The sequence below is a fragment of the Papaver somniferum genome, chromosome 10, assembly GCF_003573695.1.
Source record: "Papaver somniferum cultivar HN1 chromosome 10, ASM357369v1, whole genome shotgun sequence".
Taxonomy (NCBI): Eukaryota; Viridiplantae; Streptophyta; class Magnoliopsida; order Ranunculales; family Papaveraceae; genus Papaver; species Papaver somniferum.
This window is the reverse complement of record NC_039367.1, coordinates 158,829,396-158,973,574: the sequence shown is the minus strand read 5'-3', so window position 1 is coordinate 158,973,574 and position 144,179 is coordinate 158,829,396. Positions and strand designations below refer to the sequence as shown.

The window sequence follows — 144,179 nt, the reverse complement described above, 5'->3', positions numbered from 1 at the left end:
GGCGGTTCAATAGCACCAGCACCAACAAGAAGCTGTTAGCATAATGTTTTGTCCTCTAAAAATGTAAATTTATGATGTTTTTTCCTTGCGAGATTCTCATTTACGATGTAATCTGGATGTACCGGAAAATGTTAATATTTATACCTAGAGAAACCGATGAGGCTGATGCGGAAAATTAATGCACTTTTATGTCTAAAAGAAATATTGAGAGGCATTGATTTTCAAATTTATCAACACAAGTTGCTTAGAAATCTTCCCACGAAACTTGTGTTGATAAATTTGAAAATCAATGCCTCTCAATATTTCTTTTAGACATAAAACAAGTTGCTTAGAACTGGTCCACATAGATTCACAAATGTTTTCACACAACAAAACAAACAGAAACTTTTGCATATGAATCATTAATCTACCTTACATGAACGATATCCCTGGGGGGAAGAGTCAGAGCTTCAATTCAAAGAATTAATTGTTGGAAAATTGACTGTAAAACAGAGTGAAGAAAAGAATGTTGTCTCTAGGTTCAAGGCTTTAATAATAGGTTTTTTCGAAAATTATTCGACCCTTCCCAATTGAATTTGCGAGTACAAATAGGTCAGTGAATATAGTCGTCGGGATACTTGAAGCCTGATAGACGCATTTATGTGTCTAATATAGCTCATTTGTATATATTGTGGGTGCTCGATATCGTACTTATTTGGTTATTTTATTTATTTGTAGGTGTTTTTGGAAGAATAAGGCTTTGTGGCGAAATTGGCTAAAAATGCGGCATTTGGACCTCCGTTGATAACTACCAAAAGCACCCCAGAAGTATGTTGGAGACACCCATAAGTACCCCGGAGGAACCCCGGAAAAGTCCGGAAAACATCCAAGAAAAATTACTAAAGGCACCCAAGATTTGGTTATTTCCACCCCAAGAATTTTATTTCAACCCCACTTGCTATTCGCACCCCATCAGAGGATAGGGGGCATTCCTTCTCAAAATTCAAAAATGGGTTTTTGGCGGGAAGACTTGTTACAGCACTGGCATATTTGGTGATCGAATTTTGGACGTGATTTTTGGAGATTCAATTGCTGTATTTGCTACTAATGGGCTGTAATTGAGTAAACAAGTCTGTTACGATCGATTGGACCCAACCAATTGGGATGGAATGACCGGGAGAATAGATCAAAGTCCAACCAGGACACATACTCTCTGTTTAACTTTCAAAGCTATTTTCAAGAGATTCTGGGAGAGTTTTGCGCTGAAGTAAACTATACTTGGTCCTGTTCAAGTCTTGATAAGAGTTTGGTAGCAAATTTATAGCTAACAAACACGTACAGGGAGATCACAAGAGAGATATTTTCTCAACAGCACAGAGAAGAGAGAACAAAGAAGAAGTCGGATTCACTCGAGATTTTTGGGGGTTTGATAGCTATATAAGTGTTGGTTCGAGTCATAAGAAGGGTTAGAAACCCTTAGGAGAGAATTGGGAGTAGAGGAGAGCCGAGGAGAAGCGATTACAGAGAGTTACAGTGTTGTTGCTGCTGTTGTTCGAGGAGGAAGAAGAAGAGGAAGAACAGACCTGCTAAGGCAGACGTTCTTCAACAGTCTTAAAACCAGAAACGAGTGTCGTAGTTCAACAGCACTAGATATGTATCGTTTATAAACGGCATTACTCATCTTTGTAACAGTGACGCTGTAACGTTTATACAGCGTTTCAAACTTCTCTTTATCACCATATTCATCAATAAAAACACCTATTAAGCAATTTTGAGCAAGTTTTTGATATGAGGAGCTAAACCCCTTAGCCAAGGCGACGGAGGAAGCCATTGGTATTTATTTATGGTATAATTCTAACTTTATTATTTATTTGCAATATTATTATTTGATTATTTGCATGGAATTGAATTTGAAATATTAGTTTTTATTGAATAGTTGTGAATTATTTTGATGAAGCATGCTGGGTTTTAAAAACTTTTGATGTTTTATACTTTGTGATTTCAATTATTACTTCAAAAATCTACAAAAGGCATAATATTAGAATCACTCTAAAAGAAAAATTGCATGAATATTAATTATTAGAATTTATCAAATAATGGGTCAATGGTGGAATCCAAGTCTTGGTGTTTTTCCCTGAAGTTTTTAAACAAATTTATTTGCCTGTTTAAATTTAAATCTAAAAACTGTTTTCTTCACAAGTCTGAAAAGACCCTGTTTACCACTATCTCTACAACTACAATCAATTTTGATAAACCATCAAATTTTTGGCGCCACGACGCGGACCTGTGTTTAGTTAGCATTTTTTTTAGATTTTTTTTTTATTATTATTTGTTCTTCTTTACGTTTCTGGTTTTTTGTCCTTTTCTTTGAGATTCTTGAAGTTGGAGCGAAAGAAATTTTTGCCAAAGTTTTTGGTGGACATTTAAAGACTTGGAGTAAAAGGAAAAGCAAAAGGAGCAAAAGAAGAAGAATTTTATTTTTTTGATAAAAAGAGAGAAAAAAAAGAGAGAGACATTTTTATTTTTGTAATTTTTTTAGACTTTCTTTTCTTTTGTATTTTTTTTATGGACTTTGGACATTAATTTTGGGACATTAACTTTTTTTTTTGTTACCATACGGAAGGGTACCCTTAAATATAAAATGTGTGCAGGGAAGGACGGTGATTACAATATCACCTCGGCCCCTCGGGTTCGCACACGACATAGGAGTCGTGGCCCGAGTCGACGACAACGGTTCATCGCCCGTCTGGTACGGGAGGTAAGTCTAATCGAAACACTCGCGAATCCCATGCAAGCGAGTTACTGTATTCCTTAAGGTGATAATTGTTTGAGGACGAACCGGAATGTTTTTATATTCCTAGTAAAGGGCAAGGCCTGGCCTAAACAAGATAAGGGTTCGGATTTTATCACCGCTCCCTTCTTGCCCGCCTTAGGAGAACAAAACCTAACGCGAACCCAAGCTCTAAAATCTTATTAGAAAGAGACCTATAGGGTATCGAGCTTAACAGGACAATCATTCGAAAAATATTGGTTACTCTTTTAAGCACACCTCAAAGTTCTTGACGGTTTCTGCGAGTTGAATGCGTGACTGCGCCGCATTGGATCGGTGAGGTTTTGGGTATCAAAGCTCCACTGAGCTTCCCTCACCTCTATTCAACTTACTTTAACTCGGATTGATTCCAGAGGGGTTTTCTTAAATTGTAACGAATTCCCTTTCGAAGGATTAAAATCTGGTCTAGAAACAATCTAAGTGGAGCCATCATGCTTGTTGTTTGCTAGAAATCTTTAGGTTTGTTGTGGTAAAATCGAGTCAGCCTGCTGTGTGATTGCTAAAACCTTCCTGTTAGGATTTTTATTTCTTTTTGAATTCTTTTTAGTGTATGCCCGATTTTTTTAATAGGGCTTGGAAAAGAGATACTCTAGGTCGATTGATTAGCGAAAAACCTAGTAGTTCTTCTGATTTAAGCAGGGAGCTCGAAGACTCTTCTTTTGAGAGCCTTGTTTTTGGAAACTTCAGTTTTGAGAACCTATCTCTTCATGAGGAAAGTACCCCTAGTACTTCTGTTGTGTCAGCGATGGCAACTTTGAAAGATTACATGTTCCCAACTAGGTCCAACCGAGCCTCATGCATTAAATTTCCAGCCACTACAGCTAATTTTGAGATAAAACCTAGTATTCTTCAGATGATCCCTATATTCTTAGGAAAGGATGATGAGAACACTTATTTCATATTAGGGACTTTGAGGAAATTTGTGGAACAATTAGGATAAAGGACCTTACCGATGAAGTCTTGAAACTTAAGATGTTTCCATTTTCTTTGAGAGACAAAGCCAAGACCTGGCTGAACAACCTACCGTCTGAATCCATAGAAACTTGGAAGGAAATTATCGCTGCCTTCTATATGAATTTCTACCCAAAGCATAAAACTGCAGTTGTTAGGCAGAACATTAGTACTAGTGTGCAACAAGAGGGAGAGTCTCTTTATAGATTTTTAGAGAGATTCAATGATCTTCTATCCCAGTGTCCTCACCATGGATTTGATAAGATGAAACTTGTAGAGATTATTTATAATGGTTTGGACTATTCGACCAAAGCTATGGTCGAATCTATGTGCGCTGGTGAGTTCACTAGTAAAAATGCTGAAGATGTTTTTACCTTCTTAGGAGCTATCGCTGAAAAATCCCAACAGTAGGAGTCTTGTGTTGAACCCCCTAAAAGACTCTTGGTCAATAAAAGTAGCACCAATGTGGTAGATACAAGTTTTGGTTCAGATGCTAAGTTTGCTGCTTTATCTAGAAGGTTAGAATCTTTGGAATTGAATCAGCCTAAAAATAGGTCCCTTGTTGAACCTAATAGAGCCTCTCAAGTCTCTAGTTGTGGAATAGAGCCAGATAATTCATTTTGGGAAGGTCAAGTTAGTGAAGAACAAGCCCATGTTGTTTATAACAACTCTAGGTTTGAGAACCGTCAGAAGTTTGACCCCTACTCAGAAACCTACAACCCTGGTTGGAGAAACCATCCTAATTTCTCTTGGTCTAAGGGCCAGAGTCAAGGCCAGTCTAGAAATTCTCAGCCTCCCCCAGGTTTTGGTTTTAAGAATTCTTCAGGTCAAACCCAGTTTTAGAACACTTCTGAGAAAAACGTCTCTACCTTATAAGAAACTCTCACTATGTTAGCAAATAACCATGACATGTTATCAAAGAACCACCTTAGCTTTCAACAAGAAACTAGGAAAGAATTGAAGAATAATTCCCAGAGTCTTGCCAAATTAGAACTTCAAGTAGGACAAATAGCGAAGTTTTTAAGTGAGAGAGAAAATGGAAGGTTCCCCAGTCATACTGATCCTAACCCCAAATGAGAGAAATCGTACAATCATGTGAATGCTGTCACAACCCTGAGGATTGGAAAGAAGGTTGACAACAAGGTTTCCATGCCTGATAGTGAACATGTTGTAGTTCACCCTGCTGAGCCATAAAATGAGGAGACTTCTAGAGTCTCCAAAGAGACCAATAAGGGTCCTGATGAGCCCGGCTTTGTTCCCAGAGCCCCGTTTCCCCAGCTGCTAGTTCCGACTAAGAGGGAGTCCAACTTTAATGATATATTGGAGGTTTTTAAGCAGGTTAATATCAACCTTCCATTATTAGATGCAATTAGGCAGATTCCCTCTTATGCCAAGTTCCTTAAGGACTTGTGTACGCGAAAGCGTAAGCTCAGCGTCCAGAAGAAAGCCTTCATAGCTAGTCATGTGAGTTCTATTATTCAGAATACCACTACTCCTAAGTATAAAGACCCAGGGTCCCCTACCATTGCCTGTACAATAGGTAAGTACCGTGTTGAGAAAGCTTTGCTTGACTTAGGAGCCAGTGTGAATTTACTTCCATATCATGTGTACCTACCCAGATGACACTTCAGTTAGCTGATAGGTTCGTTAAAATTACTCGTGGTGTGATCGAGGATGTTGTCATAGAGGTTGACAAGTTTATTTATCCAGTGGATTTTGTTATCCTAGATACCCAACCTGTCCCTGACCCAGAGAACCAAATACCAGTGATTTTAGGTCGCCCGTTTTTAGCTACATCCAATGCGATCATTAACTTTCGAAATGGTATTATGAATTTGTCTTTTGGTAATATGACTATTGAGCTGAACATTTTTAATATTTGTAAGCTACCCTCTGAACTAGATGACTCGAATATAGAAGAGGTGAACATGATAGGAACATTAGTCGAGGAGTCATTACCAAACACTTTGTTAGAATATCCATTAGAAAAATGCCTAGCTCACTTTGGGATTGATTTTGATGATGATAATGTAATTAATGAGGTGAATGCTTTGTTAGATTCAACCCCTTTGTTAGATACTAGTAATGGATGGAAACCTAAGTTCGAACCACTACCAGTTTCTAAGTCTACCCTAGTTCCTTCTTTAGAAGAGCCTCCTAAGTTGGACCTAAAACCATTGCCAGATATCCTGAAGTATGTGTTTTTAGGCCCGTCTGAGACTTTACCTGTGATTGTTTCTTCCGACTTGGATAGAGATCAGGAAAGTAGGCTAGTAACCGTCCTTCAAAACAACAAGGAAGCTTTAGGGTGGACCACAGCAGACATTAAGGGTATAAGTCCTACTGTTTGTATGCATCAGATCTATTTAAAGGAAGACACCAAACCTTCTAGGGAGATGCAACGTCGACTAAACCTTAATATGAAAGAAGTAGTTCGAACTGAGGTTCTTAAGCTATTAGATGCAGGCATTATCTACCCTATTTCAGACAGTAAGTGGGTCAGCCCCGTTCAGGTTGTTCCCAAGAAATCTGGTATTACTGTAGTCCAGAATGATAACAATGATTTAATCCCGACTCGAGTGACCACGGGTTGGCGTGTTTGTATTGACTATAGGAAATTGAACAAGCTCACTAGGAAGGACCACTTTCCCCTTCCCTTCATCGACCAGATGCTAGAGAGATTAGCTGGACATAGTCACTATTGCTTTTTAGATGGCTACTCTGGATATAATCAGATCGTTATTTCCCCAGAAGACCAGGAGAAAACCACTTTTACCTGTCCCTTTGGTACCTTTGCGTATAGACGCATGCCTTTCGGGCTATGTAATGCCCCTGCGACTTTTCAGCGTTGCATGATGAGCATATTTTCTAACATGGTAGAACGGTTCTTGGAGGTCTTTATGGATGATTTTTCAGTGTTTGGTTCGTCTTTCGATGAGTGCTTGCATCATTTGTCATTAGTTTTGACTAGGTGTAAGGAAAATAGTTTAGTGCTTAATTGGGAGAAATGTCACTTTATGGTTCGTTCAGGAATTATTCTAGGGCATATTGTATCTTCAAAGGGTATAGAGGTGGATAGAGCCAAAGTTGACCTTATTAAAACTTTACCGGTCCCAAAAACCGTTAGAGATATTAGGTCATTCTTAGGGCATGCTGGTTTTTATCGTCGTTTCATTAAGGATTTTAGCTTGATGTCTAGACCTCTTTGCAATTTGCTTGCAAAAGATGTTAAGTTTGTCTTTGATGATGCTTGTTTAGAGGCTTTTGAGAAGCTTAAGTAATTAATCACTACCGCCCCCATAGTCCAGGCACCCAACTGGAACCTACCCTTTGAGATCATGTGTGATGCTTCAGATTATGCTATTGGTGTTGTGCTAGGTCAGCGAGAAAATAAGTTACTTCATGTGATTTACTATGCTAGCAAAACTCTGAATGATGCCCAGTTGAACTATACCACTACCGAGAAGGAACTATTAGCCATTGTGTTTGCCTTAGACAAGTTTAGACCCTATCTCTTAGGTTCTAAGATCATCATATATACTGATCATGCTGCTTTAAAATATCTTTTGTCTAAGAAGGATACTAAACCTAGATTGATTAGGTGGATTCTGTTGTTGCAAGAGTTTTCTCCAGACATTAGAGACAAAAAGGGTGCCGAAAATGTTGTAGCAGATCACTTGTCTAGGCTAGTTGTTAGTTCCCCAGATGATTCCCTTCCTATAAGGGATATCTTTCCTGATGAACAATTGTTCTTTGTTACCCAATTACCTTGGTATGCAAATATAGTGAACTATCTTGTTACTGGTCGAATGCCCCAACATTGGGGTAAACAAGATTGTTCTAGATTTTTAGCTGAGGTTAAGCACTTCTTTTGGGATGATCCTTATTTGTTTAAGTATTGCCCAGACCAGATTATTAGGAGATGTATACCTGAGAGTGACCAGTCCAGTATTATTTCCTTTTGTCATGATCATGCTTGTGGGGGTCACTTTAGTGCTAAGAAAACTGCTGCTAAAATATTGCAGTGTGGATTCTATTGGCCTTCGTTGTTTAAAGACTCCCACAGTTACTGCGTTACTTGTGAACGATGCCAGAAATTAGGAACCATTTCCCGTAGGAACATGATGCCCTTGAACCCTATTTTAATTGTTGAGGTCTTTGATGTGTGTGGGGTATTGACTTTATGGGTCCGTTTCCTAATTCTTTTGGTAACCTATACATCCTTGTCGCCGTAGACTATGTCTCTAAGTGGATTGAGGCGGTTGCGTGTAAAACCAATGACCATAGGGTTGTGATTGAGTTCTTGAAAAATAATATACTTACACGTTTTGGTACACCGCGAGCTATAATTAGTGATGGAGGGTCGCACTTTTGTAATGGGACTTTTAGGCTTCTGATGAAGAAATATGGTATTACACATAAGGTAGCTACCCCGTATCATCCACAGACTAGTGGTCAGGTAGAGGTTTCCAATAGGGAGATAAAACGTATATTAGAGAAAACAGTTAATCCTAATCGGAAAGACTGGTCGTCTAGGCTTACTGATGCCTTATGGGCTTACCGTACTGCGTTTAAGACCCCCATTGGAATGTCGCCTTATCGGCTTGTTTATGGCAAGGCATGTCACTTACCTGTTGAGTTAGTTAGAACACAGAGCTTATTGGGCTGTTAAGCAGCTAAATTTTTCACTTGACAAGGCAGGAGCCCATAGGAAACTCCAGCTCAATGAGTTGGACGAGATTCGTATAGATGCTTACGATAGTGCGAAGGAGTATAAGAACAAAATGAAACTTGTGCATGATAGAAACATATTACGGAAGTCATTTTCTCCAGGTCAAAAAGTTCTTCTGTATGACACTCGTTTGCATCTATTCCCCGGGAAACTGCGCTCTCGGTGGACAGGTCCTTTTGTGGTCCGTACTGTTTTTCCTCATGGCGCTATTGAGATTGAGACATCAGATGGTACTAGTTCTTCAAAGGTTAACGGTCAGATATTGAAGCCCTTTTTAGAGCCTTTTCCTACAGATGATGTTGAAGAGGTCCCTCTGGAGGACCCTGTTTACCCTTGATTGACCATCGAGGCGATTTGTATGTTGTATAATTTTTGTATTCAGTTTTTGGTTTCACTTCACTCAGGTACTATCTTTCCGAACTCTCTCTTTACTATTTCCTCATGTTACTTATATTTTTGGTACTGTTCTTTCATGCGAAACATTGAGGACAATGTTAGATTTAAGTTTGGGGGTATGGGAGAAACTTTGTGTTGCACTTTTGAAACTTCTAGCGTCACATGGTATCCGGTTAGCTAAGTTTACATATTTTTTCTCACCGAAAAGATAGAAATTGGAATGCTACAGATAACAACTTATTGAGACATTAGAGAAAAAGACATTGAGATCCTTGAAATTCAGGAGAGAACTTGTTCTTTTTAGAAGGTAACCGTGATGGACCTAACCATACATGATGGAAAGGCAAGTAGGTCAGGAAATGCCAGAAAGACAAAGCAACCTCACAATGTAGTCTTAGTTACTGGATTGCGACTCTCTCTCAGTAGAAACTTATCATCATCAACAAGCGGAGCGACATCAAAATCTATGAAGAAAGTGAAGACGTTTTAAGGTTTAGAAGCAACAATAGAAAAGAATAATTCAAAAATCAAAGTTTAAGACTTAGTTACAAGAAGTTACAAGAGCAAATGATATAAGTTGTTAGAATCCATGATACCAAGACATCACAAGTTGCGAAGAGCCAAGTTTTGAAAGTCCTTCTCTCATGGCCATGTAAATTTTTGTCTTGTAAATTTTTCTATTTTAAATAAAAAAAAAAAATATGAAACATCATTACGTTCTTTTTGTTCAATAAGGCCATAGGGAAGAAGAAATTTATAAGTCAAGCAAGAAATCGAAGAGAAGAGTTAATTGTCAAGGTTCTATGAGGTTCGATAGTTTATCATCAACAGTTGAAGACCGAAGAATACGTTGTTTCTACTGAGCACTATGAGAGAGTCGAAGAAAGATACATTTGGTTGCTTTGTTAGTCCGCTTTCAATCTGGCACAAGATCTTTCTAGCACTGGTTTAACTCATCACACGTAATTAGTCTAGTTATGTAGAAGATGTCCCTCTCATTTTTATCTCTCTCCTAATCTTATCCAGCTGTAAAGCAGTGGACGCATCTTACAATGTTTATCTAGCTGTATAGCGGATATCTCTTTATCTAGAAGTCATGCAGATGTGTCTCCCCTTTTCTTCAGTCAGCTTTAGAGCTGACACCTTTAATTTCTCTGGCATTCTACTTACTTGGAGATAGGTTGAGAATATGTATGTCCTCATAGCTCTTTGGATACTTGTGACCAATTAGGAGTACAGGTTTTGTGGGTATATCTCTGGTAAGCCCTCCCGAGACTATAACTCGGCCACTAGGGCCACCTAGGGGTTTAAAGGCTTATTGCATACGCTAAATGCAATCGACGATGCCTGCGTCAGTGAGTTAGGATTTTATTTTGTAGTTTTGATTTGCTCGAGGACTAGCAAATAATAAGTTTGGGGGTATTTGATAGACGCATTTATGTGTCTAATATAGCTCATTTGTATATATTGTTGGTGCTCGATATCGTACTTATTTGGTTATTTTATTTATTTGTAGGTGTTTTTGGAAGAATAAGGCTTTGTGGCGAAATTGGCTAAAAATGGGGCATTTGGACCTCCGTTGATAACTACCAGAAGCACCCCAGAACTATGTTGGAGACACCCAGAAGTACCCCGGAGGAACCCCGGAAAAGTCCGGAAAACATCCAAGAAAAATTACTAAAGACACCCAAGATTTTGTTATTTCCACCCCAAGAATTTTATTTCAACCCCACTTGCTATTCGCACCCCATCAGAGGATAGGGGGCATTCTTCTCAAAATTCAAAAATGGGTTTTTGGCGGGAAGACTTGTTACAGCACTGGCATATTTGGTTATCGAATTTTGGACGTGATTTTTGGAGATTCAATTGCTGTATTTGCTACTAATGGGCTGTAATTGAGTAAACAAGTCTGTTACGATCGATTGGACCCAACCAATTGGGCTGGAATGACCGGGAGAATGGATCAAAGTCCAACCAGGACACTACTCTCTGTTTAACTTTCAAAGCTATTTTCAAGAGATTCTGGGAGAGTTTTGCGCTGAAGTAAACTATACTTAGTCCTGTTCAAGTCTTGATAAGAGTTTGGTAGCAAATTTATAGCTAACAAACGCGTACAGGGAGATCACAAGAGAGATATTTTCTCAACAGCGCAGAGAAGATAGAAGAAAGAAGAAGTCGGATTCACTCGAGATTTTTGGGGGTTTGATAGCTATATAAGTGTTGGTTCGAGTCATAAGAAGGGTTAGAAACCCTTAGGAGAGAATTGGGAGTAGAGGAGAGACGAGGAGAAGCGATTACAGAGAGTTACAGTGTTGCTGCTGCTGCTGTTCGAGGAGGAAAAAGAAGAGGAAGAACAGACCTGCTAAGGCAGACGTTCTTCAACAGTCTTAAAACCAGAAATGAGTGTTGTAGTTCAACAACACTAGATATGTATCGTTTATAAACGGCATTACTCATCTTTGTAACAGTGACGCTGTAACGTTTATACAGCGTTGCAAACTTCTCTTTATCACCATATTCATCAATAAAAACACCTATTAAGCAATTTTGAGCAAGTTTTTGATATGAGGAGCTAAACCCCTTAGCCAAGGTGACGGAGGAAGCCATTGGTCCTTATTTATGGTATAATTCTAACTTTATTATTTATTTGCAATATTATTATTTGATTTTTTGCATGGAATTGAATTTGAAATATTAGTTTTTATTGAATAGTTGTGAATTATTTTGATGAAGCATGCTGGGTTTTAAAAACTTTTGATGTTTTATACTTTGTGATTACAATTATTACTACAAAAATCTACAAAAGGCATAATATTAGAATCACTATAAAAGAAAAATTGCATGAATATTAATTTTTAGAATTTATCAAATAATGGGTCAATGGTGGAATCCAAGTCTTGGTGTTTTTCCCTAAAGTTTTTAAAAAAATTTATTTGCCTGTTTAAATTTAAATCTAAAAACTGTTTTCTTCACAAGTCTGAAAAGACCCTGTTTACCACTATCTCTACAACTACAATCAATTTTGATAAACCATCAAAGCCCTACAACAATGTTGTATTCAAAGCTTGTACAACCTTGACCCAACCAAGACCACACAGGTTTTGATTCTGATGATGCTTGTTAGAGAGAAAACAAAGAGAGTTTTTGATGTATTTGAATGGAAAACAACGGCGCACTTTATAGATAGTTTCACATCTGCTGAAGATGACTCATCATCTCCAACAGGGATCTTTTTAGTGCGATAAACATCTCTTCCAACAATGGTGTCTATTGGGAAAACGATGTTTCTGTTCGGTTTTCTAACTGTCATTAGAAACCCTAAATCAGAAAACTTTGTATAGCACCTACAAATTAAGGGTTTGTTGAAAATATCCAACATTCTCCCCTTATTTTCAAAAACCAAAACAAATCATAAAAAGTTTTGAAATATGAGTGGCCGCATCACTCAAGTGACTGCCTACGTACCCGAGTGGGATCAAGCCAACGTAGTTCAAGCTAAGTTGAGACAAAGCATCATCGTGAAGACCAATACATAAATGAAAGGTACCTTTTGGGTTTGAATCTTCACTTAGTGTAAGATATTCAAAGCTCTATCGAGGTCCTATGATGAATTTAATCTTGAACCAAGTACCCCTTATGATAAAACCGGAACCTCCACACATATTGATTTCATAGAATAATGTGTTATATAGCCCGAACATTAATGGCCATGTGCTTTCTCCTGGATTCATGAGTCTTTTTCTGAGAACGTCTTATCCTCATAGGAAACGGCTTTATTTCCATATACTCAAATAGGTAAGTCTCGAAGGTGTTTCTACGAGACACCTTGTGATAAAAGTTAGGCTTATTAAGAATTTTCATCCATCCCTAAGATCATGCAGAATCACTACACTAGAAGGACAACGGGAAGTTTTAGTTTAGTGTACCATAACCACTTAAATAACTTGTTAGTACCACATTGAACTTAGTCTATCATTTTCAAGACTTAAGTTGGGTTTCCGTTATTGGTGATCAAACTTCTTTCACAGACCTGAGTCCCATCTCCTTACACTTTATTGAAAACACATCCTTTGGTAGACACTTTGTAAAAGGATCTACCAAGTTCTTTTTCTATTCAATATAGTTCACTGCAACTACTCCCCTTTTGAGTAATTGTCTTACAATATGATATCTAGCAGTAGCATGTCTTGACTTTCCATTATAAGTCTTGTTTGAGACTTTATAAATTGTATCCTGATTATCACAATTAATCATGACTGAAGGAGTTGGCTTCTTCCTCCTTACATGCATCTGTAAGTGCAATCAATTCTGATAACATTGTTGAATCAGAAATGCAGGTCTGCTTCTTGGAACTCCAAGACACAGCAGCACCTCCCAATGTATATATCCATCCACTTGTAGACTTGGATTTGGATTCTACATCGTTCTAGTTCGCATCACTGTATCCTTCTAATAAAACGGGATAACTCTGGAAATGTAAACCATAATCTATGGTTCCCTTCAAGTAAGCCAACACTCTTGAAATTGCTTTCCAATGTTCAATTCCCTGATTACTTGAGAAACGACATAGCACTCCCGCTGCTTGGGCTATGTCCGGTCTTGTGCAATGCATGGAATACATAAGACTACCAACAACACTAGAATAATCAAGTTTTTTATGAGCTCTTTCAGTGTTCTTCATAAGTTTTACACTAGGATCTAGAGGTCCTACAAATTAAGGGTTTGTTGAAAATATCTAACATTAATTTGGGATAATAGATTACAAAATGCAACTATTCTACACACAACTCGCAGAATCCGTTGGAATATTATTGGGGAGTTGTTAGTGTACTTTCATCGATCCAAATACAACAGTACATCTAGCAGCGGCTTAGATTGGTATCAAAACTAAGCCACATAAGGATCCCTGCTACATTATCTTATTTCCTATGCCAATTTTCTCGTGGGATGGGAGAAGAATGCCCGACTCCGGACTTCATTTTAACCCAGGAAAAGTTGAAGACTTGAGATGTATTCTTTGCATCACCATGTCATCTAAATCAGTTTTATCACACGTTCCGAAGTAAGCGTTTGATGATGGCTCTGAAACTGCAGAATCATCCTTATTCGTGCTCGCCACAAAAAGAAAAAGAAGATATAGCCAAAAGCGTTCAATGGGGGACCTCTTTGAAAAAACAAATCCGAAAATGGAATACCTTACATAATATCAAGGCTATCCTATCAAGAATATGCTCAAGTCTGATATGCATGAAAAAAAAATTCAACTCGATCAGTTCCAAACTTCAAATATTATTAACTTGAGGGTTGGACTACGAAGTAGAGAAATCCTTAACTTCAAATCATATGCATTAAGAACAGTGTTGTTTTCACTCCCTATGATGAACCCAGTATGATAATTATGGTCCTGATATAATTTAGTGACATCTCTTTTGAGCATTTCATTCCATTGCTCCAATTCAATGTGCAACTCAGCATTATCAACCTAAAATTCAAATCAATCAATGGCCTCGTAGAAGAAACATAAACGTCCCAGTATGTTGAAGAAAAATGAGTTTTTAGTTTGAATGTTTTGGTCTTGGTGTGGTTTGATCTTAGGACCTAAGGGTTCCATGGATGCTCACTCATTTTTTTGAGTAAATGAATCTCTTAAGTCCCACATTGGGTATACTAGAGTAGGAACTCCACCATATAACTATATTCCCGTGGATATATTGACAAACAAAAGATACATGGCCCAACCCATGAAAAATGGGGTGCACCACGCACCAAGGCTTGTGTCTTTCTGAAACTTGTTGCTAAGTTCTAAACCTCAACCTCCCTATTGCTAAGTTCTGTCTGAAACTTGTTTTATGCAGAAACCTAAACCTAACTAATTTACAAGTAATCTTCTCGATTAGAAAATATATCATCCCAGTTGCTAATTCAACTTGTAGAACTTGTGCTTCTTCCCTCATCAAGTTGTTGCGGTAGAGTTGTTTTGATTCAATTATTTACATATTATTTTGATAAATCTACCATTTTTGTTCATTGTTGCAAGATTCCATCAACATATACATAAACATTAACCACTAAATAAATTGATTTATTACAGATTTTTCAATGATGTGATTTGTATGTACCATGAGAAACTGCTGAAGTTGATGAGGGAAAAGATGGAAGCTTAATAATATTGCTTACAAATCTTGTTGCCCTAATTAACTGATGAGGTAAATTTAAAAATCAATGCCTCTAAATTTTTCCTGTAGACATACAAGTTGCTTTGATGAAAAACACGACTGAATATGTTGTCACGAAACTTGGAATGGTAAGTTTGAAAATCAATGCCTCCTAATATAATGTTTCAGGCATAAAACAAGTTGCTTAGAAATGTCCGACTTGATTAGGAACCTGGCTTGGATTTGATGAAAAACACGGCCAGTACATGACTGAAAATGGTTTCACACAGCATGGTCTAGAAGATATAACAACATAAACATGAGTACCTGACTACAATGACAATTAAACTTTGCTTTAAGATTAACATGTTAATTTTGGGTCACGAGATAAAATTTAGGCCACGCGATAATTTAAAGCACCCACATAGGTTTTGGGGGTCACTCAACAAATTTTAGATCGTGAGCGATATCTTTTACATCGCGGTGGCTAATAAGCTTATGGTGCAGGATTTTAAATTATGGCCTATACCAAGTTACCAACTTGGATTTTTGAAACTCTACTGATTAGATTCATTACTCACTACATTGACCCAAAGTCTACAATGCACCTTGCGATCAATTAGGTTGAAACTCGGTTAGTTAAACAGTACACTACTGCTATTAGATCAAAGAAAATCAACCACTCTAAACCAAACGGGCGGATGCCTGACCCTTATAATTAGTGGTAGTAAGAAATGAAAGAAACCCTAAAGCAATCACCAACAACATTACCCTCAATTATGGATCTGTGATTCTAATCAACGGCTGCAACAACAAAATAATGGGAGAAACAAGCGTCGGGGTTCAATAGCAGGACCACCAACAAAAATAAGAAGTTATTAGCATAATGATTTCTTCTCCCAAAACGTAAATTTATGGTTGTTCATTTGTTCGGCAATTTGCTGGTTATTATATGTAGCCCAGCTCTTGTATTCATTTGATTATTCATCTATGTATCTTTTCTATATTTATATTTTAATGGGTTCGATCATCTATGATTATTCATCTAGCCCAGAGTTTCCACAACAATGATTATTTCCGTAACAAGTGCTTCTGTGGATAACCAATGATATGGATTGTAAGTAAGTGAATTCATTATAAGGTTATGAATGTGCTGTGTCTCTCAATCAAGGAGCAGCAGCAGCGGTAGCATTTGCGCACCTTTGATTCACAAGGAAGGTTTAAAGGATAATGTACTACAAAATGTTTCCGCCGAAGCACATCAGAACAGACAGGCTTGTGCACAACTCGTACATATGCTGAACAATATGTTTATCAAGGAGGAAAAACCTAAATAGGAATGATATGATTTATCTATCAGGCGTTCCAATCGAAGCCACACAATGATATTTTTTCAAGAATCAAACCCCAAGTATTTGAAAAGTTTAATCTACCGAAGCAAAGCACTTACAAAACTCCAAATTCATGCATCGATTAAGGAGTGCACTCTTTGAAGCTTATCCGCCGAAGTCTTTTAACAGGCAAGGAAGGAAAAAAAGAACAAGGTGTTGGCTAGAATGCGAATAATGAGCTTTGGATCCTTTGGTGCAATAACCGAGTTTTGCATTTTTCTCTTTGAAATAGCCGTATATAAGAAGTTTGCAAGATCAAGAACTAGAATGTAATTTTGATCATATTATGGAATTCTCCGGAGTTCAAAGCAATTTATGAAGATTGTAATTTTTCAAACATTGTTTGCAGGGTTCAATACAGTTGGAAAATGAATTCCACTCGATGATCTTTACTGGAAGAGGAATATACCTTAAGCTATTGTAAATGCTAAACCGTATCAACTAGTCATCTGTCTTGTCAATGCTCACTTCTGTAATAACAGAATAAAGAAAAGTCCTACAAATCTGCAACCTTTTCATGAAATATTAGCTGCTAGATAACATAAATACAATCTGCTATATAGAATTAAGAAGACTTTTGGCTTTCATATGCAGTTACTAATTCTTTACACATCAGACAAATTGGCGAGCCACAATAAATTGCAGGATTCTCGAAAGGTCATGCACTTAGTGGGGAAGACAAAGTTGGAACTAGGTCAAGTCATCATTAGAAACATTGACCTAAAATGAAATTACACTAGCAGCCTTCAAGGTAGCTTGCTAATCGATCTTTCCCCTGGAGATGGAACATACGATAGCATTAGTTGAATACAAACTAATTAGGGGACCTAGCGGTTAACGACATACTAGAAATGTATGTTATATGAGAGTTATCACAGGGAAACTAAATAGTGCAGTAACGAAATAAGTCACTAATGATGACTTACAAACATCATTAGTCAGAGTTTCCAAACATCTAAAAATCAACAATTACTTCCGGGACTTAATAAAGATTACCAGTTTATATGAAGCTTCCGAAACTTAAAAAAGGATACTTGTGGCTTTAGGACACACTAAGGACTTCCAAACATATCAGACAAATAATCAAGCCACGCCAATTGTAGACATGAGGCAAAAAGGCAGTATTTTTCAATAGGTCATGGACTTTGTGGGAAGAGAAAGTTGGAAGTTCCAACTTGGAACTAGGACGAGAAGCATGCAGCATTCAATTTCCTGATTAGAATTGTCTGATATGACCTGCACAAACCAATTCTTAGTTCTAGTCATCACTAGCCAACTGACCCAAAATGAAATTACACCACCAATGTTTTTGTAAAATGACACTAGTAAGTAAAAACCTAACATAAGCAGTATCAAAACACTTGTCGAAAATAGTAAAAAGCATAATTGGATGACTAATACTATCTATCAGATACGGTACGGAGTCAGTATTCCTTACTAATAGGGAAAGGTCTCACTTCCCTTGATTTTTCCTGCATAGACTTATTCAACTCCAATAAAACGCCGATTAAATCACCAAGGAATGCATCGCATTCTTCCACTGAAATAATGTCTAATCACAAACAAAAAGCTAACAAAGCAATAAAATCACAGCTATGAAGTTAAAGTTGGACCAATTATATAACGACAATGTCCATAACATTTAGGTTCTCAGAGAGGTTACTTGTTGATCAATCAGTTTTAAAATGGAAAAAGCTCGCAAGTCTATAAAAGGATAAGAAAACTACTTCCAAAACTCAAAGAAGTTTACCAGTCCATAAATATATGGTTTCAGGGTTCGCATCCTCCTGGAGCTGCTTCATAGGACAATCAGCTCCATTTTTTTTTGTATCTTTGCCCCCAAATTGTTTCAACGAAACTAAGGTGTTCTTATGAGGGGATACACGAAAAATACGCGTCTCAAACTTTAAAAGCCTATGCGAGATTGCAGTTCTTATGTTGTAAATGTTGAGATAATGACCCCAGTAAGTTAAAATACCATCATCCTTCGTAACCGCAAACAATTCCCGGCCGTGGATGCTAAACACTCTACCCCAGACCAATGACTGATGTTCCCCTACCTCATACATGTCATAATTATCGTTTCTCTTTTTCAATAGCCATATGTCGAATCTGTCGGGGTCTTCCTCTAGGCCATCCACCAAATTAGCTAAAGACAAAGAGCCATTCAAAACCCCAATTCTATTAGCAGGCCAAAAATTATTCACACTATTATTTGGTGCTGAACGATATTCAAAAAACTTTTCCTCGGCCAAATCGAAGGTCACAATATAATTTGACTCAACATCCTTCCAGTAAAGGGCTCCACTGGCAAAGATGCCATAGTCTTGCTCCCAACCACATCTGAATGGAGAGTTGAACTTTCCAAGGTTTCTCCAGCCATTACCGCTTCCTAGAGTGTATATGTAGATATGTACATGGGTCATCAAACTACATATTCCTACAGTGAAAACTACAGGGAAACCCAGTTTTCATATTTTCTCCACCGTGAAACCCACCGACAGAAATTTTCACGCGCGCACCCATTTTTTGGGATAAAATTTCTCCGAAACTCATATTTTCTAAAATTCTACATTTCGTTTTTTTCGTCATATCCTTAAGGTTTCTTTATTCTGTATCTTATAAGATTTATGGACATGGTATAGATCTGATGCCTGTTCAATCAATGGATTCCGTGGTTGAGATTTGATGTGTTACTTAGCAGAGAAACGCATGGATGTGTGTTGAGTTATAAGACATGAGAGGAATATGAAACAGTGGTGATGATCATGGATTGCTGGTTAAGGTGACTGATGGAGAAATTCATGAGACAGATAGAGAGCTTGGGAAAGTTTGAAAAGAACATGGAAAGAAGAAATAGGTTACTGTAATTAATGGTAGTAGTGATGATAATCAGTGATGGGGAAAACTGAAGAAGATGGAGTTGAGACTCGATATTTTAATGATGTTGTGCTATCAATGGTGTTTGATGTTATCGTTATCAGTAGTATGAACGGTGATGATGGATAAGGAGGAAGTGTACTATCGTCCATTTGAGTTGTTGGGGTTATCGGTAACTGAAGATGGGAAGAGATGGAGGAATACAAAGATTTGTGTTGTTCGATGGAAGAAGTGGGCAGCTGTTAACGGAACTCGGATGGAGTTCATGGTTTTTGTAACTAAATTGTATTAAAGCATTAAAACATTAATATGAATTGAATTTGGCAGTAGAGATGGAGCTCATGGTTTGTGTAACTAAATTGTATTGACACCATGAAACTAAATAAGCAAAAAGATGATACATAGTCGTACTTGTTAAGGTACCATCAAATCTAAGACGTGTGGGTGAAAATTTCGCAAGTGTCTCTTTTTCCATGCCATGATGAATGTACAAAACAATGTAGAATCATATTTCACTTGGATTGTTGTTTAATTTGTTGTTCAGTGACATGAGCGTTGCTTTACATTGTTGGATTCAACATATTGGATTCACATAGGTTAATTTTTATAGGAAATTCACGTAGACTACTCTTTGGTAGTGACATTTAAGTTGTTTACTTTTTATAGGAAATCAATCTGGCACTGTAAAAGCAATAAGTTACGTAGCATTGACATTAAAAAAATTTATTCTTATAGGTAACTCTCGATATGTATATTTCTTTGTCATTTTTGTTGATATGCGCTAGTGCCTTCTGCAAAATATTTTGTCCATTCTTCGCATCCTAGTCATCATGCTGAAATATATGTTTTTTTTCAATACGTGGTTTTTCGTCACTACCGAAACAAACAAAAACAAAGACTGCATAACTTGTCATGCACCAATAATAATATCTGTAACATGTTATGCAGCCGTGAAAATTGATGCATAACCTATTATGCATCCGAAAATATGGCTGCATAATGCATTATGCAACGAGAAAATTGTTGCATAATCTTTTATGCATCGAGAAAATTGATGCATAACCTGTTATGCATTCGAAAATATGGCTGCAAAATGCATTATGCATCAATTTTTTTATGTACGCACTAAAATCAACCAAAACAATGGATACATAATTTGTTATAGATGCATAACTTTGTTATGCAGATGCATAATTTGTTATGCAGTCGAGAAAATGGTTGCATAATTCGTTATGCGTCTGCAGAATGTGTTACGTTTCTTTTTTGGTGAATGTATAATGGTGTAAATACATGAGAGAAGATGATGGTGTAAATACATGATTTTGACCAAGAGCCCCCTAATAACTGAAAGATAATGGCTTGCGTGGGAGTTAATGAAACATGAAAGAAGATGATGATGTGGTTATGACTGCATAACATGTCATTCAGTCGAGAAATTGTCTGCATAACATGTTATGCATTCGTGAAAATGGATGCATGACCTGTTATGCATCTACAAAATTTGTTGCATAACTTGTTATGCAGTCCAGAAAACCTGCATAACCTGTTATGCGTCCGAAAATATGGTTACATAATGCATTATGCATCGAGAAAATAGATGCATAACCTGATATGCATCCGTAAATATGGATGCATACTGCATTATGCATCAATTTTTTATATGTATGGCTAAAATCAACCAAAACAATGGTTACATAACTTGTTAAAAGTTATGCAGATGCATAATTTGTTATGCAGTCGAGAAAATGGTTGCATAATTCGTTATGCGTCTGTAGAATGTGTTATGCATCGTTTTTGGTGACTGCATAATGGTTAAGTATCAAGTTTTCAAAAAATTTCCCTAAAATGAGGATCACCTCCGATTTTTTCGTTAAAAACAAAAATTTGATTTTCTTGTTTGTACTCGTTGCGTAGCTCTTTTAAAAATATTTCCAACGATATAAAATTTGTAAAATTCTAAGGCGCGAATTTTTAGATATGTTATGTCCAAGTTGCGCTGCCAATTATACCCCTGAAAAAGATAGTATGCATAACGAGTTATGCCTGAAAAGATAGTATGCATAACCAGTTATGTATTGATTCATATAATAATTTCATATAATTATGGGTGTCACGGTATACAAAATTAATTGTGGGTCTGAGAACGAGAATATTATTTTTTTTGGGTCTCCCCCTAATTTCCCCATTCCTACAACATTGTACTCATCGGTCGAAGTAACATACCCAAATCCGGACGTCCAATATGAATGCATATAACTATCTTTCTTAATTTCAGGAAGCATAACATAGTCTTTGGTTATGGGATTACAAATATTGTATGTTTTTTTTGCAAAAACGTATCCTTGAGCAAGACATATCAAACCATTACACGATCCAAGAAATCTAATATTCCTATTATTCTTAAATATAGGTGTAAAATTAATTCTTCTAATTGTCTAAATGGGTGTTTTTAATTCATGTTTCTCATCATATTCAAAATACCAAAAAATTTCATTTCTATCATCATTATAATCGATCCCATAAATATCATTCTCATCATCGATCTCAAAAGCTAAAGCAATAAACCCCAACTTACCAGAATCATGATGATTAAGATGATTTAAATGCATCCTCGAGAATGATGGATTATGAGCAACAAGATTATTCCATGTTTTTGATACTAGTTTGCAATCAAGGACCGATTCAATTGGTATTCGACTTAATATATCTAATATAATCTCTGTAGGTAGAGTGTTGATATAATCCTTGATTGATGAAACCATTTAATCTTTTGATAGAGATAAACTGACTTTTTTTTAGGGTTTAACAAAATAGTGACGGAAACAATGGGAAGTTGGGGTTTTAGGGTTGTGGAAAGAATAAAGAAGAAGAGAGCTCTTACCAAATTTCAGACACGTCGTATCGATTTGAGGCCACTTACCAAATTTCAGGTCACATGACAGTTTTTGGTTGTATATTGTCATAGGGGTAATCTTTTTGCAACATAGATTTTTGGGCCACAAGGAAAATCTCGGGTTCGATGTGCAAATATAAGAATATGTGGAAGCTAGACGTATGCTGGCTCATTAAGTTAAATACTAGATGGCAAATTAATCTCTTTAGCTCAGAGGAAGATTATGGATGATGATAGTTTTCATTTGAAGTGATCTTAGTTTGAAGTGATCTTAGCTTAAAATATAATTATATGACGGAGATTCCTTTGGTCATCTAAGAGACTCGATGCAGCTTGGAATGAAGAAGCATGCAGCATTGAATTTTTCAGACTTGAATTCGTCATCAAGTGTTAACCTGCACCAATATATATCCTAAGGTCTGGTACTCTTCAGAAGCCATATATGATTTTAGCTTCTAGATATCTGAAATACGATCTTTGTACACACTTGCGGCCATCGAATGCAGTTACGAAGTCCATTCATATGAGATATATTGACGATCCACGCAATTTAAGACTTGAAGCAATTGTGGGGAAGACAAAGTTGAAACTACGACAAAGAAGTATGTAGGTACACAAAATAGGCTCGCCACGTGGTCGCACAGGAAGGAACGAAATAGATCTGAAGAATCTCACTCAAAGATCTTGCATCGTTCTTCAAGATCCCAATCAGTGACTTGTCAAATCAAAAGTCAGAATCACCTCGTCACTGACCAACGATCGACACGAAGTAAGAAAACCTGTACGCAAGGAGGCATCCCGAAACGAAGTAACTCGCAGAAAAAATCTAAAACACGAAGGATCAATTGAAGTCCCCAACAAGATACCGATCACGAAATCAGGTAGGCGAAGTAAGGTTACTTGGCTGGAAAGATAACATGCGAAGTCAGTAAATTATTGAACAAGAAAAGAGACAGTTGTCCCGACAAGTTCCCAAAGTTCAGTGAAAGAAGGGGAGAAACTTTATGGAAGATGGTCTGGGCGAAGTAAAAAGCTTACCCACGAGAACACGGTGACCTTGGACGAAGTAAAATGAGTTGTACTCCATTCAGATTGGATGGTCTATAAATAGAGACCCTTGGAAAATGTGGGGGGAGATTCTTTGGGGTAAGAATAGTCTTGCTTAGAGTGTGAAATTAGGGTTTCCTTGTATTCAAAATTTTGTATTTTCACTTTCTTGAGTGGCTGATCAATAAAGAATTTCTTGTCCAAAATATTTGTTATGTCTTAGATCTTGTTTGTTTCCTATTTGGGTGTGCTACTGAATTTCCAATAGTTACAAAGTATGCGGCATTGAATTGCCAGAACTAGAATGGTTTAAGTTCTAGTCATCACTAGCCGCATTGACCCAAGATACAACCACACGGTTGTAACTTGCTAATTGATCATAGGTTTGGTTGTGGTTAACGACAGAATAGAATAATATATCATATTAGTTATCACATATTAGATTTACCAGGTCTCTCTCATAAACTGATCTCCAATAGTTCTGTAGATGGTGTACAATATCAACTGGAACGTGCTAGGCACATACACAACTACAAACATTACATGGTTTATACGATTAATTTCCACCGAAATAAGGTGACATTCATGTAAATTGAAGTAATAACTAAAAATAGACAAACTGAACTCGTTTTTTTCATTCTCGTATAGTTATGGGTCATCTCTAGCTGCGCCCAATAATAAACAGTCTCAATACATCCCGATGACCAAAATATGTTTCTGCTCTAGCTACTGTACATGTGTATTATTTTTCATTCTTATTCAAATAAGAGGTAAATTTGTACTTACCACTGATGTTTGATGATAATTGAATTACATATTCGTTCAAAGAATCGTAACTCAGTGATCTAGATGATTAAAACAAGATAACCAATAACCTTTTCTAATACCCTATATTTTAAATAAACAAACTTCTTTGGGTGTCGGATGAATGTGGCCTTAACCAGCAATGGTGTTTGCTTAGCGCATCCCTAGGTTTAAGTAACTTAGGAAAAAGGGTTCCCATTTTCCTTTTCGGAAGGTTTGAGAAGAAAAAGGAGAGGGAAGGAAAATCGGCGGTAAAGGGGAGGGGAAAATTAGGGCTTGGTACATGAATTGATTATTCCTTTAAGGTTTGGGATTAGCTGGTTGATTGACAGATTAAGGTAAGCTTCTCTACGCACTCTTAGTTTAGGGTGAATATAAAGGATTAAATAAAATATAATCAAACCCTATGAAATCAAACCTATACTATGAATGCTGGCCGTTTTAAATATTTAGAAGACCTAATTATAATGTTTAAACTCAGGGCCGGCCCTGCCATACAAGCCATGAAATACTGAGACTCGTGTTACGCGATATACTTATATAGGCGTATAGTTAGGTATGTACATACCTTTTCTAAGGTAGTTTGTGCTTATAAGGAAAGAAAAGCCTGAAACAATGTTTACTTTACCTAGGTCTTCTTTTTCTTACAGCAGGAAACGTTGGAGAACGTAGAAACGATGGAAGCCGACTACCATCGATGGATGCCGACTACCATCGATGGAGAACGAAAGCAAACAAGTCCCGATGACATTGTGAAGCCGCTCGAGGAGTATCTTCCAGAACAAGAGGATGCCCCTACAACTTCACTAGAGACAACATATTATGTTAGTAGTGGTCGGTTAACTATGTCCTCCAAACTGACAGATATATGTCCACCTGATGGCATCAAGGAGGAAGCATCAGGTGGTGTCCAGTCCCCGATCCAAGCAGTCGATAGTGCCGAGGAGGAGAGAACAGATTGTGTCCAGATCCCGATACAAGAAGTCGATATTGCCGAGGAAATGATGGAGAACGAAGAAACTGTGGATGAAATGTTGCATGTCCACTACTAAGAGATGAGGGACTCCCTTTATCGTCAAAGGGAGCGCGCTATCTCCCTTGCAAGATTGGGATCGTTTCACATGCATATGAAAAAGTGGAAGGGTTGTTGGGTGATTATTTGCATGATCTGTATATGAATTGCCTGCATATATATGAAGACCATAGGGAAGCAAAGGATGACTTGGAAATTCTAACGGGTCTTCTAAGTTCTAACTGTTAATATATATCCTTATTTAAGGATAATATATTGTTTCCTAGTATATAAGATCTTTGCTTTATCATAATATATTGGGCTCTATATATTCATGAGCTGTGTAACCAGAATTTATAAGATTATCATAATAAGAATTATCTTCTTCTTGATCCTATATTTGTGAAAATAGTATCTATGAGCTAGGGTTCTTGAATCATGGGTAGTGATTCAGAATTATACCAAAATAAATCAAAACAAAAAGGGAAGATAAAAAACAAATTTGCTCCTATTATCGTTCAATCTGAAGGTGCAATATTCAAGCCTGGGATTGTTCTTGATGAAACAAATTATGATTTGTGGTCACAAATCATGGAGATGCATATTGCTGAAAAAGAAAAAACCTCCTTTATTATGGGAAGGACAAGAAAACCTACCGAGGAAGATCCAAGATATGAGAAGTGGCACACAGATAATCAAAAAGTCAAGAGATGGTTGTTGATGTCTATGTCACCTGAAATCATGAAGAGATATATTCAGTTACCTACTGCTAGAGAGATTTGGGATGCATTATTTAAAGACTTTTATGATGGAGATGATGAGATGCGGGTATTTATTCTAAATCGACGAGCGTTTTCGGCAAAACAAAATGGCAGATCACTCTCAATTTATTATGGAGAACTAACTGAAATATTTGGAGAGCTGGATCATCGTGACAAGGTGGTTATGGAGAATTCTAATGATATTGAAGCCTATCGAAAATCAATTCAGCGCCTAAGGATGCATATATTCCTTGCTGGATTAGATGAAAGTTTTGAACAGATCCGTGGTGAAATCTTGAGAAAGGATCTTATTCCTGAATTGGATTCATTTTATGCACTCGTTCGTCGTGAATCTGTTCGACGTACAATGATGGCAAAAGAATCGGAAGAAGTTGAACCTGCTGCTATGGCAACTCGAAACCGGTACAATCAAAAAGGGTCTTTTCAGAGATACTCAAAGACTAAGGTGGACAAGTCATCACTTAAGTGTACACACTGTAATCAATATGGACATACAATTGACATGTGTTTCGAGTTGGTTGGATATCCAGATTGGTGGGATCAACATCTAGAGAGGAAGAAGGAGACAAAGAAAAATTCTGGTGCTCCAATGGCTTCAACAAAGAAAGGAAAGGATTCCATGGTAATATCTGCATCAGTAGCAAGGACATGTAACGATGGTAAGTTTTTAAATGTTTCTTCACTTGTTTCGAATAATTCATGGATAGTTGATTCCGGTGCCACAAACCATATGACATGTGATTCTAAACAAATCTCTCCCATTAAACCATCCTTACAAAAAACAGTCTCTACTGCAAATGGCTCACAAGCTCCAATTACTGGTGAAGGGTCAATATCTCTCACTGAAACTTTAAACCTAGATTTTGTCTTAGTAGTTCCTACATTAGACTGTAATCTCCTATCAGTTTCCCAAATAACTAATACTTTACATTGTGTAGTGATATTTTGGCCTGACTGTTGTGTTTTTAGGGACATCACAACGAAGCAAACGATTGGTTATGGTGTTAAGCGTGGGAAGTTGTATTATCTGGATTTGGTGTCAAGTAGTTCAGATAAGCTGCGTCAAACTCTTCTTGCTAATGGTTCTGAGGGGGGGAGACAAAAATCTCAAATTTTGTCATGGCATCGACGATTGGGACATGCATCGTTTGGTTATTTAAAAAAATTATTTCCTAGTTTGTTTGGAAAACTTGATATTTCTAGTTTGCATTGTGAAGTATGTGAACTTGCAAAAAGCCATCCTGCTTCTTTTCCATTATCATTCAATAAGTGTCCAGTTCCTTTAATGATCATACACTCTGATGTTTGGGGGCCATCTAAAACTACTAACCTGGGTGGTTCAAGATGGTTTGTTACTTTTATTGATGATTGCACTAGAATGAGGTGGATGTGTCTCATGGAAAAAAAAAGTGAAGTTACCGCCTTGTTTCAAAAGTTCCATAAGATGATTAACACTCAGTACAACAAACAGATTCAAGTACTTCGTAGTGATAATGGTGGTGAATATATGGATTCTGACCTTCAACATTATTTTGAGGGACACGGGATTATTCATCAAACTACTTGCTCTAATACACCTCAGTAGATTGGAGTAGCAGAGATAAATAATCGTCACTTACTGGAAGTGGTCCGTGCTTCATTGATAGAAGCACATATGCCACTGATGTGTTGGGGAGAGGCACTTACTTCTGCAGCATATATTATCAATCGAGTGTCGTCCAGTAGCATTGTGTTTCAAACACCCCATCAAGCTCTTGTGAAGCAGTTGTGGCTCCAACTGTTCCTAATCTGCCGCTCATGTGTTTGGTTGTGTAGCTTATGTTCATCTGCACAAGAACCAACGTGATAAGTTGGCTCCTAGAGCTCTGAAGTGTGTATTTGTGGGATATGCAACAACTAAAAAGGGATACCGTTGCTATCATCCTCCAACCAAAAGAATGTTTGTTACTTTGGATGTTGTATTTCATGAAGATACTATGTATTTTCATGTGAGTCTGAACTTCAGGGGGAGTACCATAAGGAAATTCAGACTCTTAACTATGATGAAGATATATGGAAATTGATGTATCTGTTATTGTCAACTCTGATGATATGGTAAGAGAATCTGTTGATGAAAGTTTTCACGAGAAGAAACAAAAGTACAGTATTAGATCGTGATATAGAGATTCAAGATGAGGTTATGATAGAAGAGATTCCAGAGTCTACGTTACCTCAAGAAGATGAAACACCAAACCAATCGTCTGCTACGGATGTTTTGAAGAATCTAGGAGACAACTTCCACAACGTGTAAACAGGTATTCCTAAACCCAGATATGAACCTGAAATCTCTAGTAAGGTTAAGTACCCTATGAGTCATTATGTCTCTCACCATCGTTTGTCTAAAGCTAATAAGGCATTCGTGAATCAACTATCTACTGTTTTTATTCCTAACAATGTGCAGGAAGCATTAGCTGATCCAAAATAGAGAAGTATAGAAGAAGAAATGAGGTCCCTTTTTCAGATGATACTTGGGATTATGTTGATTGTCCAGAAGGAAGAAAGATTGTGGGGTGTCGTTGGATTTTCACCATTAAATACAAGGAAATGGTGAGATTGAACGTTATAAAGCAAGATTAGTTGCTAAAGGGTACAACCAAACTTATGGTATCGACTATACAGAAACTTTTGCTCCAGTAGCGAAAATCAACACAGTACGAGTATTGTTATCGCTTGCTGCAAACTTGGATTGGCCTTTGCAACAGTTTGATGTAAAGAATGCCTTCTTGCATGGTGGATTAACTGAAGAAGTTTACATGGAGCTCCCCCATGTTATTTCAGTTCTAGGATCTCATGGTAAGAAGGTATGTAAGCTAAACAAGTCATTGTATGGACTAAAACAATCTCCAAGGGCCTGGTTTGGCAGATTCACCAAATCTATGAGGAACTTTGGATATCGTCAGAGTAATTCTGATCATTCTTTGTTCATAAAGAAATGAAAGGACAAAATTACTGCTCTTATCATATATGTAGATGATATGGTGGTGACAGTAAATAATTCAGATGAGAGGAAATCTTTGCAAAGATACTTATCAAAGGAATTTCAAATGAAATATCTTGGTTCATTGAAATACTTCCTTGGGATTGAAGTTTCTCAATCCAGTGAAGGAATTTTCTTATCACAAAGGAAATATGTTCTTGATCTGCAAAAAAAAGTGGGCATGTCAGCATGTCAGCCAATCCATACACCTTTAGAAGAAAAGGTATATCTGTGTATTGAACCACCTGATCAAGTTCCTGCTGATAAAAGGAGATATCAAAGACTTGTGGGGAGATTGATGTATCTATCTCACACAAGGCCAGATCTTTCTTATGCACTCAATGTTGTTAGTCAATTCATGCACAATCCAGGTGAACAACACATGGATGCAGTTTTACGTATTTTGAGGTATTTGAAGTCTGCTCCTGGAAAAGTTATTTTATTCTCTAAAAATGAAGATTATAGAAAGGTTGTGGCATATACAGATTCTGACTATGCAGGAGAAATAGATGGCAGACGTTCTACTGCAGGCTACTTTACCTTTGTGGGAGGTAACTTAGTTACTTGGAGAAGTAAGAAACAAAATATTGTTACACGATCAAGCGCAAAGGCTGAACTCAGAGGTATGGAAGATGGCATTTTTGAAACTTTGTGGTTGAGTCTTCTCCTTAAGGGTTTGGGGATTACTCTCAAGGATCCTATTACTCTGTATTGTGATAACAAAGCTGCGCATGATATTGCTCATAATCCTGTTCAGCATGATCGTACTAAACATGTGGAGGTTGACAGGTTCTTTATCAAAGAGAAGCTGGACAACAACATTATTGATCTGCCACCGGTTCGGTATGAATAACAACTTGCAGATATTCTAACACATGGAGTGTCATGCAAAAAATACTTGAGTTTTCTGGACAAGTCGGGCACGTGTGATATCTATGCACCAACTTGAGTGGGAGTGTTAATATATATCCTTATTTAAGGATAATATATTGTTTCCTAGTATATAGGATCTTTGCTTTATCATAATATATTGGGCTCTATATATTCATGAGCTGCATAACCAGAATTGATAAGATTATCATAATAAGAATTATCCTCTTCTTGATCCTATATTTGTGAAGACTAACTATATTGCAATCCAGAATTGCTGAGGCCGAAATATGTTATATTCAATATGAGATTGCATTCTTTTACGCTACTAAAAAAGTAGGCATGATGCTCCAAAAGCTTGAGAGTATCGTAAAGGAAGGTAACATTGGATTAGAGAGATGATACGTAAGGTGGAGTTGGAAAAGGACCTTAATTTTATTAAAAACACAGATGGGTGGAATGAAAAAATGTTAGGAATACATCTCATCAAGACTCAGTCAAAGCTATTCTGGTAACACCTGCCAAGAGAAAATCACGTATCAATCACTAGCTTGTGTTACGCTACACATTGATATGGATTTATTGCAAATATATTTTCTATAATTGCTAGCTTATGTTACGCCAAAAACATCTCTGTAACCCTTTTAAGAAAGGCATGTAATCTCTATATATTTGTCTACCTTTCCACCAGTTGAAGTGTGGATCAATTCACCAAAATATTGTATTTTGTTTTGGTATCAGCCAGAAAGATCCTAAACCACGCTTTCCTCATTATTACGCATCAATGGCAGCACCAGAAACATCCACTTTTCAAGCAATTCATATTAACCATCTCATCAACATCAAACTCAATGATACCAACTATCTTTTATGGAAGACACAATTCAAGCCACTATTGAAGGGCTATCGTTTAGAAGGATATGTAGATGGTACTTATGCAAGACCATCACCAACCATACCAAACACACAAGCTGATTTACCACCATTATCAAATCCTGCATATGAAAAGTATGAACAAAAAGATCAGATCCTACTAGGCTGGCTGCTTTCATCCCTCACAGAAGGAGTATTAGGTCGTATATCTGGTTTAACAACTTCAAAAGAAGTCTGGGATGCACTTGAAAAAAGATATGTACCCAAGACAATGGCACATCAGATGAATCTAAGAAGGCAACTAATGAGTTTGCACAAAGGTAACAGCTCCATGTATGATTATTTTGCCAAATATAAACAATTATTTGATGCCCTTGCAACATCAGGGAATGCACTTTCTGAAGATGATATGCAGCAATCAATCTTGAGTGGGTTGGATCAAGCATATGATTCAATTGTCACTTCGATGAGAACTGTCGAAAAGATAGATATGGATGCATTTTATGCACATATGATCGCATATGATATGAGACTTGAGCAACAACTATCTTCTATTCAGCAACCAATGACAAATATTGCCTCTTCATCTACAGTACCACCATATCAAAGACAAGAGCAAGGAAGGTTTCCCCAGAATCGATCTCAACAAAATCAAGGTTTTCGTCAGCAAAATCAACACAATCGACATCCTAAAAGAGATCAAGGACAAGGTCCTTGTCGTATTTGCAATTGCAAAAACCATAATGCAAGTTTCTGCTGGTTTCGCAAAGATAACAATGCACCACAAAGAGGAGAACCAGCTGCATATCTTGCTTTACCTGGTGGTCCTGTTGATAACAATTGGGTGACTGACACAGGAGTAACTCATCACTTAACTGCAAATATCAACAATCTAGACATCAGGAATGAATATGATGGAACTGAACAAGTTCGTGTAGAAATGTCAATGCTCTACACATTGAAAATATTGGTAATGCTTCTTTTACCCATAATAATCGATCCTTTCATATCAAAAATATACTTCATGTGCCTGAAATAAAAGAAAATCTTCTTTCTGTTTCAAAGTTCTGGAAAGATAATAATGGATATTTTGAATTTCACTCAAATTTCTTTGATGTAAAGGATCTCAAAACCAGGACAACACTGTTGCAAGGCAGGAGAAATAATGGGCTCTACATGTTTGATGATGTTCGAGAGATTACCAATACAACTCCAACTGCTCTAGTAACCAACACTATTCCATTGTGGCATCAGCGTCTAGGACACCCAATGCTTCGTACTGTTTTCCGGGTCATTAAACATTTTTCCCTTCCAGTTTCCAATAAGAAGTTTGAGTTCTGTCATTCTTGTCATGTGAGCAAGAGTCATACACTTCCCTTTCCAAATAGTAGTACTGTAATCTATAAGCCATTGAGCTTACTTGTGCCTGACATAAAATCAAATCTTCTTTCTGTTTCAAAGTTCTGCAGAGATAATAATGTATATTTTGAATTTCTTTCAAATTTCTTTGATATAAAGGATCTCAAAACCAGGACAACACTGTTGCAAGGCAGAAGAAATAATGGGCTCTACATGTTTGATGATGTTCGAGAGATTACCAATACAACTCCATCTACTCTAGTAACCAACATTATTCCGCTGTGGCATCAGCGTCTAGGATACCCAATGTTTCGTACTGTTTTCCGAGTCATTAAACATTTTTCCCTTCCAGTTTCCAATAAGAAGTTTGAGTTCTGTCATTCTTGTCATGTGAGCAAGAGTCATAAACTTCCCTTTCCAAATAGTAGTACTGTAATCGATAAGCCATTGAGCTTACTTGTGCCTGACATAAAAGCAAATCTTCTTTTTGTTTCAAAGTTATGCAGAGATAATAATGTATATTTTGAATTTCTTTCAAATTTCTTTGATGTAAAGGATCTCAAAACCAGGACAACACTGTTGCAAGGAAGGAGAAATAATGGGCTCTACATGTTTGATGATGTTCAAGAGATTACCAATACAACTCCAGCTTCTCTAGTAACCAACACTATTCCGCTGTGGCATCAGCGTCTAGGACACCCAATGCTTCGTACCGTTTTCCGAGTCATTAAACATTTTTCCCTTCCAATTTCCAATAAGAAGTTTGAGTTCTGTCATTCTTGTCATGTGAGCAAGAGTCATAACCTTCCCTTTCCAAATAGTAGTACTGTAATCGATAAGCCATTGAGCTTACTTGTGTCTGATTTATGGACATCTCCTTACTTATCTAGAAATGGATATCGCTATTATCTTCTGCTTATGGATGTTTTCTCACATTACACATGGATTTATCCACTAGTTCGTAAAACAGATGCATTTCCTGTGTTCATGATAGACACATTTTTGTGTCTAAATTGTCCTCAATGTCTGTTTTGTTGGAACTCGATTTTTGTACTAATATTGTTTTTTATGTATTTTTAGGAAATAAATATTGTTGGAAAATTCGGCTCGAAAAGTTGCTCAGAGCACCCCCGGAGGACATTTGCTATACGGACCCTCACTTTGGATAAGGGGTAACCTAATTACTAAGGGGCGCACCATTTCTAGGCAGCTGCTAACCGCACCCCAGAACCGGATAGGGGGAAACCCTTCTTCTTTATTTCAAATTCATTTTTTGGCGGGAAGAAGAGTTCACTCCTGGCAGTTTTCTCGATCGGATTTTGAATGGGTTAGAGGTAGACTAAATCGCTGAAACTTCATGGGTGGACGTGATATAGCCTAAAAGGCTTGGTATGGGCCTTTGGTTCGATCCAATTTGGATGGATATTCCGCGAGAAGCAAACAGAGCTACACGTTCGTGGGAGAGTTTTTCACGGGATTTGTTATGAATTGGGTGTGCTGCTGGGACTCTAATTCGTGTACTGAACGTGTATGGAGGACTCTTAGTTGCGATAGACGCGTGAAGGAAGTAAAGAAGGATATAAAACCATAATTTTGGAAATAATATATTCCCGAGTAATGGATTTGCTGTGAGATAATTTGGAGACATTACTGCGAGATATTTTAGTCCTGTGGAGTATATATAGGGTGATGGGGACTCAGAGAGGCGAGAGGGAGAGTTAGGGAGACTTTAGAAGACAACAGAGGCGAGAAATCAAAGTTGCAGAGAACTCCATTATTGTTGCTGGTGAAGAACACACGAAGAACAACGACCCACACGAAGAACAACGACCCACAAGAACCGCTGTTTATGCTACAGTGGAGCGGCAGACTTATTTGCACAGTAACAATGACACTAGGGCAGACTTATTCACACAGTAACAGCTACACAAACCTTATATTGTTCTTTGTAACAATTTGGTTTGTAACAGAAATAATTGTTACAAACCCGGTTTAAGCATTATTTCTCCCATTTTCTTCATTTGTAAACCCCTTGAGCAATAAAAATGACTTTTGAGCGAGTTTCCAACATGATGATGAGCTAATTCTCCCACAACCAAGGCAGTGAGGAAGCTATTTACGCATGAATAATTGGTAATCATTTATTTTCTCTAATTTATAATTTATAATTCACTCAATCACTGCTTTTGCAGAGTTTTTAATTGTTTGCAAAAAATTTCTTCATTAGTTGTGATTCAATTAGATAGGTTATGCTTTGTTTAGATAATCTATGCTTAGGGATACAATTAATTTTTGAGAATTTTCCAGATTATTTGTGAACTAAGAAATAAGAGTCTTAAAATATAATTAGAGTTTTGGATTGTTTACCATAATTTATTCATGTGTAACGGTGAAATCAGTGTCTTGGTTGTTTTCTAATATCTTGAAGTCAATTTTGTAATAAGTTTTCTTTGTTTTTAAATTTTTATTAAGTCTAAAATTCATTGCCTTCACAAGTCTTAAAACAACCCTTTTATCACTATCTATAACAACTTTGAGAACACATCAAATTTTTGGCGCCGCTGACGCGGACTTGTCTTTAGGCTAGAGTTTTTAGATTTTTTTTTTTTAGGTTTTTATTTGTTTTTATTTTATTTGTTCTTCTTTACGTTTTTGGGTTTTTGTCTTTTCCTTACATATTTTGGAATTGGGAGCGAAAGGAAATTTTTCCAAAGCTTTGGTGAATACTTAAAGACTTGGAGTAAAAGACAAAGCGAAAGGAGCGAAAGAAGAAATTTTTTTTTATATTAAAAAAGAGAGAAAAAAAAAGAGACATTTTATTTTTTTTTTATTTTATTTAGACTTTCCTTTTCTTTTGAACTTTAGACTTTGGACTTGGACATTCTTTTATTTTTAAACCCTACGGAAGGGTAGTATAATGTTAAACTGTTTGCAGAGAAGGACGGTGATTACGATATCACCTCGGCCCCTCGGGTTCGTACACGACATTGGAGTTGTGGCCCGAGTCGACTTCGGCGGTTCATCCCCCGTCTGGAACGGGAGGTAAGTTCGTCGAAACACTCGCGAATCCCTAGTCAGCGAATTACTGTATTCCTTCGTTTGCATATATGCTGAGGACTTGAAAACGACTGCTTTAATTTCCTAGTGAAGGGCAAGGACTGGCCATACAAGATAAGGGTTCAGATTTCATCACCGTTCTCTTCTTGCCCGCCTTAGGAAAACAAAGCCAAACGCGAACCTAAACCTAAAATTTGGAATAGAACGAGACCTATAGGGTAACGAGCTTAATAGGAAAGTCGTTCGAAAAATATTGGTTACTCTTTTGAGCATACTTCGAAGTTCATGATGGTTTCTGTGAGTTGAATGCGTGACTGCGCCTCCTTGGAATGCGGTGAGGCCTTGGGTATCAAAGCACTATGCATCTTCCCTCACCTCTATTCAACTTACTTTGACTCGGATTGATTCCAGAGGGGTTTGTTCAAATTGCAACGAATTCCCATTCGAAGGATTAGAAGCTGGTCTAGAAACAATCTTAGTGGAGCCATCATGCTTTTTTTTTTTGCTAGAAATCAGTAGGTTTGCTGTGGTGGAGTCATCCTTGTTTGTGTTTGCATAGAACTTCCCTTCCTTTTAGGACCTTTTCTTTTTCTTTTGTTAGTGTATGCCCGAAAGGGCTTGGAAAAGAAATACTTTTGGCCGTTTGATTAGTGAAGAGCCTAGAAGTTCTTCTTGTGAAAGCGGGGATCTCGAAGACTCTTCTTTTGAAAGCCCTGTTTTTGGAAACTTTAGTTTTGAGAATCTGTCTCTTCGTGAGGAAAGTACCCCTAGTACTTCAGCTATGCCAGCAATGACAACTTTGAAAGATTGCATGTTCCCAACTAGGACCAACCGAGCTTCGTGCATTAAATTTCCATCCAGTACGGCTAATTTCGAGTTAAAACCTAGTATTCTTCGGATGATCCCTATGTTCTTAGGAAAAGATGATGAGAACCCTTATTTTTATATTAGGGACTTTGAGGAAATCTGTGGGACAGTTAGAATTAAAGACCTCACTGATGAAGTTTTGAAACTTAAGATGTTTCCCTTTTACTTGAGAGATAAAGCTAAGACCTTGGTGAACAACCTACCACCTGAGTCCATTGAAACATGGCAGGAACTTGTTGCTTCTTTCTATATGAAATTCTACCCTAAGCATAAAACTGCAGCTGTTAAGAAGAAAATTAGTGCTAGTGTGCAACAAGAGGGAGAGTCTCTTTATAGGTTTTTAGAGAGATTCAATGATCTCCTATCCCAGTGTCCTCACCATGGATTTGATAAAATGAAACTTGTTGAGATTATTTATAATGGTTTAGACTATTCGACAAAAGCCATGGTCGAGTCTATGTGCACTGGTGAGTTCACCAGTAAAAATGTTGATGATACTTTTACCTTCTTAGGAGCTATCGCTGAAAAATCCCAACAGTGGGAGTCTTGTGTTGAACCCCCTAAAAGACTCTTGGTCAATAGAAGTAGCATCAATGTGGTAGATACAAGCTTTAAGTCAGATGCTAAGTTTGCTGCTTTGTTTAGAAGGTTAGAAGCTTTGGAATTGAATCAGCCTAATTATAGGTCTCTTGTTGAACCTGATGATAGGATTAGAGCCGCTCAAGTCTCTAGTTGTGGAATAGATCCCAATAACTCGTTTTGGGAAGGTCATGTTAGTTAAGAACAAGCCCATGTTGTCTATAACAACGCTAGGTTTGAGAACCGTCATAAGTTTGACCCATACTCAGAAACCTACAACCCTGGTTGGAGAAACCATCCTAATTTTTTTTGGTCTAAGGGCCAGAATCTAGGTCAGTCTAGTAATTCTCAGCCTCCCCCAGGTTTTGGTTATGCTAAGAACTCTTCAGGTCAACCCTAGTTTCAGAACCCTTCGGATAAAAAGATCACAAGTTTAGAAGACACTCTAGCCTCGTTTATTAAAAACTCTGATAAGATCAACCTAATGGTTATGCCAAAGCCCAAGCTATTTCTGAGTTAAAAAACCAGGTTAGTCAGATAAATGAATCTTTGAGGGAAAAAAGGTAAGTTTTCTAGTCAAACTCAACCCAATCCTAAAGCAGAGAAATCATACAATCATGTGAACTCTATTAAAACCCTTAGGAGTGGAAAGAAAGTTGACAATAAGGTTGCCATGCCTGATAGTGAACGTGCTGTAGTTCACCCTTCTGAGCCAGAAAATGAGGAGACCGATAGAGTCTTTAAAAAGACCAATGAGGGTCCTGCTGAGCCCGGATTTGTTCCCAGAGCCCCGTTTCCCCAGCTGCTAGTTCCAACTAAGAGCGAGTCGAACTTTAATGATATATTGGAGGTTTTTAAGCAGGTTACTATCAACCAACCATTGTTGGATGCGATTAAGCAGATTCCCGCTTATGCTAAGTTTCTTAAGGACTTGTGTACACGAAAGCGTAAGCTTAATATCCAAAAGAAATCCTTCCTAGCTAGTCACGTGAGTTCCATTATTCAGAATACCACTACTGCTAAGTATAAAGACCCAGGGTCCCCTACTATTTCTTGCACAATAGGTAAATACCGTGTTGAGAAAGCTTTGCTTGACTTAGGAGCCAGTGTGAATTTCCTTCCATACCATGTGTACCTCAAGCTAGGACTTGGTGATATGAAACCTACCCAGATGACACTTCAGTTAGCTGATAGGTCGTTAAAATTCCTCGTGGTGTGATCGAGGATGTTCTTATTGAGGTCGACAAGTTTATTTATCCAGTGGATTTTGTTATCCTAGATACCCAACCTGTCCCTGACCCAGAGAACCAGATACCAGTGATTTTAGGTCGCCCATTTTTAGCAACATCCAATGCGATCATTAATTGTCGAACTGGTATTATGAATTTGTCTTTTGGTAATATGACTATTGAGCTGAACGTCTTTCATATTAGTAAGCTACCCTCTGAACTAGATGACTCGAGCATAGAAGAGGTAAACATGATAGGAACATTAGTCGAGGAGTCATTACCAAACACTTTGTTAGAAGATCCGTTAGAGAAATGCCTAGCTCACTTTGGGATTGATTTCGATGATGATAATGTGATTAATGAGGTGAATGCTTTGTTAGATTCAACCCCTTTGTTAGACATTAGTAACGGATGGAAACCTAAGTTCGAACCACTACCAGTTTCTAAGTCTACCCTCGTTCCTTCGTTAGAAGAGCCTCCTAAGTTGGACCTAAAACCATTGCCAGATACCCTGAAGTATGTGTTTTTAGGCCCGTCTGAAACTTTACCTGTGATTGTTGCTTCGACTTGGATAGTGATCAGGAAAGTAGGCTAGTGACCGTCCTTCAAAACAACAAGGAAGCTTTAGGGTGGACCATAGAACATTAAGGGTATAAGTCCTACTGTTTGTATGCATGATCTATTTAGAGGAAGATACCAAACCTTCTAGGGAGATGCAACGAAGACTAAACCCTAATATGAAAGAAGTAGTTCGAACCGAGGTTCTTAAGATGTTAGATGCAGGCATTATCTACCCCATTTCAGACAGTAAGTGGGTCATCCCCGTTCAGGTTGTTCCCAAGAAATCCGGTATTACTGTAGTCCAGAATGATAACAATGAGTTAATCCCGACCCGAGTGACAGGTTGGCGTGTTTGTATTGACTATAGGAAATTGAACAAGGTCACTAGGAAGGACCACTTTCCCCTTCCCTTTATCGACCAAATGCTAGAGAGATTAGCTGGACATAGTCATTACTGTTTTCTAGATGGCTACTCAGGCTACAATCAATCGTTATTGCCCCAGAAGACCAAGAAAAAACTACTTTTACCTGTCCCTTTGGTACCTTTGCGTATAGACGCATGCCTTTCGGGCTATGTAACCCTGCGACTTTTCAGCGTTGCATGATGAGCATATTTTCCGATATGGTAGAAAAGTTTTTAGAGGTCTTTATGGATGATTTTTCAGTGTTTGGTTCGTCTTTCGATGAGTGCTTGCATCATTTGTCATTAGTGTTGACTAGGTGTAAGGAAAAGAATCTAGTGCTTAATTGGGAGAAATGTCATTTCATGGTTCGATCAGGAATTGTCTTAGGGCATATCGTATCTTCTAAGGGTATAGAGGTAGATAAAGCCAAAGTTGACCTTATCAAGACTTTACAGGTCCCAAAAACCGTAAGAGATATTAGGTCATTCTTAGGGCATGCAGGTTTTTATCGTCGATTCATTAAGGATTTTAGCTTGATTTCTAGACCTCTTTGCAACTTGCTTGCAAAAAAGATGTTAAGTTTGTCTTTGATGATGCTTGTTTAGAGGCTTTTGAGAAGCTTAAGACTTTACTCACTACCGCCCCCATAGTCCAGGCACCCAACTGGAACTTACCCTTTGAGATCATGTGTGATGCTTCAGATTATGCTATTGGTGTTGTGCTAGGTCAGCGAGAAACAAATTACTTCATGTGATTTACTATGCTAGCAAAACTCTGAATGATGCCCAGTTGAACTATACCACTACCGAGAAGGAACTGTTAGCCATTGTGTTTCCTTAGACAAGTTTAGACCCATCTCTTAGGTTCTAAGATCGTCATATATACTGATCATGCTTTGAAATATTTTGTCTAAGAAGGATACGAAACCTAGATTGATTAGGTGGATACTTTTGTTGCAAGAGTTTTCTCCAGACATTAGAGACAAAAAGGGTGCCGAAAATGTAGTAGCAGACCACTTGTCTAGGCTAGTTGTTGATTCCCCTGATGATTCCCTTCCTATAAGGGATAGTTTTCCTGATGAACAACTTTTCTTTGTTACCCAAGCACCTTGGTATGCGAATATAGTGAATTATCTTGTTACTGGTCGAATGCCCCAACATTGGGGTAAACAAGATCGTTCTAGGTTTTTAGCCGAGGTAAGCACTTCTTTTGGGATGATCCTTATTTATTTAAGTATTGTCCAGACCAGATTATTAGGAGATGTATACCTGAGAGTGACCAGTCCAGTATTATTTCCTTTTGTCATGATCATGCTTGTGGGGGTCACTTTAGTGCTAAGAAGACTGCTGCTAAGATATTGCAGTGTGGATTCTATTGGCCTTCGTTGTTTAAAGACTCCCATAGTTACTGTGTTACTTGTGAGCGTTGCCAGAAATTAGGAACCATTTCCCGTAGGAACATGATGCCCTTGAACCCTATTTTAGTTGTTGAGGTCTTTGATGTGTGGGGTATTGACTTTATGGGTCTTCCTAATTCTTTTGGTAACCTATACATCCTTGTCGCCGTAGACTATGTCTCTAAGTGGATTGAGGCGGTTGCGTAAAACCAATGACCATAGGGTTGTGATTGAGTTCTTGAAAAATAATATACTTACACGTTTTGGTACACCGCGATCTATAATTAGTGATGGAGGGTCGCACTTTTGTAATGGACCTTTTAGGCTTCTGATGAAGAAATATGGTATTACACATAAGGTAGCTACCCCGTATCATCCGCAGACTAGTGGTCAGGTAGAGGTTTCCAATAGGGAGATAAAACGTATATTAGAGAAAACAGTTAATCCTAATCGGAAAGACTGGTCGTCTAGGCTTACTGATGCCTATGGGCTTACCGTACTACTTTAAGACCCCCATTGGAATGTCGCCTTATCGGCTTGTGTATGGCAAGGCATGCCATTTACCTGTTGAGTTAGAACATAGAGCTTATTGGGCTGTTAAGCAGATAAATTTTTCACTTGACAAGGCAGGAGCCCATAGGAAACTCCAGCTCAATGAGTTGGACGAGATTCGTATAGATGCTTACGATAGTGCGAAGGAGTATAAGAACAAAATGAAACTTGTGCATGATAGAAAATATTTTACGGAAGTCATTTTCTCCAGGTCAAAAAGTTCTTCTGTATGATACCCGTTTACATTTTCCCTGGGAAGTTACGTTCTCGGTGGACGGGTCCTTTTATTGTTCGCATTGTCTTTCCTCATGGAGCTGTTGAAATTGAGCACCGGATGGTAGTAGTTCTTCGAAGGTTGGTCAGAGATTGAAACCCTTTTTAGAGCCCTTTCCTACAGGTGATGTTGAGGAGGTCCTCTGGAGGACCCTGTTTACCCTTGATTGACCATCGAGGAAGTTGTATGTTGTATATTAGTTTTTGATTTTCTTCACCCAGGTACTCTTTCCAACTTCTCCTCGTGTTATTTTACTTTTGGTATTGCTCTTTCATTACATTGAGGACAATGTTAGATTTAAGTTTGGGGGTGGGGAAGAACTTTTTAGTTGCATTTTGAAACTTCTAGCGTCACATGGTATCCGGTTAGCTAAGTTTACATACTGTTTCTCACCGAAAATATAGAAATTGGAATGCTAGGGATAACAACCTTTTGAGACATTAGAGAAAAAGACATTGAGATCCTTGAAATTCAGGAGAGAACTTGTTCCTTTTAGAGGGTAACCGTGATGGACCTAACCATACATGATGGAAAGGCAAGTAGGTCAGGAAATGCTAGAAAGAAAGCAACCTCACAATGTAGTCTTAGTTACTGGATTGCGACTCTCTCTCAGTAGAAACTTATCATCATCAACAAGCAGAGCGACATCAAAATCTATGAAGAAAGTTGAAGACGTTTTAGGTTTAGAAGCAACAATAGAAAAGAATAATTCAAAAATCAAGTTGAAGTTATAAGAGCAAATGATATAAGTTGTTAGAATCCATGACGCCAAGACATCACAAGTTGCGAAGATCCAAGTTTTGAAAGTCCTCTCTCATGGCCATGTAAATTGTTGTCTTGTTTTTTGTTAGCAAAAAAAAAAAAAAATCATCACGTTTTGTTCAATAAGGCCAAAGGAAGTAGAAATTTATAAGTCGAGCAAGAAATCGAATAGAAGGTTAATTGTCAAAGTTCTATGAGGTTCGATAGTTTTATCATCAACAGTTGAAGACCGAAGAAGACGTTGTTTCTACTGAGCACTATGAGAGAGTCGAAGAAAGATACATTTGGTTGCTTTGTTAGTCCGCTTTCAATCTGGCACAAGATCTTTCTAGCACTGGTTTAACTCATCACACGTAATTAGTCCAGCTGTGTAGCAGATGTCCCTCTCATCTTTATCTCTCTCCTAATCTTATCCAGCTGTAAAGCAGCGGACGCATCTTACAATGTTTATCTAGCTGTGTAGCGGATATCTCTTTATCTAGCAGTGTTGCGGATGTGTCTCCCCTTTTCTTCAGTCAGCTTTAGAGCTGACACCTTTAATTTCTCTGGCATTCTAGTTACTTGGAGATAGGTTGAGAATTGTATGTCCTCATAGCTCTTTGGATACTTGTGACCAATTAGAAGTCATGGTTTTGTGGGTACACCTCTGGTAAACCCTCCCGAGATTAACTCGTTTTGTTTTTTTTTAGTTTTGCTCGAGGACTAGCAAATAATAAGTTTGGGGGTATTTGATAGACACATTTTTGTGTCTAAATTGTCCTCAATGTCTGTTTTTTGGAACTCGATTTTTGTACTAATATTGTGTTTTTATGTATTTTTAGGAAATAAATATTGTTGGAAAATTCGGCTCGAAAAGTTGCTCGGAGCACCCCGGAGGACATTTGCTATACGGACCCTCACTTTGGATAAGGGGTAACCTAATTACTAAGGGGCACCCCATTTCTAGGAAGCTGCTAACCGCACCCCAGAACCGGATAGGGGGCAACCCTTCTTCTTCATTTCAAATTCCTTTTTTGGCGGGAAGAAGAGTTCACTCCTGGCAGTGTTCTCGATCGGATTTTGGATGGGTTAGAGGTAGACTAAATCGCTGAAACTTCATGGGTGGACGTGATATAGCCTAAAAGGCTTGGTATGTGCCTTTGGTTCGATCCAATTTGGCTGGATATTCCGCAAGAATCAAACAGAGCTACACGTTCGTGGGAGAGTTTTTCACGGGATTTTCTATGAATTGTGTGTGCTGGTGGAACTCTAATTCGTGTACTGAACGTGTATGGAGGACTCTTAGTTGCGATAGACGCATGAAGGAAGTAAAGAAGGATATAAAACCATAATTTTGGAAATAATATATTCCCGAGTAATGGCTTTGCTGTGAGAGAATTTGGAGACATTACTGCGAGATATTTTGGTCCTGTGGAGTATATATAGGGTGATGGGGACTCAGAGAGGCGAGAGGGAGAGTTAGGGAGACATTAGAAGACAACAAAGGCAAGAAGTCAAAGTTGCAGATAACTCCATTATTGTTGTTGGGGAAGAACACACGAAGAACAACAACCCACACGAAGAACAACGACCCACAAGAACCGTCGTTTATGCTACAGTGGAGCGGCAGACTTATTTGCACAGTAACAGCGACACTAGGGCAGACTTATTTGCACAGTAACAGCTACACAAACCTTATATCGTTCTTTGTAACAGTTTGGTTTGTAACAGAAATAATTGTTACAAACCCGGTTTAAGCATTATTTCTCCCATTTTCTTCATTTGTAAACCCCTTGAGCAATAAAAATGATTTTTGAGCGTGTTTCCAACATGATGATGAGCTAATTCTCCCACAACCAAGGCAGTGAGGAAGCTATTTACGCATGAATAATTGGTAATCATTTATTTCCTCTAATTTATAATTTATAATTCACTCAATCACTGCTTTTGCAGAGTTTTTAATTGTTTGCAAAAAATTTCTTCATTAGCTGTGATTCAATTAGATAGGTTATGCTTTGTTTAGATAATCTATGCTTAGGGATACAATTAATTTTTGAGAATTTTCCAGATTATTTGTGAATTAAGAAATAAGAGTCTTAAAATATAATTAGAGTTTTAGATTGTTTAACATAATTTATTCATGTGTAATGGTGAAATCAGTGTCTTGGTTGTTTTCTAATATCTTGAAGTTAATTTTGTAATAAGTTTTCTTTGTTTTTAAATTTTTATTAAGTCTAAAATTCATTTCCTTCACAAGTCTTAAAACAACCTTTTTATCACTATATATAACAACTTTGAGAACACATCAGTTCATTCCATTCAAAAAACTCATTGAAAATCAAATTGATCTCAAGATTAAAGTTTTTCAGTCAGACAATGGGGGAGAGTTTAAAAAGCTCACTGCCTTTCTAAATAGCTCAGGAGTTATACATAGATTTTCATGTCCTCATACATCAACTCAAAACGGGATTGCAGAACGTAGAATTAGACACATAACAGAGTCAGGCTTAGCACTTCTTCTTCATGCCTCAATGCCAAAATCCTACTGGTTTGAGGCTTTCACAACTGCATGTTACCTCATCAATAGACTCCCATCTTCAAAAACTGAGCCTAAATCTCCTTTAGAGTTATTGTTCAACAAGACTCCTGACTGCTCCTCTCTTAGAGTTTTTGGATGTTTATGATATCCATGTCTTAGACCATATGTCTCAAACAAACTCGAACCAAGATCTTTACCATGTGTTTTTATAGGGTACAGTAGTGCTCAGAAAGGTTATTTATGCTTACATGTTTCAACCAACAGGCTATATCTCTCTCGACATGTCAAATTTGTGGAAACAAGCTTCCCATTTGCTGTCAGGAAACAGGTAATTTCTCCTAACTTCACACAGAAATCACTCACTACAAAGCTCTTAAGCTCATCTGTTTTATCAGTTCCATCTTCTAGTGCATCACTTGAACCTGTCCAACCAGCATCACCATCCATTGAAGCTGAAGCTGTAATTGATCAACCGTTGTCCTCTAGTCTGCCAGAAGTACCATCTCCAATCATTGATCAACCCACAGACAATACTACAGTTGGTACTTCATCAGTATCAGCTGATAGCACTGTTTCTCAATCTCAACAAAAAATTCAGCAGCATCATATGGTCACACGAGCTCGATATGGCATTCGAAAGCATGTAAACAAGTTGTATCTGAAAGCAACTAAATATCCACTAGAGACAACACATATTACTGCTCCAACATCTTATACTGAAGCATCAAAAGATCCAACATGGAGACCACCCATGGATGATGAAATTAATGCTCACATTCGCAATGAAACTTGGAGTTACGTTCCATATGAGGAATGGATGAATCTAATTGGCTCAAAATGGGTGTTTCGTGTCAAAGAAAAAGTTGATGGGTCAATTGACAGACGCAAAGCCATATTGGTAGCACAAGGATATAATCAGCGTGAGGGACTTGATTACTATGAAACATTAAGCCCAATGATAAATCCTAGCACGATAAGGCTTGTTCTCTCAATTGTTGTGTCTTAAAATTGGAAGATGAAGCAATTAGATGTCCAAAATGCATTATTGCATGGTGAGTTAACTGAAGCTGTATATATGAAGCAACCACCAGGGTATGTCAATCCTGACTATCCTAATCATGTTTGTAAGCTCAACAAATCGATTTATGAGTTGAAACAAGCTCCGAGAACTTGGTTTTCCAAATTAAGTAATTTTTTCATTGCACTGGGATTCAAGTGTTCTATTTCTGACAGTTCTCTCTTTATACAACAAGCATCGGAAGGAGTTACATATGTCCTCATCTACGTTGATGACATCATCATCAAAGGTTCAAACTTTGCTCTTATCACCAATCTTATTACTAATCTGAGCTCTGCCTTTGCAGTAAAGGATATGGGAAACCTAAGTTACTTCTTAGGCATAGAAGTAATCCACCAAGACACTTCCGTCACACTCAGTCAGCAGAAGTATATAGTTGATCTACTCAAACGAACAAAAATGGATGCCGCTAAAACAGTCTCTACACCTCACTACGGGAAAAATCATCATTGACGACACAAGATAAGAGTTGCAGTACCCCTACGACAACTCCATTTCATGCATTGTGGAACGGGGGTATTGTAGAAAGTCCAAGTTTTTCTACAATGGATGACAAGTGTTGTAAAGAGTGATGTGATTCATGGTTCAACAATAGTTTGCCAATGTTGTGATTCTCTTTCAATTTTTTTGATAACCTAACACAACTCTTGCTTGTATTGTAGAACAATTGTGGACAACATAAGTTGCATATCGTAGAAACATATGCAACAACAATTACCAGTATTATGAATAATATTTGCACAGCACCTGTATGAATTGTAGAACTATCTTGGACAACAAAGAACTTATGTTGTAAAGTAACTGTTTCACTATATCTGGTTTATGTAGTTGAAAACCTTTTCACGATGTCTATTAGTATTGTGAATACTCTTCTCACTACACTTCCTTGAGTTGTATAACTATTCTGAACAACACCTGCTGATGTTGCAAGATTTCGTTTTACAATGATTATGGTATGAAGTAGAAATTGTTAACACAACACTTACTAGTATTGTGAATATTACAGTCAGTACACTTGTTAGCATTGTAGAACATTTGTTTTTACAATTATTGTCATGGGTAGCAGAAATTGTTAACACAACACTTATTAGTATTGTGAATATTACAGTTAGTACACTTGTTAGCATTGTAGAAGTACCTTGATACAACTATACTATGTGTAGTAGGACTATCTTTTACAATACTTGTGAATAAGATCAAACCCATATTTCAGAATATATATTTCACTTTTGTCACTACTATTTGTGAAATGTAAAGAAACAACTAGATTAAACTGAAATGTAAATAAACAATTGGATTAAACTGAAAGATTCATTCAAATTAAACCAAACCCAGAGTTAAAGCATTCACATACCAATGCGATATACACAAAACATACAAAAAAGTGGCAGTGATATGTTTGTTACCAAAAGTTAAGTCTCCAAAAAGATCACAGAAGATTAAGAAGTCTATTGGTAGATTATTCTATCTTTGGGCCATGTGATAAAATTTGAAACAACATCATGAACAGTTATGACTTCTGAAGTAGCTTGGTAGACAAGAGCATCATCAACATAAGAAACCTTCACACATACAGTGTAGGCTCCAAGACCGATTGGTTTTCCATGTATCTGCTTACTTGGATCTGTTTCAGCAATTTCAGCCTCTGCAACCACCTCGTCCTCCTTGTACCATCTTAACAACTTGCAAACTTGGAATCTCTTTGGCACTTGAACCTCATCTTGTTTCCTGACATGACTTGGAGTGGTATCAGTTGAGACTCTTTCATTACAGATAACATTTCTGCTAGTGCTAGTCTCATGATTGTTGCTAGGACTTAACATGTGAGAGGGTAAGACTCCATTGCAGACACATTTTGATTTCGTTCCCTATATTAAGACCAAACAGCAGTATGAGGGGCATTATCGAGTTTGAGTTTATCAAGAAAAGGAGAACTAATAAAATACAAGTTAAATTCTCCCCTCTAGCTGCACCACTCGATCACTCAATGCTTTATAGGATTCTTGACACTCTTTAATCATCATCTTATAGTGGGACTGCGCAACAACCTTTTTACGTGTCGCTCCAAAACCAATTCCTTTAAGTCTCCCTTTAGTTTTCTTGTCCTCACCAAAGGCCTTTGCAAGAATATCATCTGTCACGGATGATCCACAATCAACATGATACTTTTCTCGAGCTTTTTCAAGTTTTTCCTGTGTAAGCGTGTAAAACATCAGATATTTTTGACTTTTTCAAGCACACACAAATAAAACAAAGTAACATGAGAAGATTTCTTACCAAAGCTTCTACAACACCAGGATGTGGTTTCTTTCCTTTGCGCTGTTTATGACCAACTTTCCAGATTATAGCTCTATCAATCTCTTTGGTTGTGTTTTGCTCTTTTTGCTGCCAAATAAATGTATCAATACATGAGTCATCAAGAATAGCATAACAACATGGTATTATCTCAGAATATTTCTAAGATAAAACTTTGTAGAGAACTTCAAACAATTATATTTTTAACGATGCAATAGCTTTCACATGGTGAATATCAAGACTGTAGAACATACCAATTTCACCTCCAATCGGGCGTAACCTTCTCGACTTATGGTATGTGGGGTGGTGTGTTTTGAACGATTTTCTTGCATTTTTATTCTTCTGACCTGAATAGAAAAGTAAAAAAATCATTTGACAGACTTTAAAGTTTTTAATACAAATATATAGGCATTCTATATAATAGAAATTACTTACTCTGAATTCAATAGAGTCTACATGTTTCACAAACTCTTCCCACTCCCTAACTGTCATGGTCCTGGGCATTAACTTCTCCAGCCGTTTTTTTGTTCTTCCCCTTGTAGCCGATCCAAAGCGTCGAGTACCAAACCAGCTTTCCTTGACCTTGCTTCTCTAAGATAAGTTCCCATCTTGCTGAAATAATAGTCTTTGTAATACTCAGGCACAATGAATCGGTTCTACAAATAAATTTAAATAATTGAATTAGAATACGCTATGAATTAAATAATTGTTGACTATGACTTAAATAATTATTGACGAATGAAAAGAGTTAAAGAGTTATCAATTGCGAACCGAGACTATCTTCCATATGTTTTCTTTGGCTTCATAAGGGACAAGTCTCCAATCCTTGTACGTTAATGGAAGTTTCCGAACAAGCACCCCTAGCACACTGGCAAGTTGCACAGATGGATCACCAATCGGTTGTTCATTAGAGTTGAAGGAAATTGTTCTTTTCGGATCAGCAGAATCTAACTTCAGTGCATACATCTGGGTTGGACCACGTGGAACATATTTTCTTTTCTTCGCTTCTTTTCCTTCTTCACCTTCCTCATTATCATCATTACCATTATCATTTTCTTCTTCCAATTCAGGCTCATCACCATTACCATTATCATTCTCTTCTTCCACATCAGGCTCCACATGATCAGAGTTATCCTCTTCCACAGCTTCCTCCTCCTCTTTCTTCTTCTTCATCTTGAAAATCTGCGAGAGTGTCGTGTGGATCCCTAAGTTGAACATTCAGACATGGGCCTGTGCTGCTTGTGTCAAGTTTTCGCTTTACATTCTTTCGCCCCACTCCAGATTTTTCAGTATCTCCTTCAGAGCTTTTTGATTGGGACTTTGTAGTTGTGGTCTGTGAATGTTGAGCACTTTCAGATTGCACATTCTTCTTCCTAGTAGCCTGTCTCTTTGTAGTTGGTGATGACATTTCAGCACTTTCAGGTTGTAGACGACGCTTTGGAGTTGTTGCACATTTAGTTAGAGAAGAAACAGCAGCACTTGGTTCTAACTTCTTGTTCCTTTGTGATGATCGCCTACTTCCAGGTGAAAGAGATGGAGTCGGGGACTTGGTTTGAGTTGGGGGTTGCAGCTTTGAAGTGAGTGAAGCACTTTCAGTTGGGGACTGATGAGTTTTGACTTGTTTTTCATCTGCAAAAAGTGTAGCTTAGTTAAAATGAGAAGGTAAGTAGTTTTTTGTGAAATTGAGATGAAAAGTCTTTACCTTTATCGCAAACTTCTTGTTCCTTGGTGATGATCGCCTACTTTCAGGTGGAAGGGATGGTTCTGCAGATGGAGAACCTTTATCAGTTTTGGACTGTTTGTTTTTCATCTGCAAAAAGTGTAGCTTAGTTAAAATGAGAAGGTAAGTAGTTTTTTGTGAAATTGAGATGAAAAGTCTTTACCTTTATCGCAAACTTCTTGTTCCTTGGTGATGATCGCCTACTTTCAGGTGGAAGGGATGGTTCTGCAGATGGAGAACCTTTATCAGTTTTGGACTGTTTGTTTTTCATCTGCAACAATAATGCATATAGGTTAGTTAAAATGATATGGTGAATAAATTTATTTACACTGAAATTGAGATGAGAAGCCTTTACCTTTATGGCCAACTCCCTGACCAGATTTTTCTTTATTGTTTCCTTGTTAGTCTTCATTATTGCAGTTATGCCTTGCAAAAATATAATCACAGTGGCTAAACTTCATGCTTTGGCACAAATATAATCAAATCATACACCTAAAGAGAATAAGGCTACACCTATCAAATCACAAATTCTTACGAATTCTAAATTATACTTCATGCATCACAGTGGCTAAACTTCTGCACTAGTACTCCACATATTTCTACTACAATTATTACACTAAAGATGTAGTCATGAGCCCATGAAGAGCACCTCCCCATTAACATGATTTTTTATTCTCTGTTGCTAATGGGAATCATGGCCATCTAGGGTTCTCTGTATTTGCTAATTGAAAGATGGAGAGAGGGATTGGAAATAGGAAGGAAGAAAAGGGGGATTTTTTGTTATAACACAGAACAAAGACCTAAAAAAACTAGAACATGAGCTGCAGAGACAATCATCGAAATGAAAATCATCATCATAAAAAGACCTAAAATCGAAAATTCCCAAAATTAAATAGGACCCAATACCAATTTCATCATGGAAACAACAAATCCTAAATTGCATGTGAAGATCTGAACATTTATGTGAAGAAAAAAAAAACTCAAAATTACTAAAATAGAAAACTGGAACAAAGAGATTTATTTTCTTAAGATTTGAGAGTATGAGAGATTACCCCTTCGTGAAATCCTTTTCTTGAAAATTTGTTAGGGTTTTCTTCAAAGTTGAAGAACTCTGAGATTAATAGATAGTTATGGTTTTCTGAAGAGTTTGAGTGATTGAGAGATTGTTAGGGTTTCCTGATGAGAGATTGTTAGGGTTTTCTGATGAGAGATATGATGAGAGATTGTTAGGGTTTTCTGATGAGAGATTGTTAGGGTTTTACGATAAGAGATTGTTAGGGTTAGAGCTTCACAGTTGCAGACATGGCGATAGGTGAGAGATTTTTTCCTTTTTTTTTGGTGAGAGAGTTTTCTTATTTTTGTGAAGAGTGAAGAGACTAATGATTTTGGGCGCGTTGTGAAAATATTGGGGGGAAACATGGGATAGGACACGTTGCAGTTGTCAAAAATTAAATATTCTCTGAAAAATTCTTGGGCAGACACGTGACCAAATTTGGGGGGATTTTGGGCGGGAAAGTGGAATATTCTGATTGGTCTAAGCAAAAGCATACGGATTGGCAAAGAAACACAATTTTTGACAAACAAACACAAAATTCCCACCGTTAGATTTAGTAGCAGTTGCTTCCCCTAACTTTGGTACGTTGGATTAGACAAAATTACAACAAAAAAAATTTGGTGGTAACACTCTAAGTAACATAGATATAACCTGGCTCCGAGCACGAAACCTGGCGGTAACTGGTAAGTGGACTATTCTAAGTCAGAGACTTCGTAAAAACGATGAATCCGTCTATATAAATAATATCGGTGCCATTAGAATATTCCTCCAACCCTTAAACCTGTCCGGTTTTGGCAACTTCGAGATATAACATGGCTCCGAGATCGAAACATGGCGGTGAGTGGACTACTCTAAGTCGGGGACTTCGTAAGAACGATGAATCTGTCGATTCATAGGTAAGATGCTTTCATAATATTCCTCCAACCCTTAAACCTGACCGGTTTTGGCAACTTCGAGACATAACATGGCTCCGAGATCGAAACCTGGCGATGAGTGGACTACTCTAAGTCGGGGACTTCGTAAGAACGATGAATCTGTCGATTCATAGGTAAGATGCTTTCATAATATTCCTCCAACCTTAAACCTGACCGGTTTTGGCAACTTCGAGACATAACATGGCTCCGAGATCGAAACCTGGCGATGAGTGGACTACTCTAAGTCGGGGACTTCGTAAGAACGATGAATCTGTCGATTCATAGGTAAGATGCTTTCATAATATTCCTCCAACCCTTAAACCTGACCGGTTTTGGCAACTTCGAGACATAACATGGCTCCGAGATCGAAACCTGGCGATGAGTGGACTACTCTAAGTCGGGGACTTCGTAAGAACGATGAATCTGTCGATTCATAGGTAAGATGCTTTCATAATATTCCTCCAACCCTTAAACCTGACCGGTTTTGGCAACTTCGAGACATAACATGGCTCCGAGATCGAAACCTGGCGATGAGTGGACTACTCTAAGTCGGGGACTTCGTAAGAACGATGAATCTGTCGATTCATAGGTAAGATGCTTTCATAATATTCCTCCAACCCTTAAACCTGACCGGTTTTGGCAACTTCGAGACATAACATGGCTCCGAGATCGAAACCTGGCGATGAGTGGACTACTCTAAGTCGGGGACTTCGTAAGAACGATGAATCTGTCGATTCATAGGTAAGATGCTTTCATAATATTCCTCCAACCCTTAAACCTGACCGGTTTTGGCAACTTCGAGACATAACATGGCTCCGAGATCGAAACCTGGCGATGAGTGGACTACTCTAAGTCGGGGACTTCGTAAGAACGATGAATCTGTCGATTCATAGGTAGAGTAATGCTTTCATAATATTCCTCCAACCCTTAAACCTGACCGGTTTTGGCAACTTCGAGACATAACATGGCTCCGAGATCGAAACCTGGCGATGAGTGGACTACTCTAAGTCGGGGACTTCGTAAGAACGATGAATCTGTCGATTCATAGGTAAGATGCTTTCATAATATTCCTCCAACCCTTAAACCTGACCGGTTTTGGCAACTTCGAGACATAACATGGCTCCGAGATCGAAACCTGGCGATGAGTGGACTACTCTAAGTCGGGGACTTCGTAAGAACGATGAATCCAACCATATACTGGGAATATTCCTTTGGAATATTCTATGTATATCATCACATCATAACCACCCATTCATTTAATTTTTAATTCTATTTCATCTACAGCCGTTAAGTTTTTTTTTTTTTTTTTTTTTTTTTTTTGTTTAACATCATTCTCATTTCTATTCCTTCCTTATCCTTTTCTTTTTTCCCTCAACTGCATCTCCCCAGTGTGTTCGAGGAGAAACTTCACCTCAAACCACCATTATTCAACCAACATCACTCAAACCACTTCGGTACAGCAGCACCTCCATAACTCAAACCACTGGCAACTTCATCGTCTACGACTCCAACAGCTCCGTTCATTACCATCGTTTTTAACTTAATCGATCTCAGGAGATACTTCACCAACTTCATCACCACACAATGTTGAAGATCGATCTGTAACCCATATCTCGACTAACCACTTCCACCAATTTCCCGAAGTTGAAGATCGATCTGTACCAAAGCTCAATTTAGGGTATATTGTTTTTTTGATTTTTGAATTAGGTTTTTTTCAGTGACTTTTTTGCATTAAAATTTGAATTAGGTTTTTTGATAATCAACACAAAACATATGGGTTTGGTTTAAAATTTCATTAAATCAATCAACAATATGGGTAGTTTGTTCCTTTCTTATGATATTGATTTCATCAAAATCAACAATATGAGTAGTTTTCTCCTTCAGTCTCTTTTTATTTTTTCTGCAGTCATGTTGATTTTTTTCTTTTAATGTCGAAGGTGCATCATAGACGTTGTAGTTCTTATCTTGCTTTGTTGAAAATGTTTTGTTTGCTTTGTCTAATTTTCAGTAAATCATAATCATGATTCAGAAATTGGCTCATTAAGTTTGTTGGGTATGTTTCGATTTGGCAGGTGAGGGCTTGAATATGTGAATCTGTGACTCTAATCATGGTCCTTCGAAAGACTGAAGATTTGCATACTAGAAGAGAAAAAGATCAGTCCTAACTGAATTGTGTTAGTGTTTCTTTGTCTAATTTGTGATGTTCTAGTGGCACATATGATTAGATATGTCAATACTAACCCAGGGATTATGTTAGTGTTAGTCCTGTAGTATATGTACTTTGTTCTGAATGAAATATTAAAGTCGTAAACTGAAGTTCATTTTGAGATAAAAGGTTAAAGCAATTAGATACCGTTTTCCCTGATTACGTTTGGTTATACTCTTTGTGCAGCTATTTTCGTTATCAAGAAGGGAAATTGAGGTTTTTTTTTAACTGGATTGAAGAACTGAACAGATTTGCAGATTCAGGTCATTCAAATATTAATAAGATTGGGGTTCATTGGCCAAGGTTAATATGTTGTTCACTGTAGAATATTACTTCTTTACATGTTTTCCCTCTTTTATTGTGTTATTCCGTGATTAATTATTTTGTCGTTCTTTCATGTAGGGGTGATCTTCCATATCAGGAGGCCTTGAAGAATTTCATAGATACCGTTTGTCAGAGACTTGGAAATCCTTCTGAATTCAGTTGTCCTTGTGTTGATTGTAAGAATCTCACTTTCCCACTTCCTCCGAAAGAAGTGCATCTTCACTTGCTGAAACGAGGTTGGGATCCTACATACACTGAGTGGGTTTTTCACGGGGAGACTATGCACACTTCTACTGATGTACACCAAGAGGGAGCAACAAGGGGATCATATCATATAGATCTGCTGTTGAAGCTGATGCACATATCGATCAGGGACATGAACCTGTGCAAGATGAGGGTTTGGAAAACCATGTGGAAGAGGCGGACCCACCGTTATATCCTAATTGTAAAACACACACAAAGTTATCCATCACTGTTGAATTGTATAGGCACAAGACAGTAAATGGTTTATCTAGGAAATCTTTTGACGAACTTCTCAAGACAATCGGTTCCTTGTTGCCGCCAGATCATTGTCTTCCTTGCTCAACATATGAAGTGAAAAAGCTCCTGAAATCTTATCAATTGACTTACCAGAAAATACATGCTTGTATTAATGATTGTTGTTTGTTTAGAAAAGATTTGAAAGATGCAGACGAGTGTCCTAAATGTCATTATTCTAGGTGGAAGGCAGACACATCTAACATGGACGATGCTGAAATGATAGACAAGCCGCAAAAGAAGATACCGGTGAAGGTGCTTAGGTACTTCCCCATTGTGCCGAGATTGAGAAGATTGTTTCAATCAGCAGCACTGGCTGAGCAGTTGATATGGCACGCGACGAACAAGAGTAAGGATGGGAAGATGCGTCATCCAACAGATTCTTTGGCTTGGAAGCACATAGACACAAAGTATCCCGAGTTTGCTTCAGATCCCCGTAATTTGCGTCTTGGGCTTGCTGCTGATGGATTTAATCCATTTGGTGATCTTTCCGCAGCCCACAGTTGTTGGCCAGTGATGCTCGTGGTTTATAATTTGCCCCCTCAATTGTGTATGCAAGGTGACAACATAATTCTGAGCATGCTGATTCCAGGAAAAAAACAACCGGGTAATGACATTGATGTATACTTGCAGCCCTTGATTGATGATCTTTTTGAGTTGTGGGAGAAAGGGGTGCAGGTATATGATTCGTTTACTAAAACAGATTTTAACTTGAAGGCGTTATTAATGTGGACAATAAACGATTTCCCTGCATATGGTAATTTATCTGGATGTACGTATAAAGGGAAGGCAGCCTGTCCTCTTTGCGGTGAAAATACACTTTCAAACTGGTTGGCATTTAGTCGTAAAACTGTCTACTTGAATCATAGGAGATTTCTTCGTCATAATCATCCTCTTCGGCAGAAAAAAACTGGTTTAATGGAGAGATTGAGAGGAAGGAAAAGCCACCTGTTATGTCTGGTGCTGCGGCACTTGAATGTCAGAATAGTATTACAAATGATTTTGGGAAAGCGGAGAAGAACGAGGAGGAGATAAGGAAAAAGAAAGAGCAAAAGAAGAAGAATAAGGGCAAGAGTAGTGCGGCAGCAAGTGCAAATGTGGGTAATTCTAAATGTGGGAAGCGGAAAAGGGATGTTGTTGATGCGGCTATTTCTGGTGCAAATGATGATGAAACTGAACTTCGGGTGTTTAACAAACGGTCAATATTCTTCGACTTGCCTTACTGGAAGGTTAGTTCCATAACTTCAAACTTACTTGTTAATATTTGGCTATGGGTTCTTCTGCTTTGCACCATGTTAGCCTCTAAACTTCACATTATCAACAAATGCAATCTAAATGGCACACTCGTTCTTTTGATATAGTGTTTGGGAAGTATAATGCATCTGAGTACTTTTCCCAATGTGATAAAGCATCGGCAGCATCAGTTTGATTGCACCATAATTGACACATAATAGTATATTTTCAGTATAATGAGCATTTTGTTTCTGTTTTTTCCAGCATGACATTATAATAGAATTAATTACTTACCTAAGATTCGACAGCATGACATTATAACTTTCACATAGATTAAATGTCTGATCTTTTATTTCTTTATAGAATTAATTACTAATGTTGGGTTTTTCCATCTTCCTAGGATTTATTACTACGGCACAATATTGATGTTATGCATACAGAAAAAAATGTTTGCGAGAGTATTATTGGTACCATATTGAATATAAAGTCCAAAACAAAAGACGGTCTAAAGTCCCGCAATGATCTGAAGAGTATGGGAATAAGACCAGAATTACATCCAGTAGAGATAAATGGAAAAACGATCCTTCCACCAGCACCATACTGTTTAAATGACAAGGAAAAGGCTATATTGTATAATAGGATGAGAAATTTAAAGGTTCCATATGGTTTTAGTTCTGATCTTAGAAAGCATTTCTCAAAAGATGGTTGCTTAGGTGTTCTTAAGGCTCATGATTACCATGTTCTTATGCAACAAATATTACCCGTTGCTTTGCAAGGACTTTTACCTGTAGGGCCAAGGGAGGCAATTTTCAGGTTATGTTCTTATTTTCACGAAATATGCCAAAGGGCAGTTGATCTCCATAGATTAATAGAACTTGAAGTAGAAGTTGCTGAGACTTTGTGTATGTTTGAGAGGTACTTCCCTCCGTCACTTTTTGATGTCATGATGCACTTGACAATTCACCTAGCTCGAGAAGTGCGATTATGTGGACCTGTACAATATCGTTGGATGTATCCATTTGAAAGGTATGCCAATTTAATTTATATTACTTCTGTTTTTTGGTTTTGTGTAGAAAGTTATGCCCTTTGTATCTTAGAGATACTAATATTTAATTAACTAGTAACTGTTGCATACTCGACTTTCCTAGGTATATGAAGACATTCAAAGAATATGTAAAGAATTATGCACAACCTGAAGCTTGTATAGCCGAGTGTTATCTTGGAATGGAGAGTGTTAGGTATTTTGATATTCGTAAGGCCCAAGCAGCTGAAACAGGAGTAGAGAAAAGGCGTAAAGAAAACACTCAAAATGGTTCCACACCGGCAGCACGTCCTCTTTCTAAAGGTGTCCAAGTGCGTATGGATAGTGAGAAGTTAAAGATATCTCACAGATATGTGCTTTTTAACACAACCGAAATTGACCCATATATGATGTAAGTATGATGTTCACGTTTATTAAAATGGTCTGTCAATTAATACTTCATTTTCTAATTTTAATTTTGTCTTAGAATGCATATGGACGAGTTAAAATCTCCTGCTGGGAGGGCAATTACTAGTGAAGACCAACTCAATTCCATACAGTCTGACACATTTGCAGATTGGTTTCAACAAAAGGTATGTTTAGTCCACTCTTAGTCAGATTATGCATCTTAGTATAGTTTAAACACTTGGACATTTTGCTGCTGCGGAAAACTACTACAAAAAACACAAATGCGTGTGATTTTGTTTCATTCTATCACATAGAACAATCCATGTTCGGCACACCATCATATAAATCTAACTTCTTATGCTTAGATAACAAATTTAGTTATATTCTTATGTTCTGAGATTATACATTTGTAGGTTAAGATGCAAATTGAACAAGGCATGCCAATATCACACACGGTAGAATGGTTGTCATATGGGCCGTTGGAAAACTGCATATCATATAAAGGCTTGCTTATCAATAACACTAGGTTTATTACGAAGGATGTTAAGAGAGTCACACAAAACAGTGGAGTTTCAATTGAATCAACAACCTTAGTTGCAGGATTGTCAGAAACTAGTGGGTTCTATGGTGTTTTAGAAGAAATTCTATTGTTGGACTACAATCATATGTTTCAAATTCCAATATTCAAATGTGATTGGGCTCACACCAATTTTGGTGTGAATGTAGAAGATGGCTTTACATTAGTCAATTTAAAGCAGCATAAGAACCAATACTGTAACGATCCATTCATTTTAGCAAAGCAAGCGCGACAAGTTTTCTATTGTCGAGAGTCAAATACATCTAACTGGTATGTGATGGTGAAACCACCGCCCAGGGGTTTCCATGAATTAGAGGAATACAATGAAAAGCATGACACAATTTTCCAACCAGTGGATATTTCAACTCTTGGTTTCCAAATGGATGACGAGAACGAGAGTTACTTAAGAGAAGATGGGGAATATACCATAGTGGTTCCGACAAAGAAGAAGAACAAAAAGAAGAAGAAAAAGAAGTTCACAAGTTAGATCAGTAGTTTATTGTTTTTACGGTATTGTATTCTTACTTTAGCAATATTTGGTGTTATTTGCCTTCTCAGTAATCTACTTCAACTGCTATTCTCAAGTTTCTTGCTACAGCTGAGTGTGTAGTTCTGTATGAGTTTCCTGCTATTCTCAAGTTTCTTGCTACACTGAGTGTTAGTTCTGTATTGGCTTGTGTATTTATCACTTATCAAACTCTATGTTCTATTGTTGGTAATTCAGGGCTGCTTTTGTTATCATCATTTGTGTGTGAATATCGGTTTGAAGATGGTAATATTTTTCAGAATATTTGTTTGTTTGATGGTATATTTTTGCCATAATTCCCCAGTTGCATGCTTTGCTTAAAGCGGGTGGTCTTATAGAATGTATGTGATTATTTACAGAGAAGAATATATATGGTTACAGAGAATGCTTCGCGCTCTTTGTGGCTCAGTCGGCTTTGCGCATTATATTTTGTTTTACAACGCTTATGAAGGGTTGTCATAATAGTATATTAAAGAACCACCAACTTTACAGAACTTGTGATAGTGTAGGTATGGTTAGTGGTGTAGACTTCCATATAGGAGGCTCAGGGTCGAATCCCCCAAACCTAATTTTTTCCCACATTCTATATTTTAACTTCAACAACACTTATAAGTGTCGTTATACGTTTCTATTAAAAAAAAAGAAAAAACCCAAACTTGTGAACTGTAAGGATGGTTGATTAGCTATACATCCATGCATTAGGTTCATGTTCGAATCTCCCCTCTAACGTATTTTTCATTATCATATTTTTGTGTTCTTCAACAACACTTGTGAGAATTGTGATAGGCTAAGTCACCACACTTATGAAACAAAGTTGTTATACCTAAATGTCGTCACAACAGTTTTGCTAAAGGAGTTGTCGTTTGTTTTCTTAGCGCAACCCCTTATTCCTAAGGGTTGGTAGTGATGATATACGACAACTCTTTCTTTGAAACCAGTTGTAAAACATAGGACTTTCTACGATGTATAGCGAAGTGTTGTAAATCTCCAGTTGTAGATGTATATTTTTCCCGTAGTGCCTCTTCCAGTAAATGCCAATATCAGTAAACACGGAAGTGTGAAATTTGAGGACCCTACTCTGTATCGTAGTGTCTGTGGAGCTTTACAATATCTTCATCTCACCAGACCAGACATTGCGGTAGCAGTCAACAAAGTCTGTCATTATATGCATAATCCTTTTGTTGAGCATTGGTATCTAGTTAAGAGAATCCTACGATATCTCAAACATACAGTGCATTATGGTTTAGTTTTCCGTCCTTCAGCGGATACAACACTTCATGCCTACTCAGACTCTGATTGGGCTAGCAGTTTAGATGATAGAAGATCAACAAGTGGCTACGGTATTTACTTTGGCAGTAATCTTATTTCGTGGAGTGCACACAAGCAAAAAACGGTCTCTAAATCCAGTACTGAGGCTGAATACAGAGGCATAGCCATAGCTACATCAGAATTGATATGGATTCAGTCACTATTGCATGAATTGGGCATTGCAGTACAAGTTCCAACATTGTGGTGTGACAATCTGGGTGCGACTTATCTAACAGCAAATCCAGTCTTTCACGCACGAATGAAACACATTGAAATTGATTACCATTTTGTACGAGAAAGAGTTGCAAAAAAAACACTACTGGTAAAGTTTATTTCCTCAAAAGATCAGCTAGCTGACATTTTTACAAAGGGTCTTGCTTCTGTAAGATTTGAATTTCTCAGAGACAAGTTGAGCATTCGGCCACTCATGCACAACTTGAGGGGGGATGTTAGGAATACATCTCATCAAGACTCAGTCAAAGCTCTTATGGTAACAGCTACCAAGAGAAAATCACGTATCAAACACTAGCTTGTGTTACGCTACAGATTGATATGGATTTATTGCAAATATATTCTCTATAATTGCTAGCTTATGTTACGCCAAAAACATCTCTGTAACCTTTGTAAGAAAGGCATGTAATCTCTATATATTTGTCTACCTTTCCACCAGTTGAAATGTGGATCAATTCACCAAAATATTATATTCTGTTTAAAAGCACTTGCCGCAGGGTCTCAGTTTGCGAAGCAAATAAAAGCCTTGGAAGAATTCAATGTTGAGGATATTGATGTGGAAAAGCCCGATGACATTGTGAAGCGGCTCGAGGAGTCTCTTCAAGAACAAGAGGATGCCCCTACAATTTCACTAGAGACAACATATTATGTTAGTAGTGGTCCGGATATTTGTGCACTTATTAAGCTAACTATGTGCAAACTGACAGATATATGTCCACCTGATGACAGCATCAAGGAGGAAACATCAGATGGTGTCCAGTCCCCAATCCAAGCAGTCGATAGTGCAGAGGAGAAAAGACCAGAGGGTGTCCAGATCCCGATCCAAGAAGTCGATATTGCCGAGGAAATGATGGAGAATGAAGAAACGATGGATGAAATGCATGTCCACTACCAAGGGATGAGGGACTCCCTTTATCGTCATAGGGATCTCGCGATACAATTCTTGGTACATTGGCATAGTATCACATATCCAGACATGGAAGGGATGCTGGTAGATTATTTGCATGATCTGTATAAGAGTTGTCTGCATATGTATGAAGATCAAAGGGAAGCTCAGATTGACTTGGAAGTTCTAACGGGTGTTCTAACTATATTGAAATCCAGAATTGCTGAGGGTGTAATATGTCATATTCAATCTCAGATTGCTTTCTTTTAAGCTCATAAAAAAGTAGGCATGATGCTCCAAAAGCTTGAGACTATCATAAAGGAAGGTAACATTTCAGATGTCGAACTTCTTCAGTGGATTCAAATGATGCTACGTGAAGTGGACTGGGAAAAATACCTTAATTTTGTTAAGAAGACACATTGGTGGAAAGACAAAGCACTTTCTCAGTGGCTCAGTTTGCGGAGCAAATAAAAGCCTTCCAAGAATTCAATGTTGAAGATATTGATGTGGAGAATCCCGATGACATTAGGAAGCGGCTCCAGGAGTATGTTCATGAAGCAATGGATGCCCAAACAATATTAGGAGAAGAAGCAGATTGTATCCGTAGTGGTCTGGCTACTTGTGCATTTATGGAGCTAATTATGTGCAAACTGACTGATATATGTCCACCTGATGACGGCATCTAGGAAACATCAGATGGTGTCCAGGAGCATTTTACTTATTCTAGATAGCTGAATGACTGCCGGACCATTTTACTTTGTTTTTGACCTACTGTTGAATGGTCGGTCATTCAAGTTCACTTCTGCTGTAAGTTTAAGTTTGTTATCCAATTAAAAAGTATCTATTACTGTATCAGATGTCTCTCTTTCTTTTGCCAAATAATCTATCACTCTTTGAAAAAGGAGAACTCTTAGTGGTTCCATCCACAACTTTTGCATAAAAAACTATGGTTTTGGTTAGATTAGTCATCTTAACTGAGCAATTGTGGTCCATATGTTTACAAAGGTGGGCTTTTGTGAAACATGGTGTTGTCGTAGAAAGAAAACCATTCCAGGAGCGTTGAGAAAGCACAAGAAAAACTAGAAGTACAAGAGTTACAAAAGTTGCACACGGGATTACATGTTTTCCTGAATTGTTTAATTACCACGTGATGTTTTTCATTGATTGTCACCTGCTTATAAGGATGCCACTCTGAATCTTGCATATTCTTTTGCCACAACGAGCATACTTCATCAGGTTTTGTTTCCCATTCTGTAGTAAAGAACTTCACAATGCAAATATCTTAAAATGGTTTGTCATTCAGCTACGGACAGAAGGAGCATAAATAATTTAGTCCATTAAGAGAACCCAAGTACAACCAATTTTAATACCAAAACTTGTTAAAGAAAACAAAGCATAACTTTTAAGACAAATTTTAGTACCAATTTTCTTTGTCCACACATGTCCAAGTGGAGACTTGCCAGCAGCTAGGGATCTTGTTTCGTTCTAAGTTCATGTTTCGTTCTGTCAATGATTCTCTTAATAAATCTCGTTCAACCAGTAACAGCTTTCAATTACCGATAAACATCTTCGCCAAACTCTAACCATTCCTACAACAGGATATCTTTTCTAAGAGCCGCTTCACTGTTTAATGTTCGAGCTGCTTGTTGCTGCTGAGGCTTAGCGAGCCGATCCCATAAGCCGCAGAAATTACGAATGCCATAAACGTCACCAACATTCAACAAATCATGCAATTTTCTCTAGGAAGATAATTGCATGAAATAAAGCATACGGAGAGAATACAAAGACGGCCAGGTATACCCTGATATGAAGTAGAATATTCTTCCAAGTCTTGCATACTCGTCCGCAGTTTGAAACAGACTTCCGAGGCACACGAGAGAGAAGTTGTGAAATGATATGGATGAAGGTTCTCCATCACCATCGACCCAAATACTATCTTTGGGCTTGAGTCCTTCAATTAAACTCAACCAGTAGGCTATCTCTCAGATAAAATCCTGTATTGTTTTGACCAGTCAAATTATAAAACCTGTGAGAAGATTTGATATCGTTCTTTGCTAAACTATGGAATGGGTGCTTATAATGCAGGCAAAGGTATAATTTTTAACCAAATATTTTCACTATAGACTGCTCACTTTTAGAAGGATTATCTACAAAATTATGCATTTTGTATCTATCCTTATTAGAACCTTATTTGCCTTAACAGTTTCACATTTCAACGTCAGACTATTCAGGGCAGTGCAAGCCTGTTTTGCAGAGTGCAGAGTGCACAGTGGTTTATTGTATTGTTAGCGAGTGGCATAAAGATAGTAGTCGTTTTGAATTAAAGGTACCTCACCTGACTCCATTGGCTCAAGCTAGGACTTACGTAAATAAAGGGTCTTTTCAAAACCAACCTAGAAAAGCAACTGTTCAGAACTTTATTTTTTTTTTTTTTTGGAGCATTGTTCAGGACTTTGTGTATCGTCCCGCTCAGTATTTAATATTTAGTTTTTATCAATTTTCGATAAAAAAAAAAATCAGATTAAAATATTTAGATGCATTTTTAATTTCTCATCAAAATCAAAATTAGGATATTAAAGAAATGAAAAGTGTATTTTGGAAAACAGTATGAAAACTGTATGTTGGAAAGGAGATTTAACACCGTTAAAGCAGTTTCCAAAACTAAGAAAATAATAAGGAGTAGTAACAGTAGTTTATAACTTGTTGAGATTATTAGTCCCACATTGTCTTGGCATTCTAAGATCCTGCGGTTTATAATCTATTAGGACCTCTCCACTCATTGCCAATTGGTTTTGAGTTGGATGACCTTATTCTACCATAACTTTGGGATCCTAGCTTAATACAAGCCCTTGATATATAACGGGCGTCTCTGTTCATAATTCAAATGATCGGCGACCCTAGTCTTGTCTTCACCTCTGTATTGCTGTCAGAAGCACAACCATACCACCAAAACATGAGTTAAAGAGTACGGCAATGAGTTAAGATTTAACCACAAATGAGTTAAAGTACTACTTGTATAAGAACCAACTTTGTCTCCAACTCCTTCAGAAGAAAGAATTTCCATCTCCCACTCCGCAAACGAGAGAAATAAAATAGAGAAATAGAGTGAGGAAAGCACACAGAAACATTCAATGGCGCAGGTATGAAATTTTTCACTCAACAAAACCTATTTTGTGTTAATCACATGCTAAGTTACCCATTTCTGAGTGCTGATTTTGTTTATTTTAGTGATTTTGTTTATTATAAGCTCAAATGTTGTCTTGGAAAATGTGGCCTCCAATTTTGGATTAGACAATTTCATTAGCTTAGTTGAGGCAGCCGGTCCTGGTAATTATGCTAACGTGACAAAGAATCTCATATTTGAAGCATCTCAACGCAAAGTTAATCCAGTTTTTGGTGCATGGGGAGAAGCTCAATTAGGTTATGCTGCTGACAGGACGGAACTGGCGCAACTACGTTCAAGAAATCAGGAGCTTGTGAAAGAAAACAACACTTTGAAGTACTGGAAGGAGCTGCTGATTGAAAATGCTAATCAAAGAAATACAAAGTTAACTAGTTTTGCTGAAGAACAAAACGTCCTACATGAAAAACTGAAAGCAGCACTAGGGGCTCCCCAGCCTCAGGAGGTAATTGTAAAATCGTTTGTGAATATTTAATATTAATATTAGTACATTAGAATGTTTGTTTGTAAGCTTTTTGTGATTTGCTTATCCTAATCAGGTTTCGTGCTAAACAGGGATCTACATCCTTAAAGCGGGACCATGAGAAAGCCTTCTCTACGGAGACAGTACTTGAACGTCTAATGTCCACCCATGAACCTGCTGAGCCGTCGGAGTTAACTGCTGAACACAAAGAATTGGCCCTCGATCTCCTCAAAAATATATATAACCCTTAAGTAATTTGGCGTACACGGTGGTTTTACCAGTAGTTCCAGTTCTAGTTTTATTTTCACCGGATGTTCATCTTAATTTACTATCCTTTTAATTTGGTTTCTATTAGTAGCAGTGAAGAACTATAAGTTTCACTTATTAATTTTTTCGTGTTTTTGCATTGCATACAAATTTGACCATGTTGACTTGACGTTATTTATGCATTTAGGGAATTTGTCTTTCTTTAAAATTGTGACCACTCATCAAAAATCATGTGCTTCCTAGCTGTCAGCTAACATTATCATATGGCTGAAAAACAGGTCTAGTTTGTTGCTTTCCAAACCAGATATATACATGTATTATGGGTTCATGGTGGTGTTGCTAAACTTCGCAGTTCACTGATCAGCAAAATGTGTTTCCCATTCCAAGATTACGGCATCAAACTTTAGCAATTTTTAGGTCCAAAATACGGACAAATATAAACTCAGATCAGCGGTATAAAATAGATGTATCAGAAGATTCAAAACTGCACATGCCATTTTGATAATAGCGAGACAAATAAGGTTTAGTGGTAAATTTATTTTGTCATTGTTAGACACTACCACCATATGGTCATTTTAGAAAAAATGCACGCATCGGCTGATATGACTTCTTTAAAGTAATTTCAAACAAGTAAAGTATCAATTGAAGATGATATTGGGTAAAAAATTCACTTACTGGACTACCTATTATATATACTATATATATATATATATATATGTATATCCTCCAACCACCAAGCCTAGCTATATGTCCAACTATTTCTCTGAATGCTCCAACCATAGTTGCCGAGCTACAGTAAAACATAAATTAATCCGCGGTAAATTAATGATTTAGCTAAAATAATATTTTTTTACCAATCTCGATTTGGGCCAGCGTATTAAATTGATAACCTTGCTGAATTTATAAGATATCGAAAATTTTAAGTATCTAATAGGGCCCAACTGAAATATAAATTAACAATCATTATAATAGCATTACATTATTGATGCGTCACTAAAATAAGATTCCAAAATAGTTTGTTTTTTGTTCAGATTTATGCAACACCGGATTTCATCTCTGATTTTTTTGTAGTCCCTTGAGGAGTTCAGGAGTGTCTTTTTCAAATTGTAAGAGGAAATCATTTAGCTTTACTATCGATAAGATTGCTTCTTTATGAGAAACTGGATTCACTTGACATGTATTTCGATGCACGCTTAATTGTATTTGATATTATTCCTTGACACACTAGTATGTTAAATTTTTCAAGAAGTCATTTTAGTGTTTCTCTTTGAGTCACATTTGGATTGGAATGACTATACTCACACAATGCTTTTCGAATCCCGTTTGTCATCGAGGATTTTTGACACCTTTCAGACGAGAAGTATGTGCTATTGTTACATTCTTCTTTTGTATTGTTGTTTTTGTTTATTTGAAGATCAAAAGATATATAAATTTATTTACATAATATGCAATGTACTATACTATATTATATTATGTTATGCTAAAAATTATTACACATCAATTTGAATTGAAAATAATATCTCTAGGTATTTGTTATTATGAGAAACCATTAAATTTAATTAAATATTTTCTTCGATTTTATATTTGAAACTTAAATTTAGAGTGTTTCGATAATTTAATAATTTATTAATTTATCCATAAATTAATATTTCGCTAAATTGATAGAATTTGTCAGTCCCAACATTATTAATTTACTCAAGTTTTACTGTATATAAGAATTGAAATGTACCAGAGTTCCTAGATTATGAATTAGTTCCCTAACTGACTTACCCCCAATAAGTTTGTGCAAGTACCACCGAGGAATGTCCACTGCAAGGCCCTAAGCGCCGGTTTTAATTCTTGATGAAGGGATTTTTTCTAAAGTTCACTATCACTTGAGGGAATTTGTCTTGAAAAAAAATGCAATTCACAAGTTCAATGTTTCCGCGTTGGTTACAATTTCACAAATCATATACGGAGTGTATCTTGAAATTCATGAGGTCGTTTGCATTCGGAGGTCTCTTTTGTATAGTGATCATTTTTGTCAAACACAAAATTGGTTAAAAAGACCAAAATCAACAATTCCTGGATGAAATGGACAGTTAGATTTTGATATTGTTTAAATGGACAAAAATGTAAAAATAGGCAGGATGTAACCAGTTTCATCATGCCCATTTTAAAATCATCCTTGCTATTTTTTAAATTTAAGCTAAGGATGAAACTGGTTTCATCCTTACTATTTTTTTTTTTGGCCATTTCACCCAAATTATTTTTTACTCATCCATTTGAACTGTGATTTAAAAATATTTGGACAAATGACCCATTTTCCGTTTGTCAAATTCTGATATTGCTGCCTTGATGTCAATGCAAAACATTGATCAAATTCTGCGTCCCTAAGCCATTTGAAGAAGTTTTCGACATATATCACTAGAAAGTTTTACGGATATACAACGATCTTAGAAGTCCAATAGGAACGAAAGCAAGTACAACAGTAGCAAAGGTTCTAATCAGCTACAACATTTATTAAGTACCACGATAAAACGGATAAAGACATAGTGCTAATCCCTCCGCATAAGGATATAACCAATTTTAATACAAAAACCCCTAAGCATATCAGAACTTACGATCCAAATACTCAAAGATTATCATACGAAATTTTAACGTGCAACCCATTTCAATACCAAAAATACCAAAAATTGTTTCATGAAACATTGCTAAATACGAAAAAATGTTAAATAAGAAAACAAAGCATAACCTTCCCCATGCTTTTCAAACAAATTTCAGTACCATTTTGCTTGTTTATATTTAAGCATACCGAGCGATCCACTGATCAACTGTCCCAGTGGGATGAACAATTTGATCAACTCTTGTGGGTTTTAGAGCAGTTAGGGTCTCACAAACTGCGCAAGCTCTTTCCAAATATAAGAAAGTTCGGGAGATTTTAAATTCTAAAAAAAAATATCATGTAAACAAATTGTTCTTGCGACCCCAAATTTTAAGCTTTTAAACTGGTAAACAATCTCTTTTCGGGTCTAAAATCTGCCAGGTTATCCACGCGATGTCTTGAGAGTCTTCGGGAGCCAAAATTTGTTACTGTGACACAAAATTTAACATTTGACCCAAAATCTGGTCAGTGATCAAAATATTTTGTAGGTTATTGGCCATGAGACCGAAAAATATTCAAGACATGATCATTCGCTTGGATTTCCTATGCCAATTAGATCAAAATAAGAGAAATAATCGAGATAATGATATCCAATACACTACAACAACAGTAAAAAGGAACAATATTCCTACCTCTCCGGGGAAGACTAATTTTTCCGCAACGAATTTAATGTTTAGATCTTCTAAGGTACTTTCTCGTGCTATTAATATTTCCCGTTCCCTTAATAAATCCCGTTCAGCAGTAACACCTTCCAATTGCCTATAAAGTCTTTCGCTAACCCCACACATTCCTACAGCAGGGTATTTGTTTCTAACATCAGCTTCTCTGATTAAGGTTCGAGCTGCTTCTTGCTGCCAAGGGTTAGCCTTCTCCAATAGCCTCAAGAAATTACGGACGCCGAAAACCTCACGAACATTCAGGAAATCACTCAATTTATCTCTAGGAAAATATGGAGCTAAGGGACATGTTGGTGGACATTTTTTTCTCTGATGCTTACACGCTGCACAACCTTGACGTGATCTTGTAAACTTGAATCTCTTTCTCTAGGAAAAAGAAAATGCATAGACACAGAATAAATCAAAAATAACCATCGAAAATTGAACGAGAAAAGAACAAGATTTATCAAGGGATACCAAATCTCTGTTGGGTACCAACTTCAGAAATCCAGTGGTTATGTTTTATATGGAAAGTATCCAGAGATTTGATATCCAATTTATAATTCCTGGAAAAAAAAAAGACCAAATAAAGATGCATACCCTAATATCAAGAAGGATTTTCTTCCAAGTCTTGCATACTCGTTTGCAGCTCGAAACAGATTTTTGGGGCACCCTGGAAAGAATCTGTGCAGTAATATCTGGATGAAGGTTCTCCATGACCATCGATTCAATAACCAAAACCCTAGTATATTCCTGGGTTTGAGTCTTTCTTATCTCTCAAGGAGAATACGATACTGAGAATCTCTTCTGTTGGTTGTTGTGATACTGATATCTCTCAACAAAAATCCTGTATTCCTGTATTCTCTGAGTGGGTTTTGACCAGTCATATGAAACACTTGTCATAAGAAATTGCTTTTAAATGATTTTGTACGGGATGGTCTCACACTTGCCGAGAAGCATGGAGTTTCTGTACTTAAATTCACGTTATACTTTTCATTGATCAACTATGGAACTGCGGTAAAGTTAAATATGGAACCAGAGATGATACTGAGCTTGGTGCATCTTGGTCAGCCAACATCTACAAGATATATTAGGATGTCCAAAGGGTTTGAATAATAAAGCTGAGCAGTATCTGGTAAAGATAATTCAACCAGATGATTTTCCACAAGAGCTAAAGATTCGCATGGTAGGATGTACAACCATTGGTACCAAGCCAACTTTGTAGGATAAAAGAAAGTACTAGAAGAAGGAATTGGGCATAACAGTAAAACGAGGTGTGTTCGATAGAATTGTTTGATTTTTTCGGAACAGCAAAAATCCGTTCCAAGAGCGCCGAGAAAGCACAAGAAAAACAAGAAGTACAAGCAAAAGCGCCGACAAAGCACAAGAAAAACAAGAGTTGCAAAAGTTGCATGACGGGATTACTACATGATGTTTTTCATCGATTGTCACCTGCTTACATATAACAGAGAAAAAATTCATAAGAATATCCAAACTTAAAAGATTCTTGCCAGACGTTAAAAGTCGTTTATCTGCCTTTTCTTGCCAGACGTTAAAAGTTAGAACTTACATTTGTTAGCATCCAAATAACTTGTGATGGAAAAGGTGAAGATAACTCATCTCGGCAACATACACGAAAAGAACCAACAGGTTTCAAAGTCGGTGTCAATCAATACTAACATTAGAAAATTAATGGTAAGAATATCTAGACAAATTTCATGAACTGACCTCTATGCATTATTTATTCCTTCGTTTATCCTGTTCTTGGTTGGTACATTTGTTCAACTCTTTCACATAACAAACTCTCAAAATCAATTGTCCTCTTACAACAACTTTGCCAACAGTGATAGATATACGAATCTTTACAATCATTTTTAAACCTGAGAGAAAGACGTTACGGGCATAAATATGTTTCAGAAATAATTGACTTACAGTACCTTAAGGTAAGGGTGATAAAGATCTAGATCTTGCAGCGGTGGAGATGGAACTACCACGGGCGCTGGTGATGAAGATTCCTTTTTTTAAGTTGATAAGAATGTCGTTCTTTAAATGAGATTTTTTTGCGAAAGTAGTCTTTCTCGCTGGAGAAGAAATCTGTTTTCTTGATTAATATTAGCAAGTTCAGAAGTAAGGTCATCCAATTGCTGAGATAGGGTCTCAGCAATACCTGCTACCCCATGAACAAGATCAGAAATTCTTGCTCTTGCTTCGATTATCATTGACTCGGCTGCCAAATATGGAAGAGGATCAGCTTCTTTTATCAGCTCGATAAAGTTGGTTGCACCAAAAACTTTAGTGACATTCCCGAAATCCTCTTTTCTGTTGAGAGGAAAATATGGAGCCAATGGACACTGGAAAGGACATTTTTTCTTTTTATACGTGCATGCTCCACATGGTTTTTCATTTGAAGGTGCATGTACTGGATTATTGCCGGATATAGCAAGTTGTTGTAGTATCCTGGATGACACTGCAGCTACTGGTGATGATGTATCTTTATTAGCTGAACTCGATTTGTCTCGGAGGTTATTTCTCCTGCGATAGAGTTGGTTTTGCTGTTTAGCCAAAAGAAGATCAGTACGAAGATCCTCTATCCGGCGAGATAGGTCATGCACAGTTCCTGTTAAGCCTCGAACCGGATCATCTATTCTCGCCTCGGCTTCCTTAATCAAAGACTCAGTCGCTATAACTTGCTGGGGTTTAGCAGATTCGATTAGTTTTATTACGTTGTGTGCAGTGAAAACTCTTGCAACAACCTCAAATTCATCCCTTTTGTTGGGAGGGAACAACGGCGCCAGAAGACATTGTGGTGAACATCCTCTCTGTTGATAACTGCATGCCGCACATTGGATCTGGTTGTTTTCCATAATTAATACAAATTCTACAAAATCAAAATATTCGTCTGTTAAAGTCATTATATATGAAAAGTAAATTAGGGATGTTCATTAAAGTGCTAATAACGTTTAAAAAAAACTAATAAAATCAGAGCAGAATCATGATAGTGCACTGATATTTGAATAAATTACAAATCGAGCAAAAAAAATTAGATATCTGAACAAAACAAACATGAAATACTAATAGAAATTAAAAAAATAATATATAATATATATACTGCGCTTACACGAAGTAATTAGGTGAAACACCTGTGATCTTGTTCTCTGTGGTGGTACGAATCTTTTCCGCCCGACCCTCTTTTTCGATCAATAAAATTATATTTTATTTGCTAATCTAAACGAAAATATGGAAGTAAAAAATACTGATGAGGATAGAGTTGAATTCGAAAGGAACAAACATGTACAAGAAAATGGTTGAAGTTGAGACTAATATATACAAAAAATGATCGGAATTGAATAATCGATCATACATTAAAACTTAAAGAATTTTCAATCAAAAGGGAAATTATTGAATGTACAGATTTTGTGGAGTCTAAATTCTTAACATTTTATTAAACATCATAACTAGTAGTAACGTTCAGATTCTTACCACCAGATAACTCCACCATTATGATACTCCTAGAACCAACGCGGCAATGAAAATTCTTTAATTCTTTAACAAACTTTAAATTTCTTTCCATAACTTAGAAGATTTAGTAAAAGAATCCAAGAATTTATATTGATCCGCTTTTATATGCCAACCAAAAATGGCTAGGCAATGTGAATCTATCCTTTGCATCCACTGCATTAATTGTTTATTCCGGCTTGGGAAATATGTTGATGTCGGACACTGCCTTTGGTGTCGGGTCGCCAGAAACTGCTATAATTACATTGCTTACTTTTGAGGTCACGGTGGATGCACATATATAGTTATAGTGAGATACCGAAATTGGCACACATTTGTCATTCCAATAAATCTGTGTAAGAAATAAATATCAGAAACAAGAAAATGTGTAAGAACAATAAAGAGAATTATAGTAAATTCTTTTTATTTTCATTGGATGAAAGTGTACTAGACTCAAAGCTGGGGACACTGTAATAAACGAACACATTAATCCCCTTCAATAGTCGCATGGTTGTAGGCTTGTATCCCATCTTGGCTACAAATGCAAAACCGTTGGCTTCGGCTACAATTGGTTGCTGTCGATGATATACATTCGAATTGCTGCGGAGGTGAGACCGCATCACCGTGTTTTGCATCAATGGAAGCACGGATACGTCTTCGTATAAAGCTGCATTGACATCGATTTTGAGTCGAGGACCAACTGGTGGCAATATTATACTAAGATATAAGAGTACATTTTCAACAAATTGCAGCATCTCCATGCTTAAGATGCATCGTGCATGCCCATGGATCATGACCAGCATCATTATTCGCGTATGTGCTTCTCACCTTACAGGTATACCATAAGATTGCCTACAGCTTGTTTTAGTTTTATTCTTTTGGGGGAAACAAGCATATTCAAAGACCTAGTCGAGCGAATTGCCTGCCTGTAGTCAACAGCTGCTTTCATAGCTCAGTCGGTTAGAGCACCCATTTAGTAAGCAAAAGCATCTCTCAATGAAAGCATTTGTTGTCGTTTCGCCACCAGTAACCATTTAACTTACCTTTTTATTTTTCTTGTTTCTTTTATTCTGCATGTATGTCCCTTTCATTTGTTGTTTTCAGCAATTTAAGTTACTTTTCATGGTGAAGAAATTAACAACCTTGTTCAAAAGGAAGGGAGTCCTTCAAAACATGGTTTTTAAAAGCGCCGCTTCAACGCCACGCTTCATACGCTTCGCTCTAGATTTTTTCAATTCGCTCCGAAGCATAGTTATGAAGCGAATTTACCATGAAGCGCTGCTTCACGCTACACTTCGCTTCAGATTTTTCCAATTCGCTCCCAAGCTAATCTACCATGAAGTGGAAGATTCCTTTAATTGATGCGCTTTTCGACTTAGTCAAGTCATTTTTAGGGGGTTTCGAACCTCCGACTTAAACTAAAGTGAACCACCATGCCACGCTACTGTTTTTGAAATTAACTGGACTTATATTAAATTTATACAATTATTATCCTCCTAAATATTAAATTATTAATAACAAACTACTATTATTTATAGTAAAAAATCCGCTTCAAACATCAATCATGAAGCGACGCTTCACGCTTCAACATGCGCATGTCTTCGTAAAAATAAAAAACGTTTTACGCTTTACTTCAAGCTTTCAATACCTTGCTTCAAAACAAAGATAACAGAGCTAAAGTGTTTCTTTTTATAAGCTTAAAGGTCCAACAATTCATGGAGGACCGGCTTATAAATATTATGACATGCGATCTTATTTTTTGTTTCCAATCAAATTCAAATCATGGATTACATCCAGGAGCACTACATTGGACCAGAAGGAGTCTATTATTCAAATCATGTAACATTCTTAGACAATGTGAGAGGTAAAATGGACACTGAGATGGCAAAATAAAAAGCAAGCAGGCATTCAAAATTGTATCTAAAATGCGTATGGGAATAAAGCCACATCCTAAATTACAAATTGGGTGTAAAGCTTCAAAAATGGATGGGTGTTCTTAATGCCTTGACATTATATTTTGAGAGCAGTTCTTATGGTAATGTTCAAACTCAAAATTTTGTCCAGCCACGTGGATGGTCAAATGGGTTTTTTCACTATGGTAAAGCAGGGCAAAATGAACAGATTTGGTTTTTTAGGGCTCCACTAGTATTTCTTTTTAATATAAAATTCTTTGTAGGATAAAGTTGAAATATAAAATATAATATTTTGGTGAGATAAAATAGGATGGAGTTAGATAAAATAGGATAAAAGTGAGATAAAATAGGATAAAGTGAGAAAAATATTAGTAAAAAAAACTGATTTGCAGTGGGCGTTCATGCTAGTGACGCCGGCGATTGTGCTGGTGACGCCCGCGTTTCTTCTTTTCTCGCACGTTAGTAGAGATGTCGCGCGTCCTTGCAACAAACGCGCGTCTGATGGTGTGACTCGATGTTCAAATGAACAAATATGTTCATTTGAACATCCATTTTCTTGGTTTGTTCATCCCATAGTGGGATCAAAATGAACAAATTCTAAGTTTGTTCATCCCATAGAAATTTCTCTGAGGATTGCAATAGTTGTAAGATGCTTATAGCTCTTTGTATACTCCCGTGTCATAGGGTACTCCACGTACTAGCTACAAATGAGCTCCATGAAATGTTTTGGGCTATGAATTTTACTATCAACAAGAAGGAGAAAGAGAAATCAGTATGAGTTACACTTACTGAAGTTTAGGTTAACTAGAAGAAGAGATAAAAAAGACAGAATAGACTAAACAGAAGATTTTTTTATTGAATCAAATTCGTTGAACTAAGCATACGAAGATACAATATATATACACGAGTTTCATTAACTTCAAGGTAAAGTATTTCCTAACTGGGTTTGATTTCCTATTATATAAGCTAACAAACTCTGCCGACAGATTACTGTGTGCAATATTGGATCATATTGCACACATACGGATTGTTGAGTTAACACCCTCCCGCAAGCGTAACGGGTTATCCTGAACCGTTATCCTGGATCGCAAAATAGAAAACCGATCTTTAGAGTGTGGATTTTTAAATATATCAAAAATTTGATCTTTAGACGATATAAACCTAACATCAATAAGTTTAGAAGCAACCTGATCACGAACGAAATGATAGTCAATTTCAATATGCTTTATTCGTGCATGAAATATAGGATTTGCGGTAAGATAACTTGCACCAAAATTGTCATACCATGAAACGGGAGGAGAACGAGTACACACACGAACCTCCGAGAGGAGTGACTGTATCCACATAATTTCAGCAGTGGCAATTGCAATTCCTCGATAATGAAATTCAGTACTTGAACGAGACACCATCTTATGTTTACGAGCACCCCGAGAGATGATATTGCCACCCAAATAAACACAATAGACACTTGTAGAACGACGATCATCAAGAGAACCAGCCCAATCAGAATCAGTATATGCACTGAAAGAAAATTGTATAGAAGAAGATGGTCGAACAAATATACCAAGGTTAGGTGTATTCTTGAGATAGCATAGTATTCGTTTAACCAAACTCCAGTGAAACACAGTGGGAGCATGCATAAACTGACATACCTTATTGACAGCATATGCAAGATCTTGACGAGTAATTGTCAAATACTACAAAGCTCCAACGATTCTACGGTATTCAGTAGTATCAGATAATAGAGTGCTACTATCGGAAGACATATCACCAGAAGTACTAAGTGGAGTTTGAATCGGTTTGACTCCATCCATTTTTGCTCGAACAAGAAGATCATGCGCATAACGTTGTTAAGAAATAAATAATCCTAAAGAAGTACGAGTCGCCTCAATGCCAATAAAATACGACAAGAAACCAAGATCTTTAATTACAAATTCTTGTTGCAAACGAGTAAGGATAGAAGTAATGCCCGTAGAGCTAGAACCAGTGACTATGATGTCATCCACATATACTAACAAGTAAATCGTACCATAAGTACCATTGTGAATAAATAGAGATGAGTCACATTTTGAAGTAATAAAACCAATCCGTAACAATAAAGTACTGATTCTATGGTACCATGCATGAGGAGGTTGTTTAAGACCGTAAAGAGAACGATGTAATTTGAAAACATGTGTAGGAAAGAGAGAGTCCACAAAACCTGGTGGTTGTTTCATGTAACTTCTTCATTAAGTCGTCCGTGTAAAAATGCATTTTGCATGTCAAGTTGATGAATAGGCCAATTGGAAGATAAGGCTAATGTAAGAATAATATGTATAGTAGACGGTTTAACAACCGGACTAAACGTTTCAGAATAATCTACTCCCTATTGTTGATTATAGACTTTCGCAAGCAGTCGAGCTTTATAACGTTCAATTGTACCATCATCCTTGCGTTTGATGCGAAAAACCCATTTGCAGCCAATAACGTTCATAGAAGGATCATATAGTACAAGCGACCATGCATGTACCACTGCGAAGTAATGCATTAATTTCGTTGTCAGAAACCTCACGCCACTTTGGATTAGTTTGAGCCTGTGAATAACAAAAAGGCTCAAAAAGGGAATCAGTAACTAATGTATACTTGGAAGCATATAAACGATTCGGCTTAAATATCCCATCTTTAGCTCGAGTTACCATGGGATGAGTTTACAATAGAGGCAGGCACTTCCGTAGTAGATAAAGTAGTTGTTCCAGACTTTGTCGGTAAATTTGAAGAAGAATCAGGAGTCGGTGCTGGCAAGACAACTTCTGTGTGTTCCAGCACTGTCAGGAGACAAGGTGTCAGTTGGCAGGACCAAAACCAATGGTACTTTCTTCACATGAGGAGAGTGAGCGGTAGTAGATGGAGCTGAAACACTAGAACTGGTAACTGATAATGGGGATGAGGACGATGGTACTTGCAAACAGGCACAGACTGTTCAGCAAAAATAGAAGCATCCAGAACTGGGCCATCTCATAGTCCTGATCGAGTATGAGAATTGGTAGATTACAATGGTGGTAAGGAAATAAAGAAAGGTGAAGGAAGAAGTACCTGAGAAGTAGACGATGCCGGAGAAGGTGATGATGCAAACGCAAAGGTAAAGGTAGTCTCATCAAAAACGAAATGACGACTTACATATATGCGACCCGTAGGAATATGAACACATTTGTAACCTTTATGAGATGGACCATATCCAATAAAAACACAAGGAGAAGAAAGAGGCTCCATTTTGTGAGACCTATACAGACGTAGGTAAGGATAACACAAACAACCAAACACACGAAGAGAAGTGTAGTCTGGTGGAAGACTAAAAAGAGCTTCATATGGAGAACAATTATTAATGGAAGTCGAAAGAACACGATCCATCAAATAACAAGCAGTGTAAAAGGAATCGTACCAATATGTGGATGGTACAGAAGCCATATTTAGAATCGTATGACCAATTTCACGAATATGATTATGACGACGTTCTACTAAACCATTTTGTTCAGAAGTATGTGGGCATGAAAATCGATGAAAAATACCGAGTTTTTGAAGATGCGGAGTAAGTTTGCGATACTCAACAACATTATCAGATTGAAATATTTTGATCTTTCGATTAAAAAGGTTTTCAACATGCTTTTGAAACAAAAAGAATATAGAAAAGACATCATATTTCTGAGATATAGGAAACATCCAAGTAAAACGACTAAACGAATCAATAAATATGATATAATATATGTATTCTTCATTAGATAAAATATCAGAAGGTCCCCATACATTTGAGACAATTAAATCTAATGGACTTGAATAAGTAGTTTTACTAGAATTGAAAGGTAACTTATGACTCTTATGTTCATGACAAAATGAACAAAAACTAATAATATGGTTTGAAACCGGAAGAGAAAATTCAGAGATAATTTTACGAACTGTACACATCATTGGACGTCCCAATCTAGAGTGCCAGTCTTGTAAACTAGCACGTTCTCCGACGCAAACTTTAGCACGTTCTCCTATTCAAACTCTAAGAGATTTATACGAGTCATCAAGTTAATAAAACCACCCTTCCTACTACCGCGAAGAAGAACCGTCCCGGCACATAGATCCTTCACAAGATAAAAGTTTGGATGAAATTCAAACAAAACATTATTATCATTGGTAAGACGAGAAACAGATAAGATATTATGAGAGATTTTCGGAGCAAAAAGAACATTACGAAGCTGTAACTTACGAGTGAGAATTCCAAAAATAGATGTTCCAACATTATAAATTGGAATAGAAGAACCATTACCCATCTGAATTTGATCAGGACTGGTGTACCCAGTTGAAAATTGAAGAAGAGAAAGATCATTGGTAATATGATCTGTGGCACCACTATCAGGAGTCCATGGAGGGGAATAAAGTAAACTAGTTCCCTGAGCAGTATAATCACGAGGTGCAGATGATGGTGGTTGACGCCGAGGTAGACGGAATCCCCTATCAAAACAATTCCAACAGTCTGAGGCTTCGTGATTCTTACAACCACATAGTCGACAAGGGGTTTCTGGACGACTAGCACCACGTTGAGGTTGTGATATGTTGGATACAAAGAAGCGAGATGAAACAGTAGAGGAAGCATACTGTGCCGGAGAAGATCCATTCATTGGAGGGAAGCGAGACAAGATGGGTGCATGGGAGCGGGATGGCGCAGCTACATTGGCAACGGGCTGAGAGTTTAATGTCTTGACCCGTTGTTCAATACACAACTCAAACGTAAGGAAATGCGTAATGAAATATTCTATGGTAATAAAACTCATTGTGGTAGTAAGCGATGTAACGATTGCATCATAGGAACTGTCTAGACCAGCAAGGAGGCAGTGACAAAATTCCTTATCAGTAACTGTTGTATTGGAAGATAAGGCTATCGAATAAATCTCGAGCACGATCAATGTATGATCCCATAGTTTGAGAACCTTTGTTTAGGGCACGTAATTCACAGTGAAGATGATGAATTTAAACATCAGACTTGGAAGCATATTGAGCTTCAAGAGAGGTCCAGATTTCTTTAGATATGGTGAGACGATGGACATGACGAAGAATAGATGAAGTAAGAGACGGAAACGACTAACTAACCAGGATTTTGTCTGGTTTTCTCCATGAAATAAAAGCAGGATTGGGGGATTCATCAACAAGAGCAGGTGCAGGGAAAAGGGTTGTATTGGTGATATAACCATCTAAATCATAATCCTGAAGTTATGGTAAAAATTGAGCACGCAACCCAAAGTAATTGGTTTCATCCAGTTTGATAGTAATTATGTGATGAGGTTGGGAAAATTGAACAGATGACATAGTTGAGGTTTGTAAATAAGAACTAGAAGAATAAATTGTAGAGAAAATAGTTGAAGGCTCGGTAGACATTATTAAGTATCGAAACACGCTAAAATGATACCAAGTTAGATTTACTAAAGTTTAGGTTAACTAGAAGAAGAGATAAGAAAGACAGAATAGACTAAATAGAAGACTGTTTTATTCATTCAAATTCATTGAACTAAATATATGAAGATACAATATATATATGTACACATGAGTTTCTTTAATTTCAAGGTAAAGTATTTCCTAATTGGATTTGATTTCCTATTATACAAGCTAACAAACTTTGCCGATAGATTACCGTGTGCAATATTGGGTCATATTGAACACGTATTGATTGTTGAGTTAACAACATGAAAAAATTATTTCAGTTGGAATGTATGATTTAGAAGAATAGGTTGCCCCCGTACCACCACCTTATGCTTTGATTTCTTTCATCAAAAATTAAAATAAAATAATACTTTCTAGTAGTTACTGCGTACAAATACAAAAATTCACCGTTGATATTTCCATAATATTGAGAGTAGGACACAACAACTTTTCGAGGTTGGTAGTTGGTTGATTTCGAGGTTAATTCGTCAATAGAGTCAGTGAAATAACTTTAATTTGAAAAGACTACTATTTTTATGCTAACAATAAACTATTGTGCAGTGCGCCTAAAGTGGTGCCTGAACAGTCTGACGTAGAGGCCTGAATTTGTTCAGGCAAATAAGGTTGAAATCTTCGGGTTGAAATAGGGAAAGATACAAAATGGAACAGAAGAAAACTATTTTTTAGTCGGGTTTGCTTTGAGTGGCCCTCTTGCGTACTAACCAGTCTCAAGAAAACTAAAAGACTTTTACGTGCCTGTGAGGGGGCTAAACGGCGCTAAAATCCTTTGGTACTTGTCTTTTAGGTCGGACTATCGGAATCCATTGAATTGAAAGAATTCAATTGAAAAGAGAATGAACGTCTGATGTACAGAAAAGATTAATAAAGAAGGACTAATATCCAATGCAAAAAGCTAAAAAGGACCTAGTTCTAGTAATAAAAGTAGGCCAGCTGTGTATAGTACTGGTAAAACTTAATCATATTAATCCCACCGTTGATTAGATGATCTAACGCTTAATAAGTTGTTTGCTTATTAAGCAGTCCCGCGTAGCTGTGCAGGACAACATTCCTCTATCTTATTCGGGCATCTCACACTCCCAAGAGAAATGTTTTTTTGGGGTTTCTACTTTGTACTTACTGTTTTCATTAATAAAATCACTTCTTTACTGAACAAAAAAAAAAATGTAAACAACTGCTTTCATTGCTCATTAGTTGGTTAGAGCGCCCGTTTAGTAAGTAGGAGGTCTTGAGTTCAATTCAACTCTCAGTGAAAGCATTTGTTCTTCTATTGCCAGCAGCAACCATTTAACTTACCTTTTTATTTGAAAATAGTTGTAAGTTTTCTTCTACTTTGAATGCTAAAAAAGGAAAAAAGGATACAAGAGAACTCGTCCAAACGTAATGGATTGCACTGCTCTACTCCTGAGCATGATATAAAAATTCCGATAAAATAAATTGATGGTTGATAATGTACAGGTTGAATTTAAGAAAAGAGTCACGTCGTTATTGATCTAATATTTTGCTTTTTATTTTTCAAAAAAAATCAAATACAAAGGTAGAAACTCTGTACAAATACCAAATAATATACATTATTGTTAAATCAAATAAATATATACCTTTTTAGTCTACAAAATTGATAAAAACTAATTACAACCCACAATTAAAAATCATGATATTTTTAAACATGATTTATTTGGATAATAAAAACCTAACTTTAATCTCTGTTCTTATGCACCTTTAAGTTAGGGTGTCAAGAGAATTTTCTTTTCTTTTTTGCCATTGTTAGTTGTTTTATCCTTGCAGAGTTTTTAATTTGCCTCCCTAATTTGAGGCCTATGTTTTTTTTTTTGTCTTCCCAATAAAGAAGGATAAGTGGCGTGTAAAAATCGAGAAAGTACTAGGTCACCTTACCATTCTTACCTAATTCTAAACATAATTATCTGACAATCAATTCTATTCAACTGACACTTCACTAAAATCATATCTCTCTCAACAATAAAACCTTCAAATTAATTATACCTATGAAATTAATTCATTACCTCGTTTGGTTTGAATATTTTTTTATTAAATTAAAAATTGTCGGCCGAGTGCAGCAATATAATGATTTAGTTTTATTAACTCGTTCCTCTTAGTTAGGTTTTTGATAGATTTAACCTTTCAAGATTAAGATATCCATATGTCATGCGTTTAGAAAAAATCGGTTGATGTCCATGTCTATATTGACCGATTCCATCATAATCGGTCGATGATAATATACTTCTCGACAAATTTGTATTCGTGTTGTTCGTGGTTGAAGAACACAAGCCAAAATCAGTTGACATTGATACTCTCATTAACCAATTCTGGTTTATGTTCTTCGAGGTTGAAGAACACAACTCAGAATCGGTCGATATGGATACTAATATAAACCGATTATGGTTAGAGGAATCGCAAATTTTTTTTGTTTTTTTTTGTATATATAGAATCGGTCCATTTGGATTCCCTCGTCCACCAATTCTATTGAATAAGTATGATTTCATGCTCATAGTGATGTATACTCGAACTAAATATGAATATTACTGAAAGCTTGAATTGAAATGAGTATGAGTATGATTTTATGAACATAATAAGTATGATTGACTTCATATATACTCAAGAGTATGATTCATACCCGATGTGAGAATGAGTATGAAATCATACTCATTCTTAAATCGAGCATATATATATATATGGCGTCTGGACTTAAATTGTGTTTGATGTTTTTCATATTCGGGATATGATCGTTCATATCGACCTATAAAGCAAGTTTCAAAAAAAAAAAAAATTCTATGTTTTTGAAGTTATAATCGGTTGATACCAATGTTAACATAAAATGATTTTGGAGTGTAATTTTCAAAATCGGTTTCGTGGACACTTAATATCCATAGTTCCTTAGTGTTCTTGGAGGATGAAGAAAACCAACCTAGAATTGGTATATGAGTGTAATATTATCCACGGATTATAGGTTGTTGTCCAAAAAAAAAACAATTTTTTAACACTAATTAACTAAGTTAATTTCACATCTAACATGATAGTTTTGTTACTAATTGACTAAGTTGACACTAATTAACCAGGGACATATTAGCCATTTACTAATATAGATAGATAAGGTTATTGGAATTACTTTATAAACCCGTTTTTGTGTTTTAGTGACTGGTCTCAGATTAGGGATTTTAATTTGCTTGTCCCCAATACATGACCATTATTTTTATATAGATAAAAAAATGACGACGCTTCAAACCCAAACAAGACCCAGTATGGACATATGGAGATAGGCAACACATATACCTGCAGTTAGTATATATATATATATATATTATTTTTTGATCAGCAAAATAGATAATTAAATTGATAAAAGAATAAAGAATAATATAAGTGAGAATACAAACACCATGATCAAATGAACAATTCGCAGTGCAGCCCATTACAAGCACTCTACTCTTCACTCTCTTACTAGTTCCTCCCATCTAAGAACAAGGTCTTCAAAGTGCATTCCATCTAACACTCCTGATGGCTGAGCCCAATATAGGATGTCGGCTTTGATTTCCAAAATGAGGCTGGATACAAGGATTTCCCTATCATTGAATGTTCTTTGGTTCCTCTCCTTCCAAATTCCCTAACAGATAGCAAATGGAAGCAAGTTCCATATAAAATCTCCCTTTTTTTATGAAGATTCTAGTTTTTGTTTCAAGAAATACCAAGCCAATGTCTCTTCCCTAGACCCAATCCACTCTGAAAGCTTTGTAGAAGTATCTCCGCACATTGGTAGCCTCAGTACAATGCAAGAATAAATGATTTATAGATTCTTCCTCCATTTTGCACTTGTTGCATCTATTTACCAAGCATCGACCTCTCTTTTTAAGTACATCATGGGTAATAATGGAATTGTGGTGTACCAACCAAGTGAAAAATGTTAGTTTAGATGGTACCTTAGTATTAATCCATACCGCCCTATGAGGAAACACCATATTTTCTTTATGATTCAATACTTTGTAGCAAGATCGAACAGTGGAAATCCCATCTGTCGTGTGTTCCAAACTCTTGTATCTTCATATTGATAACTATTGTCTCCAAAAGTGCCGTAAGTTTACCCGCTTCAATTTAGGCTATATTTAGGCTTTGGCTAACAAATGATTGCTAGTTAAAGAGAAAATAATATTAAGAAATATACTTTTTATGAACAGGTTTTTATTTTAAGATTTGAGGGAAAGGATATAAATAGGTATTCATATATTTTTAATCCTCATGTAGTATCCGATTCAGTAATTTTAAGTGATGGGATTTTATTTGAGAAAGAGATGACCGTAGTGATAAATAAAATGGTGCTTTCAGCAAAACCAAATTCGTTTGGATAATAATGGTCGATAGAAACTCTGTACCTCTATTGTATTCTCATAGTGGCGTAACTCGTTTTTCATGCCACCTGGCATGCCAAAGAAGTTCTTTTTGAAATGTGCATAGGAAGAGGCCTCAGTGGAGTTCGCAGTAGTCCCAGGCTTAAAGCAACGGCTGTTTTTATGGCTGCAGTAGAGATACTAATTAAAATCCCTAATTCTCACCATTAATGGTGTTGAATCGGATTTAAAAAGAATAGAGCGAATAAAAGATCATGATAAAAGTGTGTATTAGTTACCAACAAAATTTAGGTTCACAAACATTCATCATTTTGAGTGTAGCTTGCATTTAACCATCTGGTGTAGTTAGTCATTCCCAAATTTTCTATGTTAATTTCCAACTTGAGCGAATGGAGTCCGTCAGTCAGTCAAATACCTTTAATTTGAAAAGACTGCTATTTTTATGCTAACTGCACTGCCCCTAAAGTAGTGCCTGAACAGTCTGACGTAGAGGCCTGAATTTGTTCAGGCAAATAAGGTTGAAATAGGGAAAGATACAAAATAGAACAGAAGAAAACTATTTTTGCGGTTTACTGTTATGGATTTAAATTAGTGGGAAACGTGTGCAGGATACTTTTGAGTTTTGAGTGGCCCTCTTCCCTAATACCGACCAATCTCAAGAAAACTAGCTAGACCGGCCTTTGTTACCTTGTTTATTATCCACGTATCGGAGCAAAACATTTGTGAGGTCTTTTGTGCACCAACCAAATATGGACATAGAGAGGAACTCAAAAATGGCTGAGACATTGATACTAAAATATAATGCATAAAATATAGAGATATCAAATACTACTTAAAGTTTTGACAAGCAAACACTGATTTTCAACCGGACACAACGTGTCAATAACATTGTAAAATTTAACTGCAAACTGTGAAAACACACAGCAGTAAATAAAAGGTAGACCCATAATCTTTCAAGCTCAGAGCCTCAGAAAAAAATTGTGGATGTAGCTAGCCTGCTAAGGCACTACTACTCTTTGGATCTACTCAAAACAAAAGCATTAAATAACAAACAAAGTGGAGATGGTGAAGTAAACTACTAGAAATTTACTGCTGGTTGGGATTCTCCTGGTTGGGAATGCGGAGGCTGGGATTGTCTTCGTAGATAATATCCCAAATTTCCTTTTCATCAGGTAAAAGATCGAACCCTGACATCTCTTCGACGGATACGCCATTAAGAGCAGCAATGGACGCCAGTAATTCAGCATGCCCAGCGTCAGTGTTACTAGTACTCCCTTCGTCAGGACGAGGCTTTTTGGCCGGAGGTGAAGTTGCTGGTTGTCTGGAAGCGAGATATGCAGTTTTAAGATGCGCAACAGCAGTTCGAGCTACACCTAATACACCTAACCCAGGAGCACTCTTTCGGCATGTCGCTTCAAGCAACAGGGTCTGTGCTGCTTTTTCAGGATTAAACGCCCCAGCTTCCACCAATCTGATGAAATTGGCTATACTACCAAAATGTCCTTCAACAGTTTCCATTATTTCAACAGAGTTAATATGTTTGGCCATTAAACAATTCTCAGGACAATCTTTCCCAGATTTGGTGCAGGCTAAGCAGTTCGTCTGTCATAAAAATGTTCACAAAGATTAAAATTATTAGATGAAATAATTAATCAAAACATACTGAAATATATTTACAGAATTGGAAAAGAAAGTGGGTTTAGGAAAGTGAAAATGGGTTTTTATAAATAAAAAAGGGTTTAGAAAAATTAGATAAACATCAAAGAAAACACAGTAGTAGACTAAGATATAGTAGTTTCAGAACTTACAAAAACAGAATCATAATGGAAAAAAACAACGAAAATGGGTTTCTTAAGATGAAAAGGTTTTGAAAAAATTAGATAAAAAGAAAAGAGAACATTGAAGAATAAACATAGAAGTAAACTCACAAACAACAGAGACCTTAATAAAAAAATGAAAATGATTTTCCAGATAAAAGTTTTAAAATGAGATACAAGGAAAAAAAAAAACATAGAAGAACTATCATGGTAGCAAGCTCATCAGATGCAATAACAGTTACAGAACATACAACAACATCAAACAGAAAAATGAAAATGGATTTTCAGGATGGAAGGGTCTTAGAAAAATCAGATGAAAAGCAAAGAAGAACAAATATTATAGCAGTAAGCTAATCTCCCATAGTTACACAACTCACAACAACATAGATCATAATAAAAAAAAATGGGCTTTTAAGATAAATGGATTTTGAAAAAATCAGATAAAAACCAAAGAAAACATAGCAGTAAGCTCAGATTCAAATATCATAGTTACATAACTTAGAACAACAGGGAATCTTAATAGAAAAACAAAAATGGGTTTTTAAGATAAAAAGATTTTGAATAAAAAAACAGACAAACAAAAACTTGAAGTACTGTATACTCAGATGTAATAGTTTTAGCTTCTAAGAATTAGATGATTAACTGCTTAAACAAACTGTTTATCTCTTTAGTTAAAAATCATACCATGATTCTCTGTGGGCGTTTCTCCTTCTCTCTCTTTGTTTCTCTGGTCATTCAGAAAGAAGTGAAGAGGAAACCACTACTAGTATATAATGGATTTCAAGGACCTCATGTTCACTCAGGTCCTTGTCAGAATTTTATAGAGTTGTTCAAGGACCAACCTACATTTCTAGATTAATACGTAGCCGTTTGTTGTCTTCATGTGAGGTACTGTACTACTACTTCATATCCACTAGTTTAGCTGAAGCTGCTAAACCAGGGCTGTTACTTTCTCCACTGTCTAGGACACTGCCAATCGCAACCCTCTAATCACACATCGCGAATCCAACGGTTAAAATTGATTCACCTTTGGTAGTACTACTACTTTTGCATATGGGACTTTCTAGTGGATTTGCTTGAGAAGTAAAATAAAATAAAACAAACTTGGTTTGCAATTATGGTAAAAAGTAATACCTAGCAAGTTACTAGTTAGAGGACACGACAGGAATTCAAATGTCTGATTACTGTCAGACCACAACCATCTCTTAGAGCAAGTCTTATGGTGGAATCCAACATATTCCAAGTGTGGAAAAACCATGGAATGTCAAGGATAATGGCTTTCAAGTTGGGATTTTCCACAGAAAATCCAAGAAAGGTTCCACCGTTTCGTGGAATCCATCTGAACGCCAATAAAAATAGCGTTAAACGCTATTCTTAATAGCGCTAAAAAAATGCTATTAAGAATAGGATTTTTTTTTGTCCGTAGATTTAGGATGAGTTGTTGAAATCTAACGGCTGGAAAAAACGCTATTCTTAATAGCGTTTTTTTAGCGCTATTAAGAATAGCGTTTTTTTAGTGATATTAAGAATAGCGTTTTCACTATTCCACCACTACACTTGCACTTCCATCCACGGTTCCAAATGCTGAGATGGCGTGGAAGATGGAAGATGAAACTCTTCCACCATAAGACTTGCTCTTACCACTTGGGTTACAAGTTAACAACGTTGCTCTGCTCGGAGGTCAAATATGACATGTAATTCTCTATAAGGACGAATTTTTATTTCTTGTTTTTCGGATGTGGCAATGAGTTTCTGCCATGATAAGAAAAAAAATAGAATTAGCGAAATCCAGCCGGCATATTATTATTTTTTTTGATCGGTTCCAGCCGGCATATTGGATCTAGAATAATGAGTTACTGAATATTTTCTACTCCAGAGCATTGCATATGACACCAATGAAGCCATACGTAATTCTCTTTAAAATAGGGGTCTTAATGTGGTTGATGAGAAGTTTTATCAATATTATCTGATAACAGGCCAATGGAGCATGGAGCTAGTGGTTGTGCCGTGGTCGTGGTGGTTATGATAAAACATGACCACAGTGTAATGATTGCTAGTGGTTGTGCCGTGCACTAATCCCCTTCGATGGTCGCATGGTTGTAAGCAAAACCATTAATTGGCTTCGGTTACAATTGGTTACTCCTAATAACACAGTGTAATGTGAGCGTGTGTTTGGCTCGTGTGCAGTGAGAGTGGTGGTCAGTAAGGGTGCCAACGGGTCCTATCGGTTCCGGGTAGTATACTACCCGGTCCGGAACCGCTAATTTTAATCGGTTCCGAGTCCTGACGATTCCGGGTCGGGTTCCTAAATTGATGGACCCGGAACCGGACCCGTTAAAAACGTTAATTACCCGTCGGGTCCGATTATTTATCGGGTCCTCAAAATTCAATTATATTTTTTGATAATCTATTTTTATAATTGCTATGTTAGCTTGAATTTTATAAATTTTCAAATAAAATTATTATTATATCTATATAAATGTTTTAATCAACATTAAAAGTAAGAAAATAAACGAATAATGAAAAAAATTCAAACGAAACCATACAAAAAATTTCTATTTTAAGTAAAATTAACAAGCAAAAGATGAATATTCGGGTATCCGATACCTGTGGGGTATCCGTCGGGTAGTGATTTTGTTAATGGATCCAATCTTAGAATCCGGAACCGGACCCGATACACCCGGATCCTGTTCGGTTCCGGGAAATCAAGTACCCGTTGGCAGTCCTAGTGGTCAGTGTATGTAACACACGTGAGTAATGGAAGATCAGAGAATTAGAGAATCGAGTCTGGGACTCTAGGTATATATTCTCAATGTGTCCTGTATTTGAATCTATCTTCTTTTAATCAATCGGTCACAAACCGTCAGCAATGTAGACATCCGGCTTACCTTTGTTACTAGCTCCAGATGATATATATCCAACTGATAAAGGAGTGAGACCCCATCTCCATGTTTTGCATTAGTGGAAGCACAATTACGCCTTCATGTATATGTTGGAATATTTTCAACACCGCTTACCAAAGGGGGGTCCTGGGGGGCATCGCCCCCCAGGCTGTGGTCGTGGGGGTCCAGGGGAGACCGCCCCTGGTGGGGGTTTCAAGGGGGCAACGCCCCCGGAAGAATTTTTTGAACTGACGGTTTTATTTGGCCGATAAAAGCCTGTTCGAAAATTTCGAATCCAAAAGACACCATTGATGTCTGTTGATGAAGGAACCCGACGTTTCGTGAATAGAAACCTGTTGGCGAATAAAAACCTATTCCCAACAGGTGCAAAACCCTTTATAAATAGCTTCTCCCAGTTTCGTTTAAACATATAAGAAAAATCAATCTGTTTTCTCTGTTTCAAAAAGCATCATCAGAAATCAGAAATCTCTTTGTGTGTTCTTGATTGAATCAAGGGGTACAAACCTTGAATTCAGTTTTCGTTGCAGGGCTTTCATTGTATCCTGAAGGCAATATTTCGCATACCTGTTGTAATCGCCAATTGTTATTGGGAGGGTAGAAATATTTGTCTAAAAGAAATTTATACAAGCCTTGAAAGTTTTGGAGTGCAACACTTTCTTCTCTGATTCATTCATCCTTTGTGAAACCCAATTTTTTCCAACAGTTTTTAGACAAATATCTTCTGGCAATGGAGGGTGAATCTTCGAATTCGAATGCTACTGCTCAATCTCTGCAAGTGATGAACCAAACCTTTACTCGATTGGAACGTTTTGATGGTGAAGGTTTTACCCGTTGGCAAGAGACTGTGAAGTTTTTCCTGATCACCATCAAGTTGTGGTACATACTTGAAGATGGATTGGAGGAAATTCCTGCTGCAACTGACAATGACACTGAGGAATTGAAGGCTAGACGAAAGCAGCGTCAGGAAGATGATTTCATGTGTCGTGGTCATATTTTGAATGCTCTGGACAAACATGTGTACAATGCACATCGGAGTATTGGGACTGCAAAGGGATTGTGGACTGCGCTTGACAACAAATACAAGATTTCTGAAGCAAGCAACAAGAAATTCCTGATTTGCAATTTCATGGATTTTAAGATGGTTGACAGTAAGTCAATCATTGCCCAGGTCAGTGAACTTTTACTCATAGTTAATCACTTAAGGATGCTGGAATTGATCTTGTTTCTGCGTTTGTTGTTGGGGTTATTATTTCTCGTCTCCCCCCTTCTTGGAATGGTTATAAGAAGAAACTTAAGCATGCTGAGACTGACTATGATTTAGAGGCCTTACAACGTCATCTTCGCATAGAAGAGGACTCTCGTAAGCGAGAACTTAAGGATAGTCCACATTCTGAAAACCATTCTAAGGTGAATAGCGTAGAAGAATCTAAAACACCGAATTCCTTGAAACCTAAGAATGATACTCAGTTTAAGAAGCATCCCAACAAGAAGAGTAAGAAGAAGGGCGCTGTCGGCCCTTGCTACTTCTGTGACAAACCCGGCCATTTTGCTCGTGACTGTCGTCTCAAAAAGAAACAACAGCAGAACCAGAAAAAGGAGGCAAATATGGTCGATGACAAACTTGTGATCGTGGTGCAAGCCGCCAATGCTGTTGCTGAAACTGGGGGTGGATGGTGGTACGACAATGGTGCAACCATCCATATCTGTAAGGATAGAAATCTTTACAAGACATACGAACCGGTTAGTGGAGAAGGAAACGATGTTGTCTCCGCAAACGGTCAACGCAGCAAAGTTATTGGGAAAGGCACTGTTGAACTCTCGTTTACTTCGGGAAAGACTGTGACTCTTACTAATGTTTTACATGTCCCTGACATCGTGAAGAACCTTGTTTCCGGCGACCTTGTATGAAGGCTGGATTCAAGACGACCTATGAGTCTAATAAGTTTGTGTTGTCCAAAAATGGTGTGTTTGTTGGACAAGGATATGCTTGTAATGGGATGATTAAGCTTAATTTAATAAATAATGGTTCTGCTTATATTGTTGACTCTGTTAATTTATGGCATGGTAGATTAGGGCATGTGAATTATGGTTCTCTTAGAAACATGAATCGATTAGGCTTGATTTCTGATTGCAATTTTGATCATGCTTCTAAATGTGAAATATGTGTGCAAGCAAAGATAACTAGAATTTCCCATAAGTCTGTAGTACGAAATTCTTCCTTACTTGAATTAGTACATAGTGATGTGGGTGATTTGCATGGTTCTGCCACTCGTGGTGGAAATAAGTATTATGTCACTTTTATAGAAGATAGTACTAGATATGCTTATACATATTTAATGAAATCTAAGGATGAAGTCTTTGATAAATTTAGGATTTATAAAGCAGAAGTAGAGACACAATTAGAGCACAAAATTAAGATTTTACGTTCTGATCGTGGTGGTGAATACTTTCCTACTGAATTTAATTCCTTTTGTCAAGAGCATGGTTTAGTTCATCAACGTACTGCACCTTACACACCTCAACAAAATGGTATGGCTGAAAGGAAAAATAGAACTTTGATTGATATGGTTAATTGCATGCTTATAAGTTCTGGTTTGCCTAATTCTTTGTTGTGGGGTGAAGCTATGTTGTCTGCATGTTATATTTTGAATAGAATTCCTTTGAAAAAGAAGAGTGTTTCTCCTTATGAGTTGTGGTTTAAGAGGAAACCAAACTTGAGAAGACTTAAAGTCTGGGGTTGTTTAGCATATGTTCGAAAGCCTGATCCCAAAAGACCAAAGTTGGGAAACAGGGCTTATAAATGTGCTTTTGTGGGATACTCTCTTAATAGTATCACCTACAGATTTATAAACCTTGACACTTTTGAGATTATAGAATCTGTAGATGTGGAATTCTTTGAGAACTTAAATAGGAACAGTTCTCAAATGCAACCCATGGAGAATCCATTGTTACCTGATCTAGAACCTATGGAGATTGATAACAATGATGAAAATCCCTCTCCTACTCATGACAATGATATTTCAGTGCCTACTGAAGATATCGAACCTAGAAGGAGTAAGAGAGGAAGGATTGAGAAAAAGCCTGATCCAAACTTTATTTATTACCTTGTAGAGGCAAATAAGAATAGAATTCTTAGTGTTAACCAGTATGTTATGCATACTGATGATGACCCTAAAACTTATGCTGAAGCCATGAGTTCTAGAGATGCAAATTTCTGGAAAGAAGCCATCAATGATGAAAAGCATTCGCTTTTGACTAACGGGACTTGGGTATTAGTAAATTTACCTCCTGGTGCTAAAGCAATAGGAAGTAAATGGATATTCAAGAGAAAGTTGAGAGCTGATGGTGAAGTTGATAAGTTTAAGGCAAGGCTAGTTGCCAAGGGTTATAAACAAAGACATGGTATTGATTACTTTGATACATATGCTCCTGTTGCCCGCATCTCATCCATTCGTTGCTTGATTGCACTTGCTTCTATTCATAAGTTGGTTGTGCATCAAATGGATGTCAAAACTGCTTTTCTAAATGGGGATTTAGAAGAAGAGATATATATGGAACAACCTGAAGGTTTCATATACCAGGCCAAGAGAAGAAAGTTTGCAAGTTAGTGAAATCTCTCTATGGTTTGAAGCAAGCCCCTATGCAATGGCATGAGAAGTTTGATAAAGTAGTTTTGTCATATGGTTTTGTGGTGAATGATGCGGACAAATGTATCTATAGTAAGCATGATAGTTCTGGTTGTGTGATTCTCTGTTTGTATGTTGATGATATGTTAATCTTTGGGTCTGACATATCTGTTGTGGAAGAAACAAAGAAGTTTCTTAGTTCTAACTTTGATATGAAGGATTTAGGAGAGGCTGATGTAATCTTGGGAATTAAGATCCTAAGAAAGGGAGATGAGTTGGTTTTAACTCAATCTCATTATATTGAGAAATTTCTCAAGAAATATGGTCACTTTGATGACAATCCAGCACCTACTCCTTTAGACCATACTATCAAGTTAATGAAGAACACCGGCCGTACTCATGCTCAACTTGAGTATTCTAGTGTTATTGGGAGTCTTATGTACGCTATGCATTGCACAAGACCGGACATAGCCCAAGCCGTGGGAATATTATGTCGTTTCTCAAGTAATCCAGGATATGAACACTGGAAAGCAGTTTCAAGAGTTATGGCTTACTTGAAAGGAACAATAAATTTTGGTTTGCATTACCAAGGCTATCCCGCTGCACTAGAGGGGTACAGCGATGCTAACTGGAACAATGTAGAATCAAATTCCAAGTCAACTTCTGGATGGATTTTTACATTAGGGGGTGCTGCTGTGTCTTGGAGTTCCAAGAAGCAGACTTGTATTTCTGATTCAACAATGTTGTCAGAATTGATAGCTTTAACTGATGCATGTAAGGAGGCAGATTGGCTTAGAAACCTACTTATGGAATTCCTTTTTGGAAGAAGCCAACTCCGGCGGTCTTGATTAATTGTGATAATCAAGCTACAATCTATAATGTCTCTAATAAGACTTATAATGGAAAGTCTAGACATGCAAGTCTTAGACACTACATGGTTAGGCAACTACTCAAGAGGGGAGTAGTTACGGTTAACTTTATTGAATCAAAGAGGAATTTGGCAGACCCATTTACGAAAAGTCTACCAAGTTCAGTGGTTTCAATAAAAAGGAAAGAAATGGGACTAAGGTCTGTGAAGGAAGTTTGATCTCCCATAGCAGAAACCCAACCTATGTTTTGAAAAGGATAAACAAGGTTCAATGTGGTACCAACAAGTTATGGAGTGGATTATGGAGCACTAATATAAAAACTTCCCATTTCTTATTAGTGCTGGTTTCTGCAAGAAAATAGGATGGATGTAAATCCTTAATGAGTCTATGATTAGTAAAAGGTGTATCGCAGAAACACCTTCGAGACTTACCTATATGAGTATGGAAATAAGGCCGTTTCCTAAGAGAAGAAGACCGTTCTCTAAAGAAGACTCATGAACAAGGATATAAGCACATGGCCATTAACGTGCTTGGCTACAGAACACATGATTTTATGAAATCAATATGTGTGGAGACTCCGGTTTTATCATAAGGGGTACTTGGTTCAAGACTGGTTTCACCATAGAACCTCGATAAGGCTTTGAGTTTCTTACACTAAGTGAAGGTTCAAATCCAAAAGATACCTATCATTTATGTGTTGATTTCAACGATGATGCTTAGTCTCAATTGTGCTTGAACTACGTTGGCTTGATCCCACTCGGGTACGTAGGCAGTCACTTCGGTGATGCAGTCACTCTGATTTAAAAGTTTTAACTTTGTTTTATGGTTTTTGAAAATAGGGGGAGAATGTTGGAATATTTTCAACGCTACCAAAGGGGGGTCCTGGGGGGCATCGCCCCCCAGGCTGTGGTCGTGGGGGTCCAGGGAGACCGCCCCTGGTGGGGGTTTCAAGGGGGCAACGCCCCCGGAAGAATTTTTTGAACTGACGGTTTTATTTGGCCGATAAAAGCCTGTTCGAAAATTTCGAATCCAAAAGACACCATTGATGTCTGTTGATGAAGGAACCCGTTTCGTGAATAGAAACCTGTTGGCGAATAAAAACCTATTCCCAACAGGTGCAAAACCCTTTATAAATAGCTTCTCCCAGTTTCGTTTAACATATAAGAAAAATCAATCTGTTTTCTCTGTTTCAAAAAGCATCATCAGAAATCAGAAATCTCTTTGTGTGTTCTTGATTGAATCAAGGGGTACAAACCTTGAATTCAGTTTTCGTTGCAGGGCTTCATAGTATCCTGAAGGCAATATTTCGCATACCTGTTGTAATCGCCAATTGTTATTGGGAGGGTAGAAATATTTGTCTAAAAGAAATTTATACAAGCCTTGAAAGTTTTGGAGTGCAACACTTTCTTCTCTGATTCATTCATCCTTTGTGAAACCCAATTTTTTTCCAACAGTTTTTAGACAAATATCTTCTGGCAATGGAGGGTGAATCTTCGAATTCGAATGCATGCTACTGCTCAATCTCTGCAAGTGATGAACCAAACCTTTACTCGATTGGAACGTTTTGATGGTGAAGGTTTTACCCGTTGGCAAGAGACTGTGAAGTTTTTCCTGATCACCATCAAGTTGTGGTACATACTTGAAGATGGATTGGAGGAAATTCCTGCTGCAACTGACAATGACACTGAGGAATTGAAGGCTAGACGAAAGCAGCGTCAGGAAGATGATTTCATGTGTCGTGGTCATATTTTGAATGCTCTGGACAAACATGTGTACAATGCACATCGGAGTATTGGGACTGCAAAGGGATTGTGGACTGCGCTTGACAACAAATACAAGATTTCTGAAGCAAGCAACAAGAAATTCCTGATTTGCAATTTCATGGATTTTAAGATGGTTGACAGTAAGTCAATCATTGCCCAGGTCAGTGAACTTTTACTCATAGTTAATCAACTTAAGGATGCTGGAATTGATCTTGTTTCTGCGTTTGTTGTTGGGGTTATTATTTCTCGTCTCCCCCCTTCTTGGAATGGTTATAAGAAGAAACTTAAGCATGCTGAGACTGACTATGATTTAGAGGCCTTACAACGTCATCTTCGCATAGAAGAGGACTCTCGTAAGCGAGAACTTAAGGATAGTCCACATTCTGAAAACCATTCTAAGGTGAATAGCGTAGAAGAATCTAAAACACCGAATTCCTTGAAACCTAAGAATGATACTCAGTTTAAGAAGCATCCCAACAAGAAGAGTAAGAAGAAGGGCGCTGTCGGCCCTTGCTACTTCTGTGACAAACCCGGCCATTTTGCTCGTGACTGTCGTCTCAAAAAGAAACAACAGCAGAACCAGAAAAAGGAGGCAAATATGGTCGATGACAAACTTGTGATCGTGGTGCAAGCCGCCAATGCTGTTGCTGAAACTGGGGGTGGATGGTGGTACGACAATGGTGCAACCATCCATATCTGTAAGGATAGAAATCTTTACAAGACATACGAACCGGTTAGTGGAGAAGGAAACGATGTTGTCTCCGCAAACGGTCAACGCAGCAAAGTTATTGGGAAAGGCACTGTTGAACTCTCGTTTACTTCGGGAAAGACTGTGACTCTTACTAATGTTTTACATGTCCCTGACATCGTGAAGAACCTTGTTTCCGGCGACCTTGTAATGAAGGCTGGATTCAAGACGACCTATGAGTCTAATAAGTTTGTGTTGTCCAAAAATGGTGTGTTTGTTGGACAAGGATATGCTTGTAATGGGATGATTAAGCTTAATTTAATAAATAATGGTTCTGCTTATATTGTTGACTCTGTTAATTTATGGCATGGTAGATTAGGGCATGTGAATTATGGTTCTCTTAGAAACATGAATCGATTAGGCTTGATTTCTGATTGCAATTTTGATCATGCTTCTAAATGTGAAATATGTGTGCAAGCAAAGATAACTAGAATTTCCCATAAGTCTGTAGTACGAAATTCTTCCTTACTTGAATTAGTACATAGTGATGTGGGTGATTTGCATGGTTCTGCCACTCGTGGTGGAAATAAGTATTATGTCACTTTTATAGAAGATAGTACTAGATATGCTTATACATATTTAATGAAATCTAAGGATGAAGTCTTTGATAAATTTAGGATTTATAAAGCAGAAGTAGAGACACAATTAGAGCACAAAATTAAGATTTTACGTTCTGATCGTGGTGGTGAATACTTTCCTACTGAATTTAATTCCTTTTGTCAAGAGCATGGTTTAGTTCATCAACGTACTGCACCTTACACACCTCAACAAAATGGTATGGCTGAAAGGAAAAATAGAACTTTGATTGATATGGTTAATTGCATGCTTATAAGTTCTGGTTTGCCTAATTCTTTGTGGGGTGAAGCTATGTTGTCTGCATGTTATATTTTGAATAGAATTCCTTTGAAAAAGAAGAGTGTTTCTCCTTATGAGTTGTGGTTTAAGAGGAAACCAAACTTGAGAAGACTTAAAGTCTGGGGTTGTTTAGCATATGTTCGAAAGCCTGATCCCAAAAGACCAAAGTTGGGAAACAGGGCTTATAAATGTGCTTTTGTGGGATACTCTCTTAATAGTATCACCTACAGATTTATAAACCTTGACACTTTTGAGATTATAGAATCTGTAGATGTGGAATTCTTTGAGAACTTAAATAGGAACAGTTCTCAAATGCAACCCATGGAGAATCCATTGTTACCTGATCTAGAACCTATGGAGATTGATAACAATGATGAAAATCCCTCTCCTACTCATGACAATGATATTTCAGTGCCTACTGAAGATATCGAACCTAGAAGGAGTAAGAGAGGAAGGATTGAGAAAAAGCCTGATCCAAACTTTATTTATTACCTTGTAGAGGCAAATAAGAATAGAATTCTTAGTGTTAACCAGTATGTTATGCATACTGATGATGACCCTAAAACTTATGCTGAAGCCATGAGTTCTAGAGATGCAAATTTCTGGAAAGAAGCCATCAATGATGAAAAGCATTCGCTTTTGACTAACGGGACTTGGGTATTAGTAAATTTACCTCCTGGTGCTAAAGCAATAGGAAGTAAATGGATATTCAAGAGAAAGTTGAGAGCTGATGGTGAAGTTGATAAGTTTAAGGCAAGGCTAGTTGCCAAGGGTTATAAACAAAGACATGGTATTGATTACTTTGATACATATGCTCCTGTTGCCCGCATCTCATCCATTCGTTGCTTGATTGCACTTGCTTCTATTCATAAGTTGGTTGTGCATCAAATGGATGTCAAAACTGCTTTTCTAAATGGGGATTTAGAAGAAGAGATATATATGGAACAACCTGAAGGTTTCATATCACCAGGCCAAGAGAAGAAAGTTTGCAAGTTAGTGAAATCTCTCTATGGTTTGAAGCAAGCCCCTATGCAATGGCATGAGAAGTTTGATAAAGTAGTTTTGTCATATGGTTTTGTGGTGAATGATGCGGACAAATGTATCTATAGTAAGCATGATAGTTCTGGTTGTGTGATTCTCTGTTTGTATGTTGATGATATGTTAATCTTTGGGTCTGACATATCTGTTGTGGAAGAAACAAAGAAGTTTCTTAGTTCTAACTTTGATATGAAGGATTTAGGAGAGGCTGATGTAATCTTGGGAATTAAGATCCTAAGAAAGGGAGATGAGTTGGTTTTAACTCAATCTCATTATATTGAGAAATTTCTCAAGAAATATGGTCACTTTGATGACAATCCAGCACCTACTCCTTTAGACCATACTATCAAGTTAATGAAGAACACCGGCCGTACTCATGCTCAACTTGAGTATTCTAGTGTTATTGGGAGTCTTATGTACGCTATGCATTGCACAAGACCGGACATAGCCCAAGCCGTGGGAATATTATGTCGTTTCTCAAGTAATCCAGGATATGAACACTGGAAAGCAGTTTCAAGAGTTATGGCTTACTTGAAAGGAACAATAAATTTTGGTTTGCATTACCAAGGCTATCCCGCTGCACTAGAGGGGTACAGCGATGCTAACTGGAACAATGTAGAATCAAATTCCAAGTCAACTTCTGGATGGATTTTTACATTAGGGGGTGCTGCTGTGTCTTGGAGTTCCAAGAAGCAGACTTGTATTTCTGATTCAACAATGTTGTCAGAATTGATAGCTTTAACTGATGCATGTAAGGAGGCAGATTGGCTTAGAAACCTACTTATGGAGATTCCTTTTTGGAAGAAGCCAACTCCGGCGGTCTTGATTAATTGTGATAATCAAGCTACAATCTATAATGTCTCTAATAAGACTTATAATGGAAAGTCTAGACATGCAAGTCTTAGACACTACATGGTTAGGCAACTACTCAAGAGGGGAGTAGTTACGGTTAACTTTATTGAATCAAAGAGGAATTTGGCAGACCCATTTACGAAAAGTCTACCAAGTTCAGTGGTTTCAATAAAAAGGAAAGAAATGGGACTAAGGTCTGTGAAGGAAGTTTGATCTCCCATAGCAGAAACCCAACCTATGTTTTGAAAAGGATAAACAAGGTTCAATGTGGTACCAACAAGTTATGGAAGTAGATTATGGAGCACTAATATAAAAACTTCCCATTTCTTATTAGTGCTGGTTTCTGCAAGAAAATAGGATGGATGTAAATCCTTAATGAGTCTATGATTAGTAAAAGGTGTATCGCAGAAACACCTTCGAGACTTACCTATATGAGTATGGAAATAAGGCCGTTTCCTAAGAGAAGAAGACCGTTCTCTAAAGAAGACTCATGAACAAGGATATAAGCACATGGCCATTAACGTGCTTGGCTACAGAACACATGATTTTATGAAATCAATATGTGTGGAGACTCCGGTTTTATCATAAGGGGTACTTGGTTCAAGACTGGTTTCACCATAGAACCTCGATAAGGCTTTGAGTTTCTTACACTAAGTGAAGGTTCAAATCCAAAAGATACCTATCATTTATGTGTTGATTTCAACGATGATGCTTAGTCTCAATTGTGCTTGAACTACGTTGGCTTGATCCCACTCGGGTACGTAGGCAGTCACTTCGGTGATGCAGTCACTCTGATTTAAAAGTTTTAACTTTGTTTTATGGTTTTTGAAAATAGGGGGAGAATGTTGGAATATTTTCAACACCGCTTACCAAAGGGGGGTCCTGGGGGGCATCGCCCCCCAGGCTGTGGTCGTGGGGGTCCAGGGGAGACCGCCCCTGGTGGGGGTTTCAAGGGGGCAACGCCCCCGGAAGAATTTTTTGAACTGACGGTTTTATTTGGCCGATAAAAGCCTGTTCGAAAATTTCGAATCCAAAAGACACCATTGATGTCTGTTGATGAAGGAACCCGACGTTTCGTGAATAGAAACCTGTTGGCGAATAAAAACCTATTCCCAACAGGTGCAAAACCCTTTATAAATAGCTTCTCCCAGTTTCGTTTAAACATATAAGAAAAATCAATCTGTTTTCTCTGTTTCAAAAAGCATCATCAGAAATCAGAAATCTCTTTGTGTGTTCTTGATTGAATCAAGGGGTACAAACCTTGAATTCAGTTTTCGTTGCAGGGCTTTCATTGTATCCTGAAGGCAATATTTCGCATACCTGTTGTAATCGCCAATTGTTATTGGGAGGGTAGAAATATTTGTCTAAAAGAAATTTATACAAGCCTTGAAAGTTTTGGAGTGCAACACTTTCTTCTCTGATTCATTCATCCTTTGTGAAACCCAATTTTTTTCCAACAGTATAGATGCATCCACATCGATTTTCACTCCAGGGCTAATGGTGGCAATATTAAACTAAGATGTAAGAGTACATTTTAACAGCATATCCATATGCTTAAGATATATCGTGCATGTTGATGCACCATGACCAATGTCAGCATTCGTGTATGTGCTTCTTTACTTACAAGATTTTCACCATGAGTGTGCGTGACTACAGTGTCATGTTACAGTAAGCTGCGGCCTATCTCAGGTTAACAGCTGCTTTCATAGCTCAGTTGGTTAGAGCACCCGTTTATTAAGCAGGAGGTTTTGAGTTCAGCTCTCAATGAAAGCAACAAATGATTTGTAGTTTTTTTTGCCAGCAGGAGCAACTATGCAACTTACCTTACTATTTTTTCTTGTTTTATTTTACTGTTGATAGCGTTGGAAGAGATCTTTGTTACCGGTGCCACAGTGTTCATCAAAAAATTGGTACGCCTGGGGTTGCAAATTACTGTGCAAGTTCAGCTGAGAAGGCCCCAGAGCATTGACGACATTTTGGATGACCTGATATTTTTCTATCAGGTCTTCAACTAGACTACTAATAGCTTTGTAGAGAGAATTTCCCTAAAAAAAAGGGAAACGAGATTAAAGAGACAGAGAGGCAAGTGAACAAAACATTAGAATTGAGGAACTGCCGCACTCCAACATGTGTGTTACAACACCTATGTCCCTTGATGCCACGTTTGGGGGAGTATTTTTCACTAGGTTCAACATACTTGCCTCATTAATTATCCGAAAATGCTGGGTTTACCGAGAATAAATCCCAATATACAGCATATATATAGCAATTGGCCCGTTTTATTTGCATACATCTCAATACAAGATAGGTTGCTATCCTGATGTGTTCTTGGGGTTTTTCTAGGGAATTTTAGCGATGAGTTTAGGGTCAGTATTTGGAGAATGCTAAATTTTACGGACAATTGTTTTCGACTCTGATTCCGTAAGAGAGATGGTAAAAGTCCAATTATTACTGGCATATATCTCTACGCTAGAAGGGCGTCCTAAAATCCATTGGATTCCTTCTCAAAATGTTACTCGATAAACTATTGGTAAGTTTAGCGGGCATCGTTTGAACAAAAATTAAGGTTACACGTCTTAAGGTTGGCCGACGTGCAACGCACGTGCACTCTACTTGTAAACTTTAAACGCAAGTGAGGGCAGTGCAGCATACCTTTAAAACAACTGCCGCCACTTGCCTATAAGTATATACCTGATTCTACTCATCTTCACTATTATATGCCATATTACAGTGCAAATTAAGTATTAGACTCAGCGGTGGAACCAAGTATTAGGATAGAGGGGGGCTAGAAAAAAATTCTAAAAACATTAGTGGATTATATACTTAATATTGATGGGCTAAATAAAAATTATAGGATAAAATCAATGGCTTTAAGATAGTTTTTGGAATTTTAGGGGGCTAGACCAGGGTTATTCAACCCTTGGCTCTGCCCCCGCGAGTAGTCACTAATTGCTCAACTAAGAAAATTTGATTCAAAAAAATGATGAAACCATTATCATCTCTGTTATACTTTGATGAAAATAGTTTCAGCTTAATCCAAAACAGGATGAAACAATTTTGAACCTAGTATAAGCATGGATCAAAATTATTTCAGCTCAATTCAAAAAAAGGTGATACTGGTTTTATCCTAATGTAACATGGATGAAAATAATGATTACGCCGATCCAAAACAGGATGATACTGGTTTCATCCTAGTATAACACTAGTATATGACCCTTGCCGTAACGGCCCGGGCTGGTGATTGTTGTTTTTGTTATAGCTTAATCCTTAATGCGGTCATAATTATTCTTTTTAAAGAATTTTGCCACAAAATTACTCACCCGATCTTTGAAACTACTAAATAACATGACCTTAATACAATCACGAAGGGATCCGAATGCTCACAATCAATCATCATCATCTAAAGAGATTTGTGATGATGATATCCTAGTGTTGATTCATTGGCTCAAAACCTTCGGTTTTATCATGGCCTCATCTAACAACTCCATGCGAGGCGTTTGCGCACGGGATATAAGTACAAGCAAAGAAAACAAAACGTATAAGTAAAGATCCATGGGGATAAATAAATATAAAGTGCTGAAATGTAAATAAGACCAAGGTTTACGTGGTTCAGCACTAAGGCCTAGGTCCACGGGGTTTGTTGTTTTACTATATTCTTCACGGTTACACGAATAGTCGAATGACTTTTGGGTTTACATGTTTCTCTCTTCTAAATGATTAACTTACACTTGCAATCTCTCTCTCTCTCCTTCCCTTCCTGATTTTTCCGATCTCCCTTCCTCTTGGTGGAGACGGGGTATTTATAAGGTTAGAATGTGGGACCCATCTCTGAAGACCGTTGGAACCTTATCTTCTTGTGTCCTTGCGTCTATCACGCAGAGGTCTGCGTTTGCCCCTTGATCCCGCAGAGGCATCCTCGCTCGTTCCACAGGTTGATCGACACGTACACTGCTCAGAGTGTTTAATGTGGGTAGTTGAGGGGTCTGCTAGTGTCAGACATGTGTCTTCTGCCCCTGTCCCGTCCGTGTCAGCTAACTTTCTCTCCACCGTTGATCTTAGCTTCTCTTTTGGGGATGAGATAAAGTAACTCCTCGGGGTTTATTTGGTGTTTCGTAGCGCATCATGTTTTGATGTTTTGGCCTGCATGCTTTCCACGTATCTTTTTATATACACGTGTCTGATAGTGAGATATATGTGTACACAATTTTCCCCTTTTCTTCGGGCTTGAATGTCTAATGGGTGCCTTGAAGAAAAACTATCGTCGCATATTCTTCTCACTCCTAATAACTTCTCCTAGATACTTGGGCACGTCTTTTATTCGTGCATTAACTGCTTATGTAACGGGCACGTTTCCCATTCCTCCATTAATTTCCTTCTCTTTCTTTCGGGTATATTAAAGAGAGAAAGAAAATTAATTTCATTCTTCCTAAACATTCTCGCAGTTTTCATTCTTTGTTTTTCAGCCCTTAAATTCTCTGTCTGTCTTCATTGAACCCGTGACCTTAAATTCTCTGTCAGTCTTCATTGAACCTGTGATCTTAAATTCTCTGTCAGTCTTCATTGAACCTGTGATCTTAAATTCTCTGTCAGTCTTCATTGAACCTGTGATGTTAAATTCTATGCTACTGTTGTTCCTTGTTTGTGATGAAGAACTTCTTCTGATGCTTGCATACTAGTTTTCCCCTGTTCTTCATCTTAAATCAAGGAAGCCACTGTTTTGCTTGTATTTGAGTTTTTGAGGGTATGAATTTTATGGAATTTTGAGCATGTATACTAATTTTAGGGTTTCTGCGTTATCGTGTGTGTATTGCTATTGATGTGGTTTTTTGATCTTTGGTAATGTTTTTGGATGTGTGTAACTTGTTCTTGATTTTAATCTTTTCGCAGCCATGTCTGACCATCCGCGGCTTACTTATCAGACTCCTGGTTCTGGCCTATCGAGATCTCCTCCGCGTAGAGAGTCTCAAGATGATGTTCGTCGGAGTCGAGTTTCTTCTGGAGAGAAGGCCTCGTCTTCTAGGGAAGAGATTCCTCCGACAAATCCTTCTGGTTCCCGAAGAGTCTTCGATCGCGCAGCGTCTCGTCCTCGTGATGATATTAGGAGTACGCAGGCTCCGCCTCGTGCTGTTGCTTTTGACGTTCCTCCTCTACGTTCGTTACACATGAGTGAGAAGAACATGAAGATTTTATGTTCGGGAGGATATCTACCTAAGGTGAAATCTGTTGATATGAGTTTTTGTGAAGATTGTGTTCTTGAAAAGCAAAAACGGGTTAGTTTCAGCAGAGGAGGAAGATACTTGAGAAGTGCGAAACTTGATTTGTTCACACAGATGTATGGGGACCAATTTATGTTGTATCTCACAGCGGATTCCAATATTATGTCACCTTTAGGTCTGACAACGGTGGTGAGTATGACAAAACAGAATTCTTACAGTTATGTGCTACAAATGGAATTCGTTTGGAGAGGACAGTTCCACGGACACCACAGGAGAATGGAGTAGCAGAACGTATGAATTGGACGTTAAATGCATGTGCAAGGTGCATGAGGTTGCAGTCTGGTTTGCCCGAGACCTTCTGGGCACATGCAACTGAGACGGCTGCTTATCTAATTACCAAGACACCTAGTAGTCCATTAGATATGAAAATATCAGAGGAGGTTTGGACTGGCAAAAAGGTAAATCTTTCTTATTTGAAATTTTTTGGTTGTGTTGGTTATGTTCATCTTAGTACCGGTGAGAGGTCTAAGATAGGTGCTCAAGCAAAGAAGTGTATATTCCTTGGTTATGGAATTGACACTTTTGGGTATAAACTTTGGGACTATGAGGGTCATAAAGTTATTAGAAGTAGAGATGTCACTTTTAATGAGAATTAGTTGTACAAGGACAGGAATACAACACAAGTTTAAGATGTCAGGTCAAGCAACGTCGATAAGGAGTTGTATATCGATATTGATGATATTTCTGGAAAAAGTGTGGTACAAGAACAGCACGATGTTTCTGTTGGCGGAGAAGTACAAGAAGGGACTTCTGCTGCAGTGGGAATTACTCCTACAGTTCCACAAGAAGTGCGAAGATCGTTAAGAACTCCGAAACCGAACCCAAGGTATGCTCTAAATTATCTATTCTATTAATTACGGATGGAGGTGAACCTGAAGATATTAAAGAAGCACTAGTGGCTGATGATTCAGGCAAGTGTCAACTTGCTATGGAAGATGAGATGAATTCACTTGAGGAGAATGACACTTGGGTGTTAGTAAAATTACCAAGAGGTAAGAATGCGTTGCATAACAAGTGGGTTTATCGGATGAAATCTGAAGCAAATGGATAAATTCGCTAAAAGGAGAGGTTGGTTGTGAAAGGTTTCCGGCAGAAACCTGGTGTTAATTACAATGAGATATTTTCTCCAGTTGTGAAGATGACTACTATACAAGTAGTGTTAAGTCTAGTGGCTTCTAAAGATCTCTACCTTGAACAGTTGGATGTAAAAACAAGTTTTCTTCATGGTGACCTAGATGAAGAAATTTACATGAAGTAGCCAGAAGGATTCATAGTAAAAGGCAAGGAAGAGATGGTGTGCAAGCTAAAGAAGAGTTTGTATGGTTTAAAACAAGCCCCGAGACAGTGGTACAAGAAGTTTGATAACTTCATACATAGAAGTGGTTACTCATGGTGTAATGCAGATCATTATTGTGACTTCAAAAGGAATGATTTTTACTACATCATATTACTACTATATGTGGATGATATGTTGGTTGCCGGAACATCTCTACAAGAAGTTGAGAATTTGAAGAAACAATTAGCAAGTGAGTTTTCTATGAAATATCTTGGTGAAGCAAAGCAGATTATTGGTATGAGGATCATAAGGGACAAAGCTAAGGGTACTCTTATGCTTAGTCAGGCTGAATATATTGAACGGGTGTTGAAAAGGTTCAATATGGAGAATGTTAAACCAGTTAGCTCTCCACTTGGAAGTCAAATTCGTCTTTCAAGCATGCAGTGTGCAAAGACAAATGAAGAAAAGGAGTACATGACTAACGTACCATATTCTTCAACTATTGGGAGTCTAATGTATGCGATAGTGTGCACGAGACCAGATATTGCACATGCAGTGGGAGTAGTGAGTAGATATGCAAGCAACCCGGGAAAACAACATTGGGAAGCTGTGAAGTGGATTCTCAGGTATTTGAGAGGTAACACAAACATACCATTGTGTTATGGAAGAGGTGGTTTTATCTTGAGGGGTTATGTGGATGCAGACTTCGCAGGTGATGTAGATAAAAGGCGAAGTACGACCGGGTATGTTTATACTATAGGGTCAGCTGTAGTGAGTTGGAACTCACGGTTACAGAAGTTGGTAACATTGTCTACTACGGAAGCGGAGTACGTAGCAGTGACAGAAGCGAGCAAGGAGATGATTTGGTTACAAGGCTCATTAGCTGAGTTGGGCAAGGAGCATCGAGATAGTGTTCTGTTTAGCAACAGTCAAAGCGCTATACATTTAGCCAAGAACTCAGCCTATCATGCTAGGATGAAGAATATAGATTTTAGTTATCATTTCATTCGGGATCTCTTAGAAGAAGGAGAGTTGAAGCTCGAGAAGATTCTTGGTTCGAAGAATCCGGCGGATATGTTTACCAAGGGAGTTATATCAGACAAGCTAAAGCTCTGCAAGGCTTTAGTTGGTCTCTCAGAATGAGGATCTGGGAGGGGAGCCGCACTGACATGAAGATGTTTTAGCACCGTCAATCCAAAGTTGAAGAAAAGGAGAATTGAAGACAATCAATGAGTCTTCAAAGTGGGAGATTGTTAGTTGTTGAAGACTAATTAATTATTTCCTAAAGTTAGTCGTGGTTATTTAGGGAAGGGGTTTCCTAAACCGTTTAGGATTCTTGGTGGATAAGTTTGTAACCTATATAAATAGGTAATTAGGCCTTGTAGAATTAGATTGTGTAGAAAACGATTAAGAGATCGGTGAGAGATTTCTTGTATAACTTTTAGGGCTAAAGCTAGGGTTTCGTTGTGAGAGCATATTGGTGAGGAACAAGAGACAAGGTTATCGTGTCGGGTAATTGTTGCGGTGTAACCAAGGGTTTGCGGGGATTCACACGACGTTGTAATAGTTTTTCTTCATAGTGGATTTGAGTTGGTGCGGCTCAAAATGGACGTAGACAATATATACAAGTTGTATGTATTGGTCGAACCACTATAAATCTTGTGTCTTGTGAGTTGATTCATCTTTCTCGTATTTTATAGTTGCATGTGCTTGGTTTACTTATTATTCATAATAATATCTCAAGATCTGTTATTCCGCGGTTGTCAGTGATTCCCTAAAAAAATGCTGACATTGATGTCATGAAAAATTGGGGCAGTCTTCAATCTTTTTAAAGTGTTCTTAGTAACGTCGAATTTTTCCATCGTTGGGAAAAGGTTTTATGGACAAGCAAGTGGTCTTAGATTATTATTCAAGAATGGGTACGTAGTACTAGTATGTTTCAGTCATATAATCATATCACATCACGTTTGGTATTAAGGCTACAATTTGTCTCGTGATTCACCCATTTGATCGAATCCGACACTTTTCGAATGGCAGGAAGGACTTGCATAGTGAACATAAGTATACATGATAGAACATAAGTATCATTGCAACATTCCTATTACCAACCAAAAATGAGCTCTCCCCTCTCTCCTCCTCTCCCCTTCACCTGAATTGTCTCCCCACCCCGTAACGGCTACTTTACGTCTCTTTTGACGGCTTTTTCTAGCCGTCGATCCCTAAATTCTTGCCGGAAACCTCCAATCTTTCTCTGTAAATGATTTTTCTCATCTAATATCAAGCCCCAACCATGAACACTACTCACAAATCTCACATTTGGAACTGTAATTGCATTACTAACACAACACAAATCTCAAATTCCACTCGAATCACAAAACCCATTCAAATCACAAAAATCTCAAAAATCACCTGCAACACTCAAATCACTGAATTCATAATTTACAAACAAAAGTATCAAACAAGAATCAATGCCCAAATCATCAAAGGTCATTCTGGCTTTTCTCCTGATTGTTATGGCACTAAAGCTTTGATCTTCATTTCTAGGTGTAACACAGTTTCAACTTTTCTGGGTTCTTTTTCAAAAACCCATACCCAATCTAGTCTACCACAGCATCTTTCAGTCTTACTGGAAATTTCTTATCATAAGCAACTTGCTACTAAATCCCTAATTTCTAGATTTAAATTACCCCGTTCCTCTACAAATTCAAATTCTCAAAGTAAGATACACATCCTAGAAAAGGCAGAAGTAATTTTTAGACAAAATTCTCAACAACTTAGTCTGAGTTTCTCTAGTATCAAAGCTCTTTGTGGAATCAGCTGGACTTCTACACCTTTTTCCCCTGGTATGTATCAGTGTACTAATTTGGCTATTTTGACTAAACTGCCTGGAGGTGAGTACTTAACTTTCTATCTGTTTGTTTCTCTATTCTATGCACCTATTTTGATTTTTCTACAATTTACCAAAAGCATATGCATTCTATTGCCTGTTAGTACTACCAAGATCCTTAATACTGACTTTTTTATGAACCTTATTAGCACTCAAGACTTTCAATTTTGGGGAAATTGGCCAATTCTTAACATGCTTCTAACTAGGAATCAGCTGCATTGCACTACTTCTCCATTCAATAGAAATAATAACCTGAACATAGTATTACACATTACCAAATTATTCTTAAAATATATTCATAAACTGGTTAACATCATTGTTTTTCTGCATCAAACTAAAAGAAAAGTTTCAGTTTATCTGGTACTACTAAATTCAGCATGTGCAGCTTGCCTAATCCTACCTGTTTAGTCTGCTTTTGTCCCCCCAGACTCAAGTGCAGCATCCCTCACATCCATGACCATCACTGCTATATACACCCTCTCTACACCCCTTGCATCTGCTTCAGGAGGCAAAGTGTCATCAGCCGACAACACAAGAAGCTGGGGCTCCTCTCCTCGCATAGCACTAGCCTTTGTAGCTCTGTAGATTTGACCAACAATCCTAGAATCAAATCCAAGAATTACATTCTCATCTCGAGGAGCTTCAAAAGGATGTGTGACTTCTCCAGATCCAGTCTGAGACACCTCGGCTACATCCTGAGCCATCTGCCTGAGTGTGGGAGAAATAATGAACAAATTGGGGAATGTTATCTGACCTGGTTCAGGTGGCATTGTAGCGTTGATCCGAATATGATCCTTGGCAGGATCGGGTATAGGAGCAGAAAAGAAACCCCGCTGAGTTCCCCCACAAACAATCCTCTCATCATCTACCAATACAATGCCTTCCCTTATCACCCGGCGGCCCTTTGTGGGATGCAGAGAAAACACAACCCACCTATCCCTTACACCCACAAGTTCACCATTCTGAATTCGGCCTTGCTTGACCTGCTGCGGTGGTCTCCCTCTCCTTGCAGTTGCATACACAACCCTTTCACCATTGACTGCTCCCTCACCTCTAAAACCAGACATCCTACCTCCAAAACCTGCTCTCCCATACATCGCACCAGAAGTATTATTGAATTCATGCATGTTATAGCCAGAAAAACCTTCATTTATCCTTGCAGTCACAACCTACAAATTTCAATTACCAGACCACAAACATCACTCAAATTGATTAAATGCATGGAAGTTAAAACTATACCCAAGAATATCTTGATTTACAAAGAACTTTACCTGCTCTATTTGAGGGATTTCAACAGTATGCTCTTCCTGAGGCTCGACTTGGGCACCTCTCTGCTTCTCATGCTCATTTTCCTGGGGTCGCATATTTGCATCCATCCTCCTATTGCTTGGAGATTTCAACGAGGAGACTGCTATAGAAATGTTGTTCGATAGAATGATTTTACAGGAACACTCCTTTTCTCTCAGAGAAAACTGATCAAGAAACTGATTGAAATTACCTTCTCAGCGGTTTTAATCAATTTAAGAAGAGAAACAACCTCTCAATCACAACCGTCAAAAATCCTCGGGAGTTACCAGACTTGCAACATTAACTCCCGGTCTTGCAACTTGAGTCGCATGATCAAGCCTACTGACATCATTACTTGGCCTACTACATGCAAAGAACCACCATTGGCCCATGCAAGGAGGCAACAGACACCTGGCAAGAATTCTCTTTCCACGTCAACGGACCAGATTTTGAGTTAATGGATATGCAACATACCCACCCGACAAGACCAGATACAAAAACTATCTCAAACTTTCGAAATGACTCAGAACCTTTCAGCCACTCAGATGCAAGCTGAAACAATCAAGATGACTCAAAAATTCTCAACAATAATAGGCATGCATCATGAGGGAAAACTTTCACTGGATTGGTTAGAGCAATAAAGGAGCTGGCTGATTAGTTTCCTAACCCAGTTGGATAACGTCTACAAGTCTAGCTCAAATACTTCCAACAGCAAGTACAAGGACCACTTCAACTGCAACTCCAAGGACCAATAAAAAGACAACCTCTTCATCAAAGACAAAGAACAAATCCAACTTGTGTCAACATTTCAAAATGCAGCTAGACAAGTCGTTCTCAGTCATTATGAAAAATACACAATTAGTATCTACTACCCCCAATGGGAAGGACAAGGTGAATCCCTAAACACTTTAAATAGCAATTTAATTGTCCTGGTATGCAGGTACATGAGCCAGAAACCATTAGTCACGAGATCCAGCAACAGCTATCACCAACTGAACTACAAAGTGATGTCCACACCAACAGATCGGTATCTATCAAAACCAATTTGGACTAACTTGATTACAACCCACAATCATGTTCAAAGGGCCAACTTTACTGACATTTGCAAGAATCATTTTCAAATTAAAGCTTGGGTTGATGCCCCCACACTTCCATTGCTGGCCCTGCCTTATTATAATACACTTTGGTAAATATACCTACTGGTTCATATCCGTTTACTACCCACAAATGGATTCCTCATCAAATTCCTCAAACCCAACCATTCAAAATCTTGTTGATCAGATGAACAAAACCCTCAATATGCCTGAAGCAGATCTCTACCCTAAGGTTTTCTTAAATCTTGACAACATTAGAGCCAAGAAACCTTTAGACTGGAAATGGTGCTTCATTAAAAAACTCTGCAGCAATATCTGTTATGAAACATCCGGAATCAGCACATTCATCAACAACAACTGGGAATTTAATGGTAGAGTTGAATTAGATATTTGAAATAGAAGAAGGAATTTTTTCATTCTCAGACTCACCCATGAAGATGACTACTCAACACTGAGGAATGGAGGCACTATAGGAGTTTTTGACAAGCTTATGGTTCTAGTTGGTGTCCCACTGGGAGGCCCAGACTTAATTCATGAAGAACAATTTTCTAAGGTTATGGTTTGGTTGCTCATCAAAAGAATCTCATCTCACATCATACCAGATATCCAAAATATTCTACAACCTGTTGAAGTTTTTCAAACTTCCAAGAAACCTTATGGAAGAGATGGATTTGAAAAAAACATAGAAGTTAAACTCACCATTTATGTTACCAAACCCTTGAAGTTTGGTATTGAAGCTTTTGAAACCCAAACTATCTCTCATTGGCTGGAGTTTGCTTATGCTCTCAATGGAATCAAATTCTGCAAAGTTTGTAGAATATTAAATCATCCATCCCCACCTTTCCCCATCCCACCCACACATTCAAAATCCCACTACTCAAATCACAAAAGCCTGCAAACACCTCAACCTCTCCCACCACCCCAAACTGCCTATCAAAAATCAGTTCAAGAAGGAAGAAATGTCATTCATAGAGGATATTCTGATGCTGATGCTGCTCAATTCTTTGAAATTAATATGATGAATGCAAAACAGAAAGAATTGTAAAAGAAAATTGCTAAATTTGCTCCCTCATCTTCAAAACACCTCACTTTTGGAGACTTTGCTAGAGATGATCCCAACTCCCCTCATCCGGATGTCATTGCCATCCAAATAAGGCACAGAAAACTTGAGCTCTCAAAGAAAATCTCCACCAACTACAGGAATCACCAAGCTAAAACAAGGATCAAGGAAGCAGCTAGATCTAAAAATCCTCCAAACACCAATGCCAACCAAACTCTGGACACCACTGGTATCTTTCCAGTCATTCCTTCTCAAACCATTCCAACTCTCGCTCAAATCAAGGAAAGAATGGATGTTGAAACCGTCCAGTTCAAAAAGGCTTGGAAAGCTAGAAAGACAATTCACGTCTTCACTGAAGAAGATTCACCCCTGATAATGACAGTATTAAGGATTTGGACAAAGAAAGTCATGCCAAAAAGGAAGCAATCAACTCAGGGTGCAGAGCCTATGGAAACCAATGAAACTGACAACAACAAAAGATTCAAGGACTACCCAGAAAACTATGCTGAACCTTGGACTCAAGCTTCCCATGACTAATGGTGCTTCTGGCTCATCAACACCAACCCCTGAGGTAATTTCCTTCCTCTTCTATCTTGGATTAAACTGCAACCAACATTTTTTCCTCATACTGTTACATCATAAGCTACTATGATCCTATATAGGAGACCAACCTCTAAATACCCCTGTATCCTATTTTTGGCAATTCTTTACTTCAATAGCCTGGAACTGCCAAGGTCTAGGGAAAAATACTAAGAATTCTTAATGATATGCTGACCAAATTTAATCCTGATATCTGCTTCATATCTGAAACCAAACAGAAACATGGTAAACTTTTAAATTCTATGAAACAACTTAATATCCAAAAATTTTGGCATGTTAATCCTGGAGGGGCTAGTGGTACAGCTGGTGGATTAGTAATGATATGGAAGAACAATCTTGATGTTGAAATTCTAGACTGTTCATTAACCATATCAATGCTAAAATACAGCCTACTAGTGGCCCTCCCTGGCTCTTCACTGGTTACTATGGTAATTCTAATAATACTCAGTGTAAACTAAATTCTTGGAAAGTTTTGGAGTATACTGCTTCCAAGAACTCCCTCCCTTGGTTGGTTATTGGTGATTTCAACTTTATACATGATTTTGAAAAATACAGTACCCAACCACTGGACAATGCTGAAGCTAATATTTTTAGTAACAAGATTATTGATCTGGATCTAAATGATTTAGGCAGCACTGGCTGCCCTTTCACTTGGACAAATAAGAGAAGTGGGCCTGCTCTCACTGAGCAGAGATTGGATAGAGGATTAGCCACTGAGTCCTGGCTCCTCCTATATCCAAACTCTACTATCACTAATCTTTTAGCTATTGGCTCTGATCACCATCCCATTTTGCTTAACACTAATCCTCACTGGAGTACTGGTAAAATCCCTTTCAAGTTCTTTGGTCCTTGGCTAGACCATAAGGATTGTAAGGATATCATTTTGAATGTTGGCAGAGGAACTTATCTGGTTCTAGCGCTTTTCTAATTGCTAGAAAACTCAAAGAGGTCAAGCTGAAACTCAAAATCTGGAACAAAGAAGTTTATGGCAACATAAAGACAAACATTGAAGAATGTAAGCAACATCTGCATTGGCTACAAGAAAACTACTTCAATCAGGACAGAAGTAAAGCCTTACAAACTGCAATGAAAGTTCTCAGAGAATGGCAAGACATTGAAGAAAAATTTTGGAAAATCAAAAGCAGAGACCAATATATCAAATTGGGAGATAAGAATACAAGTTATTTCCACAGAACTACAAAAAGCAGATTAAGAGGAACAAGATAGATACCATCCAAGATAGTTCTGGAAACTGGATTGAAAACTACCAAGACATAAAGCAATGCTTCACCAACCACTTCTCAAAAATGGCTACTTCAGAATCCCCTTCTATGAATACTGAAATCCTTAACCTCATTCCTACAGTCATAACCACTGAAGATAACAAAATCTCAATAGAATTCCTGAAGATAGTGAGGTCAAAGCTATTCTCTTCAGCATGGCCAAAGATAAAGCTCCAGGACCAGATGGCTTCCCACCTAACTTCTTCCAAGCAATTGGGACATTATAGGAGAGGACCTAGTTAAAATGGTCCAACATTTCTTCAAGTCAGGATACCTTCTCAAAGAAATGAACTCAACCTTCATATCCTTGATACCCAAAATTGATAACCCTACTAGTCCCAGCCATTTCAGACCCATTAGCCTCTGCAACACCACTTACAAAATCATATCCAAACTGCTAGCCCAAAGAATGAAACCATATCTCAACAAAATCATATCTCCCTACCAATCTGTTCATACCTGGAAGACAAATAGCTGATAATATAGCCATTTCCCATGAAATTATTCATCACATGAGAACCAGAAGAGGTCTTAAAGGCAACAAAGGAAGTATGGGGATCAAGATTGATATGGCTAAAGCCTTTGACAGAGTGGACTGGAAGTTTCTTCATACAATTATGGTCAAAATTGGCTTCAACTCTGAATGGTGCAACAAGATTATGCAATGCATATCCACTACTTCTACTGTTGTCCTTCTAAATGGCTCCCCTGACAAATTTAACCCTACTAGAGGACTCAGGCAAGGAGACCCCCTGTCTCCTTACCTGTTTCTTTTCTGCATGGAGGCCTATCCAGAACCTTATCTCATGCTGAAGATTTGGGTCTCATCTCTGGAGTAAAAATTTGTAGAAATGCCCCATCCATAAATCATCTCCTCTTTGCTGATGATTGTATGGTTTTCTGTAAGGCAAACACTATTGAAGCACAGAATCTCAAGGATATCCTCAACATTTTTGGAGATACTTCTGGCCAACTCATCAACTTCAGCAAATCAGGAGTCTTCTTCAGCAAGGACACTGATCCAGCTCTTATGCCTATTATCTGCAAGCTGCTTGGAGTTCAAATTCTTCCTACAAATGACAAGTATCTAGGCTCTCCTTTATTTACCCATAGAAGCAAGATCCAATCTTTCAAACCAGGAGTGGATAAGATGAAGAGAAACCTGTCTAGCTGGAAGAATTCCCCACTGAACCCAGCTGGAAGAGAAGTTATAATAAAATCTGTCACCTCTACACGAGCATCTATCAAATGAATTGTTTCAGAATCCCAAAGCAAACCTGTCAAGATATGAACAAAAACAAGAGATTTCTTCTGGGGAAAGAACCTGGAAAACCCCACAGCTACTACCCAAAAGCCTGGACAGCCATTTGCAAACCTAAGGAGCTTGGTGGATTAGGTTTTATGAATATGGAGCTTTTCAACAGTGCCATGATAAAAAAATAGGATGGAGATTGAGCAGGACAAGGATTCTCTCTGGTACCAACTGATGGATGCCAAATATTTATTGGGAAGAAATGTTCTCAGCATGAACACCAAAGCTAAAGATGGAGACTCCTGGATATGGAAAGGGGTTTTAGAAGGTATTCAGAACATTCAGCAACACTGTGAATGGAGAATAGGAAATGGAAACAAATAAAATTTGGGAGGACTTGGATACCTACTTCAACTGACAAACTCATCAAACCTGCAAACTGCCCAATGATATCCAACTGCTAGCTCACCTAATGACAGATCAAAGGGAATGGAATATTCAGCTCATACAACAAATCTTTAGTCTGATACTGCTCAACATCATTAATCTTGATATTCACCCCAGAGAAGAAGACAGTATTCACTGGAATCTCAACAGCACAGGAAAATTTCTGTTAAAGCTCTATACAAAGCCAAAATAGAGAATCTCTATAGAAATGATCAAACAACAAGAGACTGGAGAGCTATATGGAATTTGGAAGTGGCACCAGCTGTCAAAATTTTCTCTGGAAATGTGCTCATGAAATTCTGCCAAAATGCCAAAACTGCAAGCATTCTCCACTATATTGATCCCATATGCAAATTATGCAACTGTGGGGAGGAAACTATGACACACATGTTCCTCAACTGCCCTGCAGCCACTGAAGTCTGGCAGCAAATGTTAGGTGGAAATCATGGCTTATTTGATCACCATACTGTTTTCATGGACTGGTTTAATGACTGGTTTCACAATGCAACATCAGTCATAATGTCTGCATCTATGCAACCACTTGTTGGTTCATTTGGAAGGCTAGATGTGATCTAGTTTTCCAAAACATCTCTCCAATGCTAAGAATACTACTCTCAGCATTCAACAACATCTCTGTGATTATAACAGAATTCACAAGTTACATTGCCATGCCTTGAATACTCAGGGGCATATCATTGAGAATGAATCCCATATAGCTACTCCTGGAACTCATGTTGGGATCCAACAACACAAGCAGAGCTTTGGTTTCTTAATCAAAATATGTACTATTCAGGATCCCAACACTTATCAGTTTTTCTCTGCCCTAACTATTACTGATTTTGCAGGCAACTATGTTGATAGCAGAGGACACACAGGCAGTGGGGAGCAGAAGGAGCCACAGGAGGAGCAGACTTAGCCTTTCAATGGGCAGAGGAAAAGCACACATGAACATAGAAATACATGCTGAAACAAGTGAAATCCTGGAGCACTTCAACTCTCTCTACATCCAAGCAATCAAAGGAAGATTCAGTAGAAACTACCACAAGGAAAAACAGACATCGAATGAAGATTCCCTATTACGTATCAAACCTGTAACTTTTGTCTTATTGGGTCTTAAACTGTTACATAGAACCCAACATCTCCAAGCTTTGAATTTGGTTATTACTTGTAAGAACCTTAGCAGTGGGCCATCCTATCCCAAATCGCCTCTAAGCGATGGTAATGTCTTTGAGTAGAAAAATACGAGGGTATTAGTAATCAGAGCTAATTATCTTCCGCGATAACAAATTCTCTAATTAATTAACTCATTCTCCTAGAAAATATGGGTTATTACTAGTCTCCCTCGCGATGTTTCTGGTGCAACTTTATTTTTGGTGTTTTTTGTTCCATAATACCAAATGTTGAAATTATTAGACACATCTTATAACTCTAAGCTGATAGTCCTACTATATATTGTCGGGAAACCGAGGTTACGTTCATCTCGAACCGACATGTTTCTATATAAGTCAATTCCATGAAACACCCTACTTTAGATAACTTAGCTCGAATCCGTCTCTTACATCTTTAGATTAGCATGATCGAATAATACTAGTACGAATATATAATCAATACGATAATAGACAATCAAACACGACACAAAGATTACGTGGTTCACCTTTGTAGGCTACATCCACGGCCAAAACCACCCAGAGAATCTTCATTATCATAATAAGTTATTACATCGTCACACATCATATAATCAACTAGTTATATAACCCACTAGCGCTAAACATTAGAAACAACAAGACATATTACGAAGAGTTACCTCTCCCTTTGTTCTTCTTTTCCATAAACCTTCACCACCATAGTTGCTTCGACTTTAGACAAGAACATCATGAAATCTAGTTTCCCCCACATGAACCCTAGAAACCCTAGATTTCTCCCATACCCATTCTCACTACAAGTCTCTCTTCTCATTGATTTTTTTCCCATCACCAACCATCGTAGGACACAGCGGTTGTGACCCTCGATCTCTCTTGTCACGAGAATTGCCAAGAGGATAGACTTCTACTCACAATATAAGCCCTCTTATATAGTAGACAAATCTTTGCTCCCCAAGTCTTAGAACTCCTAAAAATAGCCTCAAATCTTAATTAGGTAATCCTAAACTAGGAAACCACATAACTTGGAAAACCCCAACATGTATAACATGAAATGAAAGGGCACATTATTCATAGTGAAATTGGTTATGAATTGGGAGCCATGAAATCTTACATTGTATCATATCATATTACGTGAGGGGTTAAATTGCTAATTGAGATGGAGAAGTGTAGAAGTGGCGATGAACATGGGATACTACCCAAGGCAAGGGACGAATCAAGCGAGAAGAGTATAAGAGCCTAAACCTTGATGACGGCCTAACGATAGCAGGAGGAGCGGTGTCCCCATATCATCGTTGTAGACGTGCTCGTATAGGTATTTTGATCCATCTCAAGGTTGTTTCTACGATAACAGTACCGAACAAAATACTAGTAAAAGATACTTATTTTCGTCAGCTAGAGAGCAGATGCTAGTCCGGTACGGATTTTGGATCTAGTGTTACCCGCTCAGGCGTGTGTACTAGCAAAGAAATATCAGTTTGCTACTTCTTCTCTCTTAAGTCTGGAATTTCTAGTATCTTTTGTCATTTAACTAAAGCAAACAGACTGATTCTATCCATATACGCTGCCTATACAGAGGCACCCCACCACATTCTGAAACAAAGCACTTGCGCTCCACTATATCTTCCCATTTACATACTCTTGAAACAACTAGAAAAACAAACCAGCAAAGAATTGAACTTGATACTTCTTAAACTCCAGCTCCAAACTTGTTTCTTCATCAAGAATTTGTTTCATTCTATCAAGAATGTGAGATACTTGATACTTCATTATATCAAGAATTTGTTTCATTTTAATAATTTACATACTCCACTATATCAAAAAGTATCTCACAAAATCATTTGTTTTCTTTCTAGATAGCTTTCTTAGCTTCATTTGATTTGGATTCTTCAATTTGGTTAATGCAAGATTTCAAGTTTGAATCAATTTTTTGTTTAATATGTCATGAAATCTCTTCAGCAGAAAAAAAAAATAGCAATTTAATTTGGTTGTTCATAAACAAGATGAAAAATATTTTGTTTTTCTGCTGAAATATATCTAGCTAGGTTTCAGTAGATTCTTGTGTAGGGCTTTCGTGCAGATTTAGTTTTCTATCTTAATTTCAACAAAGGTACTTTTTGGGTCCAAAATTCTATCTTATGAAAAATTATTACATGCTCTACTCTTTGTATTTTGTTTCGAATTTAGGTCTTGGGATCTTAACATATACGGGTTGGTTTTTTAAAAGAATGTTCTTCCTTGAAACAAGAAAAAGATAAGAAATTGTTCTGATTGGTGCTCTCACAAAATCATTTGTTTTCTTTTTAAATAGCTTTCTTAGCTTAATTTGATTTAGATTCTTCAATTTAATTAGTGTAATATTTGTCGTTTGAATCAATTTTTTGTTAATATATTAAGAAATCTTTTCAGTGGAAATTTTCAGTTTTCTTGCAATTGGTACCTCATTTGATTGGGTCTTTTTTTGTGATACAGATTATGGTGCATCCACTTGATGGGAAACGAAAATGGGGCATCTCCACTTTCTACTTGTTACCGTTTCTACAAATGATATGGGGCTTTTTTATACAAAACACACGGGGCTTATTGGCATGCTGGAATTACTTGAACACAGTATGGGCTCAGTTGGTCCAACTGGCCCAGCTAGCCACTTCTAAAACTGTATTGAATATGTTCACCTCATTACCATTATTATTGGCATGCTGGATTGACGGTATCATTTTGTTATATGCAATCTACGAGTCTGAACCACCTGTTGTGTCTGGCGTCTTATTTGGATGTTTAATTACTCTAGTCATGATTGATGCTAGTGCTTCTGTAATTCAACAATGTTCCAACAATTATTGCTCCAACTGGTATATGTATAAGATTGCACAGTGGCTCAAAAACAGTGTTGTGGATAAGAGAATTCGACCATGGACGGTATCCAACTTTTTGATGAACTTCTCGATTGTTCTAATTTATGTTTCGAGTGTTCGGGTGCTTTATTGGCATGGAGCCTTCTCCATTTCTTTGGTGGCTACCATTTCGGTCGTATTTGGCAAAAAAGATGATATGGGCGTAACCGAAGGTCTAGTGACGTGTTATTATCTATGTACCCTAACATTTCCTACGACTCGTCATGATAACGGAATACAAGTTTCTTTGGTATCACTTGCAGTCCTTATATTCATCCTATTGTGCACGGTAAATTTAAGTTTACCCTCATTTATTTATTTTATCTTATCTTTGATTTTTTACCTTCCTAAACCACTAGTGATATTGTGGAAGCTCTATGTGTATTAGGTTGGTTCAGCAGCAGACCCAAAGTTAAAGACTGTCCATGATGAAGAACGACGCGCCTTGAGGAGGGACTTTATGGAAAGGTATGTATATGTATGGACTTGGGCTAACAATAACCCATATGGAGGGATGGGCCTCAAGTTCACCATCTCCTTTCTAAAAGAAACTATTCTTCTCTGTGTCTGTGTGTGACTAGGGAGATGATAATGGAGATTTCGAGTCATTACAACGAGAGATTTCAGGATTAAGAGAAGAATTACGTGCTGTGAAAGCGTACTGTCAGCAACCTAAGGTAATTCATTCATAATTCACAGATCTTAATTATTGTTGAATAATCTGTGTATTCCTCTTTTTATGAGTGGGGGAGGATTAATCTTAATATGATGAAATCAATAATCTCTTTCAATAATCTTGTTATGAAATTGAATGTTTAAACCTAAATCCTAAATTTGACCCACTAATCCAAATCCTCCCAAACCCCTAATCCCAACTGATTGATTTCATTATGATGAGAAACTTGTGCCTTCATCACTAGCCATCAATTGCTCAATTTGAATAATGGCTTCCCAATCTCTCCCTCCGTCCTCGCTCTTAGTCTAGAGTAGCTCTCAAACTTGGTAAGAAATCAAACTAGTTTTATCCATCAGACTACTCCTTCAACTAGTAGTACAGATCAAAGGTTCAAACTTCTGTGATTCACCATAAATTAGCTAATAAATCGACATAAATGGTTATTTGATAGTTTCTACTGAATAAAAAAACCAACTGCTATTCTGAACTTGAGTACCTTGGATAATCCCAAAGTTTTGAATTGTCCTAAATCTGAACAATCCCTCTTTTATTTTGGCTTAATTTTCTGCCTCTTTGAATTTATCTTCTCTAATTTTTGCCTCTTTGAATCTATCTAGTCTACTTTCCGTATTTATCTCTTGTTTTTCCATTTGTTTGATATTTATTAACTCACTTTGTTCTTTTCCTATACTCAGTTTGGAATGATAATTGATTGTTGTCCATTTTTTGTCCTCAGAGTTCCATTTGCAAAAAGCGGAATCTACACTGGTTGTGGGAAAAAGTGGCGCCTACCTCATCCGTGGCTTCTCAAATTTTGCAAGGAACTGCTTCTTCAATGCAGTTGTTCAAGTGTTATTGTGCATTGCACCTTTACGTGTTCCATTCATGAAACTGAATCAGTATGATAGACGTCTTACTAGAGCAGTAAAGGATCTCTTCATCAAAACAAGTCTCCCCTCCGTCTCAGATTGTAACACAGCTTTTGGAAACTTGTATATTTTTTGTGCCAAACCCCCCCCAATTTCAGTGATGGTCGGGATCAAGACACCCACGAATTCTTGCTTTGCTTACTTCAACTACTGCAAGAGGAAGAAGAAAAGTCGGCTCGGAACTTTCCTAATTCACCTCCTTTCTTGGTGAATTCAATCTTTGGAGGCCGGTTTTTGAATACCACATCTTGTAATTACACTAAATGTGAGTACCCTAATGAAGAGGGCCAACCTTTTCTACAGATGCTACTACCAATCCCTGTTACTGGTGATTCGAGTCGTGCTTCCATGGTTGGCAATACGGGTTCAGAAGTGTCCTTAACTACTTGCTTAGACCAATATATACAGTTGGAATTTATCCCTGATTGGCGCTGCACTCGTTGTGGTTACATGGGTGGGAATTATAGAACTCGAGTTATTCGTGCTCCTTTGATTTTAACAATTAGCTTCGGAAGGTTTAACGCAAAGAATGAGAAGATCAATGATTATGTTCTCTTTGAGGAGACTTTTGATCTACAACCATACACGGACCCCAGGTATTTTTCTTCTTCCATATGTCTAGTTTTTCTTTTACTTGTTCTAAGCCTTCGATCCTCTGAAGAAACATAGGCAAATACCAAAATGATAATTCCACTTTAATCTACAGTTGTCCCCAAAACCGGCATTCCGACTCGATCTCTAACACACGATAGGCAAATACCAAACCTGGATTATACTTTTCCCGCTTAGGCGGCACCTGATGTAGAAGAAACATTATACAAACAGGATTCTATCAAGGTCCAATACTTAAGATCTCCACCATTATGGAAGGATCTTGGCATCTTACATTACTATTCAATTGCTAGGGACTCAAATGTTAGAGAAGGAATTGGTGGTTATATATGATTGATATCTGTTGAAGTGTTTCCAGTTCAGTGCTACTTATTTGACAATGTGTAAAATTGTTTAATTTGAACTATGTACAATCTGTGTTTTTAGGTTTGTCGCGAGTGATAAGCTTGAATATCACCTGATCGGTGTTGTGGTGCACGAGGGATCAGTGGATACAGGCCACTGTTTTGCGTATGTGAGAGGCGATAAAACTGTTGGTAGTGAAGAAGATAACAAAGATTTCACCTGGTATTGTTTAAATGATAGCGTTGTTCATGAAGTTTCCTTACAACAGGTCCTTGAGTCACAAGCGTATATGTTGTTTTATGAAAAAAAGTAAGGATTGTTGTTATTATCATGTTATATTTTTTAGTTTCTTCTTCTTTTCTGGTTAACATGGTTATTCATCTCTTGATTTCATATTTTTTAGGGATTCACCTGTTAAACAAGGCTTGGGTTATGCTACGACCAGTTCCGCACTTGGTCCTCCAGCTACACCTAGTGGGTACTATGAAAACCGTTCAGAGCCAGGCCTTGGCAACTACCGCACTGCGTCCATCAGTAACCATGGATCTTCAAAACAAAGGCATCGACGTTCGATATCAAGCACATCTGGGTCTGGTAAGCAGGTTTATTCATAGAGGCCACTGAAGTCAGCTGATGAGTTTACGTATTTAAGTTGGAGGTAAATTGATTTCGTATCATTTTTAATTTTTTTTCAACCGCCGTGATAACAGATATTGTTTATGGGAGGATTTGAAATGGAATGTTTGGGCTAGATGGAGATCCGACCAAGGAAGTGAGGACGAATAAGTTACTGCTGAGAAGATGAGTAGAAGTGACAGGTCTACCTTTAATAGCATGTGTTGATGCAGCATTACTTTTTCTTGGTAAATCGATGTTGTTTTTTTGAATTGAAACTGATTTTTGTACTTAAGTGTGTAATACCAGGAGTGAAAAAAGATTGGATGGGGTGACTTTGTTGAATTCCTAGATGTCCCTAACAATTGAAACTTAGTAATTAAATAAAAAAAAAGAGGGTCATGCATGCTTGGTTGATTCGTGGTATTGGTTAAAGTTGCCAGGGGTGGTTCCGCGATTTTTATTATCAATGTTATTATTATGGTTGCATATTTTGTTATTGCTGTTGCTGTAAACACAGAGACAGGCGTATTAGTCTTAGGTTTCAGTTCCCGCGAACTGTCTGTCTCTTGAACCATGTAGTACCTCTTGCAAGTCCCTTTTGTAGCAAAACCGAAATAATGATTACTGTGTTTGATACTTAGCCTGGTACCATTACTGCAATTGTGATGTTTATCCATGATTTCTTGAGCTTTTTACACTGCCGTTATAGTTGTTCTAACAAGAGATTCTTTTAACTCTTCTTTACATATCGTAATGCTTGTTAAACGAATACTATTCATCATATTTCTAAATTTTAGCTTGAAATTGAATTAGTAGAAACCTAGAACATTTTCATAGGGTAGAAGCCTAGGACATCATCAGCTAGGTATGCCTGCAATTAGTACGGTTAACAGGTCGATGCATATGGCTTTTCCTAAAGAATCTCCGGAAGTCTACCTATCTAATAAAGCATTAAGTTGATTACTCAAAACTTAATCAAATATATATATAGATATAGATATTAACAAAAGGAATAATGATGCTTTATCACTAACAAGGGATGATGATGCTCTATTACTAGTAAAGGAATAAGTAGTGAAGTACTGATAATAGCATTAGCAATTTATAGAGTATGCAAAACTACTAACGTCTAGTTTAGTTTCTATGGGAAAAATCTATAACCAAAAACTCATCAACGATAACTTTTTCTATCCATGATCCAACAATAACAGTAGTGAACAGTTAACTATAACAAGAATTAACGTATATAATAATGCAAAGAACAATGAGAGATTAAACCTTTACGGCTTTACTCTAAAACCGTAATAGATCCAATTAAGTTTTAGCCGATCGGCGGCCGATAAGGATCATTTAAAAAAATGAGTAACACACTTCCATTTTAGACCCGAAAGTATTGTCCGACAGATCACATAATTATGAGTAAGCCCCTTAAATAATTTAATTTTTGGCAAGAACCTAAATATTAGAACAATTATTTTGTTGCGTCCTGGGGCCTTTTTGGCAAGAACCTAAATACTGACATTCAACCTATTATTCCAGCTAAATTCTTACCGGAATCAAGAAAATTAAACATCTCAGTGTAGGAGGGTAATCAACCTCTTGTTATCTCTAATTCGAGACCAAGTAGGTCGACTAAGGGCGCCAATGGGTACGAAAATCATGTCGTGGAATGTACGGGGACTGGGATCTTATTCTAAGCGTAAGCGAGCTTCTGTCCTCCAAGTGATCCAAACGCTCAAGCCATCCATAGTATATGTTCCCTCCAAGTGATCCAGAGCTCAAGCCATCTATAGCATATGTGCCTTGAATACGGTTTTGTATTCAGTTGGGTTTACCCATTTGTCCGCCCTATTTACCCATTTAGCTTTTGTGGAAAAAGGCATCAGGAGATAAGTCTTCTTCCCTTCCTTCCCCTGTTTATGTTTTTTGTAATAGTAAAACTCATGTATTAGAAAAGAGAGGGCTAGGGTTCTTGAGAGGGGATTGAGTGGAAATACACTGTAATCTTGTTTACTCATAGTAACTAATTCTTTTGTTGTCTTCGCAAGTGGATGCAGATCATTTTGATCGAACCACTATAAATCCTTGTGTTGTGTGTAATTTACTTTGATTTTCATTTATATTTCACTTCTAGATTAATTGTGCTTGGAAGAGCTATTTGTTATAACAAATTGGTATCAGAATTCCGGGTGGGAGCGATTTAGGATGGCGGTAAAGTATGAGATTGAGAAATTTGATTGAAGGAATGATTTCAATTTCTGGAGGCTAAAGATGAGGATGTTTTGGTACCACAAGTTTTGGTGAAAACTTTGAAACGGAAAACAGTTCTATGAGCAACATTAAAGGAAGAGGAAAAGGTAGAACTCATGGAGAGAGTACATGGATTAAATTTATTGTGTTTGAGCAACGAGGTCTTAAGAGAAGTAGCGACGGAAACGACTCCGGGCGGGCTATGGAAATTGGAAAAGAGGTATATGACTAAATCCGTAACTAGTCGTTTATATCTTAAGAAGAAATTAAATACTCTTAGAATGCATGAAGGAATGTCTATTAAAGATCATATTGATGATACTAATAAAATTCTCTTGATTTGGCAAATATTGATGTCAAAACTGAAGATGAAGACCAATCATTAGGTTTGCTCCGTTCCTTACAACCATCTTATGATAATTTTGTTGATACCGTAATGTATGAAAAAACCATAATGTCCATGGAAGACGTTAAAGCGGATTTGAACTCTAAGGAGTTAAAGAAGACGGGTATTGATGGTAAAGATAATTCGGGAGATGAGTTGTTTGTAAGATGAAGAGGAAACCAAAATGATGGTTTAAATCACTACACCAAAACCGGGATTTTGTAACAGTGCAACCTGTCACGGTTTATTTTTCAGTCACAAATACATCTATGATAAGTCCTGCAACAGTTATAACTATTATTATATTTTGTATTCGTGATAATAATTAGTAATATTAAATTCTTTTATTAATCACAAGAATATTTGTTGACAATTTTACAGACAATCACAATTATAATTCAAAGTGATGATTCCACCCAAATATTTCACCACTTCTAAAACAAGCCCAAAATTATAACACTTTGAATTTTACTTGTCACTAATTTTCTCACATTTGTACAAACTAACAATTATATTTCATTTCTATAAATCAAAATACATTTTTCTTTTTCTTTTTCTTTTTAATTTTCTTAATATTAGAAATATGATCAAGACCAAGTCATGACTTTATAGAAATTTGACTTTGACATATCTGTTTCTTCCGGAGACGGTGAAAATTACCAGACTACCCTTATCAGAATAAGTGCAATAAAAATTCCGAAGATTGTGAAAACGACCAGACTACCCTTATCGGATTAAGTAAAGTAAATATTACATACCATATTACCCTTAATGGAAAAAGTGTAACAAAATATGATGCAGACTGTGACTACCCTTATCAGAAATAAGTGAAGTAAATATTACAGACTTTGAAAATGACCATATTACCCTTAATGGAAAGTAGTGCAATAAATATTATGTAAATTGTGAAAATGACCAGACTACCCTTATCGGAAATGAGTAAAGTAAATATTACAAACTGTGAAAATAACCATACAACCCATATAAGAAATAAGTGAAGAAAATATTACAGACTCTGAAAAATGACCATTTTCTTACTGGAAATAAGTGCAATAAATATTATGGAAACTGTGAAAATGACCATACTACCTTTATCGGAAATAAGTAAAGGAAATATTACACATTTTGAAAACGACCATATTACCCTTACTGTGAAAATAACCATATTACCCTTACTAGAAATAAGTGCAATAAATATCATGGAGACTACGAAAGTGACTATATTACCCTTACTAGAAATAAGTGCATTAAATATCGTGGAGACTATGAAAATGACCAAACTACCCTTATCAGAAATAAGTAAAGTAAATATTACATACTATGAAAATGACTATTTTACCCTTACTGGAAATAAGTGTAATAAATATTCTAGAGACTACGAAAATGACCAGACCACCCTTATCAGAAATAAGTAAAATAAATATTACAGACTGTGAAAATGACCATACTACCCTTACTGGAAATAAATGCAATAAATATCATGGGGACTATTAAAATGACCAAACTACCCTTATCAAAAATAAGTAATGTAAATATTACAGACTGAAAATGACCATATTACCCTTACTGGAAATAAGTGCAATAAATATCATGGAGACTATGAAAATTACCAAACTACCCTTATCAAAAATAAGTAAAGTAAATATTATAGACTATGAAAATGACCACTTTACCCTTATTGGAAACATATGCAATAAATATTATGGAGATTGTGAAAATGACCAGACTACCCTTATTGGAAATAAGTAAAGTAAATATTACACACTGTGAAATGATCATATTACCCTTACTGGATATTAGTGCAATAAATATTATTGTGGGTGTGAAAATGACCAGACTAACCTTATTAAAAATAAGTAAAGTTAATATTTCAGATTGTGAAAATGACCATATTACCTAGGGCTGTCAATGTGTACACATTACCCGGAACCGAAATCGGAACCGGGTGTTATGGGTCCGGGTCCTAATGTTAGACCCATTAGTGTTTTTCCTACCCAACGAGTAGACCCGATTAAGAACCGATTACAAACGGGTCCTAATCGGGGATACCTGTCGGGTACCCGGCTTAGCTGTGTTGGGAATTAAATTTAATCAATTTTGATTTGATAATATCTAAAAGAATCCAGGCTTAATGATAATTTTTCTTGTGCTTCCTCACGAAACATTTCTGCATCAAACACATTTTTGACTTATTTTAAGTGAAAATGTCCCAGTTTTACTTGGGGCCTCGTACGTGTTGGCTAGCTAACCCAACAATTGCCACTTGTTCATATTTTTCAGAACTAACTTCCACGTCATACCAGTGCCACTCCATATTCAGTACCTTCTCCTTCTTGATATATCACCGACGAACAAGGTGCATAAAAAAACCATCAATTAGAATGAATGTAGAATTACTATTATATATTTGGAATTAATTAGTCATAATCTAGAAATTTCGTTACTTCTTTTTTCTATCATCATCAACACAGTGATGTGACGAGATGAGGTTTACTTATAACAACTTTTGCTTTTTTTTTTTTTTTTTTTTTTTTTGATCAGAACTTACATCTAATAGAAACTTGCAACCATGTTTCCCCGTAAAAGTTCAACATGAAACTAATCTCAAAATCACTTTTCCATATTACCTCAAGGAAGGATTTTGGACTTACATGATAAGATAATCGCACTGAAAAAACTAAGACACTAGATTGATTAACACAAAGAAGAAATTAAAATAAAGAGAAACCTGGAATATAAAATTTTGAGGAAGCAATAAAACTTTATTATCAGAAAACCTAAGTGAAAGTAACAACGTTGCAATCTTATGTGAACACCTGTTGCGGAGAAAAACTTATCACCTGCTGTGTAATTTTCCGCGCAATAAAATGGGAACGATCCAAATACCCATTATATACCCGGAACCAGTGGGTATTAGACAGTTTAAACGGGTCCGGTTCTGGGCCCAACAATCTTAGAACCGGACCGGAATCGGATAAAATAATAGGATCCGGCTCCGGGTAGTATGATACTCGGAGAACTCGGACCCGTTGACAGCCCTAATATTACCCTTACTAGAAATTAATGCAACAAACATCATGGAGACTATAAAGTGACCAAATTGTCCTTATCAAAAATAAGTCAAGTAAATATTAAAGCCTGTGAAAATGACCATTTTACCCTTACTGGAAATAAGGTAATAAATATTATGGAGACTGTGAAAAATCACCAAACTACCCTTACCGGAAATACGTAAAGTAAATATTACAAACTATTAAAATGACCATATTACCCTTAATGGAAATTAGTGTAATAAATACTATGGATACTGTGAAAATGACCAACTATCCTTATCGTAATTAAGTAAAGTAAATATTACAGATTGTGAAAATGACCATATTACCCTTATTAGAATTAGTGCAATACTGTGAAAATGACCATACTACCCGTATTAAAAATAAATAAAGTTAATATTTCAGACTGTGAAAATGACCATATTACCCTTACTAGAAATTATTGCAACAAATATCATGGAAACTATAAAAATGCCTGAACTTCCCTTATCAAAAATAAGTAAAGTAAATATTATTTTTTGTGAAAATGACCATTTAACCTTAGTAGAAATAGGTGCAATAAATGTTATGAAGACTGTGAAAATGACTAGACTACCTTTTCGAAAATAAGTAAAGTAAATATTAAAAACTGTGAAAATGACCATATTACCCTTAATGGAAGTTAGTGCAATAAATATTACGGAAACTGTGAAAATGACTAGACTATCCTTATCGTAAACAATTAAAGTAAATATTACAGATTGTGAAAATGACCATATTACGCTTATTGGAAATAATTGCAGTAAATATTATGGAGAATGAGAAAATGACCATTTTCACAGATTATAATATTTAATTTACTCATATCCGAAAAGGGTGGTCTGGTCATTTTCACAGTCTCCATAATATTGATTGCACTTATTTCCAATAAGGGTATTAGGGTCCTTTTCATTGTCTATAATATTCACTTTACTTATTTCCGATAAGGATAGTCTGGTCATTTTGACAGTCTCCATAATATTTATTGCACTTCCAGTATGGGTAAAATAGTTATTTTCAGTCTGTAATATTTACATTATTTATTTTTGATAAGGGTAGTCTAGTCATTTTCACGGTCTCCATAATATTTATTTCACTAATTTCCAATAAGGGCAGTATGGTCATTTTCACCGTCTGTGTGATATTCATTGCACTTATTTTCCCTAAGGGTAAAATGGTCATTTTAGGAGACTGTAATATTTACTTTACTCATATCGGATAAGGGTGGTCTTGTCATTTTCACAGTCTCCATAATATTTATTGCGCTTATTTCCAATAAGGGCAGTATGGTCATTTTCACTCTCTGTAATATTCAATTTACTTATTTCCGATAAGGATAGTCTGGTCATTTTGACAGTCTCCATAATATTTATTGCACTTATCTTTAGTAAGGGTAAAATAGTCATTTTCATAGTCTATAATATTTACATTACTTATTTTTTATAAGGGTAGTCTGGTCATTTTTACAGTCTCCTCAATATTTATTTCACTAATTTCCAATAAGGGCAGTATGGTCATTTTCACTGTCTGTATGATATTTATTGCATTTATTTCCAATAAGGGTAGTTTGGTCATTTTGACAATCTTCATAACATTTATTGCACTTATTTCCCCTAAGGGTAAAATGGTCATTTTAGGAGACTGTAATATTTACTTTACTCATATCCGATAAGGGTGGTCTGGTCATATTCACAGTCTCCATAATATTTACTGCACTTATTTCCAATAAGGGCAGTATGGTCATTTTCACTGTCTGTAGTACTTATTTCTGATAAGGATAGTCTGGTCATTTTGACAGTCTCCATAATATTTATTGCACTTATTTTTAGTAAGGGTAAAATAGTAATTTTCACCGTCTATAATATTTACATTACTTATTTTTTATAAGGGTAGTCTGGTCATTTTTACAGTCTCCATAATATTTATTTCACTAATTTCCAATAAGGGCAGTATGGTCATTTTCACTGTCTGTGTGATATTTATTGCACTTATTTCCAATAAGGGTAGTTTGGTCATTTTGACAATCTCCATAACATTTATTGCACTTATTTCCCCTAAGGGTAAAATGGTCATTTTAGGAGACTGTAATATTTACTTTACTCATATCCGATAAGGGGTCTGGTCATATTCACAGTCTCCATAATATTTACTGCACTTATTTCCAATAAGGGCAGTATGGTCATTTTCACTGTCTGTAGTACTTATTTCTGATAAGGATAGTCTGGTCATTTTGACAGTCTCCATAATATTTATTGCAGTTATTTCTAGTAAGGGTAAAATAGTAATTTTCACCGTCTGTGTGATATTTATTGCACTTATTTCCAATAGGGGTAGTTTGGTCATTTTGACAGTCTCCATATTATTTATTGCATTTACTTCCAGTAAGGGTAAAGTAGTCATTTTCACAGTCTATAATATTTACTTTACTTATTTTTGATAAGGGTAGTTTGGTCATTTTTATTATCTCTGTGATATTCATTGACTTATTTCTAGTAAGGGTAATATGGTCATTTTCACAATCTGTAATATTTACTTTACTTATTTTCGATAAGGGTAGTATGGTCATTTTAACTGTCTCCATGATATTTATTGCACTAATTTCTAGTAAGGGTAATATGGTCATTTTCACTGTTTGGAATATTTACTTTACTTATTTCTAGTAAGGGTAATATGGTCATTTCGTCTGATATATTTTGTCTTCAGATCATCCGAACGAGAACCTTAGGTCTAACTCTAGTAATCTGATGTATTTCGTCTTCACTTCATCCGAACGGGAAACTCAAGTCTAACTCTAGTAATCTTTGAACCTGTGATGTTCGAATCTGATATATTTCGTCTTCAGTTCATCTTAACAGAAACTCAGGTCTAACTCTAGTAATCTGATATATTTTGTCTTCAGTTCATCCGAACGGGAACTCAAGTCTAAATCTAGTAATCTTTGAACCTGTGATGTTCGAATTTGATATATTTCGTCTTCAGTTCATCCGAACGAGAAACTCAGGTCTAACCCTAGTAATCTTTGAACCTGTGATGTTCAATTCTGACATATTTCGTTTTCATTTCATCCGAAAGAGAAACTCAAGTCTGACTCTAGTAATATTTGAACCTGTGATGTTCAATTCTGATATATTTCATCTCCAGTTCATCCGAACGAGAAACTCAGGTCTAACTCTAGTAATCTTTGAACCTGTGATTTTCAATTCTGATATATTTCGTTTTCAGTTCATCCGAACGAGAAACTCAGGTCTAACTATAAGAATCTTTCAACCTGTGATGTTCAATTATGATATATTTCGTCGCTGGTTCTTCCGAACGAGAAACTAAGGTCTAACTCTAGTAATCTTTGAACCTGTGATTTTCAATTCTGATATATTTCGTTTTCAGTTCATCCGAACGAGAAACTCAGGTCTAACTATAAGAATCTTTCAACCTGTGATGTTCAATTATGATATATTTCGTCGCTAGTTCTTCCGAACGAGAAACTCAAGTCTAACTCTAGTAATCTTTGAACCTGTGATTTTCAATTCTGATATATTTCGTTTTCAGTTCATCTGAACGAGAAACTCAGGTCTAACTATAAGAATCTTTCAACCTGTGATGTTCAATTATGATATATTTCGTCGCTAGTTCTTCCGAACGAGAAACTCAGGTCTAACTCTAGTAATCCTTGAACTTGTGATGTTCAATTCTGATATATTTCGTCTTCAGTTCATCCGAACGAGAAACTCATGTATAAATTTATGAATCTTTGAACCTTTGATGTTCAATTATGATATATTTCGTCTTCAGTTCATCAGAATGAGAAACTCAGGTCTAACTCTAGTAATCTTTGAACCTGTGATGTTCAATTCTGATATATTTCGTCTCCAATTTATCCGAACGAGAAACTTAGGTCTAACTCTAGTAATCTCTAAACCTGACATGTTAAAATATACGTAAACTACTAGCTTTTTCTTACCAAAATTATGGACCTCTACATTACGATGTCACATGGTCCGATAAGTGATAAAATAGACTCACAATATTGTAGTTCTCAATTTTCTCTACGAAAAACGTTATCTCTCTCCTTTCCCTCTCTCCAGAAACCGTAACAAAGGAAAAAAAACTTCCATTTCTTCTTCGTTTTCACCCTAATCTGTCCAGATTTGATCTGATTTTTCGGATCTTCTGGGCGGATTAAGGTTCGTATTCCTAGTTTGTATAGTATTTCATAAAACAAATTGTTGTTCCAACAATTTTTACTGTTCTTTTTATATTTCTGATCAATCAGATGACTTATGTATGCCATCTTAATTTCTTATTATTTGTTTTGATAACAATTTCATATAGCTTTCAAGGCGGTTCTATCGATTATTGCAATCGTTTCAAAGACATCTTCGAGGGTGAATTGCATTGGCTTGATGTAGATCTACATTACTGTGAAGATCCATGGATTCCATATGTGATTGTGTTTTCGATATACGGAGTATATTAATCCTCTGTTATGGGAGCATTAAATCTTAAAGAAGAAGATAAACTTGTTCACAATGAAGAACAACAATTCAAATGGTGGAATTAGAAACTTCACACCATTCCTCAAATAACATCGATTTCCTCAACGAACTACATGAATTTAGTACTTTTATTGTATTCTAGGATACATATATCTTGTTTAATATTTGTTTCTTGTAAGAAATCTTATCAATATATGAAATTGGGAGCATTTGCTCCCGTTCCTTCAAAAAAAATCCATTTGATTTCGTTGTTAGAGTTTGGAAAAAAAATTGATTTTTTTTTAATTTTAGTCAGCATGGTTTTGTTTGAGGGGTAATTTGGTCGTTTGACACTTTTTAGACACCCCTTAGCACATTAGTTTGGATACGAATAAAATGGGTATACCCTAATTAATCTGAGTATACCCCAATCAAGCCAGGTAAATTAAAGGATAAAGATTATTCGGTTTTAACTAATTCTAGTTATACCAAATCTTTTCTGCCTTTATATAATATTCCTGTGCCAGAGATTAAATATCCTTCAAACCCTATTCTTCTTTACCTTGAGAAAATGGCCTCGTCTTCAAAAAACCAGATCACTGCCATCACTGGAAAAATGCAACATACACAGATAAGAGATATTTGTTCCAGGAAAATAAGAATAGTTGTTGGTGCTAAGTATGCAATTACCAAAGCTACTAATGAATGCGCTACTACCTTAGTGGGAAAACTTTTCTCAAAAGATTCCGCGGAGACTGATGCAGTTAGAAAAGAGGTTGTTCTCTTATGAAACAGATTCAGAATCAAACAAGTTCGTGTTATAGATAGAAATATATTTATGTTCAAGCTTCACAATGAAGATGCTATGAATAATATCCTAACCAAAGGGCCATGGAATGTTAAGAAAAGTCACTTGAATCTCTAAAAATATGATGCTGCAATTCCGACTAAGAATTTGGTTTTTAGATATCAAGCTTGGGATGTTCAATTTCAACACATACTTCCTTCGGTGCTCCTACATCTCCTGACCGGTGTTACGTTTTCTCACACAGATATCTGTCTCGCCATCTTTTGTTCCTGAAACAACACTCTCTTTTGACGAAAATAGAACTTATCTTTCTGAAACCGAAACTTCTATTTTACGAGGTAGATTTTAAGACAATAAACTCTTGAAACTCAGCGGAAATAGCAATAAAACAAGGTTATCAAAACTTTTGAGATAACACTTGAAAGACTTCAACATGCAAGGATAATATTTTCTCCCTAGCTAAATTCTAGCGCCAAAATGTAGTTGAAGGAAATCCCACAACTACACCCCTTTGATAATCTATAGAACAAACTATGAAATCATGGTGAAGAACACTTAAGATATTTTATTAAACTTAAAAAAAATACAAAGGTGATGAAATAAAGCCCTAACTTGGGAAGCAAATAACTTTCTCTCTCCTAAATATCTTATCTCAACTACCAAAAAGATCTCTCCAATACAAGGTGGTTGGTCATTTATATAGGAGTTTACATAGTGGAGGACAACTAAAAAAGCCCTATTTTCGGATCTAGCGTGCGTTATTAACGCACGGGTACACTGACACTTATTGCACGTGCTCTGCAACACCACACGACTCTTCACACCTTAATTGTGACTAAGTGATGTCATCCGACTCGTCATCTGGTATATGATACGTGCGATCGCATTCGCTCCGTTATGAGAAGAACATTTCGTATGGTCACTAAGTGTGCGATATTTTACCCCTACAATATGGATTTGAAGATTACTTATCGGTTATATGTATTTTTCAATCACCATTAACGACCAAAAGAGAGCCAAATCCGAAGAGATGTAATTTTATTACAATATCGGATTTGAGGAATTCCTTATTCTTGTAGGAGTTAAATATCGCACAAGTCAATAACTACGCGAAGTGAAGAATATAACATATGCGAGGAGAATCGCACACAGGAAATTGAGATGACACATCAGATAATGTCAGCAAAGTCATGGGTAAAGTGTGAAGAATTATGCGAATAAGTAAGTTATGCGAAGATGAGCGATTGTATATGAGCGAATATGTCGCACAATGATCCCGAAAATAAAGGGATTCTTAACTGTCATCCACTACGTAAACTCTATATAAAGGAGAGAGTCATTGTTTCTGTCAGGATTCTAGGACAAGTCTTGTAAGAGAGATAAAAAGAGAGAGAGAAGAAATTTAGGTTACCAGAAGTGTTTTATAGATTTCCATTCATATTGTAAGTGATTTGATTATTCTTTCAATAAAACAATTGTCCATGATGATTACATAGAGAGATAACCAGATTAAGTGGAGTATAGTTGTAAGAAATCTTACAACTACATTTTTGGCGCTAGAAAACAGCTCTGGATGATAAATCCTGATATCATATCATAAATTTAAAAGAAAATAGTGAGATCAAAACATTTAGAAATGGTAAGGATTGAATCTGTTGTGGAACAAGGAATGGCGACTAGAAGGAGTAACAGACTCGCTGAACTAAGAAGAATTACAAATCTTGAGCAAGAAGAAGAAGAAAGAATGAACGAAAATCAAAGAGAAGAAAATCCAATTCGGTTCCAGCGAGGACAAGGACAGAATATTGATTATAAGAGTGAGTGTCCATACTGCGAAGAAAAATTCTGCGGAAGAAGAACAGAAATGGGAACGAAGAACCAATTACAGTGAGTGAAGGAAATATGACGATTACAGAGCTTAAGGAAAAAATTAATAATCGAAAGAAAGAGGGAAGAAGAGGAGCGTGCGAATTTGATCCGTCAAAATGATGATTTACGAGAAGAGAATCTTAGATTGCAAGAACAAATGTCAAGAAGCGTTACACGCTCAAGATCAAGATCCAGTAGGAATTCTTCCAGACAGAGCCAATCTAATCAAAGAAACAATAGAGAAAGAAACATATGGAAGTCATTGAAGAAAAATTTCCAGAAGATGAAAATTTGGAAGATCACAGGGAAAGAAGACGTATAATTGAATTAGCAACTAATCGTTATGAGGATCCATGCGAACTTCTTCGTAGAGCAAATACTAATCCTGAAAGGAAGAAGAATTTCCAAGGCAAGGACAAATGATATTACATGGTAGGAACACACAGAGAAGAATATGAGCGCGAACGAGAAGTTGCGCGTGCAAGAGATAGACAGCGAAGAAGGGAAGAGTTAGAAGAAAGAGACTTACAAAGTGGATTGCGTCGCATTGATAGTAGATGAAGGGGACACAAATATCATCGCATAGAAGATACGAATCAAGGTCGAATGACACCACAAGAAAGAGAAATATCAAGACATCGATATGATCGCGCAAGCAATGAAGAAAGACACGATAGTGTACAAATTGAAACAAATACTGAAAGGCGTAGGCGAAGAAGAGAGGAAGCTGAAAAACATGAAATACAATAGGCAATACACCAAAACAATCATGAGAATAGATTGAGACAAGTAAGGCTAAAATTACCTATGCAAGAAGATTTGGATCAATCATTCAGTAAGGAAATACTCAGGGAGATGGCAGAATTAAGAGAAATGATGACTGCAAAATAAATGATGGGAGAAGACAACTAGAAGAAGCAGTGGAGGAAGCAGAAAAAACACCATTTACAAAAGAAATTCAAAGAGCACCGTTACCACCTAAGTGCAGTTTACCCATTTACAAGCATATTTGACGGTAGTGCATGCGCGATCCAATATGTGAAAGCTTACTCTAGATGTTTATTGCAGTGAGAAAATTATGATGCAGTAATGTGCAAGTATTTTTCTGCAAGCTTAGCAGGTGAAGCTCTGAAGTGGTTTGAAGGATTACCTGTAGAGTCCATTGGTCATTCCATCATTTACAAAACATCTTTATGGGGAAGTACATAAGTAATAATCTATCAAGACCGAGGATTGAAACTTCATTTGAACTTTGCAGAAGAATAAATGAAAGCTTACGTCATATAACGACTCGCTGGAGAACAATGTGTAGTGAAACGGGAAGGCGGTGGACGAGAGACATCTTATTCTGGCGTTCATAAATTCTCTTTTCACAACAGATCTATTGTACACCCAAATATTTAGAGTAAAAGAAACAATTACAATGTCAGAATTACGCTAATTTCAAGAAGAATATATAGCCCTCGAAGAAAAGCAAAGAGATATGGAATCTTACCAGTTACAATATCAGATTCGAAAGGTGGAAATACAAGTTCACTTCCGAGACTCACAAATGCTGTTGCGAGTACATCGCAGAGAAATCAAGGAAGGAGTAATGCAGAAACGGAACAAAAATTAGTGGCTATGGGCAGTGCAGATCAAGCAGAGTTTGAAAAAGAGTACAGAGATAAATAACTTCAAAATTATGGAAGTAATGATACGGTTCAGCCAGGTAACTCTACAGGACAACAAACAAATTATAACAAGAAAGAGAGAAGAATAGTGTGGGAACAAGTAAATCTGCCAAAATTAAATACTACGATGGATAAAGTATGGGAAGCTTCTCTCCTAATGGATGATATTCCAGAACCACATAATGCAGGTGAAGAGCCACCACCAGGGAGGAGGAGTAAAGAATTTTGTGTCTATCACAGATTCCATGGTCATACAACAAGCAACTGCAGAAATGTGAGGAAGATTATACTGCGGATGATCGAGCAGGGAAAGTTAGACCACTTACTACTAAATCAAACAGGAAATTTACCACCACCACCATCTCAAGGAAATAAATACGGAAAGGAAATGGATAGGAACACATTTGTTATTGAGGTGGGAGCGAAGGAATATAATCTATTCTGTAACTTTATCATACATTCATTCAAAAACATAGAAGATTTTCATGATAATATCTTAAGTCGAGTATATGCAAGAGATGATGAAGGAAGGTAAATTTTCAACCTGGCAAAAATACCATCTTTGAAGGACCGGCAAAAGCAGAAAATTTCGTTCAGCGCAGATGAAGTCCCAGAAGGAAAAGCTTCACATGAGTGCCCGTTAGTGGTAATATTGGGAATTAACCCTAAACCATTAGAAGAAGATCAAGAAGAAAATGAGAAAAACACCTGGGCGATAGATAGAATTATTATAGACACTGGAAGTTAAATGGATATTCTATTTTATCACACATACAAAACAATGGGTGGCAGATACGATGAATTGATCCCCTCAACATACAAGATCTATGGTTTTAACGGCTCTGCGAACAAACCAAAAGGGGAGGTGACTATGAGGATTCTTGTACAAAGCTTACCGACAGATATCACATTCTGTGCAGTGGATATTGAGTCACCATACAATGCTTTAATTGGAAGACCATGGCTCAATAGTATACTAGTTGTTGCATCAACCTTTCATTAGTGTATCAAGTTTCCTTTACCTAAGGGTGTTGGAATTATAAGAGGGGACACAGTTGAAAGTAAAAGTTGTCAAGAAATTGATATTGATATATGCGAAGCAGGGGCGTCTAAGCGAAGAAATTGGCAAAAGAATGCACCAGATAGTAAAAGAGCAGAGAGATTAATGGTCGATGTCTGAGGAAGTATAATGAAATCGAGTAACGGAAGGAAAGAAAACAACATTTGATGGAAAGTTCATGGTGGAAGGAAATTGGTAGAAGAAATCAATAAAGGAAGTAGTAAAATGGATAATAAAAGATGCAGATGAATATCAACAAAAGCAACAAAATAATTGGAGACAAAACATCATAAGGTGGAATGCAAAAGGATGTTCGCACAATGCCAGTTGAATGATTATAAACATGTGCGACATATTCGTATGGTATGTCGCACACGTGCGAATTTCGGAAGAGTCAGAAATGAGGAAGACAAATGCATATAACGTATGTGTATGATTTTCTTTGAGTCAGATGATTTGATAACAACATTTATGTACTACAGTTGATTGAAATGAAAAACTTTAAATTCATATGGTAAAACCATAATAAGAAAATACAAAGATAAATCTTTATAATAAGACCTTTATAAAAGGCTACAGAAAATGATATTTATTATCAGATTGGCTAGGAATCCAAATATGGCGTGCACCTTAGTTCGCTCATATGCAAGAGGAAAAATAGTAAGACCTAACGCACGTCATAATTGGAAATACTTAGAAGGAATGACTCAAGGGAAGGCTACAACGACCCCGGAACTTGAGTTGTGGAGATTTTGGGTGAGAATTAAACGATAATGCCCATCCGGGAGAGATACCTTAAATTTTCAGTCTAAGATACTAATCTTAGATTGAGAGCCTAAGGTGAGAAAGGCTCTCCTAAGGAGTGCAGAAACTCGATCAGGGCGCCGAGGTACTCGGTTGAGTCAAGAGTTCCAGGGACGTCTGGAGCGTACCTTGCCACTCTTGACAAGTCCTGACTATGATGCACTCGACCCGAAGATACCCCACTTAGGGTGCGGTCTTGCTGCCATAAACCCTATATGTAGTGTATGCGAGATTGCGAAGTCAACTGGTTATTGAAAATCCGTATGGGAAGAGACATAATCTTAACCAGATAGAGGTAAGCTTCCTTAAAGGGGCAACCAGGGGGAAGATAAGGACGACACCCTCCATCAGGGAACTGAATTGTGTTAAAAGACGTAAATGTTCCAAGACTTTTACTCATGGGAGTACTAAGACTTGAGATATTTATGCGAATTAACCCTAAGAGGAAATAATACAAAGAGAAATTGGTAAGATGAGATCAATGGGTCAATACACTATGGTGTAACGACTGCCTGCGATTTCATCGCACATAAAAGAGGCAACATAAGACATTTACATAGGAAGGAACAAATAAGACCTCACGAATAATACATAAAGTTAATTCTAAAACTTTCCCATATGCTCGCACCAAGAGAATTCTGGATAAAGGATAGCAATTATCTTGGTATAATCAAAGATACAACAAATAACAAGAGGCAAGAATGGGAATGCAAAAGAAGTGTTATTTGTCATTGATAATCCTACTCTCATATGAAGAAGTCACAAATACGAAGCGAAGAAAATAAGAATCATATTAAAAAGATGAAAGGTGAGTTTACAAGAATTTACAAGTATATTACAACAAGAAGAAGCAATCAATTTTCATCTTTCTAATTTCGCTCAGACTCAGAATCACTGACTTCTTCTTCAGAATCTTCTTCTTCAGTAATTGGATATCAGGGATTGAACATTTTCAGGGATAGTGGGAAATGGTACTTCGACAAAGGAATAACTTCGACACAAAACTCGCTTAGCAGCAGCCTCACGAGAACGATTAGCATCGTTGCTGTTGTTCTGGACTAAGTTAAACCAATTCTGCTTCAGTTGCTGATACTTTGAATTACGAGCAAACGATTCTTCTTCTTTAGCAGCTAAGCGAGTTTCTAGTTATGAAATTCGCTTTTGTGTTCCTTCCTTTCTCTGCGAAGTAAAAAAAAAGTTAAGGGATAAAAATGAAGATCACAGAACAACAGATGACCTTCATAATTGGAAATAATGTCTGCGACCAGTGTAGAATGCTCAGTATGAATAACATTTACACCTAAATTATTTCTAACATCGTTCAGAACTCTAGAGCCCAATTGATCTCAACTTCACTTTCTATAAGGAGTTGAGTCGAACTAAGTTTCTTTCCTCAACAAGAATCTCTCTCACGACACACTGAATCACGCTCTATCTTAATCTGAATAAGGGATTCTTGAAATTGTTCTAATGCTTTCGCACCCCTAAGAGAAATTTCATCTTTTTCAGTAATAAGATTGTTCTTCTTTGCCTCCAATATTTGAATTGCTTCTTTCTCCTCATAAAAGCGCCGTTTAAAATTGTTCGCAGCGGATAATGCATTTTATGGCGTTCTCTAAGAGTAGTATATTGTAATCTTAATTCTTTTAATATAAGGTTTTCAAATCCTCGAGTGGGGAAATTACTTAAAGAGGAATTGAGATGTTCTAAAAGAGTTTCAGCATCAGGAAGATTAGCCGCTTCATTTGAAAGGTTATACAGGTCTGCGAAGACAATCAAGTAAGAAGTGCGAATGATTGAATGAAGGAAAAAGAGTGAGAAAGTCTGAATTACATACCAATGAGTTCCTTGTTTCTTTCTCGAGTTTGAAGGACCAATTGATAATTAGAATTCTCATTTATAAGTTTGGTATTCTCGTTCGCAAGGATCACATTCGCATCTGAAAGAGTAGATGTCTCATGTTTCAGTTTGGCATTCTCAGCTTGTAACTTGTGAAGTTTCCTATAATTGTCTAAAGCAATTGCATAAGATATGAGGGCACCCTGTAAAGATAAAAATATCATAAGTGGATGTTGCAAATAAGGAAAAAATCAAAGATAAATGTTGTAGAGTGTGACCAAGCAATTCATTGAAAATTGAAAATCTGGATTTATTGCAGAGGCAACTCCGCGAAGAGATCGATCCCCCAAGTCAGGAATAGTACAGATCTTTGAGATCATTTGGAAGGCACGTTCAGTTTCATCATTATCAAGAGTAGCAAGGCCATCCCCAGAAAAAAGATCAGACAGCATTTGACGATACGAGTCAATAGAAACTTCTTCTTCAGAAGCTAAGGTATTTCTCTCCGAAGATTCAGAGCTTGAAGAAGAATCATATCTCGCACGCTTCCTAGAGACATCCTCTTTCAATGAGGTTTTCTGGGGTAAATTCTTTGAAGCAGGTTTCTTAGGATTCTCTTGCTTTTGCCTAAAGTTTTGTCGCTCAACGGATTAACCTGTGAGAATAATCAATACAAGTAACAGAGGAAACAATATTGTTAACATGAGAAGTGTGTTTCTTACTTATTTATTCTGCGAAGTTCATACCTTGAGCGAAGTATTGACCTTTGAGTCATCCTGCGAAAGAGAAGAAATAAAATATAAGAAAGTTACAAAGATTTACAAATTGGTTTAAGAGAGTCACATACCGTTACTTTCTTTTCCTCGTTCTCGAGTAATTTAAATTCCCAAGGTTGATAGGGGGAAAATCTTCGGGAAGAGGATTATCCGAACCATCCGCAGCTCTACCAGAAACAAAGGATTCTTGCAGGATAACAGGACAATTATGCAACTAGAATCATTAGATTGCGAGCAACACGATTAGTGTTTGAATTCCAATCTACATCTCGCATTATTTTATCATCTTCGGCAATACATCTGCTCTCCTTACGCGAACAACCCATTTAGTCACATTACTTTTCATGATAGCGATATAATAATTCTTAAAGAAATTATCAAGAGTGTACTTAGCAGAATCTATGACTTTTCACGATGACCTTCTTTTCGCACTTCCTCGGGATAAGAATTTCCAAGACCAGCTGCGCGACGAGCATACTCTAAGGGATCCTAATAGCATCACCACTCAGTTGAAATATTCCTCGTGCGAATCTTTCATCAGCAAGAATTCTATAAAACAAAGGAATATCAGGGTTATATAAAGGGATTGGCATAGACTGAAGTTGACCTAACGAAACAATGATTTTTTGGTTACTCCACTCCTCAGATCTAATTAGTTCAAGGTTAAGTTTGGATGCGAAGTTACAAGGAGGCAGGGAGAGTTCATAACCTCTTTGATTAAAGTCGGTTTTCATTCTGTTAAATTCGATCTCCATCTTTTTACCAGCAGGAGCCATTAGAGAATGGAATGAATATAATTTGCACAGAAGGTGAGAGAGAATGAAAGAAGAAAAAAGAAAATAAAAGAAAAATGTTGTATGAGAAAGAGAATATATATAGGAAAGAGCGACCCGTTTTTCGAAATTTACTCTCATTAATGCGAAGAAATGAACGGATAAAAACTTGGGGTTAAAAGAGATGTGTCAAGAAATGAGTGGTTAAAAGGACACGCGTACACAAGAAGGACTTGAAATCCGGATAACTGTCGGCAAAGTAAAAAGATAAGCATGTGTGATCTTAAAAAGAAGAATTTCTCATATCGCTCATTTTGAAGAATCAGCGACACGAGAAGAGGCAAATGTAGGAGTTAAATATCGCACAAGTTAATAAATAAGCGAAGTGAAGAATATAATATGCGAGGAGAATCGCACACAGCAAATTGAGATGACACATCAGAGATGTTAACAAAGTCACGGGTAAAGTGTGAAAAATTATGCGAAGAACTAAGTTATGCGAAGATGAGCGATTGTATATGAGCGAATATGTCGCACAGTGATCCCGAAAATAAAGGGATTCTTAGCTGTCATCCACTATGTAAAATCCTATATAAAGGAGAGAGTCATTTTTTATGTGAGGATTCTAGGACAAGTCTTGTAAGAGAGAATAAATTTAGGTTACAAGAAGTGTTGTTATAGATTTCCATTCATCTTGTAAGTGATTTGAATATTTATTCAATAAAACAATTGTCCACGATGATTACACAGAGAGATAACCAGATTAAGTGAAGTGTAGTTGTAAGAAATCTTACAACTACAATTCTTGGGAGTTATGTGCTAACATGGAGTGTGGGGAAAGTATGCCTAGGCGCATTTACCTTTATTTTGCTGTACTCTTCTATTGATCTTAATTCTATGGAAACAATGTCTAGTTATCTGTGTATGTTACTTGTTTGCATTTTGAAGGAATCGAGTACAGGATGCTTTCATTTTGTGATCCGACTAGTTTTAAGGTTATATGATCAAGCCTCATTATCACCTGTAGACACACGCATGTTGATTTTCCTGTGACCTGTGATAATTAGGAATGTTTGATGCATGCTGACTTCTTCCTTGTGATAAGTGATAGTACCAGCAGCGTTTTCGTATTTGACCGATACTTGTGTAATTTCGTCTAGTGGAAATGTGCGCTCTAATTTAGCTAAATCCATAACTAATTTGGATTTGAAGATTCCTATTAATTCTAGAAATTTTGAGGGGAGGAACAAGCGAGTATCTACTTGAACCACACATAGAGGAGTAGTGGTATGATCTATTTGATTCATATCAAATGATGCGTGTTAAGTTCTTAGAATCAGCAGTACTTCGTTACATGAGCAGTGTCACGAAGTGGAGAATTCATCGATAATTGTTTAGTATAGTGCTCAAAGAGAGCCAACTCGTACCAGTGCATTGGGTTTGAAGTTTTTTATTTCTATTCAGAAATGGTGTGCGCTGTTTTTTTGCTGAAATTGATACATACGGTATTTGATACAAATAAAAGAAGTGCCAAATAACACAACACAATTTGGTCGCATGACACCGGCAATGCTAGAACAGTGAGTCTTGGAAGGAAAACCCAAGGAAGGAAACATAAACGACGGAAAGACAAACTACCCTAACTTAAATCTTCTAGCTAGTTATTAAACCTAAGGAAACATAAAAGGTGACAATATTTGTACCAAGAGTATCTCTTCAACTGACTTTTGACTGACTATCTTCCGACTGGAAGGAACCTTTCATCTCAGGTACCGACAAATAAGACCATTTGATCAACCGAGTAACAGAGAAAGAAATCAAACTGATGAGTAGCATTGAGAAGGGAAACCCTACAACTTTATTTATTATATAAGATGATACAATGACCGCAAGGAAGAAGATCCAGTTAGTCGCTGCAACCGTCCCGACAAGTTTGCCTCTAACTTCTGCCTTGTACATCCTTGAACACATATGTGATTCCAACGCAAATGTATAGGGAACAACACAGACTAGTAAAAATTCAATAGATGCTGCTCCAGGAAGACTTATTCCGCATTGCCTTGTGACGGAATCTTGTGTGAACCAAATCCGATGTTCAGCCAAACAGGATGCTGATGTCCCATTAGGTTCTATCGTCAAGCAGGCACCGCCAGGTGCACGCTGCGTAGAAGGAAAGAACCATTCATCAGTAGTAACAAAATAAAAAATAAAAAAATCCATGCTTATTTTGCAATTGCACATTGAACAAATAATGAAGTATCAATCAAAACTAGGTTAGTGGGAATTGTGGTCCTACTTCAGTTAAAATTAGAGTAAACAATTTCCTTACCATGAGTTTGTCATCAATACCAGCGCAAAACCCACATCCTGCTCGAAGGCATGTCGCACAGTTCCATGTATCTGCATCTGGAGCTGAAATATAACTCGAACATGCACTATCACCAAAATGGGTGACAGTCTCCAATTTACTCACTCCTTCAGTATTATCTGGTGATATTATAAAGATGACGCTTAACACAAAAAGACCCACCATCATACGGTATGATTTGACAAGCAAAGTTTTCCTCCTCCGAAGTTTCATAGTAAAGTAAGGAAGACCTGAACCATGAATACCATATAGACCACACCACGTTAATAAAGAAAACTTCATGTACCAGATGTCCCATTTAGGGTTCGGTGATACAAAGATGCCACCCATCCTCATGATACAGGGAAGAACATACATTATCATGTTTTCACTCATTAACTGTTCCGCGACTTGCACACCAATGCTAACAACAATCTTTGTGCGTTCTAAAGGATTAGCCCATGTTGTCCTTATCCTAAGCAAGATACTCCTAACAGAAGAGTCTTTTTCATCTTGACAATCTGTTTCATTCTTAATTGACATACTTAATGCACCAAGCTCTTTCTCAACAACTTCATCAGAACTGTAAATTTTCCTCAAAGCTTCTTTAATTGCGGCCTCTTTCCGGTTCTGTGTTTTAAAAAATTATTATCGACAACAAATAAAAAGTATATGAGAAATTAACAAACTCCATGTTTCAATACTAACTCTTTTATATAGCCAAATAGGTGAATCAGGGAGCGACAACATTATCACAAATTGAAGTAGAGCTGGAAACCCTACTACTGCGATCATATAATCCGAAGTCTTCTCTAGCTCCTGCAATGATTCATTTTTTAAAATAAAATAAACCGAAGATGTTAATCTTGCGAGATAGGATTTACTAGCAATTATAAGTGTACCTGAATGTAAGAAGTAACTTTGGTATCAGCACAAAAGAAGATGAATTTTCCAACAGCAAAAAGCATACAATTTCGAGTATGAAGGT

General features: G+C 37.1%; 4 protein-coding genes and 1 non-coding gene across 5 annotated transcripts in view; 2 read left to right on the top strand and 3 right to left on the bottom strand.

Annotated features, from left to right (window-relative positions):
- Positions 1–66,804: 66,804 nt before the first annotated feature.
- On the bottom strand, positions 66,805–68,421 carry LOC113316700 (LOB domain-containing protein 24-like). The gene is made up of 3 exons (XM_026564848.1): positions 68,338–68,421; positions 67,675–68,085; positions 66,805–66,888 (listed from the first exon to the last, which is right to left on the bottom strand). Exons 1-3 carry the CDS (start codon positions 68,419–68,421, stop codon positions 66,805–66,807), a joined length of 579 nt encoding a protein of 192 aa, XP_026420633.1.
- A 15,528-nt stretch (positions 68,422–83,949) lies between these two features.
- LOC113317667 lies at positions 83,950–85,457 on the bottom strand. The gene is made up of 2 exons (XM_026565804.1): positions 85,420–85,457; positions 83,950–84,520 (listed from the first exon to the last, which is right to left on the bottom strand). Exons 1-2 carry the CDS (start codon positions 85,420–85,422, stop codon positions 84,005–84,007), a joined length of 519 nt encoding a protein of 172 aa, XP_026421589.1. The 5' UTR covers positions 85,423–85,457; the 3' UTR covers positions 83,950–84,004.
- Positions 85,458–99,088: 13,631 nt separating this feature from the next.
- TRNAN-AUU lies at positions 99,089–99,162 on the top strand. The gene has a single exon. It is a non-coding gene; the product is annotated as a tRNA-Asn (tRNA).
- Positions 99,163–119,583: 20,421 nt separating this feature from the next.
- Positions 119,584–121,447, top strand: LOC113317559 (ubiquitin carboxyl-terminal hydrolase 19-like). Its single transcript, XM_026565713.1, has 4 exons — positions 119,584–120,085; positions 120,528–120,755; positions 120,850–121,040; positions 121,157–121,447. Exons 1-4 carry the CDS (start codon positions 119,793–119,795, stop codon positions 121,177–121,179), a joined length of 735 nt encoding a protein of 244 aa, XP_026421498.1. The 5' UTR covers positions 119,584–119,792; the 3' UTR covers positions 121,180–121,447.
- A 20,939-nt stretch (positions 121,448–142,386) lies between these two features.
- Positions 142,387–144,179, bottom strand: part of LOC113315108 (probable inositol transporter 2) — a 2,690-nt gene continuing 897 nt past the window's right edge. The window contains exons 3-6 of the mRNA XM_026563424.1: positions 144,094–144,179; positions 143,900–144,010; positions 143,174–143,821; positions 142,387–143,004 (exon numbers count right to left, since the gene is read on the bottom strand). The exon at positions 144,094–144,179 is cut by the window's right edge and continues 265 nt beyond it. Of these exons, the coding sequence (XP_026419209.1) occupies positions 142,561–143,004; positions 143,174–143,821; positions 143,900–144,010; positions 144,094–144,179 (1,289 nt within the window). The 3' untranslated portion in view covers positions 142,387–142,560. The remainder of the gene's footprint in view (positions 143,005–143,173; positions 143,822–143,899; positions 144,011–144,093) is intronic.

Excerpts from the sequence above, each read along its gene's own strand:
- LOC113316700 (XM_026564848.1), bottom strand. The coding sequence starts at position 68,421 with ATGGTCATGGAGAACCTTCATCCAGATATTACTGCACAGATTCTTTCC. Across the intron at positions 68,086-68,337 it reads CTGTTTCGAGCTGCAAACGA|AGAAAGAGATTCAAGTTTAC; the intron begins GTATGCAAGACT and ends TCTTTTTCCTAG. Across the intron at positions 66,889-67,674 it reads AATTAGTCTTCCCCGGAGAG|CTGATTAGAACCTTTGCTAC; the intron begins GTAGGAATATTG and ends TAAATGTTGTAG.
- LOC113317559 (XM_026565713.1), top strand. The coding sequence starts at position 119,793 with ATGCTACTACCAATCCCTGTTACTGGTGATTCGAGTCGTGCTTCCATG. Across the intron at positions 120,086-120,527 it reads CAACCATACACGGACCCCAG|GTTTGTCGCGAGTGATAAGC; the intron begins GTATTTTTCTTC and ends CTGTGTTTTTAG. Across the intron at positions 121,041-121,156 it reads ATCAAGCACATCTGGGTCTG|ATATTGTTTATGGGAGGATT; the intron begins GTAAGCAGGTTT and ends CCGTGATAACAG.